Here is a 144179-nt window from a genome sequence, read left to right on the forward strand (position 1 = left end):
CAAGAACTTTCACTTTTCACTTAAAGGAAGCACTTTACAGCTTCTCTTTGGCATATCTGAATTGCCAGCGTCACTACTCTTGCAGTTTGGGGCCATTTTTAAGTCAAATAAGAGTTTCCTGAACACAGTGCTACCATACTGATACCTCAACTGTCCATCTGGTCAAAACTACTTATTAATTCATTTTAAAATAAACCCATTATATGTTAACATAGACAATGTTTTAAGAAAAATAACTATATTTTTCAAAATAAAAAAATAGAAGAGGATGGCAATGTTTTACATTTTTGCAAATCTCTTTAATATATGGTTTAATAGAAGACATCTGGATTCTCTCTCATATCTCTTTTCCATTCAATTTGTTGGGATATGTTATTTTAAAAGGTTAAAATAGTTGAAGAAAATCCAGCCTCACACAGATGTATAGTTATAAAAATGAGGAATATTTCAAGGGTTTCTTCAAATAATTGTGGATATTTTTCTTTGATACTACACCAAAACTCAACAAGTAGTAGTCTCTAAAAGGCTAGTTGCAATATGGAATCTGAAAGCATATCAATGAATTTTTCACACTCTGTTACATTAAAATCCATTACTCTATCTTGCACTTATTTTGTACTGGTCATTTGAAAAATACTGAACCACTGAATTATGCAGATCTTCCAAGTGTTAACACACTTCATTGTATAATATCAATATATTACATTTATGAATATAATCTCATTAGAAAATCTTTAAGTGTGGGAAGCTGTCAAGTTTACAATGGCAGATACAACTTTCCCAAAATTCCTGTATTTGTTTGAAAGCCCAGATTTTATCATTGGCAACAAATTTGGTCAGTTGTTTTCCTTGAAGTGATGGGCTCACTTTGCTCATTTTTGAGAAAATACCTGCCATATACCCATGTCTCAATATCCATAGACTGTCAGACATTCTTTCAAGTAGAATGGTGTCCCATGACAAAAAAACTGGGTAGTTCAACTCACAATTCAAACAATTGCAGAAATGTTTTTCCACAAAACAACCTTCATACCATGGTATACAGCAGGAGTGCTTATGTTCACCTATTTCATCACCCAGCATATCAAAAACACATGTACTCAGTGGTCGAAGTTTTATAAAATAAAATTTCCTGCTTCATCAGCAGTCTTAAGTGAAACTGGCATTTCTTTCTTTCCTTGCTTTCTCTCTTCCTTCTTTCCTCTTTCTTTTTTCTTCTCTTTCCTTCCTTCCTTATTCTTCCTTCCTTCCTTCCTTCCCTCCTTCCTTTCTTTCCCACCCTCTCTTCCTTGCTCCTTCTCTCCTCTCCTCCCCTCTCCCCTCTTTATTTCTGCAATTGCCTGGCAGTGAAGAATATAATGACTACAAATAGTATAGTTTGGTGCCTTGCTTAATTTGTGTTAAGGGACTAACAGTTTTATCCACAATTGCTTTTGCACCATCAGTGTAATATCAACAGAGGGGGAAAAGGGTACATTATGTCTAAAAATTTTTTGAAAATAGTTTAACCTTGCAACTCCTATAGTCACCAATATACTATACTACTATAGTAGTCACCAACTACTATTGTCAGCAATACTCTTGCTAACTAAGGTCTACTGATTAGCAACCTTAATTCCATCTGCAACCTTAAGGCCCCTTTGCCATCTAACATGACATGTTCACAAGTTCCAAGTATCCTAATGCTAATAAGAAAATCTTTCAGGTGGAGGGCATTATTCAGCTTACTATAGTAAGCTCCATCCTTGAGTTACCATCCCAAAGAGAAGCAGGTGCCATAGCCCAATGCCACTATTACAAGAACTTCATGTGCTTTGTAATTTCCCAGTGTTTGCTCTTTGTGACTCCCCAAAGTGGTTTGTAATAAAAATTTTTAAGTGAAAAAGTCTGGGAGGAATGATAAATACAGTCTTCTAATCCAGAGCTAGGCTTGGAAGAGATTGAGCCCAATGGTGTTGCATTGGGGAAGAAAAAGGCAGCCTGAGTCCCTGAGGCCAAAGCCTCAGAGAGAGGAACACAAGGTGCAGGTGTGTGTGGCATGGGTGCCTTCACTTACAAAATACAGTGACATTTAGAACATCTAATATCCTCTTACACAGAACTGTCAACTGCCTGGGTTCCAGTTTCTAGAAAAGCAACATACCAACCATATCCCTAGCACTGGGGTTACCATATTTGTATGTTTCTACTATCTCCCTTAGGTTTAAGTCTTTTTTATGGTTGCAATAGTAGTAGGTGCTCAAATAATGTTATCACTGTGTGCCAAGGGCAGTGCTAGGTAGGGGTTTAATTCTCATCTTCACAATAAACTTGCAGAGTAGCTAACAATATCCCATTGGATAGATGGGGACACAGGTCCAGGGAGCCAAGCACACAACTTGTGAGGGGGTTATGCTGAGATTGAAACCTTGGTTGCTTTGGGTTCAAATTCAGTGTCTTTTCATGACATCACACTGCCTCCCGCATGAAATATCTTTACCTGCTACTTGCTCACACATTGTTCTCTTGTGAGAATTTACCATGTAAGTGTGTTCTTCATCATAACTTTTATGACTGCTCAGTATTCCAAGGAGGACAGCCATCATTATGTAATCAATCATTTTTCCACTGCTGAAATTTTTATGATCATAAATAAAGCTATGGTGAATATAAGAAAAATCATTTCAATGGAATAATCCACAAGGGAATGAATCCAGAAAAATATTGTGAAATTAAGATATGCTTTAGGGTGATTTTCATATTGATTGAAATAACTCATCTTACTTAACAAATATTTGCCCCACAACAATTTAACAACAACAGCCATAAAACTGAATCATTTGAGCTCATGTATGTCTTAATTCATTCCTAGAATTGAATTATTCATCAGGTAGATTTATACTAAAGCTACATAAATACTCTGTGGTCCAGGCCTTTAAAAAGTAACGGTAAACTGCTTTTCCACTGCTCATATTCATCCTATAGACACAAAAGACAATAGTTAATTTTTACATTAGGTATTTTCTTTAGTTATGCATATTTTCAAGCATATATGAGAAAATAAGAGCTAGCAAAAATTAGGTCAGATATGGTCCAGTCAACTCAGAATTTTATCTAATGAAAGTGATACTGAAGATTAATTTCTAAGAATGTATGCTAGCTGTCCTTGGTAGAATAGATCTCAAAATGTTCAACAAGTAGCACAAAATACTACCACCTCCCTTTTAAAATAAAATCTTTTTTATCTTATTGCTCATTTTTTAATCTGAAGAAAAAGACTATGGACAGTGGATTCAAGTGTTTACCTTGTGTAAACCCCACTAAAATAGCAATAAAAAGATATGCGTTCTGGAACAAATAGAATGAGAGACAAGATGACAGCAACAAAATCTTGAAAGTTGGGTAATAAGTATCTACTTTAACAGACTTCACATCTTATTTCACAGATTTCAGGCCTTATCATATATTTTCCTTTTTTTTTAGTTAAAAAATTACATGAATATTTGCTAATTATAAAAAGTCGATACTCTGGGTGTAATCTGGACAGTATAGAGTTTTTTTGGTGTTTTTTCTAATTTATTTATTTTTGGCTGCATTGGGTCTTCGCTGCTGCATGCAGGCTTTTCTCTAGTTGCAGCGAGCAGGGCCTACTCTTTGTTAGGGTGCGCGGGCTTCTCATTGTGGTGGCTTCTCTTGTTGCAGAATACCAGCTCTAGGCGCACAGGCTTCAGTAGTTGTGGCACGCGGGCTCAGCAATTGTGGCTCACGGGCTCCAGAGCGCAGGCTGTGTAGTTGTGGCACCTGGGCTTAGTTGCTCTGCAGCATGTGGGATCTTCCCGGACTAGGGATTGAACCTGTGTCCCCTGCCTTGGCAGGCGGATTCTTAACCACTGTGCCACCAGGGAAGCCTTCTAAGTGCATTTCTAAAGCTATGTATTTTCTTTTTAATACTACTTTCTGTATGCTATAGGTTTTGCTATGTAATGTTCTCAGTATTGTCTTCAATTTCAATTTTGCTTTTTTTCAACCCAAAAGTTATTTACAAGAGTTCTTCTTATGTTACAAGCAGATAGTTATTTTTTAGCTACTTGTTGGCAGTATATATTTTTTTCCTCCCACCCTCCCCTCCCATATATCTGCCCAGAGAACCAGCACCCACTTCAGGGAAGACTGCCCCCAAGACTGGCGCCATCAATTTAGCTAAAGATCAGCAAGCTTTGTCCAGCCTGTGGTCCCCAACGTTCATTTCACCCTGTTCTGCCTTCTAAGGGTCATTTTACACATTCATCTTTCTCACCAGCTGAGGCCTTATGGTAAGGAATTCAGAGATCTCTTAGTACTACATTTTGAAACAATATTTCTCAAAAGGAGGCCCGGAGACCTCACCCATCAGAATTACCAGGCAGTACTAATTAAAAGCAGAGCTTCTACAGCCCCATCTCAGATCTATTAAGTCAGAATCTCTGGGTAATAGGGTCCAGGAATCTACATTTTTTTTAAATAAATAAATTTATTTATTTTGGCTGCATTGGGTCTTCATTGCTGTGCGCGGGCTTTCTCTAGTTGCAGCAAGTGGGGGCTACTCTTCCTTGGGGTGCGTGGGCTTCTCATTGTGGTGGCCTCTCTTGTTGCGGAGCACCGGCTCTAGGTGCACGGGCTTCAGTAGTTGTGGCACACGGGCTCAGTAGTTGCAGCTCGCAGGCTCTAGAGCACAGGCTCAGTAGTTGTGGCGCACAGGCTTAGTTGCTCCACGGCATGTGGGATCTTCCCGGACCAGGGCTCGAACCTGTGTCCCCTGCATTAGCAGGCAGATTCTTAACCACTGCATCACCAGGGAAGGCCTGGAATCTACATTTTTAACAAGCACCCCATATGAGTCTATTCTAGCACACTGAAATTTAACAACTATTGCTTTACATGAAACCCTGATAAGCTTCAGTAAGTTCAGAGCAAGTCAACCAGGTAGGAAGGTCTTAGGAACCATGTCACATAAAGAATTTTGAAGAAACCTAGGATGTTTAAAGCTAGAAAAAAGCTTGATAGGAAGAACAAAAGAGATGGCACTCATATGAAAGATACTTTAAATTTATGCCATATAATTTTTAGAGGGTAAGTCCAAAGGGCAAAAAATAGAGGTAGACAGATTTCTAACAATTTGAACTCTTCAAAAATGGAATAGCCTTCTTGTGAATTAGTGAGTTCACTTCTATTTGGACATATTCAAGCAGATCACAGATGATTTTGTGCCAGAGATGTTGAAGAGAGACTTTACATCAGGCCAGATGATTTCTACATTCCCTTCCAACTCCTAGGATTCTTAAGATTCTCTAATTTTAGGTTCATGATCTCAGTAAGAGTTATAATCATTATAACACTTCCAGATGATACTCGAAGCGTATTTCTCCATAATCAAGCATTCAAATACATTTGGTGGTTTAATACAATGTATACAAAAACTGGTCTGAGTAAATAAAATCTCACACAATTATGTTTTTTTCAAATTTAAGAGTTGTTAAAGGTTTAGTTTAGATCATATTTCTGTGTATATATATGTGATGGCTAATCCCAACCTAAGAGCTAAAAATACAAAACTCTTATCAAAATCAGGTGTGCAATGAACAAATAAACTCATTCATTGCTTACCTGAAAGTCAAGGAAATATGGCAAAGAAAACTATATATAACGAGCCAATATTATAATCTATCTAACAATAACTCATCTACTCCTTCCATCTATATAAGGTGAAAAAATGAGTTTAAAATTTAAAGCAGGGACAAGATGTATTAATCTGTGAAAATGGTTCTTCAACTGTGCGCCTTTAATAGAAAAAAGAGACACTTAGTATTAAAATAGATAAATTATATATCACTATGTTTATGTAGTAGTTGTAGCCAAGGTCCCTAAACAGAATATTGTCCAGCGGTGCCAAGGGGATCATAATAGTATCAAGAAGTGTTAATTCAGATTTCAAGTTCTAGTTGAAAAAAAGATAACATTTCATTTGTTTTTAAACTAAGCTAAGCTCTTAAACTAAGCTCTTAAGGTCAGAAATATTCCTCAACTGTCATCCTCCAGAGTTGAGGGAAGTTCTTGGGAAAAGGAGACAAAAAAGCATTGAGAAAGATAACATTTTCTAGAGAACTCTGCTAATATTAGAATTAAAAGTTTTAATTAGATAGTAATTTACTTGCTTTCTTGTACGTTATGTCATCTTCTCTAGTTTGTGTTGTTACAGTTCTGCATGTGAAATAACAAAAACATATCATATAACATAACAAAAACTGATCATATTTTACATGATCAGTATGTTACAACATTAAGATCAGACTAATAATACAAATCCACTCCATTGCCAACTTTTAAATTCCCTGCAATCTTACAGCAAGTCCTCAAGAATATTAAAATGTGAACAGGCTTTATATTTATCTTACAGAAGGTATAAACATCAATTATAAAGAAGAGATGCAAGCCTTTTTTAGTTAAAACATAATTAACGTGATTATAAACCATCTCTAATAAACCAGAGGCAATAATTATATTGCTTGTAGTTCTATTTAGCGTTCATTGAACAATTAAAAACTTCAAAAACAAATACAAAGGCAAATCCTTGTTATAGAAACAAAATAAATGCATTAGCTATTGATCCAGCATTTGCTTTTCCCCAATCTAAACAAACTAATCTTAATTCCTATGGCATACAGGGTGGATTGGAAAAGGAAGAAGCTAAAAATCTGTTGTTGCAGAGTTCCTGGTGTGTAGCATGTGAATGATGTAGTAACAGTGAAATTGAAGGGGGAAGGGCAGTCTTCCCTCACAAAACCTCTTTTCCTGCAGTCTTCTCCATCTCAGTTCATGGCAGCTTCATCCTGCTAGTTGTTCAAGCTAAAGAAAACCTGGTATGTTGCGGGGACTCCTCTCTGTCTCACATATCCTTCATCCAAACCACCAGCTAATTCTGTCACAGTCTCCAGAATCTATCCACTTCCTCACCATCTCCATCTCCCTGGTTAAGACCTCCTACCTCTCACCTGAATTATTGTAAATGCTGTTAACTAGTCTCCCTGCTTGTTGCCTTTGCTCTCTGCAGTTTACTCTCAACCCAGCAGCTGGATTGATCCACTCCTTAAAGCTCTCCAGTGACTTCTCATCTCATTCAAAATGAAAGTCAACACTCTCACAATAGGGTCCTACACAAACTGTTTCCCATTATCTATCTTTCCCCCTCCCGGCCTCAATTCCAGCTACACAGGCCACTTTGCTCTTTTATGAACAGGTGACTCTCACCTCAGGGGTTTTGCAATTGTTCTTCCTTTTACCTGGAAGTTTCTTTTCTTTCTTTCTTTCTTTTCTTTTTTTTTTAGAATTCTATACCCAGTGAAAATATCTTTAAAAAAAATTTTTTTTATTGGAGTATGGTTGATTGATACCTGGAAGTTTCTTTATTTAGGTAACACATGGCTTACTCCTCTCACCTCCTTGAGGTTTTTGCTCAATGTCCACTTCTCAGTGAATGATTCCCTGACCACCCTATCTATAACTGTGAACTTTATAAAAAAGAGACACAGTATTAAAATAGATAAATTATAGATTTATCTATAATTTATATTTTATAATTTATAGATTTATCTATAATTTATCTATAATCTATAAATACTCCTCCATCTCCCTTCTTTAAACCTGTTTTGGTTTTCTCTATAGAATTTATTACCATCTAATTACCATAAATTTTACCTATTTTCTTTGTCTGACTGTCCTCACTAGATTGTAAACTCCATGAGATTAGGAATTTTTGTCTGTTTTGTTTAATGCTTCTTTTTTTTTTTTTTTTTTGGCCAAGCCGCATGGCTTGCAGGATCTTAGTTCCCCGACCAGGGATTGAACCCCAGTCCACGGTAGTGAAAGTGCCAAGTCCTAACCACTGGACCGCCAGGGAATTTCTGCAATGCTTATATCCACAGCTAGCACATAGTAGGTATTAAATAAACGCATTTTGAAAGAATGAATACACTCTACAAATCCTCTAGTAACCAGAGTTGAGAACTAGATGTTTTTATAGGTAACCCAGACAATTTTCTCTAAGAACCACACAGAAAAATGACTTTGGGGAAGTTAAGTGTCATCCAATTTAGGTGTTTTAACTCAGTTAAAAATAGCAGCATTAGGGCTTCCCTGGTGGCGCAGTGGTTGAGAGTCCGCCTGCCGATGCAGGGGACATGGGTTCGTGCCCCGGTCCAGGAAAATCCCACATGCCGCGGAGCGGCTGGGCCCGTGAGCCGTGGCCGCTGAGCCTGCACGTCCGGAGCCTGTGCTCCGCAACGAGAGAGGCCACAACAGTGAGAGGCCCGCGTGCAGCAAAAAAAAAAAAAAAAAAAAAAAAATAGCAGCATTAAATAGTCACATAAAAATTAGACCACCATTCCCTTTACCTCTTTCCTATCTTAAGTCTGGATGCCATTACTTTACTTCCAGAAAGGAACAGTTCCTAAATACTCTGCAGGAGAAAGCAAAAGAATATTAATAGAGATACTCTGCCCTTACATTTACACAGTCTTTCCTCAAAAAGTTGAGAAAACCCACACCCCCCTCCAGGAGTTTAAGAAGGGAGATACATCCTTCTTCTTCCCACACTTCAGGAAATGCTTTAACCAACATTTAAGAAAGCAAGAACAAGCTATCCCCAGGAACCTATGCAAAGAAAGAAAATGACAGCATGTACTAAGAAATGTCAAAGACAAATGACTGTATTTCCATGGCTAGTACATAGTAGGTGTTCAATGCTTGTTGATAGAATAAATACCCTCCACAAATCCTCTAGTAACCAGTGCTGAGAACTAGATGCCTATGTAGAACTATTCTGGGGGCTGGCTCCACACCAGTGCTAAAGCAGGCATTACACTGTTAGATTTCTATTAATATATTGCTCCCAGAAATTGAAAAAGATGTGTAATATGAAGATATAAAACAATTTCCATATGCAAAATATAAAACTCAAAGATTTATGAACTGAGGTTTTCTAGTCCATTTCCTTCATTTGGAAGACAGAGGTCTAGTGAGCTTGAATCATCTCTGAAACTCATCTAAATATTAGTGGTGAAACATACTATAAATCAGATTACTTGGCTCCCAATTCATTACTCTTTTCATTCTATCATGGTACCCTCTAAACTTGAGTGTTCCTTGACCAGGAGTTCTATAGCATCTGAGTTTAAATTACTACATCACCAGGAAATTAAAAGCCTAATTTCCCAATATTATGTCTAAATTAAGTTTTGGTGGGCCTGGATGTTGCTGTAGTCTTTCAACAATAACTGGAAAAAAACTAATTTCACAATTAATCGCATATTTCCTGCCATGAACAGAGGAAACTGTCATTTGCAGTATAGTTTTCTGGTATAAATTTTCTGGTATGAATTCTGGTGTTCACACCTCCCAGGTTCATATCCCAGTTCTGTCACTTTTTAGCAGAAATCTTCTTTACCTCTCTAAGCTTCAATCTTCTCATTTTAAAAAAGAAGTAAACAGGGAATTCCCTGGCAATCCAGTGGGTAGGACTCTGCCCTTTCACTGCCAAGGGCCCAGGTTCAATCCCTGGTTGGGGAACTAAGATCCTGCAAGCCACATGTCAAAAAAAAAAAAAAAAAAAAGGATCACATGCTGTATTTAGTTGCATGGAAAGTACCCAGCACATGGCCTAAAACATACATATTCATGTTGACAGATTTACTGTCAATTGCAGTCAGACATGAATAGAAGTTATAATCAGATTCCCATCCTTCAAATTTTAGACTTTATATTTATTAAAATAATCTCCCAAACTGAATGCCTGTTGATTTGAACCTGGTAGCTATTAGTTTTGTCTAGTTCCTCAAGAAATGAAAAAATTACAAAGCAGTCAATTCATGTAACAGTTCAATAAGATTTAAAACCAAAACAGATTAAACTCAACATTAAAGCATTTTGTGATCTATTTTGGCCAAAAAATGCATTTTTCCCTCATTCGTGTAACCATTACTCGGTGAACCAGCACCCAATGTTACAAAGATCTTGTAAGTTTGTGTGTGTGTGTGTGTGTGTGTGTGTGTGTGTGATATTCAACACTTTATTATAAAATAGGCTTTGTGATCAATAATTTTGCCCCACTGTAGGCTAATGTAAGTGTTCTGAGTACTTTTAAAGTAGGCTAGGCTAAGTTATGAAGTTTGGTAGGTTAGGTATAGTCAATCCATTTTCAACTTATGATATTTTCAACTTACAATGGGGTTTATTGGGATGTTAACCCCATTGTAAGTGGAAGAAGAAAAGATCCTGTAAATTATTGATACCTTCTTACTGGTCCAAGGGCGCCCTCTGTCTGAATGCAGAAAAAGTTCAACGCTAAATTACTTTTTTAAAGCTGATGCTTTTCAAGTAAATTCTTAACAAGTCTATGAAATTAAACTTCTCTTTAATCACTGCTAACGTATTGTCAGAAAAGACAATGTCATTGTTACAAGAGTACCAGAATTGTTAGGTCTCACATCCCTATAATTTACCTGGGAATTGGAAAGAAAACCCATGCTATTTTCCCCAGAATTTATTCTACATCGTTCAATAAAATTGTTGGCATAGATCACCTAGATAAGTATATTGATCTCTTTGTTTGTCTTGTCCATGTAAAACTCTATACTTTATTTAACATGCCATTGTAGCCGTTTGCCCAGTAATGAGTATCACCAATGTTAAATATTTATTGGGCATCTCTGTGTACATGACACTGTACTTGGTGAAAAGGATGGGGAAAAAATTCTCTATCCTCAAAGAAATGGCAATCTACTTTCTTAATAAGGATGTGAACAAAGAAATATAGGGTAAGATGTCCACTGAAAAAGATATGCTTCTCTCAGTGCTGCTTTCTGTGTTATCTCAGGAAAGTTATTCAACTTCTCTGAACCTCAGTTTATCTGTAATATGGAGATAATACTCACCTCAAAGGAAAGTTGCACAAATTAACTGAGATATTTGTAATGGACTCAGCATATAGTAAAAGCTCAGTAAAAGGTGGTTGTTTTTATTTATTAATATTAAGAGAAATCTTAAATAACAGCATCCTACATTAAATTTCACTTGCTTCAAATGGAAAGATGCGTAAACAAAATATTTTATATCTCACTTTTTCAACATTATTCTTTCTAGCGAAGAAAAATAAGTGATCCTGATCAAATGCTTGATTAAATCAATAATTAAGCATTTCTAAAGGAATTATTTCAGTATAAAAAATATAGTTAAGACTCCTTTACCACTACCGAAATTTAGGATTCATAAGAACATGCATTTTCTGGTACTTATTTCATACGCCTTGCCTATTCTCTTGAAATATCTAAAATGTTGAAAATAACTTCATTGCGTTTCATGATCAGCTACATTTCTAACATAAAAGCAGCCCAAGAACAGAATCATGATCATATAAGGGATCTTAGCAATTTCTAGTTCAATCTTTTTTTTTCTTTTTAGAAATAAGAACTTATGCATCTCCTTAACATTACAAAGCACTTTAAAATTTATTTTGTGAATTTTAATAATTTCTCGAGGGGGGCAAGCACATAACAAAAAAATTTTTATTCAGTTTGTAGGTGGGGAAACATAAATAGCAAAACTAAGCACAGTACAAAATATTCACTAAGAAAAAATAGTTAAAGCTAGGCTAAAGACTACATGTATTATCTCACATTAACCTGATATAGGTGCTATTTTCTCCATTTACAAATGGGGAAACTGAGTCACTAATCACTTATGTAACTTACCAATGTCCTGTAACTAGTACACAGCAGAATCAAATCCAGGCTGCTTGATTCCAGAGTCTGCACTCTCAACCTCTATCTATACCTTTCTATTACTTAAGAGTGACAATTTTCTTAAATATCCATGAGTCTGACATAAATGATTGTATAAATAAATGGGGGAAAAGGATCACTTTTTTACAGAAGAATTCCAAATAATAACTATAGAAGGAATGAGGAAAATAATTACTATTCAGTAAACACCAACTGTTGCAAGGAAGAACCATCAACAGATTCCAGTTAAAACTAACAGGTGCATGATGAGAATAGGATATTTGCAACTCATCAAGGCATCTCTCCATATGATATTTATTAATTATAAGGAGAAAAATAGTAAATTTACAGTGGAGAAACCCAGCAGACACAACCTAAATAAAGTGATCAAAGTTAACATCACCACCAGAAAGGTGGAATCACTTTAATTACTGAATGTACAGACAGAACCCTCCATGCAAATAATTTTTACTTAATGATTTAAAGCTCTTCAGTGTTTTTGCTACCATAAAGTTTGGTACTAAACTACCAACTGTGACAAAAACTTAACAAATTCTGTTTGATTTGAGGCTGGGTAGGCACTAAGTCTCTGAAATCACTTGAAGCATTTTTCTTAAGTTTCGTCTTCGTGAAAACTGTATGCTTTAAAGAAATTATGATGGAGCAGGCCAAATATTCCCATTAATATTTCTATTATCATATAGTAATGCAAGATACAGTTATTATGGAAATTATATTTGGAAGATAGTTTACAAATTCTGAAATCCATTCTATTTTTAAATATTATTGACAAAGGAAACTGAAATATGCCATATGTAAAAAAATAAAAGTTATGTGTACCTTTTGATTTCAAATAAGTAAAGCTGATATTTATTGAGCCTTTACTATGTACCAGGCACATTTTTTTCTTGCACATTATTTCATTAAATTCTCACAATTTCATAAGGTAGATTATATTACCACCACTTCTCAGATGAGTAAATGGCTAGAAAGGTTAAAAACACTGCATAAGGATGGGTTGTCTGACACAAGCAATACTGTCATTCTTTTTCTAAATATTTTTCCAATTGCTAACAAGCAGAAAATCTAATTAATTTGAGTTTCATTGACTTTCATCTTCACTTCCCTCCTATGCAGGGCTATGTTAACACATAGCAACAATGAGAATGGTAAATAATTAATAATCTAAGATAATTAAGAGTTGGCCATATTGTTATTATAATGATACTAAACTTATTTACATATCCTTTGTTTTATATCAAACTCTGAGTTCTTATGGAGGAGAAACATGATTTTGATTAAATATAAAATGGACAGTTAAACCTGTAAATAGTACACACTTTGTAAGAAGCTGAAGCACATGTCATTATTCAGGTAATCATTCTTGATTACTTCATTTACACACATCTTTACAAGTCTAAACAAAATGTACAGATATAAACACCATAACTTTTAACTTCCTGTTTTCCACCCTTAAAACACTGATTCCTTGAACCTAGTAAAAAAATTTTCAAGTAACTGCATTAGAAAGTTTATAATTAATGTAATCATTTATATTTGAAGTATTTATTGTTTAAATTTGAAGTTTCTATTATTAAAAATATTTCTTATTATTATGGTTTATTTACACCCTTGATTTTTAAAAAATTAAGTAAGGTGCTTCATATTGGCTTCTGGATTTGCTGTCTTGCCTACAACAAAACAAGTCACTGGGTTTATCCTGGATGAGTCACAAAGCAAGAGTTTGGACTTGATCATTGGTTTCAGTCCTATTTTTAGAGGTATGGGAATACAAAAGAAGTTCTTAATCTGGAGACATTTAAAATGGCTTTTTTAGTTTTCTTCAGAAAGGAAATGGGCTGCCAAACTTCAGGGCCATCATAGAATCCATTAAATATATAATAAATGTTTTGTACAAAATGTTTACATTCTATTAAACATTGTGTCTTACCCACGTGTAAAATAACACTGCCACTGACATCAGTGGAATTTCATGGGCAAAGGAATGAGTCTGTAAGTCTTGTCAAAATAGGCATTTTTCTTACTCCTCTAAAATGTTATAATTGTCCAAATATAAATACTTAAAAGGGTGCAGTTTCCACGTATTACTTACAGATGGACAATTGTCTAAAAAAAGCACAAAGTTCATAGACAAGCCTCTCTCTCCTTGTTCTTTCTAAAAAATGCATAAAATGGAAAACAACCTTATACTATACTGAAATCCAAATTATAGGTAAGAAAAAACAAAAACCAAATGACACAAGAGTGGAAATTAATTTTCAAATATTGGTAACTTACAGGATTTGCAGTTACTTAATTTTTCATTAGCATTGGTTTGCTGTTTTCTATATTTTAAATTGTAATATACTTTGAAGAAAATATTTAATGTATTTAAAAATTTTAAAAACATTTTAAATGAATAAGAATAGAATTTTCAGATAACATAAGATTTTTCTCATTTGTATCCATTTAAAGATTCATTTTCATTTTAATATAACTTTTCTTGCAAAATGTATCTCAAAAATAGAAAAAAATGCCCAAAGGAAAGTTTTATTTATGTGGTAGAAAAATTGAAAAGGAAAGAAAATAAACACATCTTCACAATTTCAGAGGTGACAAAAACCTATGGTATTTCAAGTGGTTTCTGATCTCCCTTAAAGAATTTGAAAATTGTATACAAAGTTTTATAAAGTGATCTTAACAGCCAGATTCCTGTTGACGTGCTCTGGGTCTAGTTTTAACTGTAAACTTCATACAATGTAATGAAAGAAAATTGATTTGGTAATGCTGAACCTATTGATTAAACTGTGAACACAACAAACACTGGTCATTTTTTGGGTAGAAATATTTACAAGCAATTAAAGTCACTGATTTCTTGCAGTTGTTTCTTGTTGCCTTCCTGATTTTACAATTCCCCAACGCAAAGGTGCAGAAAACTAACATTTACCATCCTTTTCGAGAAATGGCACGATGGAGAGAAGACCTGCGGGGTATAAACACAAATGCAGACATGTGGAAGTTGATGGCTTTAAGATTCATTTTGTTGCTAAGTTTTTGTCGTTTCTTAAATTAAAATTTTGAGTTTTTCCTTAAAATCCCCGCGCTACTTTGCTTTAGCCCCACCGAATACATGCCCCCTACCCATTTTTTTTTTTTTTTTTTTTTTGTGGTATGCGGGCCTCTCACTGTTGTGGCCTCTCCCGTTGCGGAGCACAGGCTCCAGACGCGCACGGTCAGCGGCCATGGCTCACGGGCCCAGCCGCTCCGCGGCATGTGGGATTTTCCCAGACCGGGGCACGAACCCGTGTCCCCTGCACCGGCAGGCGGACTCTCAACCACTGCGCCACCAGGGAAGCCCCCCCTACCCATTTTTGACTCTGTTAACTCTTCTCCTGCCGCCGTTTCAGCATCGCAAGTCCCCAGCAACCCGGGAGAGTTTAAGCCCACGGAGTCCAAACGCCCAGGGAGCCGAAAACTGGGTGGTTCCGGGCTCCGCTGGACCCACGGCCTGCGAGTTCCGGCAGCAGACCCCACCTCCAGGCCTTCCTGGGAGATCCGAGGCCTCTCCCAGAACATTCCTAAAGGGCGTTCCCTGTTTATTCGTTCAGTAAGTATTTGTTCAATTTCCGATGCCCCTCATTCTTCGGAAAAGCAGTTCGGGCCTCACTTTGCCCGAACTGTGTCCTCGCCTTGTTAATGACACAAATATGCCGGGGAAGACGAATCTCGGCCACTATTTAGCAAATACCGCGTGAGATTTACCAAATGCCGTCCCTCCGAGTCCCTAGCATCTGCCGGGAACCAAGGCCATCTCCCTTCCCTCCATCATTCACTGCCACCCAAGAAAGCGTTAATGGCAAATAGCGACCACGGCCAAGCTCTGCTGTTCTTGCCTCCGAGCCAGCATTATGCCAAGTTCCTCCACACCGCGAGGCGCCACCCTCTCCCCAAGCCAGCAGGAGGGGCGTCAGGCCGCGGCCCGGACCCCGGGCCAAGGGCCGGGAGAGATCTGAGCGTCCGGGCCTCAAACACCTCCGGGCTGGAGGTGGATCGAGAATCAAGTCCGGGCGTGGCGGCCTAGGGTGTCTCAGCCGAATTCTTCCATGCAGCCGGGAGGCTGGGTGTCCGAACCGCGTAGCGGAACTACAACTCCCAGGACCACAGCTGACCGGACTTCCGGAAGCCAAAGCCCGGCGGGGAGGAAGCTGCTGAGATCCGGACAAGAGGCCGGGGGTTAATTTAGCAAGAAAAACGGGGGGCGGGAAGAGCTATAGTGCTAACCTGTCAATTCGCTACCATGAACGTGGTTTTTGCTGTGAAGCAGTACATTTCCAAAATGATAGAGGACAGCGGACCGGGCATGAAAGTACTTCTCATGGATAAAGAGACGGTGAGTTTGCTTTTGCTCAGTGTTTGTGAGGGAATCCTCCTCCCTTGCAATAGCTGGTCCCATTCCACTGTAGGATTTAGTATTTAATTAAAGATTTATAAGTGAGGGTCAGTTCAGTGTGGAACTGAAAGGTTGTATAAAGCTTGCCTAGAAGGTTTTCAGTCTGAATGGCTCTAACCACTGCCAGAGGTTCTCGTACCCAGAACAATTTATTGAAATCAGAAATCATTTTTCTAAATGCCTCTGCCAAGAAATAATATATAAGACAGCGCACTTGGAGGACTTTGGGATGGTCCTGTTATTTCCACTCAGCGTTATGTTTTTAAAGGAAAGCTGTCAGGGCTCAAACTGAGGTGACAGGTTATTATTTATTGGTCACAAAATTTAAAAAAAGAACTCTTTAAGGTGATGGGAAATTTTTTATTTGGAAATTTATGGGTTGTTCGTGTTCAGAGAGAACGTTTCATTTTGGTACATTACTTATTATTTTAGATGCTCAGTAAGTGTTATTACATATGTTAGTATTTAAGTTATCCAACTAAGTAGTATTAATGAAAAAAAATTTTAAGGCTTAGGTATGGCTGCTTGTTTTTATTATTCTGGACTAGCATAATATTAGTTAATTCTTTTTCTTTACAGACCGGCATAGTGAGTATGGTATACACACAATCGGAAATTCTCCAGAAGGAAGTGTACCTTTTTGAACGCATTGATTCTCAAAATCGAGAGGTCATGAAACACCTGAAAGCAATTTGTTTTCTTCGACCTACAAAGGTACTACGTAAACAGCTGCTGTCTGCTTAGGCAAATACAGCACACTATGATCTGGAAGTATTATTAAGGCAAAATAAATTTATATTATCATCATTTGTGGCATCATAATTATCCTGGTTTATCAGAGTTATAACCATGACTCTCCTCCTTTCCACATCTCAGTCACTGCTTACAGCCAGTTTTTCCTTCAAGATGTCTTTAAGGTTCTCAGCTACTTCCAAAGCCACTAACTATCCCAACAGAGACCCACATCACTTTATTCCTGGATTAACCTCCATACCTATCACACTGAACACCATTGCCATTTATTTATTTATTTTTAAATTTTTGAATTTTATTTTATTTATTTTTTTATACAGCAGGTTCTTATTAGTCATCAGTTCTATACACATCAGTGTATACATGTCAATCCCAATCACCCAATTCATCACACCACCACCACCACCTCCCACAGCTTTCCCCCCTTGGTGTCCATACATTTGTTCTCTACATCTGTGTCTCTATTTCTGCCCTGCAAACTGGTTCATCTGTGCCATTTTTCTAGGTTCCACATATATGCATTAATATACGATATTTGTTTTTCTCTTTCTGACTTACTTCACTCTGTATGACAGTCTCTAGATCCATCCACGTATCAACAAATGACCCAATATCATTCCTTTTTATGGCTGAGTAATATGCCATTGTATATATGTACCACATCTTCTTTATCCATTCGTCTTTCGATGGGCATTTAGGTTGCTTCTGTGACCTGGCTATTGTAAATAGTACTGCAATGAACATTGGGGTGCAAGTGTCTTTTTGAATTATGGTTTTCTCAGGGTATATGCCCAGTAGCAGGATTGCTGGATCATATGGTAATTCTATTTTTAGTTTTTTAAGGAACCTCCATACTGTTCTCCATAGTGGCTGTATCAGTTTACATTCCCACCAACAGTGCAAGAGGGTTCCCTTTTCTCCACACCCTCTCCAGCATTTCCTGTTTGTAGATTTTCTGATGATGCCCATTCTAACTGGTGTGAGTTGATACCTCATTGTAGTTTTGATTTGCATTTCTCTAATAATTAGTGATGTTGAGCAGCTTTTCATGTGCTTCTTGGCCATCTGTATGTCTTCTTTGGAGAAATGTCTATTTAGGTCTTCTGCCCATTTTTGGATTGGGTTGTTTGTTTTTTTAATATTGAGCTGCATGAGCTGCTTGTATATTTTGGAAATTAATCCTTTGTCCATTGAGTCATTTGCAAATATTTTCTCCCATTCTGAGGGTTGTATTTTTGTCTTCTTTATGGTTTCCTTTGCTGTGCAAAAGCTTTGAAGTTTCATTAGATCCCATTTGTTTATTTTTGTTTTTATTTCCATTCCTCTAGGAGGTGGATCAAAAAAGATCTTGCTGTGATTTATGTCAAAGAGTGTTCTTCCTATGTTTTCCTCTAAGAGTTTTATAGTGTCCGGTCTTACATTTAGGTCTCTAATCCTTTTTGAGTTTATTTTTGTGTATGGTGTTAGGGAGTGTTCTAATTTCATTCTTTTACATGTAGCTGTCCAGTTGTCCCAGCACCACTTATTGAAGAGACTGTCTTTTCTCCATTGTATATCCTTGCCTCCTTTGTCATAGATTAGTTGACCATATGTGCATGGGTTTATCTCGGCTTTCTATCTTGTTCCATTGATCTATATTTCTGTTTTTGTGCCAGTACCGTATTGTCTTGATTACTGTAGCTTTGTAGTATAGTCTGAAGTCAGGGAGCCTGATTCCTCCAGCTCCGTTTTTTTCCCTCAAGACTGCTTTGGCTATTCGGGGTCTTTTGTGTCTCCAGACAAATTTTAAGATTTTTTGTTCTAGTTCCATAAAAAATGCCATTGGTAATTTGATAGGGATTGAATCTGTATATTGCTTTGGGTAGTATAGTAATTTTCACAATATTGATTCTTCCAATCCAAGAACATGGCATATCTCTCCATCTGTTGGTATCATCTTTAATTTCTTTCATCAGTGTCTTATAGTTTTCTGCATACAGGTCTTTTGTTTCCCTAGGTAGGTTTATTCCTAGGTATTTTATTCTTTTTGTTGCAGTGGTAAATGGGAGTGTTTCCTTAATTTCTCTTTCACATTTTGCATCATTAGTGTATAGGAATGCAAGAGATTTCTGTGCATTAATTTTGTATCCTGCAACTTTACCAAATTCATTGATTAGCTCTAGTAGTTTTCTGGTGGCATCTTTAGGGTTCTCTATGTATAGTATCATGTCATCTGCAAACAGTGACAGTTTTATTTCTTCTTTTCCAATTTGTATTCCTTTTATTTCTTTTTCTTCTCTGATTGCCGTGGCTAGGACTTCCAAAACTATGTTGAATAATAGTGGTGAGAGTGGACATCCTTGTTTGTTCCTGATCTTAGAGGAAATGCTTTCAGTTTTTCACCATTGAGAATGATGTTTGCTGTGGGTTTCTCATATATGGCCTTTATTATGTTGAGGTAGGTTCCCTCTATGCCCACTTTCTGGAGAGTTTTTAACATAAATGGGTGTTGAATTTTGTCAAAAGCTTTTTCTGCCTCTATTGAGATAATCCTATAGTTTTTATTCTTCAATTTGTTAATATGGTGTATCACATTGATTGATTTGCATATATTGAAGAATCCTTGCATCCCTGGGATAAATCCCACTTGATCATGGTGTATGATCCTTTTAAAGCGTTGTTGGATTCTGTTTGCTAGTATTCTGTTGAGGATTTTTACATCTATATTCATCAGTGATATTGATCTGTAATTTTCTTTTTTTGTAGTATCTTTGTCTGATTTTGGTATCAGGGTGATGGTGGCCTCATAGAATGAGTTTGGGAGTGTTTCTTCCTCTGCAGTTTTTTGGAAGAGTTTGAGAAGGATGGTTGTTAGCTCGTCTCTAAATGTTTGATAGAATTCACCTGTGAAATCATCTGGTCCTGGACTTTTGTTTGTTGGAAGATTTTTAATCACAGTTTCAATTTCCCTACTCATGATTGGTCTCTTCGTATTTTCTATTTCTTCCTGGTTCAGTCTTGGAAGGTTATACCTTTCTAAGAATTGGTCCATTTCTTCCAGGTTGTCCATTTTATTGGCATAGAGTTGCTTGTCGTAGTCTCTTAGGATGCTTTGTATTTCCGTGGTGTCTGTTGTAACTTCTCCTTTTTCATTTCTAAGTTTATTGATTTGAGTCCTCTCCCTCTTTTTCTTGATGAGTCTGGCTAATGGTTTATCAATTTTGTTTATCTTCTCAAAGAACCAGCTTTTAGTTTTATTGATCTTTGCTATTCTTTGTTTGTATTTCATTTATTTCTGCTCTGATCGTTATGATTTCTTTCCTTCTGCTAACTTTGGGTTTTGTTTGTTCTTCTTTCTCTAGTTCCTTTAGATGTAAGTTTAGATTGTTTATTTGAGATTTTTCTTGTTTCTTGAGGTAGGCTTGTGTAGCTATAAACTTTCCTCTTAGAACTGCTTTTGCTGCATCGCATAGGTTTTGGATCATCGTGTTTTCATTGTCATTTGTCTCTAGGTATTTTTTGATTTCCTCTTTGATTTCTTCAGTGATCTCTTGGTTATTTAGTAACATATTGTTTAGCCTCCATGTGTTTGTGTTTTTTTACTTTTTTTTCCCTGTAATTCATTTCTAATCTCATAGCATTGTGGTCAGAAAAGATGCTTGATATGATTTCAGTTTTCTTATGTTTACTGAGGCTTGATTTGTGACCCAAGATGTGATCTATCCTGGAGAATGTTCTGTGCGCACTTGAGAAGAAAGTGTAATCTGCTGTTTTTGGATGGAATAGCCTATAAATATCCATTAAATCTATCTGGTCTATTGTGTCATTTAAATCTTGTGTTTCCTTATTTATTTTCATTTTGGATGGTCTGTCCATTGGTGTAAGTGAGGTGTTAAAGTCCCCCACTATTATTGTGTTACTGTCGATTTCCTCTTTTAGAGCTGTTAGCAGTTGCCTTATGTATTGAGGTGCTCCTATGTTGGGTGCATATATATTTATAATTGGTATATCTTCTTCTTGGATTGATCCCTTGATCATTATGTAGTGTCCTTCCTTGTCTCTTGTAACATTCTTTATTTTAAAGTCTATTTTATCTGGTATGAGTATTGCTACTCCAGCTTTCTTTTGATTTCCATTTGCATGTAATATCATTTTTCATCCCCTCACTTTCAATCTGTATGTGTCCCTAGGTCTGAAGTGGGTCTATTGTAGACAGCATATATATGGATCTTGTTTTTGTATCCATTCAGCAAACCTGTGTCTTTTGGTTGGAGCGTTTAATCCATTCACGTTTAAGGTAATTATTGATATGTATGTTCCTATGACCATTTTCTTAATTGTTATGGGTTTGTTTTTGTAGGTCCTTTTCTTCTCTTATGTTTCCCACTTAGAGAATTTCCTTTAGCGGTTGTTGTAGAGCTGGTTTGGTGGTGCTGAATTCTCTTAGCTTTTGCTTGTCTGTAAAGCTTTTGATTTCTCCATCGAATCTGAATTAGATCCTTGCCGGGTAGAGTAATCTTGGTTGTAGGTTCTTCCCTTCCATCACTTTAAGTATATCATGCCATTCCCTTCTGGCTTGTAGAGTTTCTGCTGAGAAATCAGCTGTCAACCTTATGGGAGTTCCCTTGTATGTTATTTGTCATTTTTCCCTTGCTGCTTTCAGTAATTTTTCTTTGTCTTTAATTTTTGCCAATTTGATTACTATGTGTCTCGGGGTGTTTCTCCTTGGGTTTATCCTGTAGGGGACTCACCGCGCTTCCTGGACTTGGGTGGCTATTTCCTTTCCCATGTTAGGGAAGATTTCGACTATAATCTCTTCAAATATTTTCTTGGGTCCTTTCTCTCTCTCTTCTCCTTCTGGGACCCCTATAATGCGAATGTTGTTGCATTTAATGTCGTCCCAGAGGTCTCTTAGGCTGTCTTCATTTCTTTTCATTGTTTTTTCTTTATTCTGTTGCGCAGCAGTGAGTTCCACCATTCTGTCTTCCAGGTCACTTACCCGTTCTTCTGCCTCAATTATTCTGCTATTGATTCCTTCTAGTATAGTTTTCATTTCAGTTATTGTATTGTTCATCTCTGTTTGTTTTTTCTTTAATTCTTCTAGGTCTTTTTTAAACATTTCTTGCATCTTCTCGATCTTTGCCTCCATTCTTTTCCGAGGTCCTGGATCATCTTCATGATCGTTATTCTGAATTCTTTTTCTGGAACGTTGCCTATCTCCACTTCATTTAGTTGTTTTTCTGGCCTTTTATCTTGTTCCTTCATCTGGTACATAGCCCTCTACCTTTTCATCTTGTCTGTCTTTCTGTGAATGGGGTTTTTGTTCCACAGGCTGCAGGATTGTAGTTCTTCTTGCTTCTGCTGTCTGCCCTCTGGTGGATTAGGCTATCTAAGAGGCTTGTGCAAGTTTCCTGATTGGGGGGGACTGGTGGTGGGTAGAGTTGACTGTTGCTCTGGTGGGCAGAGTTCAGTAAAACTTTAATCTGCTTGACTGCTGATGGGTGGGGCTCGGTTCCCTCCCTGTTGGTTGTTTGGCCTGAGGCAACCCAACACTGGAGCCTACCTGGGCTCTTTGGTGGGGCTAATGACAGACTCTGGGAGGGCTCACGCTAAGCAGTACTTCCCAGAACTTCTGCTGCCAGTGTCCTTGCCCCCATGGTGAGCCACAGCCACCCTCTGCCTCTGCAGGAGACCCTCCCACACTAGCAGGTAGATCTGGTTCAGTCTCCCCTGGGGTCACTGCTCCTTCCCCTGGGTCCTGATGCGCACACTACTTTGTGTGTGCCCTCCACGAGTGGAGTCTCTGTTTCCCCCAGTCCTGTTGAAGTCCTGAAATCAAATTCCACTAGGCTTCAAAGTCTGATTCTCTAGGAATTCCTCCTCCCGTCGCCAGACCCCCAGGTTGGGAAGCCTGATGTGGAACTCAGAACCTTCACTCCAGTGGGTGGACTTCTGTGGTATAATTGTTCTCCAGTTAGTGAGTCACCCACCCAGCAGTTATGGGATTTGATTTTACTGTGATTGTGCCCCTCCTACCATCTCATTGTGGCTTCTCCTTTGTCTTTAGTTGTGGGGTATCTTTTTTGGTGAGTTCCAGTGTCTTCCTGTCAATGATTGTCCAGCAGCTAGTTGTGATTTTGGTGTTCTCACAAGAGGGAGTGAGAGCACGTCCTTCTACTTCACCATCTTGGTTCAGGGCCACCATTGCCATTTAATCTTACATACTTATATCAGTGTTTTGAGTCTTTATCATTTTATTCACATCTATACTCAGGAACCTTTAATGGCTCAATTTTACTTCCATGATTAAATTTATATTTCGTAGCCCTCAGAGCCCTCCTTTAGCTCGTCTGGTCTGCCCTTATGTATTCAACCTCATATGTCCTACCTCTGCTCCTCCACTGCAGCCAGATAGGTCTTTTTATGATCCCTTTACATGCTCATTCCTGTCCTCTGTTTGTTCTCTTCCCCAGATTAAAGATTCTTTAGCCTTCTGTCAGTTTTCAGCCATCATCTTCTAAATCTAACTTGAGTCCTCCTTTAAAAATCCTTTACTATTTCAATCTTATTTTTTATGTTCTCTTGTTTTATATTCATGTTCTTAACTCCAGTGCTTGTACATTATCTACTTTCCAATATACAAATCTGACCATGTCACCACACTTGAAATCCTTGAATGATTGCTCATTGCTTTTATGATAAAGACAAAACTCCATTAAGTGTGGCCTGCAAGGCCCTGTATGGTCTAGTTCCTACTATTTCTATAGCCTCATTTCAAACCATTCCCCTTTTTGCTCTTAGCCACACTAATCTTTCAGTCCACTGTATTCTGTCATGCCGCAGGACCTTTGCACAGGTTCTTCTCTTTGCCTGGAACGTTTTCACTCCCTCAAGCAAATCTTTCCTGGCCTTGCTGACCAGGTCAAACTCCCCTCTCATAAACACTTATAGCACCATCTTCCTCTCCCTATTACTTGTCATGGTTGAAGTCTTATATGGTTTGTGTGATTAATTAATATGTCTCACCTACTAGCAGTAAGCTCCAGGAGAGCAGAGATAATGTCCATATTTTCACACTGTTATGTCCCCAGTGCCTACCACGTAATGGCTACTCAGTAAATAGTTCCTGAATTAATTAATACATCAATTAATTCTTTGATACAGTAGTTTCCAATTGTTTCATATTAGTCATGAAATTTTGGCTCCGGGAGGGATCTTAGAGATTATTAGTCCATCATTTCCTAACATTTTTTATTAGAGAAGCTCTTTCAACGCCATATGTATGTTCTCTCAAACTCAAAATGTGTTGTTAAAAACAATTTTTCCTTAAGATTACATTATAAAGTTAATTTTTAATGTGTTTTTTAAATTTAAATGACAGTTTTTAAAGTCTCTTTCCCATTTAACAAGCAATATGTATTACTTACATTACTTTTAATTCTGTAAGGAAATGTATGGTTTTTTAACATTCAAAAATGATATTTTATATTATGTATAATTTGGGGATCAACTTTATACTGAAATTTAACCATATGTTATAGTATCAAAAGTAGATAAGACCTGCATTATGTTTCTATGTAATTGGAATTATTATGTTTTGACCATTTGAAAATCAACTGTTTTTTAGTTCTAAATTTCATGTTTTATTTTTAAATAATGTAATTATACAAAAGGTCTTAGCCTACTGTTTGCAAATACTTCACAAATATTGCAGTTCTGCAGCCTCTGGTCCCAATTAGTTAAAAGCCCAAGTGAATATATTTAACTATATTTTCTCTTGAATGTTGGTTTTTAAAGGACTAGACACATTTTGATGTTCCACATAAGAATTTTGATCAGATGAATAAAATTTATAAACAAACAGCCTGAGGCAAATTTTCAGAATTATTATCTACTTTATGTTGTATTTCAACATCTATGTCCTTTATATTTTTTAATCTTAATTTGGCCAAGGCAATGCAGCTAGTTAATGTTACATATGATTCCTGATCATTATATTCAATGTGGCTCTTTTTTATCCCCAGCCCTCACCCCTCCCAACATACACACACTTAACCTAGACCTCAGCACACAGTAGGCACTCAGTAAATACTTAAAGAAATCAGTGGATACGTATTTATTACTTTTTCACTTAAGCAGTTCTCATATTTTATTTGTTTGTTCTTTTCTTTTCTAGGAGAATGTGGATTATCTGATTCAGGAGCTCCGAAGGCCCAAATACAGTATATATTTTATTTGTAAGTATGTTATTTCACCTGTTCAATCATGTAACTAAATCCTAGCTAATATGTTCTATTGGTTACTTCATATCATCAGTAAGTTAATTGAATCCATCACTGTAAGAGTCTGGTGAGTTTTTTTGTCATTTCAAAGTATTAAAAGTGTTGGACCAGCATTCTGTTTCTGAGAGCTAAATGTGATTTCCACTCATCATAGACTGCTTAGGTTAAAAACAAATTTTTTTTTTTTTTTTGCGGTACGCGGGCTTCTCACTGCTGTGGCCTCTCCCGTTGTGGAGCACAGGCTCCGGACGCGCAGGCTCAGCGGCCATGGCTCACAGGCCCAGCCGCTCCGCGGCATGTGGGATCTTCCCAGACCGGGGCACGAACCCACGTCCCCTGCATCGGCAGGCGGACTCGCAACCACTGCGCCACCCGGGAAGCCCAACAAATTTTTTTTTTAAGTTTTACTTTGCCCTTCAAGTTTCTTTGTAAGTCAAAAGTTGTAAGTAGTCAAGTTTCACATTCCACCTTTGCCAAAAAAGTATGTATACTTATTTCTATTTTACACTTTTATGAACTGAGCTATAGAAGCTGATTTATTTATTTGGAGGGAGGATATACTTGAGATTGTTGGAAAAGCAGAGATTTACTTTACATACCAGATGAAAACAGTCTACTTCTCTTTGCAACTTTATGTAATACTTGAAAGTACAAGTCATCAGGTAGATATCTCCTATTTGCATAACGTTTGGGGAGGGGAAAAGGGGTGGAGGCCTGGAAATAAACTGGGTTTGTGGTTACTATACAATTTATATGGATTCTTTTAATGTAATACATTCTGCTTTGGAAGTTACATCTTTTCTCCTCTAGATGTCCTTATTGATCTTCATAGCATTTGTATTGTTTACTTGAAGGCTTTGGAGTTTTAGGGTTTAAACTATAGTCTAAGATACATACTTTCTTCCGCATATACTACAATTTAATAATGGTACAAAAAATTAACATTTGTGATAAGACACTGTAGTTTATAAGAACTCTGTCATATTTTATTCAGCCCTTAAAACAACCCCAGGAGGTAAAAACAGGCAATTTTATTCTCTTCTGTCATCCTACTTTTGTTTTTGTTTTATTTTTGGCTAATAATCACGGGTTTTCTTTTTCAATTAAGCTTTTTCTTTTTCTTCTTTTTTCTTTTTTTTCTTTAATTTATTTGATTTTATCTTTGGCTGCATTGGGTCTTTGTTGCTGTGCATGGGCTTTCTCTAGTTGCTGCAAGCGGGAGCTACTCTTCATTGCCGTGTGCAGGCTTCATTGTGGTGGCTTCTCGTTGCAGAGCATGGGCTCTAGGTGCGTGGGCTTAAGTAGTTGTGGCATGCGAGCTCAGTAGTTGTGGCTCACGGGCTCTAGAGCACAGGCTCAGTAGTTGTGGTGCACAGGCTTAGTTGCTCCGCGACATATGGGATCTTCCCGGACCAGGGCTTGAACCTGTGTCCCCTGCATTGGCAGGCAGATTCTTAACCACTGCGCCACCAGGGAAGTCCTCGTTTTATTTATTTATTTATTTTTTTAATTACTGAGTAGTATTCCATGGTATGGATGTACCACAATTTGTTTAACTGTTCACCTGTTGAAGGACATCTGAGTTATTTCTAGTTTGGGCTAATACAAATAAAGTTGTTATAAATATTTGTGTATAGGTTTTTGTGTGAACATAAGTCTTTATTTCTCTGTAATATATAATACCCAGGGAGCAATTGCTGGGTCATATGGTAGTTGCATGCTTAGTGTTTTAAGAAACTGCTAAATGTTTTCTGACATGACTATGCCATTTTACATTTCCATTAGCAGTGTACAGGTGATCTAATTTCTTTGTATGCTCACAAGCATTTAGTGTTGTCCCTGTTTTTCATTTTAGCCATCCTGATAGGTGTGTAGTCATTCCAGTATTTTTTAAGTCTGATTACAAGCTAGGTACTGAGGACAGGAAAGTATAAAAACTTTTGTATTCAATGACACACATAGACACACACACACCCACACATATATTTATAGAGAGAGAGAGATTGATTCCCCATGCTGTCAAATTTATCTGGACATCCAAAAGAATTACTGTTTTGCTGAGTCTCTTAGCTAAAAATTTAATAGATCATGAGATGAAAGACTCCCTTTTCCTCTGAAAAGAGTTATTTGATGCAGTGGTTGAGATTAATAACCAAAAATAAGTCTAATATTTACTCTTCTGGTTGTAAAGTTTGTTTGATTTCGGCTATAAATCTATGAAGTCGAAAAAAAATTATATATGTTAAAGTAGTTAGCACTAAAGCCTAGGAAAAATGGACTGTTGAAATGTCTTGGGTGGAGCAATCAACTTCACAATTTTATTTGATTGAAATAAACTAAAATGAGTATATATAGTGATGTTATTCTTTACAGACTTTCAGCACAATTTATATTAATTAGCACAAAACTGGCCTTCTGCTCATGTCATTTTTAATTTTATTTTTGTATATTCTTATGTCTACTAAACATCTTGTATAACAGGCTCTTCCCTTCCTTTATTTAAAAAAACTTTTTTATTATGGAAGTTTTCAAATATGTAAAAAGTAGACAGAATAGTCTAATAAATCCCAATGTACCCATCACCCAGTTTCTACAGTTATCGTACCATGGCCAATCTTGTTTTAGCTATACTGCTATCTACTCCCCCATCAATATTATATTGTAGATAATCTAAGACATCACATGATTTCATCCATAAATATTTCCATGTGCATCGCTAAATGATAAGGACTTGTTTTTTTGTTTTTTGTTTTTTGTTTTTAAGAAGATGTTGGGGGTAGGAGTTTATTAATTAATTAATTTATTTTTGCTGTGTTGGGTCTTCGTTTCTGTGCGAGGGCTTCCCCTAGTTGTGGCAAGTGGGGACCACTCTTCATCGCAGTGCACGGGCCTCTCACTATCGCGGCCTCTCCTGTTGCAGAGCACAAGCTCCAGACGCGCAGGCTCAACAGTTGTGGCTCACGGGCCCAGTTGCTCTGCGGCATGTGGGATCTTCCCAGACCAGGGCTCGAACCCGTGTCCCCTGCATCGGCAGGCAGACTCCCAACCACTGCGCCACCAGGGAAGCCCCAAGGGCTTGTTTTAAAGAGTACCATTATTATATCCAAATAATGAAAAAAATTCCTATTTATTCAAATATTCAGTGTTCAAATTTCAAATTCTTTCATACCTTTTTTTTTCACCACTCTTTGTTTGAATCAGGATCATAGTAAGGTCCACACATTGCTATTGGTTGATATGTTGTTTAAGTTTCTTTAATCTTCTGTAAGTCCTCTCTCTACCCCAACCCCCATGCGGTCTATTTATTGAAGAAACTACATTGTTCTATTAAAGTTTCCCACAGCCTGGATCTTGCTGATTGCGTCTGCATGGGGTACTTTAACATGTTCTTTGCAATTTAAAATGTTCCCTCTGTCCTCTAGTTCTTGTAAATTGGTACTTGGATACAGAGGCTTAATTAGATTCAGATTTGATTTCTTTTTGACGAGAATATTTCATAGGTAGTGTTCTGTGCTTCCACTGATTGTCTCTTACTGTGATACTAGCAGAGGTTAATGCCCAATGCCTAGTTCCATCCATTGATTCATTAGGGGTTGAAAAAAATGATGGTGTTTTAATTCTATCATTATCATTCCTTTGCTTTTTTAGCTGGAAAATTTCTTTAAAGTGGAGTTTCCCCTCATCTACTGTTTGGTTATCTGGTGGTACAGTTTGCATATAAAAGGATAAAAGCTTACTTCTTTCCCAGTATTTGCTATTTTCAATATAATGATTTGGTTCCCTAGCATCCTCCAATGCCTACAATGATGGTTCCCTTCTTTTTTTTTTTTTTAAGTATTATGAATTTACAGATTTAAACATATTTGTGCTGTTCATTCCAATGTGAAGGTGTTTGACATATACCACAATGTATACTAAATTTCACTTAGTCTTTAGACTTTAACTGTCAGGCCCATTTATGTCTAATTGCAGCAGAGGTGATCTCCTCTGAGTCAACCACAACTTATATGCCTGTTTCAGATTTCAGTAATGTGATCAGCAAGAGTGATGTGAAGTCATTAGCTGAAGCTGATGAACAGGAAGTGGTGGCTGAGGTTCAGGTAAACATATTGGTCCTCTAATACATATCTTATATTGGCCCTTTCTAAAGATTTGAGTCTAAAAATATGGAAGGTGTTGTCTCATAAGAAAGGAAGCTATTGATCAGACACAATAAATATGCATTGCACCAGACTATACTCATATTTAGAAAGTTTGGAAGAGGTATCAAATTGAGTGGGAATAGAATTAAAGGAGGCAGTGGGAATGAGGAGATTGGAAAGGGACTGGATTGGTAGGGATGGTTTCACAGGGTTGGGGACAGAGCCAGATATGTCTTAATGCTAGTTTTATGAGCTATACTATAAGATTATTCATCTACACAGTTATAGTTTATGTCTGATTGGGAGAGAATAGGAAGTAAAGGATGTGAATGAGGTTTATTAAAGTTCTGTTTGTGATTATCTTGCTTTGGGAAGTAGTAAGCAGATTTGTCATTAGGTTAAAACTTGCAACTCCTAAATGTTTATTCTGCATGCTAAGTAATACTTCACATTAGAACATTTCATGTTACCTTTTCCTTCTTAAACCCTTTAGTGTTCTTGAATACATTTATCACAGATGTTTAAATACATTTATCACCTAAGTGAAGAATATCGTCCTCAGGGAAGCAAATAAACAAGTTTTGGATTTTCAGGAGGATGTGCTAGGTGATAAAGGAATGAAAAAAGAATGACCTATTTTAAATCATATTCTCCCTCATGAGAATACACTGGACAACAAAGTTCTTATTCATCTAACTGAGTGTAACATTGTATATCTTTAGCAGTGTTTTATTTTTACTAATTGATAAGTCTCCTTAAGTATGATATGTATATTTAAACAACTTTGTTTTTTGGGTTTTTTTGTTAAACATTTATTATTATTGCTACTATTTTATGATTATCTTATTAATTCCCTCACACTGACTATTGTTACTCAATTGTTAATTGATCAGTTTTTCTCTTTTATACCTGCATTTCCTCAAATTTGATTGTATCACATAGTATTATATCACACATGAAACATATTATTGCATGATACAGTTAGGAGTTTATGGAATGACTAACTGATCTTGGTGCTCTGTTCACAGGAATTTTATGGTGATTACATTGCTGTGAATCCACATTTGTTTTCCCTCAATATTCTGGGTTGCTGCCAGGTATGGAAAGAAAGGATTTTTTTTTAAGTTTATTTATCAGGTAGGAGTTAATTCAGTAAGTAATTGGACTTGTAAGATAAAATTCAAATATTTTCTCTGAATATATGTTTTAACAAAAAGGGTCGAAATTGGGATCCAGTCCAACTATCCAGAGCAACTCAAGGACTGACAGCTCTCCTTTTATCTCTGAAGAAATGTCCCATGATTCGTTACCAGCTTTCATCAGAGGCAGCAAAGAGACTTGCAGAATGTGTTAAGGTATGGCATTCTCTATCTCCAGTTCCAAAACATTAAGACCATTCATTTCTTTTTCATATTTCAGAAATTAAAGAAATATTTTATCTAAAACTAAGGAGATGATGTGTTAGGTTTACTGGCAAAGAGGTAGGCATTTGTAATTCAAGACCAAGAGCAACAAATTAGAGCTAAGATTCTTAGGCTTAACCCAAGAAACATTTGCAAGCTACTTAACTTCTTTTGATCCTTAATTTAAACCGCTTGTAAAATAGAGTTTCAAATCCTAACCCCTTAAACAGAAAGCTACTAAACTTTGTCAAGCTTTTGAATCCTTTTATGGAAGCCCTATGAAAGTGCAAGAAACTATCGTTAAATGTGGTTTTTGTGTATTAATTTTCTATTTATATCATCTCTGTCTGCTACTAATTGGTTCACCAAACCGTCTTTCTCTCTTACCCACAGCAAGTGATAACTAAAGAATATGAACTGTTTGAATTCCGGCGAACTGAGGTTCCTCCATTGCTACTTATTTTAGATCGCTGCGATGATGCCATCACCCCATTGCTAAACCAGGTGCAGAGCCCTTTGTTAGCATAATTAAAGGATGATTTCAAGTGGTATTCGCCAAAATGCAGATGTGGAAATGAACAACATGGTCCATTTACTTGCCTCCTTATTTTCAGCTATTCTTGTTTTTGCCTTGTGTTTCCTAGCATTCTGGTATCAGTGTTCTTCCAGCCACAGTCATCTTCAGCTCTTCTGCCTCATCCTTCCTGTCCCTTTCTGCCACCATCCCTAATTAAGGCAACTTCTGGGTCTGTAGATTCTATTTTTCCAGTGTCAGTTCTTTTCCATTCATATTGCCATTATCTTGGTGTATCTAATCTCTTATAGGAATCCTCAAATAGTCATCTTCTTGATTCCCCACTTTTAATTTCTCTCCACTCAAATGTATCTCACGGACACAATGTTGTTAAATTACTTTTACTAAAGCACAGTTCTGATCCTATTACTCTTGGCTTAAAAATCTTAATTGTTTCCCATTTGCCTACTGGATGAAATACAGAGTCCTGAACTTGGCATCCATGAGCCTTCACAATGTAGGCTCAACATTATAGAAAACCTGCAGCTCACTACTGTGTAGATATACCTCATGATTTCCTGCCATCATTTTATTCATGTTGTAACCTCTCTTTGAACTCTGGCATGTTTGGAATACATTCTCTTCCCATCTTCACCTCTCAAAATTCTTATCCTTTAAAACCACTTGAAACATTTTTAAGTGTTTTTGAAACATCTTATGTCTCATGCTGCACTTTCTATGTTGTACCTTTGATTGTTTTCACAGTCTCCTAGGTTATACATTCCTTCAAGGCAGACTGTGTCTTACTAATGTTTGTTCTTCTGTGAATACAAGCACAGTGCCTTACACTTTATAGATACTTTATTAATAGTGACTTTAAATTTATAGGAAAAGGCACAGTCTATATTTCAGTTCCATCCCAGCTTATAATAATAATGTTTTTTGTTTTTGTTTTTTTTTTGTGTGTGTGTGGTAATAATAATGTTAATGCTAGGGGAAATCTGTGCTGTGGAATGCAGCTTCTCTATGATATGATAGATAGCCTTATATTCCTAAACTTCAAAGTAATATAACTTTATATATTCTATATATTACATATTATATGTTACATATTTTATATACATTTTAATAATATAACTAAAGAAATTTTGATGATATAAAAAAGTAGAGGGCTTCCCTGGTGGCGCAAGTGGTTGAGAGTCCGCCTGCCGATGCAGGGGACACGGGTTCGTGCCCCGGTCTGGGAGGATCCCACATGCCGCGGAGCGGCTGCGCCCGTGAGCCATGGCCTCTGAGCCTGCGCGTCTGGAGCCTGTGCGCCGCAACGGGAGAGGCCACAACAATGAGAAGCCCGCGTACCGCAAAAAAAAAAAAAAAAAAAGTAGAAAGAAAAATAATTGCTTATAATTTAGTTTCCCAAAGAAAAGCAATCATTCATTCAACAGATTTCACTGAGGACCTATTATGTGCCAGGTACTGTATTAAGTACTAGAGATAAAAGGTTAAAAGATACAGTCTCTGCTCTCAAAGAGTTCATCATCCAATGAGGAGAAAGTAAACATCATTTTATTTATGAAGTATGTGCTAATGGCAAAAGCATGCACAGGATGCTGTCTATGGAAGCATAAAGCATTTTGTTGTACTTATTTTAAATGCTGTAATGAAACTTGCTTTTTCAAGGACTCATTGGCAAATATTTTAGGAAATAAAGCACCTACTTTTATAACCTCTGAAGTTATTTTAACAAATCTAGTATTTAGACTCTAGATTTAGAGGGTAATTTGCTGGAAAATACTTAATTTTCTCTGATGGACCTGTGACTAAAAGTAACCTGTTCTCCATAAAAGGTGAGAAGGCAAATTTGGAGGTTTCTCCTTTCCAGTTTTATAAAATAAGTAAGAATGGAAACCGGTCCTTCTTCACAATGCATATTAAGTAAAAATATAAAGTAAAATGGATTCAGAGGCAAGCTTCTGAATATGTGTGTTTTGATCAACTCACAAGGTTTTTTTCTGGTAATATTAGTGTTCCCAGGATAAATATAGCACCACTGAGATCTACAAGAACACACTTCTCATGCTGCAGAAAACCACAGAAGTGTACAGGAAATGGTACAGCTTGTAACTGCAGTACCAATATAGCCCTATCTATGAAGCCAAAAATATACTCTTAATTCACAGGCAAAAATTGGAGCTAATGATAGATCTAATTTGTTTTCTTTCTATCAGGAATATTAATTTGGCTGCCCTTCTTCCAAAAGTGTGAAATCTAAAAGTATTTTGACTGTCGGATGTTTAACCAATTAAAATGACAATCTTAATGCTTAGTATAGCACAAAGTATTAATAAAATTTGAGCTAAATAGAGAACCTCCATGTAAACAAGACTAGTTACTAAGAATGTTATCAGTTTTTATTTGTTTTCCTGAACGTTTACTATTTCCATGTTTTGTCAGTTACCAATTTTTTTTTGTCATAATTCTTTACTTAGTGGACATATCAGGCCATGGTCCATGAACTACTGGGCATAAACAACAATCGGATTGATCTTTCCAGAGTGCCAGGGATCAGTAAAGACTTGAGAGAGGTGGTCCTATCTGCTGAAAATGATGAATTCTACGCTAATGTAAGTGGTTTAAAATTCTTTTAAATTTTTTTAGTTGTTTTTATGTAAGAAGGTTAATATTGATTTGTTAGAATGAGAGCAGGTTTGGGATTTCATGTAGAAGGATGATAGAGGCATCCTGTAGATAAACTGCATCTCAAGGGAAGGCAGACTTTTTTTTGATCCTTTAACAATATTTTTTTCACAGTAATCACATACTTAGTTTTGTACTTTTAAAATTTATTTAAAATTTATTTACCAATTTATTTACTTCCCTCCTGTCCTTAGCCCTTTGTGAAAATGGTAATGGTATTCATCACCAGTGTCCTGGCCAATATCCAGATTTGGTAATGATAATGAAATTTTCTTGCCCTTCAGTTCTCACTGTATTCAGTGTTCTTTTTTACTTCTTTTAAATTGTCTGAAAGTCAGACTTGTTGATAGAACTGTGTTTCCAACTTCCTTTTTCACAGAATATGTACCTGAACTTTGCTGAGATTGGTAGCAACATAAAGAATCTCATGGAAGACTTTCAGAAGAAGAAACCAAAAGAACAGCAAAAACTAGAATCAATAGCAGACATGAAGGTAAATTGAACATGTACATGGATGATTAACATGCAAGACTTTGGAACTATTCATGTAAGCAGCATTTCTGGAATATTCTGGGTCTGATTTCTGCCTTGATTCCTTTTGTTTGGTTTGAGATTATTTTCTGTAATACTTCTCTTTAGGAAAAAATATAGTGAAAACTTCATAATAAGCCATGTACTTCTTTCCATTCATCAGTCATATTTGGACTATTTAAAGACTCAGTCTACTGACATATACTAGTTCTTCTCTTCTTAAGCATAACAAAATGCCATGTGATTGAAAGTATTAGATGCCTTAGTCTGGGCAGAAGAATAATCCCTGCCTTTTTTTTTTTTTTTTTTTTCCTTCTTCATACATGCCTATCCTCATCAAGAAATAACAGAACCCCCAATTGATGTTTTTCCCATGGCAGGCCTTTGTTGAGAATTACCCACAATTCAAGAAGATGTCTGGGACTGTATCAAAGCATGTGACAGTGGTTGGAGAGCTGTCTCGGTTGGTCAGTGAGCGGAATCTGCTGGAGGTTTCGGAGGTTGAGCAAGAACTCGCCTGTCAAAATGACCATTCTAGTGCTCTCCAGGTATCTATTCAATCCAATTTGATGAGCACCTACTATGTGTAAGGCACTGTGCCAGGCAGAGCAAGAGATACAAAGGCAAGTAATCCTTCTTAACCAACATGGAATTTACAGTGTAACAGGGAGTTGAGACAGAACACAAATTAGTATTATTTAAGATAGATGTATGATAAGAGGGACAGTAGAAGAAAAACGTGCAATCTCAAAAGGGTTCAGGCAATTAATTGAGTGTTTAGGAAGGCAGCCTAGTCAACTAGAAAGAATGCTAGACTAAAATCAGAAGATCTGAATTTCAGTGTTTGATTTGCCACTGCTGGCTTTGTGACCTGGAGCTGTTGGCTTAATCTCTGAGCCATTTTCCTCATTTGTTAAATAAGTATAATGATATTTATCTCACAGCGTTGTTAGGAAGATTTTAAAGGTATAATATATTAAAATGCATTATCTAGGTTCTTATTATTGAACATCTGCTGTTTATTCCACAAACATGTGAATGCCTGCTCCATGTTCATGGTGCTGTGAGGATCTAGTGGTACAAAAATGAATAAGATACCATCCTTTTCCTCAAAAAGTTCACATTTTAGTAGGGGAGAAAGAAATTTAAACCAGGAATTATAATATATGCAATAAGTGCTATACTAGAGGTATTACAAAGGGATATGAAAATACAGAGGAAGGACAACTGTTTTCCCTAAGGATGAATCTTCTTAGAGCTTCTTAGAGACAATGACATTAGGTTTGGTTCTGGACAAGTAATTAAGTAGAAGTGCACCAACCAGAGAAAAGGAAGGAAATTCTCAGCAGAGGGAATGCAGGCATGGAGATGTGAAAAAAAAAAACATTTTTTTTTTTTAAGGGAACAGAGACGAATTCACTGTAGCCAGTGCTGGATATAAGATGAGGAGTGGTCTTAGATAAGCCAGAAGGACAGATTGAGGCCTGGTTATGGCCACTGAAAGGAGGTTGGGCTTTAATCTTAAAATGATGAGAGCTATCAGAGGATTTTAGGAAAAAGTGACATAATCAAACCCTAGCCTCATGAAATTTACAGTACAAGTTGAAGAGACAAAACTAAAGCATGAGTAACAATTAGGCAGTGTTTCAAATTAATATTTAATTAAGTCAAAATTGTGGTACTGACTATAATTAAAGATTTGAGGTTATTAGGGACGGTTTCTTAGAGAAGGTGATATTAAGATGAACCATAAAGAATGAATAGAATCTGGAGGAGGATTTCAGCAAAGAAAAGATGCAGAACTATGCAGAAAATAATAAACAGCATGACCTGTTGAGAGTGGGTGTGCAAGAGACATAGGAGATAAAATTGAATTGGTAAATAGGAACTAGTTTACGAAGACGCTTGTAAGGGGGATTTGTACTTGCTGAGGTAGGCAAAGAGATCCAGTGTAGAGTCTTACGTAGAAGTTGATATGATGAAAGCAGTATTTTAGGGAATTTAATCCAGTACGGATGCTTTGGAGATGAAAAAAATTAAAGCCAGAGAGGCTAGAAGACTCATAGTGATAGTAGTAAAAATGTACAGAAGGGCAAATATGAAAGACATTTCAAAGGGAGAAAATAACTATTTAGTGACAGATTAGATATAAGGATAACAAGACAGAACAAATCAGAGATAATTCCAAAATTCCTGAGAAGTGGCAAAATGTGGTATCACTGAAAGTAAGTAACTTGGGAATGAGAGTCCTCTGGGAAATAGCTGTTTCTAAGCCACTTATTATAAGAAGCACATTTCCTTATTAATAGGACCCTATATTCTAAAACTTAGTCTCTTTCTTTCCCTGCTGCAATTCTGCTTTATAAAATAAAGCCAGCATGGTATAATGGAAACAACACAGGCTTTGGAGCCAGACTGTCCTGGCTTATGTCCTATCTCTATGTATCAAAGTTTCTCTGGGAAAGTTACTTATTTTGCCCAAGCCTCAGGGATAATGATTTCAAACTTTTAGGTTGTTATCAGGATTTAATGAGATATAAAATGCTTCCTATATGGTAGTTACTTTGTAAAGGTTAGTTTCCTTCCTCTAAGCATAATTTTTTAAAGATATGGTACAATCAAAATAAAGAAATTCACCGACCTGTGGTTGCTCTAGTTATACCAAAGTCTTCACTGTGATTTATGTTGATAGTTGTTGGTTTTTAATTTTTTAAAATGTTTATCAAGAGTTCCTCTGAAAACACCATCATTTTGAAAATCATAAAGATGCTATTGGCTTTATATTTATGAAAAGTACTTCTGTCAACACTTAATTTTATCTCTGTGTTCTTAAATCTTCACAAAGAACTTTTAGGCTGACTTTATATTTTTAGTTGTATTAAATGCTAATTTTTAAAATCTATTTTTTATTGAAGTATAGTTGATTTACACTGTTGTATTAATTTCTGCTGTATAGCAAAGTGATTCAGTTATACATATATCAACATTGTTTTATATTCTTTATATCATTGTTATGATAAACCATTATGGTTTATCAAAAATTCTAATTCTTAAATAGATAATATAAGTACTTGATGAAAGAGATACATAGTAAAAACTGAGTCTGTTAGTTTCGCTTGCATCCTTACAGTTATTCTGTGTATGTGCAAGCCTCTATGAGTGTGTATATTTCCTTCTCTCTCTTTTTAAAATTCAGATGATACCATACTGTACACATAGCTCTGCATTTTGCTTTTTCACTTAACTGTGTATCTCAGAGATTGTTCCAGACCAGAACCTAAACACTCATTCTATTAAATCACTAAATAGTATTCCTTTGTAAAGATGCATCACAATCTATTTAACTTGACCAAGTTACTTTAAACAACACTATTAATAACAGTTTATAGTTGGTTTGTGGGCCTAATAGAAGTATTCCTATGAAAACTTTTTATTTTTCTTAATAAAATGAATTTTTTTCTCTTATTAAGTAAAAACAGAATTGTGTCCTGTAACTAAATTTAAATTTCCTTATGTTTCTTTATTATTTTATTTTTCCCTTTAAAACAATAGAACCAAACTTAATCACTAGCCAATTTTAGTATCTTTATTTGTATCTCACCATATGGAAAACAGTTAGAAAAGGCTACTGTAATTCCTTGCCTGAAATCTTATTTTCTGTTCATTTTAAAAGAAAAACAGATACTTTAAAATATGAATTCCATTTGTGATCCACTTTATATTTTTAAAAATTATTTTTTGAAGGTTTTCTTGCCCAGGGTATTAGGGTTTTACAGTGAGCAGTTGATTTGGACTCCCCCATCATAAAGGATTTCTTAGACAACATGATTTAAATAGTCAATAAAGAGAACTTTTTTTTTTTTTTTTTTGTGGTACGTGGGCGTCTCACTGTTGTGGCCTCTCCCGTTGCGGAGCACAGGCTCCAGACACGCAGGCTCAGCGGCCACGGCTCACGGGCCCAGCCGCTCCGTGGCATGTGGGATCTTCCCGGACCGGGGTACGAACCTGTGTCCCCTGCATCGGCAAGTGGACTCTCAACCACTGTAGCACCAGGGAAGCCCCCAAAGAGAACTTTTAATAATGAGTAGATGCCAGGGGCCTGACCCCTAGATGGGTTACAGCATTCCTTGGCTTGACCTTAGGTGATAATAAGCAATGAATTGACTTTTGAGTAAAGATGAGGTTTGCTTTATTGAATAGTAACTGTATCATGGTGAGGCAAAAAAAGCTCATACATTGCTAAAAATTAACCTATAAATTGCTGCCACTTCTAACCAGTTACCCTACAGGGTAACAAAAAATTTGATTCAGAAGAATTTCACTAGAACCAAACTGCAATGTACTATCATTGAGACATATGCATAGCCTTGGAAAAGACTCATTTGATTAGTAAGGAAGATTTTTTTTCATACCATAAAGAGAAAAATCTTCAGAAAGTAAATAATTTCTCCCCCTTTTGTTGTCATATTACAGCTTTTCATTTGGGAGGAGGATCTAGTCTTTTTATATCCTTCTTTCCTCACCTTGGGTAAAAGATCTCAAATCATCCCATTAATAACGTGTAGTAAGGACAATAAATACTCATTAGAGAAATGAAGATAAAGAGTTCTGTTTGAAGCAGTATAGAATAGTGGCTAATAGCTTGAATCTTTGATGCCTTGGGTTTGAAAATGATTCTTAACCACTCCAAGTCTTAGTCTCTTTGTCTGTAAAATAGGGGGAAATATCAGTACTTACTTCAAAGATTTTTGTGAGGGTGTAATGAGCTAATACATGTAAAGCACTTAATACGGTACCTGGTACTTATAACATTCAATGAATATTAACTATCGCTATTTTCAGTATTATTGTTTGATGGTACATTCTCTTTTCTTTATGGCATCCAGGACATGTTTTTTAATTCACTCATGATCTTGGAACTCTCCCTGATTTTAGAAGGGTTTTTTTGCTTCTCATTAAAATTGTAAGAAAATTGTTTTGGATACATTGAGCTGACAATTTTACTTTTACCAACTAAGAGTAAAAATGATCTATTTCTCTCTAAACTATCATTTGACTAGTATTTCAGAAACAGTGTTGACCAGCAGAAGACCTACACCAAAGCTAAATTTGACTAGTCATTAAGTAAAAGAATACTGACTCATGTATTTACCAGTTAGTGGAATTGGGTCCTGCCTACTTTCTATCATTTTTCCTAGATAAGCTCTTTATAGTCCCATAACACTGTTCTCTCAAACTGTTAGATTAGACTCATTATTTAATCATATCAGCACATTGAAGACTTCCACCAATTTCATCTTGCTGTTCTAATCTGTTGGCTTATAATGCTATTCATTGAGTGTTTTACTACATTACTGTGATAGTTGATAACAAGGTACAGATCCTGTTCTTCAGTTTAAATTAAAGCAAAAAAAAATGGGGACTATCTTTTTTTTTTTTTTTTTTTGGCGGTACGCGGGCCTCTTACTGTTGTGGCCTCTCCCGTTGCGGAGCACAGGCTCCAGACGTGCAGGCTCAGCGGCCATGGCTCACGGAGCTAGCCGCTCCGCGGCATGTGGGACCTTCCTGGACCGGGGCACGAACCCGTGTCCCCTGCATTGGCAGGCGGACTCTCAACCACTGCGCCACCAGGGAAGCCCCCGGGACTATCTTTAATTGCAGACTTCAACTATAATTTGTACACTGGCTTAAAGTATAGGCATGTCATTACAAAAGTTTTTTCTTGTACTGCTATATCATAGTTTTGGCAGAAGAAAACAGAAAAGTATAAAAGTAGTCAGTCCAAAATAATGGAAGAATCTCTAAATATCAGAAGAGAAGAATTGTTTTTTAATCAATGTCTTTTGAATGAACATTAGCTCCTTTTTGAAACTTGACCTTCAAAGATAGTGTTTTTGCATTTCTTTTCCTATTTCTTCATTGTGCCTACACTAATGTTAGAATTTAGTGGAAGATTTTTGAATCCCATCTTCTTAAGTGGACAATAGTTTTCTGTTTCACTTTTTATTCAGCCATTGTTATTATGTAACAGTATACTTTTCTCCCTTAATTATCTCAAGGTTTACGGGAAATTTAATAAGAAAAGAGATACCAAAAAGTTCATTATATAATTCAGTCATATTTCCAACATATAAATACCACTGTGTAACACATACCTCCTATGTAATTAAAGTCTCTCAGATTCTTTTTCTCCTCTTCTCTGGTTAGTACACTGGAATCTCAATATAATGTATGTCACTGTCAGTCAAGTTGATGAGTCAAGTAGCCATGAGGGAAATAGTTCAAAATTAAGTCAAAGGATAACATGGGATCCAGGCAGACAAAAAGACCCTGCTTCTTCAAGGACTTACATAGCTGAAAAAGAAGAAAGAATTCAGCTTGTATCTACAGGTTTCTTTTCATGAGGGAATAGATAAGTCTAACTGGAAACTGACCTGAGCCATGGGTTGGGTCCTAAGGGCTCAAAAGTAAGCAAAGTACTCTACTCAGCGTAGTCTTGGACCAGATCTGGGCTATCGGATCAGAAGGCCTCCCATTGAGGGAGAGCTAAGAGTCAAGCCGGGGACTCTAAATACCAGTACCAAATCTGAAGGATTAGAAGTGGATTTTTTAAATGGGAAACAGAGCCAAGAGTCAAGATTCAAGGAAAGGTAATTAGAAAGGAGCAAATAGGAAGGGTATAAACTGATTGCTGCAAATAGTCTTTGACTGTCCCCATACCAGTTTTTGTGGGCTTACAGTTACTTGAGTATCTCAGATTTGCTTAGAAGTACAGGGACAGGTCAGTCAGAAGTTGAGTAGATATGAAGTAAAAAGAGTGTGACTGCAAGGGCAGAAAATGAAACATTGTGCCTATAAGAAAAGCGACAACAGAGATCCCAGATGGATGTTTTAAACTTATGCCAGGTTGACTGAGATACATATGAAATTGTGTATTTTTACTTGATAATTAATTTGTATCCTGAACTTTCTCCATATTATAGTAGAACTTAGTGGAACATTTAAACAAATATTCTAAATAGTCTATATTTAGTCACTGCTGTGTGGAAATGTTACCACAAAAGGAAAAAGAGGTAAGGAAAATTTTATAACTGCAGGGTTTAAATCTGTACAAGAGAAATTTATTTCCTTTTGATCCTGTAAGGACGATGGTAGTGAAATGTTCACCTAAAAAGCAACAATAAGAATCCTACCCAGAGAACTTTCTACTTGAAAGCTAGCTGGGAGGTTCCCCATTTCATCATAGTCCCTCTTTAGTGTGAAAAAAAGAGTTCTTAGTCATTAGACCTGGTTGTTGTGAAGTACTAAAAAGACAATGTATGTAAATGAATCTTGTAAGTTGCAGAGTACTATACAGATGTTAGTTGTTTGTTATGTCCTCAGAATCCAGTGCCCTCCAAGGCTCCAATGCTCTTACTAGTCTTTCAGCCCAACTCATTTCGTTCTCTGATTTCCATATTCCTATTAATAGCATCTCTTTCAGTGTCTCAAACTAATTCCAAAATTTAGTTTTTAAGACCTTTTACAATTGATCCCTCAGTAACCAGATGAACTTCTCTTCACTTAGTGTCCCCTGTCCCCCATTACACTGATTTTCAGTTTTTGGTTTTTGCATGCATATGTTTCTGTTATAATACCACGTATGTGTTCCTGAAAAAGCCTCACATTCTGCAAAATCATGCACTAAAAATAAACAAAGGTTATGAGAAAATAGGGTTATAAGCAGATCACTTAAAATTTATATAACTAAAAAAGAGAAAGAAAAATCTATATAACTTTGTAATCAGAGCCCTGATAAAATAATAATCCTAATTAAAATGCTAGCACAGTTAAATTTCGCTGGCATTTGCACCTAGAGATGCACTCAGACCATCCTTTGTGGTTACTCCTGGGGCTCATGTTTTATTCTTCGACATATAAGGTCTCAAAAATATTTGCTTCTCATAGAGACTTGTGTCATCAAAATTAAAAATACAATATGGGGATATCAGTCAGTTTGGGGGTGTTGTTTTGTTTTGCTTTTTAACACAGAAATATCTTTGCATCCTTTTCATTTGCACTTGCCCTTTCCCCACATAGCTTAACATTGTGGAAAGCACAGCAGTTCTTAAAGCTGCAAAACCAGTTACTTCTAAAAAAAAACACTTCTGTAGGATTTTCATCTTTTTTCCTTAACATATCGGTAAAGCTTCCTCTTTAAAGAGGAAACTTGTGCCTGATCTTTTCTAAATATTAACTTGCTGAAAAATTTACATGTAAACCAATATGCCTTCTGTGTTATTCCCATAGTTACCAATCTCATAGAGCTAAGTGCATTAAGAAACATACTTTATAGCAGAATGGAACATACTTGTTTTATCCCCCTTTACCCCATTATCTGTGAACTCACTGAGGCCAGAAACTGTCTCCAACTCATCTCTGTGTCCCCTCCAGTGCCTGGCATAGTGCCTTTTGCTTAGAGAGTGATCAAAAAGTATTTGTTGGCTCTAATTAATTTGTTCTGCTGCATAATAAATATAAATCTATAGTATAGGGAAGTCCCTTAATGTGAGGACTGATACAACCTAAACATGATTTTGTCTAGCTTCCTTTGCTGTCAGTACCTGCCCTCTTAAGATCTTATGTATTCAGTTTAGAGATTATATGCTGTTACATATTCATATCTCTGTAAGCCATGTTGAGACATATTGTTATATATGATGCTTCTTGGAGATTAAGCCCAGTCCTCCTATGTAAAATTCTACCAAATTGTCTCCATTTCACTGGTCGGTCACTGACACTAAGAAAAGGCAGTAGAGTTTTACAAGTCAACTGGTCAGTTCTCTTCTGTGCTGTATTGATTGAAGTGGTAGAAATAGTGGTGGAAATAGTATGTGTTCCTTATTTCAGTGAGGAAATTGCAACCTTTCCTACATGAGACCCTGGACCATCTCAATCAAAGGAAAGAAAAGGGGAAATAACCATAGTTAAATTCATATTTGTCTTAAAGCAATTACAATGAGAATTTATGTCCTTATTTAATTCTTATCTTAGGCAAAAGGCATTTGATTTTCTGTAGTTGAAACAGTTGCTAAACCTATGACTTGTACATTGCCATAGTAGTGATCTTAGTCATATGTATTTTAGTCAGATGTATCACTACCATTCAATAATTATTAGAACTAAGATATTATACATCACCCAAGTGAAGGGAGGATAAATATTAGTTCTCTCTTTTTTCAGAATGTAAAGAGGGTCCTGCAGAACCCCAAAGTGACAGAGTTTGATGCTGCGCGCCTGGTGATGCTTTATGCTCTGCATTATGAGCGACACAGCAGTAATAGCCTACCAGGATTAATGATGGACCTTAGGAATAAAGGTGTTTCTGAGAAGTATCGAAAGGTAACCAGATTTATATATTAATCCCATCAAACAGGAACCAAACTCTAGTATTATAGCCTTAACTCTGACAAATGATGTCATACTGTTTTTATTCACAGAAATGTATAATTCTGTCCTCTCATGTTTTCATTTCCTTAATAAAGTTATTTTCTTCCTGTTCCACAAGCAATAAGAGGTTGTTTATCTATTTTTTTTTTTAAAGCTTGTGTCTACAGTTGTTGAATATGGTGGTAAACGGATCAGAGGAAGTGACCTCTTCAGCCCCAAAGATGCTGTGGCTATTACCAAACAGTTCCTCAAAGGATTGAAGGTATGATATCTCTATGCTTTCCTAAATAAGAAACAGTTGAAGCCCCTGAAGCTTAGAGTGAATGAATATGATCTTCAAAGTAACTTCAGGATTGCTGCTGATCTAGTACTATGTCAGTTAAATGAAATTAAAGCAGACATCCTCTTGAAAGCTTTTTCTTTAAATACTTTCTGTATTGGAACAGCATCATCATTGGCCCAAATAGCTGAGAAGGGAATAATGAGATATTTCCAGGAAATACCCAAGAGTAAAAAGGCAGACAGTTCTGTTAGTCATAGCTATTTTACTCCATTTGTTTAAGATTTGTTAGGTTGTTTTTTTTTCTCTGACGGAAATTAAAGATGAAGCAAACAATTGTAGATCTTTTAAAAATACTAACCTATTTTCTTAAAATGGTCAAAAATTAGTTTTAATCTGCTAGCCTTTCTTATGTTTCCTGAAATGTTTCCATTTTCCTGAGTGTTTCTAGTCTCCTTTGCTACATAGTCCTTTTATTTGCTCTACATATCATATAATATTTCCACAAAAGGAAGGTTGTCAGTGAAGAGATAATAAAGGATTTAAGCAACTGCATTTAAATATTCCTTTATAATAGCTAACCTTAAATTACAGAGTTTTTTCATAAGATTAGAACATTTCTAATTGATGAAAATAATTAACTATAAAATTCTCCTAAAATTCCTGCTTGACTCTTGTCCCATGAAATCTCTATTGAGTGCATGTCCTTTTCTGATATGAGTATCATTAACTGTTATATTGCAAGTTCCAAAAAAAATGACATAAGAACCATTTCCCCCTGTCTTAGGGAGTAGAAAATGTATATACTCAGCATCAGCCTTTCTTACATGAGACCCTGGACCATCTCATCAAAGGAAAGCTCAAGGAAAACCTGTATCCTTATCTAGGCCCCAGCACACTCAGAGACAGGTAAGATAACAAAGATATTAATAATAAAAACCAGAGACACTAAGAAAATAGGAAATTTAGGGTAATGTAAGAGACTACAACAAAGGTTATATCATTCTAATCTTCCTTCCCCAGTTGTTTCAGTTCTAAGATTGTTTTGGTTTTACATGTGTCAAAGTTAGATTTAAATTCCCCTACTAAGCCTGAAACATTGTTTCTTTTGGAATAAAGAAACAGATGTTTTGGAGAGCCCCAAATACTGTGTCCTGTCGTTTAGTATCAGACCAGTTTACTTATGCCATTTAAGGTTCAGTTCCATGGTATCTAGCATTTGGAGTTTCAAACATTAAGGCTGAAAATAGATTTGCTGCTTGATTGCCATCCAGAGCAGGTTGTTACTATTTTTGGTGAGGACTGGACTTTGCCAAATGTGGCCAGTATATAAACTGAGACCTAATTGACAAAGGCCTTTTGTCACACAGGAGAAAAGGATGGCTTTCTTTTTGGGTATTAACTAAAGGAAACAATTTATTGTCATTTTAATCCAGTGGTTTGTTAGTTTTAATAAAAACAAAAGTTGTCCAGAACAACTTACATAGGCCAACCTGAAATTTTAAATGTACACAAATTCTACCTAGTTATAAATTATATTCTTGTGTATTTTTTGTTGGGACCACATATTATAAAGAGCCTAATATATGTAGCTGAGTCCTATTGGGTAGATTAATGTAAGAATTGTTACTGTTGGTATAATTCTTATATTATTTTAGCTAATCATAATCTAAGGCCTTGGAATAATAGTGTTTTATAAATGTAATGAATTTCTGAAAGGAGAAAAATATTTGAGGTACATAAATAACTCTTGTATGATAAAATATATTTTTTCACGTTTTTCCTTTAAAAAAAAAAAAAACTCTGTAATTTGGTAACAGAACAGAAAGAAAGAAAAAAAAAAGAAATCTTTTTAAAGATCCAAGGTTGAGAAGCAGAACATCTGGGGTTAAATTCAGAGAGTATACTCATTTGGCATCAAAATTTAGAAATGTCAGCTAAGTGGTAAGAATGAAAACCAGCCCAAAGCTATTCACCTATCTGAAAGGCTTTTTGAAAAACAGTATAACTCTATTAAATAGCCTTCTAATTAACATGATAAAAGTAAAAATATTAATTTTCTTATGAATTTCATATAAGAATTATTGAATAAGAAATTAGCCACTTATTGCTAAAGGGACATAATAGACCACCAGAAGAATATTGTGGATGATTAGTTCATGACAGCAAACCTTTCTAATTTGGGGAATTCGTTTCCAAACAAAGTTCAAAATGAGGCTCTTCCAACAAAACACACATTTATCAGTTGTCAGCATCTGTTGGCATTTGTCACTATTACCTAAATATATATATAGTTAATAATTCAGTTACTTCATCCTTTTATATAACAAATATTTGAATGCCTTCAATATGTCAAGAACTGCTGGGGAAATAGAAGTGACAGGAAAGACAAGGTACCTGCCCTCAAGGAACTTACATGAAGGAGACAGACAGTAAACTAGTAAACAAATAAAGAATATAATTTGAATGAGATAAGTGCTATTGAGGAAATAAATAGGGTAATAAGCTACAAAGTAACTTTGTAGAGGTGGGGAGGGCTACTTTAGATGGAGAGAACCTCTCTGAAGAAGTCATATTTAAGATGAGCTTTGAATTACAAGAAAGAACCAATCTCATAATGATTAGGAGGAAAAACATCACAAACAGAGGGAACACCAGAACAAAGTCCTTGAAGAAAGACAACTTGGCAAGTTCATGGAACAGAAAGAAGTCCAGTGTGGTTGGAGCATAACAAGTAAGAAAATAAGAAGTTGAGAAGATAAGTAGGGCTGGATCACATAGGGTCTTATAGGTGCTGGTAAAGAGGTTTTTTAAATGTTTAAATGTCATAGGAACCCACCGAAGAGCTTTAATCATTCAAGTGACATAAACTGAATTATGTATTAAGAGATCACCTTGTGGGGAGAATGGATTATTGAAGACAAAGTTAGAAGCAGAAAGACTACTTAGGAGGTGGCTGCAATAGTCCAGGTAAGAAATGAAAGTGCTTTGGATAAGGAACCTAGGAGAGAAGGTAGAATCAATAGACTTAATGGAGTAGAGTAATGGGACAAGGGTAAGGGAGAAACCAAGAATAACTCTCAGGTTTTGGGGGGAAATGAAGAGTTTTATTGTTAAATTGCAGATGCCTGGTAGATAATCAAATGGAAATGTTCGATGCTAAATTGGGAGTCAACAAGATTTTGGTGATTTAAAGCCGTGGGACTAGACTAGATCACTTAGGGGAAAAGAAGAGGATGCAGGACTAAGCACTGAATAGAGGATTGGAGTCAGCAAGGGAGACTGAAGAAGAGACAGAAAGATAGGAGGAAAACCAGAAAAACTTGGTGTCATAAATATCAAGGAGTGAGTGGTTACCTGAGACCAGTCTTCTGAGACATTAAAAAGGTGAGGACAGTGAAAAATCCATCAGACTATTCCCCAGGTTCAATGAGTTTGGAAGCCAAATTAGAGAGGGTTACAAGAGATAAGACAAAATGGAGATAACAAACAGTATGTAACATTTTTTAAGAAGTTTTGCTTGAAACGGTCAGAGAATGGGATTGTAGCTAGAAGAGATTGTAAGCTCGGGGGAATGAGAGATTCTAGAGCATACTTATAACCTGATGAGAATTATCCTAAAGAAGGAGAAATAGGTAATGCAGAAGAGAAAGGGCAAGAGTTGCAGAAGTGAAGTCTTTAGGAGATCTAGAACACAAGCAGAGAAGATTTTGATAGGAGCAGAGGTACTTCTTTCACTGTAACAGCTTTTTTTGTTGTTAATTTATTTATTTTTGGCTGCATTGGGTCTTCACTACTGCACGTGGGCTTTCTCTAGTTGCGGCGAGCAGGGGCTACTCTTTGTTGCGGTGCACGGGCTTCTCAATTGCGGTGGCTTCTCTTGTTGCTGAGCACAGGCTCTAGGCGCACGGGCTTCAGTAGTTGTGGCATATGGGCTCAGTAGTTGTAGCTGATGGGCTCTAGAGCATAGGCTCGGTAGTTGTGGCGCACAGGCTTAGTTGTTCCGCAGCATGTGGGATCTTCCTGGACCAGGGTTCGAACCCACGTCCCCTGCATTGGCAGGCGGATGCTTAACCACTGGGCCACCAGGGAAGTCCCCACTGTAACAGCTTTGATGTTGAGAACATGGGAGCCATCTTGTTTGATTACTTCTGTTTTCTCAGTAAAATATGATGTCAAGTTATCAGGTAAAGTACAGGATAAAAAGAGAAAACATTGTGAAATTGTTATCTTGTAGGCTTGTAATCAGATTTACTAGGGAAATGTAGTAGGACTTCTAGGCATGACTGAGTGCCCACTGGAGTTCTGTGGTCATTAATTTAAAATACAGCCCAAGAACCTAGCTGTGTGGTTTTCTCTAGCAACTTTTAGCTGCACTAGATTATATGAGGAGAAGGCTGATAGCTGGGTCCAACCAGGATTTTAGGAAACAAAAAAAGAAGGAGGGTATTGGATAGTGAAAAAAATATTGTTGAATGAATTGGAGGTATTGATGAGGTCAAAGAAATATTACAGTAGAGCCATTAGCATAAGTGAATTAAAAGTTGAGGGGGTGGTTATTAGAGAAAGAGGTCTTCAAGATTTCATATTGTGGATACTTGTAATGCAAAAGTTTATGTTATAATCATGGATGTTGGTGGCTATGAGGGATGAAAGAACGAATCAGTGTGGGTGAGGAGACCAGGATGTGAGATGAGTAATCCACATTGGTGTTAAAGTCACTGAAAATCTTGAAAGGAGCAGGAATGAAAAGGAGGACAGTAAACCAGAGCTGAAGTCTTCAGGGAATAAGAAAGTGACCAGGAAAGGAGGTCAGGAGAAAACAGTACAACTATATCATAAGCTTCTAAGATAGTGGAAATTTTGAAGAAGGCAGAGAAATGGTTATGAAACCATAGTAGGGGGCACAGAGGATACCTATGCCACCTCCTGGCCCTGTTTAACAGAAAGAAGACCACAGAGGACTTGAAAAGACCTACTAAACAATTCACTTCTTAGTTTGCCATGTAGATATACGGGCACAAGTACACAAAGACATGTACACAAGGATATTTACCAAAACATTATTTGTAATGGTAAAAAAACAGAAAAAAGCTAAATATTTGTCAATAGAGAACTGGTTACCTAGATTACAATACATTACTGTGCATTCTTCTTTAGAAATGGCATAACTCTTCATGGGATAATATCAAAACTCTCTAAGATATATTTGATAGAAAATTAAGATGCTATAATATCCCTTTTGTGTAAAAAAAAAAGCTTTATATAAGCATAAACGTGATTGTGTACATATGTGTATATAAATGTGCTTGGCTATACATATATATAATATATATGTGCAAGTATGTATATGTTTATGTATACAGTAAATATTTCTGAAATAAGAAATTGTTCATAATGGTTACCTCTGGATACTGAGACAGTGGTTAGTTGTATACATATCTATCCTTCCCACTAGGTATTGTATTAAGTATTGTAATCTTGAAGTAAGAACTATGTTTTATTAATATTTGGGTTTTTCACAATATTTAACACAGTGCTTTACATATAGATGTTCAATAGATATTGTCAGATTTCTTATGTAGGCATCTGTAGTAGTTGATATGACAAGATTTACAGTTGGGAAATATAAACTAGAGAGTAAATTTGGTTGATGTTACCAGACAATTTTGACTTTTGCAGTTTGCCTGTACAGTATTTTGGCTCTGTATTCACTTAGACCCACCCTCAGCTCTAGGCACCATCTTCACACTGGGTTATCACATTTAAAAGAGTCATTGATTTTAGTCATCTTTATGGTTAACTTAAGTCTCATCATGATAGAACTTCTTGGTTTTGTTGTTATTGTCATATTAGAAGATATCAAAGGAGATCTGGCAAGAACACAACTCTGCAAAACCAGGAACAGTTGTAGGGATGTTTTAGCCCTTAGCTTTAAGTTAGTGGTTAACCTGTTTAGCAGTATAGCTATATCCACAAATTGGGTTTGCTCTTTCTCGGAAGATGGGACTCCCACATATCCTATTTATCAGGCTAGATTTTTTTTTTCTCCAGAATTGCTTCTTAACCCTGATAAAAACAAGCAACTTAAACATTTGGTGAGAAAAGGGAGCTATCTGGTCATGCATTCCAGAATTAGTCAATTCAAAAAGGAAGTACTCTTTCACATTTATACAAATTTAGTAGAATCCTGTTGTTTTTGTTTCTATGAAAGCAGCAGTCCTTTCTCATTGGCCTCTTTTTCCTATAGTCAATGCTCATATGATCTTTACTACCTGTAAGTACTAGATTCAAAAATTTGAATTTTAGCCATAAGTGTAACAGTCCACAAAGTAGATAAAATACTGCCTCTTAAAAGTTTGTTTTTCTGCTTAACTGAATGATTAACGATTAAAGTAATGATTTCCAGAAACACTATGTGTGAAAATTTTTTTATTTTTCTAATACAATAAGATATAAATTGGTTAGGTTCTCAAGGTGTCCTTGTATGTATGTGTGTATATATATATATATATATATATATATATACACACACAGCATGAACAGACTGCTGTTTTCTAATGTTTGCTATCTGCATTAATTAATGCTTTTGGTTGCTATGGAGAATTACAGAGCACAGGAAGATGTGTACAAAGAATTGAACTTGTGTATTCCACGTAGCTTCAACCATCATATAAAAATGATTTGCTGTATGTTTTACTGTTGGCCTCATCAGAACATCTACTTTTAAAATTCACCAGGGGAAGGAATTAAAAGGAAAAATGTCAGGGATTTTAAAAAAAATTTTTTTTCACCAATGTTCCTCCTTAAGCCAGCCTGACTAAGTAGTAGGAGGCTCAGGAAAACATTTATTAATGTTTTCATAACCAAATGTGACATAGTCATCTTTGTTAGGTATACAACTGAGTCAGGCTCTAAGAGCCTATCCCTACATGTAAGTTTTGTCATTACATTGATATAGCCTACACCCACAGTTACCACCCGTGGCATCTTCTTCCTTCTCCATCAGTACGAAAATACTCTGGCACCCTGAAATTATCAGACTAAAGAATAGTGTTCTCTGGCTATGTTAGAAACTTGCTTGAATTTATTCCTTCCCAGTTCTTGCCTTTTTTTTTCCATAAGAAAGATATATACTCTAGAGGCAGGTGATAGGCAGAGGGCAGCTATGGAAAAGCGACATCATTTTCCAGGGTGATCCTTATTACTCCACTCAGCTGCTTTTCTTTTTTTTTTTAAGATTTATTTTTTATTTATTTTATTTTATTTATTTTTGGCTGCGTTGGGTCTTAGTTGCGGCACGTGGGCTCTCTCGTTGAGGCTCACAAGCTCAGTAGTTGTGGTGCATGGGCTTAGTTGCCCTGTGGCATGTGGGGTCTTAGTTCCCTGACCAGGGGTCAAACCCGCGTCCCCTGCATTGGAAGGCGGATTCTTTACCACTGGACCAGCAGGGAAGTCCCTCAGCTGCTTTTTAAATTTACTTACCAGATCAAGAGCTCAAAACAAAAGTGTTACTGTCTAATTCTTCTCATCAGTCACTGTACCCCTGTAAGGGAGAAACCTGCTTCCTTTCTTCTTAATGGAGTATTCTGTGTAATTCATGAGTATTTACTCAAGATAAGCTGCATAATGGGTCTCAAGCTAGGTTTGTCCCTCAGCATCAAGAGCACTGCTTATGGAATGTTACTGTAAAAAATACTCATTTTCTGGCAAAAAAACTCATTTCAGTCTTGAGGATTTTATTGTTTCTGAATACTGTTACATCCTTTTTTTTTCCTCCTGTTTTCCACCTAGGCTGACCCTAGATAGTTACAACACAGGCCAAACTATTGGTAGAGTGTCCTCTGTCTCCTTGATGGCACATTCTTATAACACTGGAATTTTTTTTTCCAAAAAACTCATCCTTTAATGAATATTAAACCAGATGGGACTGCACTTCAGAAGCCATTATTATCTCAGATCATTGGTACCTCTAGAACCAATACAGTGGGAAGATTTAAATATATATATCCTTAGAAATTTAGTGTATATTCTTGAGGGTAATACTATGGTAAAAGTTACAGGGACTCATATCAGTTTTTAAAATTACAATCAATTGTAGTTTATTTGATCTCTTTCTTATGAAATACACCCCTAAAGATCCTGACAAGAACTGAACTTGAGTTTTAGATGTTCATATTCCCCTTCCCCTTCTGTAGAAATATTAGTAAGAATTGAAACAACGCATACTAAATGTAGAAAAAGACAAGAACCTGTATTTTGCCTGAATATTCAGTCCCCAAATAGAGTTTATCATACTTGGTAGAAAAATATTGCTATCACAATTATACAACTCATCCTAAGCAAATGACCTTTTTCAGCAAGAAAAAGCTGGCCAGTAACTGGAGGCAAATACTTGAAGGAAAAAACCTTGATAGTATAGAAAATTTTAGTCATTTGTGAACAGTGGTAATGCTTTCCTATAAGTTTATAAAGAACCTCTTTCCCTGCAGCCTAAAGCACCAGATTAATATTGGATTAATAATTTAGGCTTAAGGCTCATATCTCTTTTCTGTGCTACTAGAGGAAATCATACAAATTATAGATTAGGGCCACTACAAATTCACTGTTTCTCACTTCACTTGGGCCTTCAGGGATGCTCAGTCAAACTTAGTAGTTCTCTCTCTTTGTCTCATTCACTACATCAGTTTAGAATGTTTTCCATAATGTCTAAGTCACCTAACCCACACCAGTGTTTCCTACTTCACAGTGGAAAAAATTGAGTCTGTCAGACATTAGCTCCCTCAGTGTCTAGCCCCCATGTTTATAAACTTAGTTACATATATCTACCTAATCTCCTTCCTTCATTCTAAAGGAAATACATCCTCTTTTCCAATTCAGAATGAACCTCTCTGCCAACACTTGTTTTAGACTCCTACCATCATTGAAGGAAGCCTTTCTCTGTAATTACTTGCACTTTCTATAATTATTTGTAATTATTTGCACTTTCTCTCCTCTCTCTCTTTCTCTCCCCCTTCTTCTCCCTCTCCCTCCTTCCTTCTTCTGTATTTTCAGCTTGTCTTCCTCTAATTACTTTTCCACAGACTACACGCATACTCAAGTTTCCCCTGTTAAGTAATGTATTTAAAGCCCTTGAGCCTGGGTCCTCCTCTAACCTGTCTTCTCTTCAGTCAAGCTTCTTGGATAAAGTCGCTATCTTCACTTCTCACCTCTTCAATCCATGTACCCTGGCTTCTTGCTCCACTAAAATACACTGAAACTCTTCTTGCAAAATCACATTGCAGGAATGTGCACAGTGGTCTCTTTCAATCCTCACTTATTTACCTCACTACTGCATTTAACACTTAACCATTCTGTTCTTCTTCAAACTCACTTGTCCCTTGGCCTCTCCCTCTGGTTCTCCTCCTACCTTTCTGACAGTTTCCTTCTCAATTGCCTTTGCTAGCTACTCTTCTTGCCTATCCTGTAGATGTTAAAGAATCCTCCCAAACTCTGTCTTTTGGTTCTCTTCTCATTCTGCATGATCCCCCTAGGTAGAACTCATCTATTCCCACGGCTTCAGCTGCCACCTGTATTCAGGGACATTATCAGGTCTCAATGTCCAGATGTCTGGTGGACATCTCCATTGGGATGTTCCACAGGTATCTCAAAAACAGCATGTTTTTGTCTTCCTTTAAGTCAGTCAGTCTTGCTTTCTTTGTTCTCAAACTTAAACCACTATACCTAGTCACCAAAACCAGAATACTTAAAGTTATCACAGATTCTTCCTTTATCCTCATCCTTCACATTTAATCATTGACCAACTACTGAATGAAGAGTCTACATTTTTTGTGTCTTCTATATCCAGTCCTTCCCCACCACTTCTGGTATTTCTTTAGTTCCAACTTTTATCATATCTTCCCAAAAGTCTTACAGTAGACTTTTGTTCTCCAGGTTTTCCCACCAGCAACCCCCAATTCATTCTCACATAGCTGCCAAAATTATCCTTCAGAAAAGCAAGTTTGATCATGGTAACCTGTTAAAACTCTTCGGTGATCCCCCCATGGTCTATAAGATGCAAGATTCTCCCTCTCTTCCTCTCACTATATCTGCAGCCATAAAGGAAAAGTTAGAATGGCTCCAAAGTTTTGTCCTAAGCAAGTGAAAAGATAGGTTGGCCATCCACTAAGATGGGGAGAGCTATATGTGGAACAAGCCTGGGGGAAAGGATTAGGGATTTGGACATGCCGAATTCAGAAATAAACTAAACAGCCAAGTAGAAATGTCAAATAGACAGATGCTTAAGTCTAGCATTTAGGAGAGCAGTCTGGGCTGGAGATAGAGATTTGGGAGTCATCAGCAGATAAATGTATTTAAAAACCACAAAACTGGGTGAGATCATCTAGGGAAGTGCAGTTCAATAGAACTTTCTACAATGATGGAAATGTACTATATCCATCTATCTAATAAGGTAGCTACTAGCTACATGTGACTATTGAGCACTTGAAATATGGCTAGTTCCACTGAGGAACTGAATTTTTTATTTTATTTTAATTAATTTAAATTTAAATTTAAATAGCCATATGTGGCTACTAGCTACTACATTATACAGATATAGGGAGTAAGTGTAGATCAAGAAGAAAGGAGGGCCGGTGAATGGATTCTGGACACTCTACTATTAAGAGGCTCAGTGAGGGACTTCCCTGGTGGTCCAGTGGTAAAGAATCTGCCTTCCAATGCAGTGGACGTGGGTTTGATCCCTGGTCAGGGAACTAAGATCCCACACGCCACGGGGCAACTAAGCCCACGTGCCACAACTACTGAGCTCGCGCACCGCAAACTACAGATCCCATGCTCTGGAGCCCTCGCACCACAACTAGGGAGAGAAAACCCGCATGCCACAACTAGAGAGAATCCCATGCGCCGCAACTAGAGAGAAGCGTGCACACCACAACAAAGGGCCAGTGTGCCACAACGAAAGATCCTGTGTGCCGCAACTAAGACACCACGCAGCCGAAAAAAAAAAAAAAGAAAAGAAAAGAAATAAAGAGATCAGGGAGATGAGATGAGACCATCAAGAGACACTGAAAAATGTCAACTAATGAAGTAAGAAGAAAACCAAAAGAATGTGATGTCCTGGAAACCAAGTAAAGAAAGTATTGAGGAGGAGCAAGTGATCAACTTAGTTTAAAAGGACCAAAAGCCTTGATAATACACAGTACTGACAGGATGTGGAAAAATAGGCACTTTCCTGAATTGCTGGTAGAATGACATCTGTAGAACACCTTGGAGATACCTACCAAAATTTAAAATGCACAGTATGTCCACACAACTGCATATAAAATGCAGTTTATAGACTGTATATAAAATATATATTAAATATATACATACATATGCATGTATCTTATATGAATATGTAAATTTGTAAATATATGTATATACACATAGATAGTATCTCTGAGAGGATATTCATGAGATGAGTAATAGAGTTTGCCTCTAGAGAGAAACTGGGGTGCAAGAGGACTGAGGTGAGAAGGAAACTTACTTTTTTTTTTACAATATGCCCTTTTTTTATATTATACCATGTGCAAACATTTATCTAGTCAAAAACAGATATTTTACTTTATAATTTTTTTTTTTTTTTGGCTGTGCCGCGTGGCTTTCAAGATCTTAGTTCCGTGACCAGGGATGGAATCAGGGCCCCCTGCAGTGGAGGCACAGAGTCCCACCCACCAGACTGCCAGGGAATTCCCCAAAACAGTATATTTTAAAGTAACAAAAAATGATTGTAGAATATATAACACTATAGAACACTTAAAGCATCGTGATGCTAACGACATTGTTTGAGGTGGGTAGATTCAAATGAAGCTTACCTTGTCTTAAAATGTAGCATTTCAAAGGCATGATTTTAAGTCCCAAGTTCACATAGAAATGTCATAATTGACTCTGCTAAATCAGTTGCAAAATAACCACCCCTTCATTATTGAGAGCCTTTGTTGGGTATCTCTGCAATTCAGAGATTATCTGAACATTCTTATATTTATTTTTTTAAGTTTTTTTTATTGAAGTATAGTTGATTTTCAATGTTGTGTTGATTTCTGCTGTACAGCAAAGTGATTCAGTTATACAAATATATACATTCTTTTCCATTATGGTTTATCACAGGATACTGAACATAGTTCCTTGTGCACCTGGTTGTTTATCCATTCTATATGTAATAGTTTGCATCTACTAATCCCAACTTCCCAGTCCATCCCTCCCCCATCCCCCTTCCCCCCCTTGGCAACCACAAGTCTGTTCTCTGTGTCTGTGAGTCTGTTTCTATTTCACAGATAAGTTCATTCGTGTCATATTTTAGATTCCACATATAAGTGATATATGGTATTTGTCTTTCTCTTTCTGACTTCAATGATAGTGATAGTCTCTAGGTCTATCCATGTTGCTGCAAGTGGCATTAGTTCATTCATTTTTATGGCTGAATAGTATACCATTGTATATATGTACCACATCTTCTTTATCCATTCATCTGTCAGTGGACATTTAGGTTGTTTCCATGTCTTGGCTATTGTGAATAATGCTGCCGTGAACATAGCGGTGCATGTATCTTTTTGAATTATAGTTTTGTCTGGATATATGCCCAGGAATGGGGTTGCTGTATCATATGGCAACTCTATTTTTAGTTTTTTGAGGAACCTCCGTACTGTTTTCCATAGTGGCTGCACCAGAACATTTTTAAATAGCCACAACATCTGATTCTGTATTCATGAAGTCCCACAAGAACAAATACTCTCTCAGTTAGTGATTCCTTCAAGGTGTTTTATAAAGAGACAGAGAGACAAACAGAAAGGAAATGTAGGGTTGGTTGTTGGTTTTTTTCCCATGATTATACATAAGCATGTACATCCTTTGACTAAAGATATTTCTATTTAGTTTTGTGCTATAACCTCCAAAATGGTTGCTTCTGCTTGATGTCATTTTAAATAATGGCCAGTAAGTGATTTAACAAAATTATTTGCCTACTAAGATTAAGTAATTTTATCTTCTCTTGGTGGCATGAGAAAAGAAAAACAAGGCAGACTTTAACAGTTTTGAAAATAATGTGATCTCCTTCTTGTTCATATCTTCAGAAGGATCTAATGGGAGGACCACTCACTTTTGTTATAAAGCTATTTTGATAAAGATTGAAACACCGTAAAACTACACAGTGCAACCTAAATGAGTCTAGTGACTGAGCTGATGCGTCAGCATGTCCAGTATCAAAACTACACCCACGGGTTTTTTGTTTGTTTCCATGGTTTCTTTTTCTTGGTTTATCAAAGGATTGAGGAACAAAGATTTTAAGAAGAGGTGGATTTCTAGAAGCGTCATTAATTTATGTATCCCATTCTTTTTTTGCACTCAAAATACTAAATGTTTCTTGTTCCCGTGTTATGGGGACATCCAAATATACCAGTACTTTCCAAAATACTTTGAGATCCTTGGACAGAAGCCATTGTAATGACACTGTACTAAGTATTTGACGAAGGGCTTATATGTGAAAGGAGATGTGTAGTACAAGCATAAATTACTGCTATATTGATACCATATCACAGTGAAGTACTCTTCAGTCTCTTGAATATAAAAGAATATTCCTACATTTGGTTCCAGCAAACACTATTGTGCTATTCTGAAATCCACAGCACAGAAATTATGACATCCGCTCATAAACAGAAAGCAAATCACTATTCAGCATTTCCTGCTCTGTTTCCTGCCAATTTCAGATAATTAAAACTTTTTTTAAACCTTTTATTCTATTCTGCTTTAATTCTGCTTCCTTTACCAGAAAAGAAAGATTCAGAAATTAAAACTGTGTATATGATAGTAACAGCAAATTTTGCCTTTTTTCCCCCTTATCCTATGATATTAACTTCCTTCATTATTGTAGACCTCAGGATATCATTGTGTTTATAATTGGAGGAGCCACCTATGAAGAGGCTCTAACAGTTTATAACCTGAACCGTACCACTCCTGGAGTGAGGATTGTCTTGGGGGGAACCACTGTGCATAACACGAAAAGGTAAGGGAGAACATTCAGTCCTATAACTCTTTCCCCTTTCCCAGAGAGGAAGGCTTAAATTCCCTTTATGTAGGAAAAGTAAGGTCAGTGCTGACCAAACTGCTGTAGACCAAAATGCATCAGTTCATAGAATAATTTAGAGTTTGTGTGAGATGAAGGATGTATACTCTATTAAGTTCATAAATCACTTAATTCAGTCAAATACCTGGAGAGTAATGACCAACCTTCACTGTTAACAGTTTTGTTTCCTATGTTCAAGGAACAGACTGGCATTTTAAAGATACCCAAACATAATACTACTGAATTCTGTGAGTTTTTCTGTTTTGCTGATTAAGTACATTCATTCAGTAAATATTTAGTAAGAAGAATACAAAGATGAAGAAGATAAAAACCCTGCCTCAAGTAAGTCATTGTCTATTAGGAAAGATAGAACATAAAAAATAAGAAAATAAGTGCCTGGAGAGAGATGTAAAAGAGCCATGGATTCTCAGAGTGGCTAAGAGAAACTAGCAAATGTTTCATGGAGAAGATAGTGTATAACCTGAGCCTTGGATAAAAAATGGACATATGGAGGGAGAGTACATTCTAGGCGGATTTAACCACATGAACAAGTTACAGAAAGCTATAGGCAACATACATAGAAAAAGAACAGCAAGTAGTCAATTAGCTGGAATGTGTGTAATAAGTGAAAAGGTTGATTGAATGCCATAATTGTAGAAGGTCTTGAATTCCATGCTGAGGAATCTTTTTCTACTTTCTTGTGTAGAAAATGAGGAATCATTGAAAGTTTTAAGCAGTAAAATTACAAGAAGGTCATAGTATTTTAGGAAGATTAATTTGGAAACTAAGAGTAGGAAAGACAGAGGATGAGGAGGAAACTAGAGACCGATGGCATGATAATTGAATTTAATGATTGGGGACCCTGAGAGATCCATGCTGAGCCATGTATACATAGATAAACAGGGAGGCATTAGAGGTGTTTGTGTACTTTTTCACTTTGTATTATTATTTGCCTCATTGTACATTCTGTTTTATAACCTGCATTTTGTAGTCTGTGATAAAAACATAGTCTTAAATATATAATCATTCATTCATTAAACAAATATTAATTGAAAGGTAAGATTGGCTGGATTTGAATATTTCCCTCTTACTATTTTTGTGAATTTAGGCAGATTAGTTAACCTCTTTGTCAATTTCCAGAGCTCACTGGCCATTTATATATTTCTGTTTGTGAATTGCCAGTTCATATTCTTTGCAAGAATTATATCTGTATAATTAAGGATATTGATCATTTTCTAATATTATATATTTGCAAAATATATTTTCCTCTATTTGATATTTTTGTTTTATATTATTCAGTGTTTTGTTGTATAAAACTTTTCTTTTTTTACTTTTATGTAATCAAAGTTACCAGTGATTTCTGCCTTTGATGTCATGCTTAGAAAGTTCTTTCCCAGTCAAGATTATATAAATACTAACCTCTATTTTTTCCATTATTTTTAGGACTTGTATTTAAACTTCTATATTTATAATCTATCAAAATTTTATTTTGGTGTAAACTGTGCAGTAGTTTCCTTTTATAAATTTTACAGAAATATTACATGTACATAACTTCATTACATACAGAAAAGTATACAAATGATAAGCAATGAAATAGCACAAAGTGAATACATCTATGTAACCACCACACAGATCAAATAATAGAATGTTACCAGTATCTCTAGAAGCCTCCCTTATTCCTCATATCCCCTCCTTTGCACAACTCCACACAAAATAATAACTATTATGACTTCTGTTATTATAGATTAGTTTTACCTGTCCATAAAAGATAATTGTTGAATGAATGAAGAAACAGTGGTTAAAATTAATCTATTTCTGCCTTTCTCACAAACAGATCCTTAGAAGAATCTCTAATCACCTTCCTTCCAACTTACAAGCTATCATTGTCCAGCATATTGGTTCCACTTTGTTTTTATAATCCCCAAATGAATCATTATTATTTTCAATAGTCAATATTTGTTTAGATTTACCTACATATTTGCCTCTCCCCCCTCTTCATCCTGGCCCTTGTTTCTGATCCAGTATTCTTCTTACTAAAGAACCTCTTTTTAGTAGTCCTTTCAGGTTCTGGTCAACTTGACGTTTTTGTCTAAAAATATCTTAGTTTAGCTAAGTTTAGAATTTCAGGTTGATAGTTTTTTTCAGCACTTAGAAATCAGAAGACAGTAGAATACTGGTACTTCCCTGGCAGTCCAGTGGTTAAGACTCCGTGCTTCCACTGCAAGGGGGCGTGGGTTCGACCCTTGGGGAGCTAAGATCCCGAATGCCAGTACTGTGTGGCCCCGCCCCCCAAAAAAAGAAGACAAGGGAATACTATTTTCAATTGTTGCTTCTTAGTAGACTTCTTAACGAAATCTACTCTCGATACAATTGTTTTTCGTCTGTAGGCAATATTTTCTTCTCTGGCTCTTTTTTTTTTTTTTTTTTTTTTTGCGGTACGCGGGCCTCTCACTGCCGTGGCCTCTCCCGTTGCGGAGCACAGGCTCCGGACGCGCAGGCTCAGCAGGCATGGCTCACGGGTCTAGCCACTCCGCGGCATGTGGGATCTTCCCGGACCGGGGCACGAACCCATGTCTCCTGCATCAGCAGGCGGACTCCCAACCACTGTGCCACCAGGGAAGCCCTCTGGCTCTTTTTAAGATTATCTTTTTGTCTTCGGTGTTCTTGTTTCAGTATTATGTATCTAAATGTGGATTTATTTTTATTTATGTTACTTAGTATGAAAATACGTGTTTGGCATAATTTCTGGAAATTATTTCTTTGAATATTGCATTTTTTCCCCAATTATTCTGTTCTCTCCTTCTGGAACTCCTGGGAGCTATATGTTAGGCATTTATCTATTTTTCATGTCTCTTAACCTCTTATTTATATTATCCACCTGTTATCTCTCTGTGCTGCCTTCTGTGTAATTTTTTTCACATTACTATTTCAGTTCAGTAATTCTCTCTTCAGTTATGTATAATCTGTGTTTAATTTGTACATTCAGTTTTTAATTTCAAAGGTAATATTTTTATGCCTGTAATTTCTATTTGCTTCTTTTTCAAATTTGCCTGATTTTTCATTAATTTCTTCTCTTCTCATGTTTTCAAAGCCTTTTCAAATTTTTCTTTAACCACATTAATTCTATAATCTGAAGTACTTGGAGGTCTAATTCTGCTGTTGTGTCTGCTGACATTAGCTCCTGATGGCTCATTTCTGCATGTAATTTTGTATTACAAGTTATCTTAAAGAAGACTCACAGGACTCATGAGGAGCCTAAGTTGAAGATATATCTCTTCTGCATAGTCTGTCTTTCATTTAAGCCAGGTACCCAAAGAGTATTATCAGTTCAGAATTTTTTTTAATGTTAATTTCTGTACTGAAGGGTTCCTGAACCATGCAGAGCTTATACTGGTTTATTTTCAAGTTTCCTTGTGATCTTCCTGTGCAGATAGAAGATTTTTGTTTTTCTATTCTCTCTTTTCAGTGAGGGCCTCTACATTATGTGAGAGTCTTAATTCTAATTCCCTTTCTTACTGAGGCCTAAGCCCTGTCTCCTGACCCTCTGCGGCTGTTAAAATACAGTGCCCTTGTTTATGAACATTGGCATATTATGAACATTGGCATATACCTATTGGGTAGTCGCAAGCATTGGTTTATACTTATCAACCTAAATTTTGGTTCCCTTTTTGTGATGACTCTTGGAGATTTCCCTGAATTTCTTAATAGGTTAAGCTATTCATTTAAAAGTATGTATGTAATTTTTTATCCAGCATTTCTATGTGTTTTATTTAATTTCGCCTTATCTAGTTGGCCTTGATTTCAGAAATTGAAGTATAAGTGTGGTTATGATCTTGGAAAAGTTTAAAATGGTAGTGACATTATGCGAAGTTTACTCTAATTTGAAAACTCTTAGGTAGTATTTGGAAGCTTAACCGTGCATCCTAAAATGTCAGACTGAGGATTTTGTACCTAATTCAGTAGTCTTTGGGATACCATTGAATAATTTTGAGCACAGAGTGACACAATACTATCACAACTATTTTATGCAAGTTTCTCCCTTTGTTCCTGCTGCTGCTAATAAAAATAATCATAATAGGGCTTCCCTGGTGGCGCAGTGGTTGAGAGTCCGCCTGCCGATGCAGGGGACACGGGTTCGTGCCCCGGTCTGGGGGGATCCCACATGCCGCGGAGCAGCTGGGCCCGTGAGCCATGGCCACTGAGCCTGCGCGTCCGGAGCCTGTGCTCCGCAGCGGGAGAGGCCACAACAGTGAGAGGCCCACATACCACAAAAAAAAAAAAAAAAAAAAAAAATGGGGGGGAACCTAAACATCTAGGTTTTTCCTTAAATTAGTGTCCCAGGTCCTGAGAAAATAATCTTTAATGTAAAATTAGGAAAGGCAGAAAAAAAAAAAAAAGTAAGGCAGCTTTGTAAAAGCTTTATACTAGATTCTTCCAGCTAGCCAGCTCAGTATTTCTTTGTCTGACCTAACAATATGCTAAGCAGTACACTAAATTACATTTGAGCAGATATCCTTAAGCAATAGAAGGTCAATAAAATCTTGAATGAGATTGTTCAGTGGTCCCCAATCAATGAAATTTTTAGGAAGAGGGCGTTGCTATGATAATTACCAACCTGGAAAAAATTTAATGTTTGCGATACATAAATGTTCCAAAATCTGTTTTTTTTAATTTACTTTCATAAATATATAGTCTCCAGCAATAAGTAAATAGTGAAATTTTTCACTATCAGTAAGAACATAGTGCAATTTGTATTTCAGAGTCCAGTTATTGTAAAGGCTTAAGTAATTGAAAAGCAACAGTTTCAGCTTTTAGAGGAAAGGCTCAATTTTCATGATGAATGTGGATTACCTTGGGTATTACTAGACTGTTAAGTAATTAAGAGTTCACAACTCTTAATACATATTGAAATCCCAGACTCTCAGTAAATGGGAAGGTTAATATTTTTTAAAACTCAGTTTTATACCTGGATATAGTAGGGCTGCTGTGAGCAGCAATAAAATATGGGGGGAGAAGTTGAACAATTTGTTTCTGTGAATTGTTAGGGTTTAATTTTTGTGGGAGTCTGTGCAATTTCCTATGTAATACATGGATTATTTCTTAAAAGTCCAAAGGAATAAGTGACAAAGACACAGCCTTAACCTCAAAACTCTACCGTACAGAAGTATTACTTTGAGAGACTATGGCAACCAGGAAACAGAGTATACTTTTAGATGTGCCACGATGAGTGCCCTCTTTTTAAGCTTTTCTTTTTTTTTTTTTAATTTATTTTATTTATTTATTTTTGGCTGCATTGGGTCTTCGCTGCTGTGCGCGGGCTTTCTCTAGTTGCAGCGAGTGGGGGCTACTCTTCGTTGCGGTGCACAGGCTTCTCGTTGCGGTGGCTTCTCTTGTTGCAGAGCACAGTCTCTAGGCACGCGGGCTTCAGTAGTTGTGGCATGCAGGTTCAGTAGTTGTGGCTCATGGGCTTAGTTGCTCCACGTCATATGGCATCTTCCTGGACCAGGGCTCGAACCTGTGTCCCTTGCATTGGCAGGCGGATTCTTAACCACTACACGACCAGGGAAGCTCCGTGTCCTCTTTTTATACTTGGAATTATGTAAAATATGATATGCCCCACAAAAATCTGGATTAGTGAGCATTGTAATAAGCAGAAATCATATCTTGGGAATTCCCTGGTGGTCCAGTGGTTAGCACTCCGCGCTTTCACTGCCATGGCCCGGGTTCAATCCCTGGTTGGGGAACTAAGATCCCGCAAGCCCTGCGGTGCAACTGAAAAAAAAAAAAAGAAAAAAGAAATCATATCTTGTAGCTCAGAGTGCTATATGCTGATATAGAAGCTACTATCCTTCCAGAGTGGGAAATGCCTATTGCAAGATATTTCTGTGACACTTGATTTCCCTGATGTATTAAATAAAATCTGAGATTATGACAGATTTATTTTGCAGTCAGATCCCAGCACTACCACTTACTAGTTTATGATTTGGAGCAAGATACTTAATGTAATAGGTAGATGGGTCAAAACTTGTCTCTTGCATCCTAGAAAATCACATGAACCTCACATGTAGCTATTTGAACAGCCTTCATCCTGGGATACCTTCTGTTTCTAAAATACATTGAGATTGCCTTCACTGTGAATTGAAACAAAACCTTAGTTTTAAACAAAACCAAAAAATAAAAAGCAATTCTTTCCTTCCCTCCCTGACATATTTCCAGAAATGAAAGTAACTTTTGGTGAGAGAATAGGGCCTGTGTATAAGTAAGCTAAGTTTTAAGCCAAAGGCACCTGAAGATAAATGTCACTTAGAGGTTTTTTGTTTATTATAAAATATCTGCTTTATTTTTAAAAATAAAAGACTATTATTCCATGTTAAATGTGGTTGCCATTCTCTGTGAAAGGATTGAAAATTCTAACATTTTTTATTTCTTAAGTTTTTTGTTCTACTTAAAACGTCCCTTAGATTTTGAAAGGAAATACACATTAGTTGAATCTGAAATTCAACTTGCCATTTAGAGTTCTAACTTCAGCTGCTCTCTCTTAAGTACCTTATTTCTTTAAAATAGTTCTTTTGTGACAATACTGTTCAGTGCTTCAAGCACTGATCACAGTGAAACAGAGTTCTACAGGCCTTTTGTAGTTATATGAGTTGTTTCTATGGGACCTGCTCTGATGATGTGTAATTGTAATTATCTTTGTTTAGCTTTAAACACTATTTAAAATAGATGGTGTGTGTTTGCTGCTAAGACACCAAGGAACTTTGCAGAAACTAATTATCTCCTCAGCAACAGTCTTAATAAAACTGCCTTCTGAATGAAGGGAGGTAGTCAATATTTTCTTCTCTCTCCATAGTCATATGAAGTTTAATATGAATTTTGTATTGCTTTCCCTTCTCCTTTTATACATAATGAAATCAAAGAAATAAAATATAGTAACTGATCACAGGGACCTCTTTACAGGCATAATTTTCATGCCTTTTTCAAAGCAGAGAACCTGCCCTGAAAAAGGATCTAGGTAAATAGATTCAGCAGTGACCTGAACACATGCAAGTGCTTGCCCTAAGCAGTTAGTCTGTTAAGTCTCTGGGGTCCATGCAGGTTTGCAGTGTGCAGACTGTCATCTCCTGTGTCAGTATTTGCACATCTTATGGATATACTCCCCCCTGGCCCTTACTACTTCCCTCTTCATTTGTCTCATTAGTCATACTGGCCTAATAGATCCTCAGTTAGTGGGGAATACGTCAAATTTCAACTTCTGAAATTATATATGACATGGGTTGTTCTACTCACCACAAATATTTTCACCAAAGTCTTTGTGAAACAGTCAGAAGTAATATTGCCCTAGTTATGAGTTCTAGAATACATAAACATTTATTGAACAAATGAGAGGAACATAGTCAATAGTTCATTCACTCTTTCAGCAAATATTTACTGAATATTGGAATACCTCTGTGAATAAAAGCAAAGATCCTAATCCTCAAGAAGCTTACATTTGAATGCAGAGAGAGACAGAAATAAACAATAACTTAATAAGTATATTTTATAGTAAATCAGAAGATGATAAATTCTATGGGGGGAAAAAAGCAGAGCAAGGTGAAGGGAAATCAGTAATGCATAGAGGCAGTAGGGTTCAGTCACACTACTCAGTATGGTATCAGGAAAGGCCTCATTAAGAAGAGATTTGAGCAAAAACTTGGAGGAGGTGAGGGAATGAGCCAAAAACAGATACGGGGAAGAGACTCTCAGGCACAGCAGCGCTGTGTCCTAAGGCAGGATCATGCAGTGTGTTCAAGGAGACTGAAGAGTCTGGGGTTGAAGTCAGGGAAGTATCAGACACCTGATTGTGGAGGGCCTTGTAGACTCTTTTGAGGACTGGTTTTCACTATGAATTAGAGAGCATTGTAGGACATTGGGGTTTTTTTAACAGCTTTATTGAAGTAAAATTCATATACCACACAATTCACCCCTTTAAAGTATTCATTGGTTTTTGGTATATTCGCAGATATGTGCAACTACCGCCACAGTCAATTTTAGAACATTTTCATCACCTCAGAAAGAATCCCCCAGCCTTAAGCAACCACTAATCTGCTTTCTGTCTCTATAGATTTCCCTGTTCTGGACATTTCATATAAATGGAATCATATAATATATAGTCTTTTGTGAGTGGCTTCTTTTACTTAGTATAATGTTTTCAAGGTTCATCCATGTTGTAGCCTAGATCAATACTTCTTTCCTTTCTACAGATGAATAATATTTCATTGTGTGAAATGAAATACCATATTTTGTTTATCCATATGTCAGTGATGGACATTTGAGTCATTTCCACCTTTTGGCTATTATGAATAATGCTGCTATATATATTTGTGTACAAGTTTTTGTGTGTATTGTAGAGTTTTGAGTAGAACCATGGCATCTGACTTATATTTTAGCAGGATCACCCTGGCAATCAAGTTAATATGAATTGAGAAGTATTATTTATCTTAAAATATTCAGAATGAATATGGGTTATTATAAAAATGCAAGTTTCCTAGACATATATAAATGAACTATACCCATTATGTATTCACCTACTGAGTCATTATTCTTGTTGTGTTTCTGAAGCACATGATCATACCTTGCAAATAAATGAGCATCTTGGTTTGGGTTTTGAGCTGGCTTGCCTTATCACTTCACAAGTCAATCAGTGTTAAAGAGTTCTGGTCCTTGCTGGCAGCAGTTGACATGTTAGGTTAGCTGTGTGAGCTGAGAGGCCAAGAACCAGATCAGTACGGATGGAATTGTTCTCCCAATAGAAGAAATCCCTCTGTCTTCTCAGAAACAGGATAGAAGTGGAGTAGAAAAGGGAGGTGAGGTGAATGTATTAGTAGTGCTGCCAACATTACCTGAGCCCTGCCTGAACTGTGGATGAAGAGAGCTCTTTAGTCTTCCCCAGTTCTGTCAGTCAGTTCAGTACTTTCTTAAGACTTTTGACAAGGAGGAAAAGTAACCCTAGATCAACAGTCCTCTTACTGCCAGATTCTCTTTCAAACCAATAATAATGACTACACATAGTAGGTTCTCTATAACACTACTGGATTCAAATAAACCCTCATTAACAAGCCTGCACAATAATTAATGGTCTCATTTTTCAGTTATTTTCTCTCTAACTAGCAAAGACAGATGAAGAAAAATAGGCTCCCCCCCCCAATAATTCATGCTCATTGTAATAAAAAAAAATTAAATATAAAAGTCAAAATCATTCATACTACCACACAACTCAGAGCTAACCACTGTTAATATTTTGGTATATTTTCTCCTAGTGTTTTTTTCTTTACCTGAAGGTTTTTGAGTTTTGTGTGTGTTACGTTTGTTTTTCACATAATAAGGATCACATTACATTGTCTATAAAGTTTTATACTTGTTTTGCCCGCTTTTAATTATACTGAGAACATTTTACCATGTTATTAAAATTACTTTAAATGATCCTAATGGCTCTATAGTTTCAATTTTAAGGATGTATCTCTGTTTAACCATTACCATTTGACATTTAGATTGTTTACAGTTTTCTGCTTGATATAAATACTGCAGTAAACATCTTGTATATTGATAAACCCTTGTCCTATCTCTGAATATTTCCTCAAGTTAAATGTACAGTGAGGCAGTCTCAAATATTGCTAGTAGAAGTGTAAATCCATAACTTTTCTGGAAAGCAATCTGACATTATATATTCAAGGGCATGGGGTTGACTGCATGGCTCTTGTTGTTATTGAGGGGTTTTTTTAGTTTCTTGATTTTTTAGAAGCCCTAACTCAGGTGTTGGAAGTGTTCTATATCTTGATCAAGGAGATGGTTACAAGACTGTATACATTTGTCAGAATCATCAGATGATATCCTTAAAAGTGGTACATTTTATTGCCTATGAATTATATCTCAATTAAAAAATTAAAATTTTAAAAAACAAAGCACTGTAGTACCAAACTGACATTTTTTCCTTGATATGGTTAGAAAGATAGAAAGATAAAAAGAAATAGTTTTCTTACTATGTATTTCAGTGTTATTTAGTGACATGCCCTAGAACCACCAGATATTAGCTGGTGTTATGAGCACATGATTTGAGAAACACTGATCCATAGCAACTCCTAAGAGGGGATTATGATGACACTAAGAAGTAAAATTTATTTACCATATACTATGTGTTAGACACTGTTTTAATACTTTATACCCATGCTATCCAAAATGTAGCCACTAGCCTTTGTAACTATTGAACACTTGAAATGTGGCTAGTCTAGTTTGAGGTGTGCCACAAGTATAAAATACATATTGGATTTCAAAGACTTAGTACACAAAAAGTGTAAAATATCTCATTAATAATTTTTTAAGTTGATAATGTTTTAGATATATGGATTAAGACAAATATGCTATTAAAATTGATGTTACTTATTTCTTTTTACCTTTTTAATGTGCTTACTAGAACATTTAAAATTACATAGCCACTCACATTTGTGACTTGCTTTGCATTTCTATTGGATAGTGCTGCTTTATTCATTAAATTTTTATTTAATTCTCATAACAACCCAGTGAGGTAGGTATTTTTATTATTATCATCAACCTTATTTTTCAGATGAGACTTAAGAGTAGTTAAGTACTTTGTCCAAAGTCATAGAGCTAGTAAGTGGCAAAACTGGAATTGAACTCAGTTTGTTTCCAGTCTGGGCACTCAGTTGAAATAATATTTTAGGAAGATTTATCTAGCTATAATTTTTTTTTTTTTTTTTTTTGCGTTACGCGGGCCTCTCACTGTTGTGGCCTCTCCCGTTGCGGAGCACAGGCTCCGGACGCGCAGGCTCAGCGGCCATGGCTCACGGGACCAGCCGCTCCACGGCATGCGGGATCTTCTTGGACCGGGGCACGTACCCGTGTCCCCTGCATCGGGAGGCGGACTCTCAACCACTGCGCCACCAGGGAAGCCCTAGCTATAATTTTTTTAAATCCCTTGCTTATAAATGTCACAAGATAGCAAAATATGTTTTTATCAAATGGAAAATATGTGAAGCTTTCTGCCTACTAAAAAATATTGTAAACCAAAGCAGGGAAATAACAGTATAAAAGTAAGGAATCATTTAGTTTTGTTTAAAGATTTCTGTCATCCAGAGATAATTAAGAATGAGATTTAAGACAGTGTTGCCCTTTGGATAGAAATGACTAACTTGATTAACTAGTGGCAGCTGTTAGTTTCATTACTACCCGAGATGATGCCTGAGCTTTGGTAATAATATAATTCTGACAAAGTCAGGACATTAGTGTTTTTTTGTAGAGAGTGCAGTTTAGAGCTTAGAAAACAGTTGGCATTTTGAATTTCTGTAGATAGATTTGAAGCTGGGAGGATGCCGATTCATATTATCAACAGGTTCTTTATAGATTTCTACCTAAACAAGTAACACTAGAGACTTGGACCTTCTCCTATAACCACGAGTTGGTTTGATCTCTGAATTATTTACTGAAAAATTAGGATCCTGTGACAGAATTTACATTTCAAAGGAAGAGGAATTCAGAGGACACTTCTTCACTTGTAGGTATTTCAGAATCAGTTTTGAAACTGTTGGAACCATCACCATCTACCATCTCTTGGTAGAGATTTTTGGGAGAGTTTACTTTTCTCCTGTAACCAAAGTGTTAAAACACCATTGCCAAGAGCTGTGATGGAGTGTATCACCTGTCACTGACAAGCATTTATTGAGCGCTGTTATGTGTAAAGTTCTGTGCAGGTGTTAGAAAGATGAAGACATATTCTATGTCGTTAAAGATCTCAGTGTCTAATGGAAAAATAGGCATATAAATGAATAACTCTAACAAGATGCTTTTTTAAAAAACTAAATTTAACCCAAGATTCAAATCTGTGTCCCCTGATTCCAATTTATTTGTACACTGAAACATATTTTTTAATTAAAAATAGCTTTTTGTTACAAAATCAATACATAATCCTTATAGGAAAAAATATTTAATACAGTTAAGCAAAAATAAGATAATAAAAACATCCATACTACCACCATCACACCATTGGAAATATCAACCATCTTGATGTATGCCCTTTTAGGTTTTTTCCTATTAATGTGTACACATGTATGTTTAAATAAAGTGGAATATACTATACATGTACTTTCAATGAAAATACTTATATATGTCATTTTTAATAACTGAATAGCATTCTATTGTCCAATTGTGCCACAACTTATTTAACCAATCCTCAGTTTTTTGTTCACTCCACTCAACAAGTACTTATTGAGCACCTATGTATTCCAAGAGCTATCTTGAGACTAGATATATGGCAGTAAACAAAACAAATATTTTTGATATTCATTGTTTATAACTTTTTTACTCTTATAAACAGTGCTGTAACAAACATGATTTTATATAGATCTTTACACACTTGTCCATTTGTTCACTTGGGATAATAGTAATTGGGCATATACTATATGCCAGACAATCTGCTGACTTCATTTCATATATTATCTCATTTAATCTTCATGATCTGAAAGGTAATATTCTTGTGGTTCCAATTTTCAAGTGAAGAAACTGGAACATTAAGAGAAGACAATTAAGTAGTTTGCCTTAAGTCATATAGCAAGGAAGTGCAAAGCTAGAATTCAGGTTCAGATTTTTGTGATCCTAGATTCAATGCACTACTAGCAATGTTGAGATGAAATTACTGCATCAGAGAATTTAACATTTTTAAGATGCTTAAATACGAATTTGTCAGCCAGAAAAATTTTACGTTTATAGCTTCACACCATGCCCTTCCAACCCTGAAGTTAACTGCTCCTGATTCTTAAAAATAAACAAATTTTAAAAATCATCAATTTGGGACTTCCCTGGTGGTGCACTGGTTAAGAATCTGCCTGCCAATGCAGGGGACACAGGTTTGAGCCCTGGTCCAGGAAGATCCCACATGCCACTGAGCAACTAAGCCCGGAGCAACTAAGCCTGAGCGCCACAACCACTGAGCCTGTGCTCTAGAGCCTGTGAGCCACAACTATGGAAGCCCACGCACCTAGAGCCCGTGCTCTGCAATGAGAGAAGCCACCGCAATGAGAAGCCTGTGCACTGCAATGAAGAGTGGTCCCCAGTCGCAAGCCCACGCGCAACAACGAAGACCCAACGCAGCCAAAAAATAAATAAAACTAATAATTTTTTAAAAATAGATTAAAGAAAAGAAAAAAATCATCAATTTGTATGGAGAAAATTAGTTAAAAAACATTTTACTTCAACTCGAAAGAAGAAAGCAGCAGATGAATAATGCAAAGCTAAAAGAAGAGACCAATAAATGAAAAAGTCAGAAATAGAGACAGAGTCAGAGAGGTATGTACTGTCTGGTTTCAAAGCAGCCTCCAGTTCCAGATTCCAGCCCCTTATGAGGCACTGATCTTACACTGGTTCAGTGATAGACCCCCACCCCCATGTCGTTGAGTACACTTTTTTTCTTTTGCTTAAGCTAGTTTGAATGGGTTTCTGTCTCTTGCAGCCAGAAGGTTGCAGTTTAGGAAAATGATATTATCTTTTAAAAGTTTATAGGATGTGCCTTTTTGTGTGGTATGTAAGACCCTATCCATTGTTTGCATATTTGTTTCAGGATTTGTTGGGTTAGACAATAAAAAACTTTAAATGGAAGGAAAAGCTCAAAAATGCTAATCCCGTGTAGTGACACATGAGTGACTCGTTTACTTTTTTATTTCCTATGCTATCTACATTTTAATGTTTTTTAATGATGAGAAAAATATTAAGATGCTCTACAAATTTTTAAAGGTCAATTTGATGTCCCTTGGGATTATTAAGTAGTAAAGTATGTAGTTGATTATCCTCTACACAGTCCTGCAAAACTGTATTACCTTCCCCAATTGAATGATGCATCCTTTATGACATAAGTTCTTTCACTAGGATTATCATTAGAACTTCCGGGCTTGAATGAGACCTGTTATTTATAAATCACCTTATTGTACTCTTTGGTCTAAGAGGCAGTGTAGCACAGCAATTAAGAGCAAGGCCTCTAGTGACTAACTGACTACCTTTTTTAAATCCTAGTTTTGCCATATGTCCACTTGTATGACCTTAGGCAAATTATTTAACTTTTTTGGGCCTCAGTTTTCTCAACTATAAAATGGAGGTAATAATAGCTCCTTATATCATTGTTATGATGATTGGGTGATATATATAAAATATTAGAGGAGACTCTGGTGCAGGGTAAGCACTTACTTAATATGTGTTACTTGCTGATGCTGTTGTTATTACTATTACATTTGGGGAAAATAAAGTAAAAAAGACTTTGAGGGCTTCCCTGGTGGCGCAGTGGTTGAGAGTCTGCCTGCCGATGCAGGGGACGCGGGTTCGTGCCCCTGTCCGGGAAGATCCCACATGCCACGGAGCGGCTGGGCCCTTGAGCCATGGCTGCTGAGCCTGCGCGTCCGGAGCCTGTGCTCCACAACGGGAGAGGACACAACAGTGAGAGGCCCGCGTACCGCAAAAAAAAAAAAAAAAGACTTTGGATACTCATTGTCACCACCTCTATTGTCACCCATACTTCCAAATCACTTGTTTTGAAAACTACTTTAACGTAATTCAAGAGCAGAATTATATTATTATGCCAGGTTGGAATATACTGGGGCAGTGGTAAAATTTACTCTGACGGTAGTCCAATTGCCAGGTGACTTTTGTAGTCTTTGGAGAAAAAGCTTTAGTAGCTTGATTTCCATTTGTGCTCACACAAATTACCCCTTTGAAGCCTCCAGACTCAGTACCTCTATAATTAATAGACTTGCACAGAGTCTTCAACATCCATGTTTGCTACAGATAGGTAATTTGGAGCTTTGTTTCCTGTTGGGTTTGGGGGGGTTTGTTTGTTTGTTTGTTTTGGTATGGCAGTCACCATTCTACTCCTCTAGTTGTGGTTGCTCTGACAAATTGACGTGGTCTTGAATGTTCCCAGTGGTGAGAAAGTACATCTGTAGCTCTCTTCATTCTCAGACGATAACCTCCTTTCATATCTTTATGTAACTGATATGACAGGCAGTTCACTCTTTGAGGAGTCCATCTTTTGCCCTGTGGACTATGAAGATAATCCTTTCTCCTCGCATGATACTCCAATGAATGGCACATGCACAGTGCTGGATACATGGAGAATCCCATTGGTTGCTTTTTTGTCCTGTTTCTTCACAGAGGGAGAGGAAGTAGGACCAAGGGCTCCTATTTATTTGTTTTGCTTTGCTTTGCTTTTTGTTTTTTCATACATCAGGTGTCCAGTACTAAGGTGGGAACTGGGAAGGAGTAGCTACGTCTTTTAATAGGCAGTTACACTGTTTGTAAGAAAGTATCATAGGGTAAAGTAACCTCAATGGAATTGGTTATAATCAAGGAAATATTTTATATCTTAATTCAGTGTTTCCCAAGGTCTGTTCTATAGAAAATTTGTTTGGGGAGATATTGATAGATATTCCATTTTAAAAGATTCTTAGCCAGCTAAGTTTGGAAAAATCACTGTATCCTCCTGGAAAGGAGAGATATTCACATTAGCATGCTTAAGATTGTGAGAAACTTCAGAGTATAGAAACCCTATAGATATAGAAGCTTTTTTTCTTAATTCTATCTTAATATAATGTTTTTATTAAAAGAGTATGTATAAATATAAGTTAGAAAATATAATAATATAATGAATACCCTTGGATCCTTCACCTAAGGACTAGAAAATTGCCAATAACATGGATCTATCTGTGTGATCTGCTGAAATTACATCCTTTGTCTCCCTACAACAAGTAAGCACTATCCTAAATTTTGTGTTTAATTCCCTTGCTTTGATGGGGAGAGTTGTATTTTTATCACTAATTCTAAACAATGAGTTGTTTAGTTTTACTTATTTTTGAGCTTAATAAAAAAATTTTATCATACTTTTTCACTCAACATGCTTCTAAGATTCATTTGTATTGTTCCATGTAAACTTGTTCATTCCTTTGTCGGTGCTGTGTACCATTCCACTGTGTGAACATACCACAGCTTGCTTCTCCCACCTGTCCATAGATATTTGAGGTGTTGGTTTTTTGTTTTGTTTTGTTTACTATTGCTATTACTATTTCTTCAGTCAGAGAGCAGCAAGAAAAAAAATGTGAGCCAAGGATATTGACAGAATGTTATGATTATACTGTTTGGGAGCAAGAGGGAAGATATTTATTAAGTAGCTGCTTTATATAAAGTACACTTCCAAAGCAGGGCCTAAAATACAAAGAAAATAAGATGTCCCTATCTTTGATGATCTTATGTCCAGATAGGGGACTTAAACAAATCTGTATTTCTCAAATTAGGATATGATTAGTACCAGGGACACACAAAGGCACCAAATAAACATGACACATCTTTTGGAGTGTCTGTTTTCTTAGAATTGCCAGGGGGAGGGGATGTTCTGGGGTAGAATTAAATAATTTAACTGGTAAATTCCTTGTCAAAAATATGTTTATATTGAAATTTAAAAGGTCCTTTTATGAAAAATAACAAAATTGTTATGTATTTTTAAAACAAAATACCAGACCTCAAAGAAAGATGTAAGCTGGTAAACCAATTTGGACTGTACCCTCAGGACTAATAAATTCATTGCCTTCTGTTGTTAGGGGTTCTTAGGAACAGAAATTTGAGAAGTGTTAATGTATGTAAGTTAAATAAAATGCATCCAAAATAGATATAATTAACTCCGGCAGAGTAATCAGGAAATGCTTCACAGTGGAGATAGCATTTGTGCTAGACCTTAAAGAGTAAGTTGGATTCCCATAGGAAGAAAGAGCATTCAGGACTGAGAAAACAGCATAACTGAGGACAGGAGGTGGTGGGGAAAGGTACAGCCCATTTGAGAAATAATGAGTTCTTTCTGGGTAAAGTATATACATCCAGTGAGGAGCAAGATGATGTGTGTGTGAGATTCCTAATATTTTCCGACATAAATGTTGAATGCCAGACTTTTTCCTTACTCCTGACAAAATTGCTGTTGAATATGTAGCAAAAGTATAGCACGTAGGTGACATTTAAGCTGAGGTCTTAACTTCTTTAAAAAATATGAATCTGATTCATGTATTCCTTCAGCAAATACTTAATTCAACATCTACTTTATACTAAGGATACACACATCAAGAAGATATTACTCGAAGTGTACATTCACTGGTAAGAGAAGTCATTAGAAGAGAACTTCCACAGCTCCCACTACTGCTGCTATCCTCTGCCTTCACATCCCAGTGGAGAATGCTCCTGTCTAAGCCCAGCACTCCTACTGGGGCGCCAGATTCCATCCCCTCACCTACCCCAGGGCATCACTCCAAACCTTCTCCTCTCTCAATCCTGAATGGGTTTTTCCCACTCTATTGGATCATTCACAGAAGTGTAGAAACATGCTAGGATTTTTCCCCATCTTTAAAAACCTTCTATTAACCTCCTATCTCTTTCCACGTTCTATACTATTTATCTGTTCTCTTTTATAGCAAAATTCTTCAAGAGTTGTTTTTACTCACTGCCTCTGATTCCTCTCCTTATATATTCTCTTAAACCTCCATCTTCTTTTAAACCTTATCTCTTCTCTTAAGCCACTCCATTCAGGCTCTCATGCCCATCAATCCCCAAAATTTCTTCTGTTGTGGTTCCAGGGATCTCCACATGGCTAAAGTCAGAGTCAACTTTTAGTACTCATTTTACTTGACATATCAGCAGCATTTGACACAGTTGATCAGTTCCTTCACTTTAAAAGACTTTTGTCACTTAGCTTCCCGAGACTGTACTCTCCTAGTCCTCCTCCCTCACTTGCCATTCCTTCTCTGTCTCTTTTGTTCATTTCTCCTGTTTTTGGAATCCCTGGAACTCTGTCCTTGGACTACCTCTCTTCTTGTCTGCACCTCACTCCCACGTAGTCTCATGGCTTTAAATTTTATCCTGTAATGACTCCCAGATTTACATCTCTAGTCTAGAGTTTTTCAACTTCAGCACTGTTAGTATTTGAGGACAGACAATTCTTTGTTGTGGGGAACTGTCCTGTGCATTATAGGATGGTCAGCAACATCCCTGGCCTCTACACACCAGATGCCAGTAGCACTCCAGCAGTTATGGCAACCAAAAATGTTTCCAGACATTGCCACATGTCCTCTGGGCATAAAATCACACCCTTCCCCATTGAGAACCTCTATTTTTAGTCTGAGCTTCTCCCCCAGACTCCAGATTTATATATCTAACTATTTGACACTTCTACTTGAATGTCTAATAAACATCCATATTTAACAATGATCAAACCAAGCTTCTGATATTTCTTCTTAAATATAATACCCCTCAGACTTATCCATTCTTCTAGTTTCTTAGGCCAAAAACCTTGTTGTCTTCGTGACTCCCCTCTTTCTCTCACCTACATCCTGATTTACCAGTAAATCTTGTGATCCTTCCCTTCAAAGTGTGTTCAGAATCTGTTGCCCCCTCACCACTACCACCCTGGTTCATGCCACCATCACTTCCCATCGGGATCATTACAACTGCCTTACCCTTAACCCCTATAGTCTGTTCTCAATACAGCAGTAGAGTGATCCTGAGAAAATATGTAATTCAGGGCATGTCACATCTCTGCACAAAACCCTCCAGATGTTTCCCATCTTACTTAAAGTAAAAATCAAAATCCTTACAACCCTTACCAGGCCTTACATGATCTCATCTTCACACTCCCCTCCACCCCCTTCCCTTAATCTCTCTAATCTCATCTCTTACTACCCAACTTCACTCGAGCCACACCAGCCTCCTTTCTGTTCCCTGAACATACCAGGCCTTGGACCCCTTGCGCTTGCTCCTCTCCCAGATATGTCTTCCATTGCCTTATTCAAGTCTTGGCTCAAATGTCAGTTTCTCAGTGAGGTCTTCCTTGACCACTAGATTTAAAATCTCACACCACCACTATCACCTCCAAGTCTCCTTCAAACCTGCTTTATTTTTCTCCATAGCATTTTCTTCATCTAACATACTAGAGAGAGTCATCTAACATAATAGAGAGAGTTCTCTTGAATAAGAGAACAAGATTGTCTGGGTTTGCATCACAACCTGGTCACTTTTAAGATATAAGACTTGATTCCTGTGCCTCAATTTCTTTGTAAAGTAGGATAGTTTCTATCTCATTAGAATAGTACCTCACATATAGTAAGTGATATGTTTTCACCATTATTATTATATTTTACTTATCAATTTTGCTTATCTTCCCTCCTCCCCCAGTGGAATATAAATTCCATGAGAGCAGAATTTTTTTACTTCACTTACTGCTATAGTCACAGCTTCTGGAACAGTGCCTGGCACATAGGTGCTTAATAAATGTCTGTTGATCAAATTGTTATCTCTAGAAAGACTAATGGGGAGAAGAAGAGTCAAGGAAGACTTGAGCTTTATGTATACTATTTAAAACTTTTACAAAAAGAATGTATTCATGTATTACTTGTGCCCTCAAAAAACTCATAGGCTTACATGGAAAATAGACATGTAAACAAATAAATTCCTAGAGGAATATTGTGACAGCAAGTTGGGTTTTAAAAGATGCATCGTTCCACTAGATAAAATGCGAGAGGGATGAGACAGCTTTCTAGACAGAGAGAATAGTATGTGCAAAAAGCAAAGAGGTATAAAACACAGTGGTAGCTCTGACAACTGTAATCAGTATTTTGAGGTATTAAAAGTTCCATCTTGGTGAATAGATAAAGAAGATGTGGCACATATATACAATGGAATATTACTCAGCCATAAAAAGAAACAAAATTGAGTTATTTGTAGTGAGGTGGATGGACCTAGAGTCTGTCATACAAAGTGAAGTCAGTCAGAAAGAGAAAAACAAATACCGTATGCTAACATATATATATGCAATCTAAAAAAAAAAAAAAAGAAAAAAAGCTTCCGATGAACCTAGGGGCAGGACAGGAATAAAGACACAGATGTAAAGAATGGATTTGAGGACACGGGGAGGGGGAAGGGTAAGCTGGGACGAAGTGAGAGAGTAACACTGACATATATACACTACCAAATATAAAATAGGTAGCTAGTGGGAAGAAGCTGCATAGCACAGGGAGATCAGCTCCGTGTTTTGTGACCACCTAGAGGGGTGGGATAGGGAGGGTGGGAGGGAGACGCAAGAGGGAGGGGATATGGGGATATACGTATACATACAGCTGATTCACTTTGTTATACAGCAGAAACTAACACAACATTGTAAAGCAATTATACTCCAATAAAGATGTTAAAAAAAGTTCCATCTTGGGACTTCCCTGGTGGTCCAGTAGTAAAGAATCTGCCTTACAATTCAGGGGACATGGGTTCCATCCCTGGTCGGGGAACTAAGATCCCACATGCTGCGGGGCAACTAAGCCCACACACCACAACTACTGAGCTCGCACGCCCCAGCTAGAGCCTAAGTGCTCTGGAGCCCGTGGGCCACAACTAGAGAAGAGAAAACCCGCACACCACAACTAGAGAGAAGCCCACACACTGCAACGAAAGATCCCGTGTGCTGAAACAAAAGATCCCGTGTGCCGCAACTAAGACCCGACGCGGCCAAAAATAAAATAAATAATAATGTCTTTAAAAAAATAAAAGTTACATCTTATCCTTCTCTCTCACTAATTCCTATGTTCCAGCTAAGTATTTGGCTATAATTAGAAGCTTATTACTCCATTAAGGCAAATATCTTGGGTTTTTTTCTCATTATTTTCCTGTAAGTCTTTTTCTATTTTCCTGCTCCCCAGAATGTCCATTCATTTTTTTCATCATACCACTCTTCAGATTTGATTCTAAATTCCTGCAATGTCTTTGTTATAATAAGAAACTCACATGTAATTTCTATCTGTGGAGTATAGTAAAAAAAAAAAAGGAGATAGGTAGATAGATAGATAGATAGATAGTTTTGTTATAATATGTAGCTTTGTTTAGGAACACAGTTGTTCAGCTCAATTATTTTAGTAATTAAAATTTTAAATCCTATAAATGTTAGTGTCTAGTCCCTTACCAAAGACTTAAAAGTGAAGAAACTTATTTTTCAATGTGTGATGCAAGACTTTTTTGAGGTTGACTTTTTAAAATCAGGGATTTTTTCTGCCCACCTTCCTTCTCTACATAGAGCTGGGAAAGCACCCTTGATGACAGCACAAACCAAGGCAAGCAATAGTGCTAATCCACTAGATTAGCTCCTGGTACCATCACTGATTATACCATCTCTCATGTTGCACTGTGATTGTGTATCTCTCTGAGAGCCCCTTAAAGTTAGGAGTCATAACAAGTGTTCATATGTACACCTAGTTCAGTGCCTACCGCATAATGCATGCTCAGTAAATACTGGCTAAATTTAATTGAACTGAGCTGAATTGAATTGGATTATAGTACCACAGGGGAAGGGGATTTTTGAGTTTGCTTTTTAAGTAAGACTGATTTAAAGCAAATCTAGAAAAGAAAAATCATTCTTTTTTGTTGTTTTTAAACATAGTCTAAAGTTTGGGATACAGATACCAATATATTCATCACCTATAATTTTTAAAGCATTCTGCAATGACTCATCAGAGTCCCCAAATAGATACTTTTTAAAAAGCCACAGTGGCCCTGGGGAACAAAATTAGGCCTGGCAAATATAAATAGTGTTTTCTCTTTGCAGTCAAGAATGTGGGGTCTTGGGCTTCCCTGGTGGCGCCGTGGTTAAGAATCCGCCTGCCAATGCAGGGGACACGGGTTCAAGCCCTGGTCCAGGAAGATCCCACATGCTGCGGAACAGCTAAGCCCGTGCACCACAACTACTGAGCCTGCGCTCTAGAGCCCGCCAGCCACAACTACTGAAGCCTGTGTGCCTAGAGCCCGTGCTCCGCAACAAGGAAGCCACCCCAGTGAGAAGCCCATGCACTGCAACAAAGAGTAGCCCTGCTCGCCGCAACTAGAGAAAGCCTGTGCGCAGCAATGAAGACCCAACGCAGCCAAAAATAATGAATAAATAAATGAAATTAATTAAAAAAAAAGAATAGATACCTAAAACACCTAAAGTTAAAAAAAAAAGAATGTAGGGTCTTGTTGATACACAGAGGAGGATCTTTAAGTATAATTTCAGGAAAGTTACTCCTTTCCTTTGCACAGGTAGGGGTCTCATGTGAAGCAAAGATCACCTCATAAATTCCTATAGGGTTTCCCAGCATATTTGTTTCATTCTTACTAAAAGTCCCTAATCAATAACTTCTTGTGTTATCTTTCAAAAAAAAAGGCAATGCTGCCTCATTTCCTGACACTTGTTTTCTGGCCTCAAAGTGTCTCCTGTCCAACTGGCCAAAGAGCCAGGCTAGACAGAGGTGCCAGTATTAACAGAGGTGTTCAGTAGAGGAATAGATGTATTTAGCTTCTGCTCCTTTCCTTCTACTTCACCATTTTCTTCTTTTGCAAAGGAGTTTGGAATTTAAATTTTCTAAGCCTAGAATCTTCCAGGTCTAAGACTGCACAGCTGTGGTAATAATAAGGTACCTGGTCATTTCTCCAACCCTCAATCTGCTATAGATCTGTATCCTGAGAACGAGTCCAGCATACTTATAAGTAATGCCCCCCAAACTCCTGTGTTATAGAGAAGGTTTTCTTGCCAATGGGTAGCTATTTTAATTACTTCATTTATTCCATATACCTTTATGGGGTACCTACTAGGTGTCAGCCTCTGTGGTAAACCCTGGAGATCCAAGATGAATAAGTGTTAGTCCCACCCTAAGTAACTCACAGTCTATTTTGGCATCAATAATGTATAGAGTACCTAATTAATAATAATATGGTGCTAAAATAGCACTAGGACAAAGTGATAATAATGATGGGGGTGATAAGTTCAGCATGGAGGAGAGTTTGGGAAGGCTTCACAGAAAAAGTGGCTTTTAATCCTCAGCCTTAAAGGATAAAAGGGATTTCATCAGACAAAGAAGGGGTAGTCTATCATTTCAGACATAGGACATAATAAGAGCAAAAACTTAAAGGTATGGAAGCTCAGGACATGTTTAGGGAACAGTGAATGGTTGGGCATGGAAGGCACATAGGCTGCATGGTTGGTGGGAGATAGAACCAGACAAGTGAGAGTATTGTGTGGTACTGAAGGGCACGGATTCTAGAGCTGGGTTTGAATCCCAGCTAAGACACTAACTAGCTTTTGTGACCTTGGCAAGTCACTTAACTTCTCTATAGCTTGGTTTCTTCATTTTTTAAATGAGGATAATAGCATATATACATATACTACGTTTATACTACACACAGCTCAAACCAGTTCTCAGAACAAAAGAAATACAAGTATTATTATGAGGCCGCATTATGAAGGGCCTTGAATTTTAATCTGTATATTATTCTGTAAGCAAAATAAAGGTTTTAAAGCAGAAGAGGGGAGAGTATGCAACAGGATATAATCTGTATCTTAGAAAAGTGGTGCCACTTTGGAGAGTAGACTGGATAAAGACAAGACTAGAGGCACAATACAAGTTCTGAGGCAGTTTCAAGAGTTTAGATAAGAGGTGCTGATATAACATGGTTCTGAGTTGATGTACAATAGCCTTGCCCTTAAAAATTCTGGGTTCCTGACTAGAAATTTCAAACTTGAAATATTAGTCTTAACAGATCTTACAAGTTTAACACTAAAAGACACAGTGAGAACCCTGGGGAAGCGCACAAAGGGGTTCTCCTTCTAGTCTGGATGTTTTAGTGCTCAACTGATGCTTCTGTTCTGCACCCAAATATTAGATCAGTGCTTCTTCCATTCTATTCATGATATCCTTTCATCTAGTTAAATGTCATGAGCAAGACATTCTGTTTTGGAGATGCTTTTTTTTTTTCCCTTGAGTAACCTCAAGTCTACTGGTCAGTTTCCTAGAGGAAGTTCTGGCTTCTGGACTGCACAGCCGAAGCAAGGACAGCTCTCAAGTTACATCAAGGTTAGCAAGCAGAAGATGAAATGGTGATGGAGAGGTGAGAAGAATGGCGCAACTTCCCCTCTTGCCTCGCTGCAGGCTTTCTCCACTGACCAGAGGGGTGTTGGAGAAGAGCCTTGGGTTTTGTGCTTCTTGTTATAACCCATCTCCAGATAGCCTGCTGAATCCTGAACTGTTGGCACAGACACCAAGATTCCAGTGGTGAGTTGAGAATAAGTCTGAGCCCATTCCAACCCACTTTTCTCATGTTTTCTTTATCAAATAAATAAATGTATTCCTTGTATTTGATAGCACAATCACTTTAGTTTCTGGCGAATTTTGTTGGGATCTTACTTGAGAAAAGGGTTATCAGAGCTTAAAGGAGTTTTAAAAAGTAAAAATTAGATGCACATACTACAGACTCTTCTCTTGACCCCTTTTATTTTTCATTAACCACATTCCTGAACAAGTCATTTCTGAAAACCCATCATATTTCTGTAAGAGCCATCCAAAAATTGTCCCTAAATTGCAATTTTCTGTGGTACTGAGAAACCATGTATGACTACAATAAAAATCCATTTTCTGAAAAGACACAAGTGATTTGTTTTTGTTTCTTTGGGGTTAATAACTATTTATGTGATGAGGCATGAGCTGGCTTTACACCAAACTTAGAGAAGGCATTGCCTCTACCCAAAGGATATGTAAAGTATGTCGAGACAAATAATAAATTCTGGTGTCAATGGGACTTCCCTAGTGGCACAGTGGTTAAGAATCCACCTGCTGATGCAGGGGACTCAGGTTCAATCCCTGGGCTGGGATGATCCCACATGCTACGGAGCAACTAAGCCCATGCACCACAACTACTGAGCCTGTGCTCTAGAGCCCACGTGCCACAACTTCTGAAGCCCATGCATCTAGAGCCCATGCTCTGCAACAAGAGAAGCCACTGCAATGAGAAGCCCACACACTGCAACGAAGAGTCACCCCCGCTCACCGCAACTGGAGAAAGCCTGCGTGCAGCAACGAAGAGCTAATGCAGCCATAAATAAATTTATTTGTTTGTTTGTTTGTTTATTTGTTTTAAATGACTCATTTTAAAATGAGTCATCATTTTTTTTTTCAATCTTTTGGCCGCACCACGCAGCATGTGGGATCTTAGTTCCCTGACCAGGGCCCCCTGCAGTGGAAGTGTGGACTCTTAACCACTGGTGTCAATTTCACTTCTCTTGAAAGCAGTGGAAACTGATAATGTCATTAATACCAGGAAATTAGCGTGTGCTCAAATCATATCACAGTCCCTCTTTGGCGTTCTGTAATAAAATTTTTAAACCTTTCTTTTATGTTGATTAACATTCTCTAGCATCAGATAGCCTAGGCTCAAATCTGTGTCAAGTTATGTGGCTTTGGGAATGTTATTAAGTCTCTTTGTGGCTCAGGTTCCTCATCTATAAAAAGAGAGTAGGGCTTCCCTGGTGGCGCAGTGGTTGAGAGTCCGCCTGCCGATGCAGGGGACACGGGTTCGTGCCCCCATCCGGGAAGATCCCACATGCCGCAGAGCGGCTGGGCCCGTGAGCCGTGGCCGCTGAGCCTGCGCGTCCGGAGCCTGTGCTCCACAACGGGAGAGACCACAACAGTGAGAGGCCCGCGTACCGCAAAAAAAAAAAAAAAAAAAAAAAAAAAGGAGAGTAATAAAGTACCTCCTCATAGGAGCATAAGGACTAAATGAAATGAGAGAATACATTTAAAACACTTAGAACTTTGGTATATAGTAAACCACCCAAGGAAATTTGACTAATGATAGTAAATAAGATTGACTGCTGTCCCCAAGTTGGAGATACAAAATCACTACACAAAATGGTTGGATTCCTGTCATCCTCCCACTACATTAATCAGCAGTTCAAGAAGTAGAGGGAAGAGGTGAAGGGTCATCTGATCCATCTCCCTTTTCCCCATTCCTCTCAGCTCTTGACCACTGTTTGTTCTCCTTACACTCATGCGAAGCCCTAAGCCTTTTGTCTATATTATAGCTAAGAGCTAAGATCTAATAAGTTCTGTTCTGTTTTGGTTGGTTTTTTTTTTTAATAATAATAAAAGTAAGGCAGCCTTACTTTTAAGGCTAGGGGAGACAAGTTTTAAATGAAGCGTTTTACAAGTTACATAGTCTTTTCAAATAAACAGAAACCTCCTTCCTCCAAGCAGGATTACCTGTGCTTGCCTTCCTCTTGGCAAGATAACTCTGAAATAAGAATAAGAACAGAGACTTTTCTAATATCATTCTCCTCATTATTCACCTGCTTCCATTGTGCCTACTCAGCTAACAATATCAAGAAGTCTAGGGACTTCCCTGGCGATCCAGTGGTTATGACTCCTTGCTTCCACTGCAGGGGGCCCTGGTCAGGGAACTAAGATCCCGCATGCTGTGCAGTGCAGCCAAAAAAAAAATTTTTTTTAAGTCTAAGAAATGAGCCTTATCTTCAGGATGTTTTATGCCAGAAGTTGGCATTTCTTTCTTAAGGATCAAAGATTCATATTTTTATTTAAGATTTACAGAGCTGAGGGCTTCCCTGGTGGCGCAGTGGTTGAGAGTCCGCCTGCCGATGCAGGGGACACGGGTTCGTGCCCCAGTCCGGGAAGATCCCACATGCCGCGGAGCAGCTAGGCCCGTGAGCCATGGCCTGAGCCTGCGCGTCTGGAGCCTGTGCTCCGCAACGGGAGAGGCCACAACGGAGAGGCCTGCGTACCGCAATAAAAAAAAAAAAAAAAAAAAAAAGATTTACAGAGCTGATTACATTATTACCAGTCCTTTATTTTTTCCCTTTAAAAACATTTTTTTTTCAATCTTTTGGCCGCACCACGCGGCATGCGGGATCTCAGTTCCCTGACCAGGGCCCCCTGCAGTGGAAGCATGGACTCTTAACCACTGGACCGCTAGGGAAGTCCCTAAAAAAGTCATTTTAATTAAGGTCTCATTTTTTTTTTTTTTTTCGGTATGCGGGCCTCTCACTGTTGTGGCCTCTCCCGTTGCGGAGCACAGGCTCCGGACGCGCAGGCTCAGCGGCCATGGCTCACGGGCCTAGCCGCTCCGCGGCATGTGGGATCTTCCCGGACCGGGGCACGAACCCGTGTCCCCTGCATCGGCAGGCAGACTCTCAACCACTGCGCCACCAGGGAAGCCCAGGTCTCATGCTTTTAATGACCTCTCTTCCAGAGATTGAAATGCCTAGTCAAAACCTCTATGTCCCATTTACTCTACAAAAGCCAAGGTGCTTGTTTTTAGGTAAACAACTGTTTGGATAACAGTTTTTGCCCAGTAAATATGCAGGCAGCAATTCAAAATCCTTATCTCTGATGGCTCACTTCTTCGTCGCTTAAGTGGAGTTACTTATAAAATAGTCAATTTAAGAATAAAGCTACTGACAGTTGTGTCTTATCCACGGTGATGCAGTTAGGGAGGTAACCCCACCATGAGTACTCCCAGTGGTTTTTTTTGTTTGTTTTGTTTTGTTTTTGCGATACACGGGCCTCTCACTGTTGTGGCCTCTCCCGTTGCGAAGCACAGGCTCCGGACGCGCAGGCTCAGCGGCCATGGCTCACGGGCCCAACCGCTCTGCGGCATGTGGGATCTTCCCGGACCGGGGCACGAACCCGTGTCCCCTGCATCGGCAGGCGGACTCTCAACCACTGCGCCACCAGGGAAGCCCCCCGACCGCGAAGCCCCCCCCCCAGTATCTTATCTCCACCAAAGAAGGACATTGAGTTATCTGAGTTATTTTTGTGGTTTGTGTGTGCGGTAATGTCAAGCTCACTGAGGAGACAGTGCTGTGAAAATGAGAAAAGGAGCCCATAAGTTGTTACTCTGAGATTTCTCACTTATGAGTTGGTCTTCAGAAATAGTCTCAGTTCATAGATCCCAAGTCAGGTGCCACAAGGTTCACCTGGTGGAGAGAAGTAAAGCTTGAGGAACAGGCCAGGGGAGGAGTATGGCTTATGGGAAGAGGGATGAGTAGCAAGACAAAGGGAGACAAAGTAAGGGAAGGTAGGGGCAGGATGATAAGATGAGGCAGTGCAGTGGTGCAGGTTGATGAGAGAGAAAACCAGAGATTTATGTAACATCTCCAGGAGCAAATAGGCAAGGAAGGTTCTCCAGCCCACATGCATCTGGTCTGGAATCTGAAAATTACTTTGGAGGGTTTTGATTTTTTAGGAGTCCCTCTGCCTGATGTTCCACAAAGCTCCAGCTCCTGCCTGATATAGCACATAGGACCCTAGTACCTTGTATACAGGACGTACTCAAATATTTGCTGACTAAAGGAAGATGGGGCAAGTCATGAATTACTTTTTTCCCCATAAACCGGAATCTATTTAAACTAAAAGTCCAAACCACTCCTATCTACCTGGCAAGCAAGCCCTCAAAAGATCAAACAGGGTAGTGTTCTCACCAGTATGATGGGACATTTTGCTTCCTTACTTATAAAGATACCCTGGATTTTCTCATTCTTTTTAAATCACTTTTTAAATAGAGGGGGTGGGAAATAGAGATGGTGGGAAGGGGAGTGTGTGTGTGTGTGTCTGTGTGTGTGTGTGTGTGTGTGTGTGTGTGTGTATGAAACCTAAACAGAGTGGAGTCAGAAAACCTAGATTCTAATCTATTTAGCCAGTAACTTGCTGTGTAAACTTGGGCAAGTCCGTTGATTTGCCATGCCCTGTTTCCTCATTTTCCAAGTGGGAATAATATTTATTCTATTGATATATACCTCACAAGGTGGCACTAAAGATTTAAAGAAATGATGTATGAGAGCATTTTGAAAGGATACATTTCTATATGAGTCTAAAATACAGGAATTAATTAGTATGGTAAATGAAAAGAGGTTAAGAGGAATATTATTGGATTAGGGGAAAAGGGGGGCTCGGAAAAGAGAGAAGCCCCCTCCTTTATTTGACAGATACCAGAAAAAGTCAAGACCACTCCACTCCTTAATTTGGCCAACATTTTCTTTTATCTTGAGACATCTCTGAAAAAAGGGGTCCTTTCTTTTTCCTGCTTCTCTGTGCCAGGGATTTGTATTCATTTTGAAGTTACTGTCTGCCTACCATATGCCAGGCAATGTGTTCGTTAGCTCATTATTATTTAGTAATTAGCCCTAGAGGGCAATACTGTATTTTTAAAGGACTTTCATGGGTTATCTCATATATTCCCCTATCTTTCCTTGTTGATGGAATTGGCAGTCACTACTTAATATGTAGAGGAACTGAGGCCCAAAGAAATTCAGTGACTTGACCAAAGGCCACGGGGCAGTGATGAAACTAGTACCCAAACCTAGGTTTCCTGACTTTCCTCTTCCCATTAAATGGGTACTGGGGAAAAAAATGAAGTTACCAAGATGCTGGTGTGTGGGCTCTGAGGCAGATATGGCTTAGGGGTGATCAGCAGAGCCTTCCCCAGCTAGGGCATCCTCTGGGCATTGCGGTAGACAGGATGGAATTTTTACATGTCAGTGCATCAGGGAGAGATACCAGGTAGTAGGAAGTTTAAGCCTCACCTGGAGCTTGTCTGTAAAGCCACTTGGTCTAACAGACCAGGGCTCTGGAGACAGACAGTTCTATTCCTGCCAGCACTTACAGTGTGTCTGCAAATCCCTCAGCCATTCTGAATCTCACTTTTCTCTCTGTGCAATGGAGATCATAATATGTACCTCGTACTTAGGGTTATTCTCCTGAGGCTCAGTTAAGGCCTGAGGCTTTGTAAACTAGAAGAAATGTGTATTAATATTAACTTCTCTTCCACGGAGTCGCCCTACACATCGGTACCCTCCGAAGCATAAAACTTTTCCCCAACGGTTGACCTGCCCAGACCACTATCTGTACCACCTAGGGAGTGTGAATTCCAGTTGCCAGTCCTGGGTAACGCGCCCTCCCAGCTCACGTTCTTGTTTTTGTTTTGGCTTTGAGGGGGAGAGGATCCCGATCTAGGTTATCGCCGGTCTTCATAAACCTCCCTGTCTCTCTATCATCCGCTCCATCCGCCCCTGCCGTCTCTCTCGGCAGGTCGGCCCGGGCTGTCTTTTCTGGCTCCACCTCTCGCTCCGGCGGTCTGTGCGAGTCTCGGACTCCCTGCCCCTTCAGACGCCGTTCTCCGGCGGGGTTTAGGTCTGTCTTCTTCACCCTCAGTGAGTCAGAAACAAAGGAGGGGGGTGGAGGGAGCGCACTCTCTCCGGCTCGGCGATTCGCCCTTTATTCTGAACTCGCAACGTCAGCGGGCGGGTGGATGGAGCTGCGGGGCGCGGGCTGGGCCGCCCACAGCGCGCCGGGCCGGGGGAGCGGCCGGGCCGGGCCGGGCGGGCAGGCGGCGGAGGAGCTTTCGGGGGCCCGGGCCGCGTGGGCGCCGGGATGGAGGGCGCCGAGGGGCGGGGAGCGGGCGTGCGTGTGTGTGCGAGCGCGAGGGAGGCCGGCCTTTAGTGTAACCGGAGCTACAAAGAAGGGGAGAGGGAGGGAGGGAGGAGCGGCGGCGGCGGCGCCGGGGTCCTCTCCGCACCCTCCCCCTGGGCAGGAGCCCCCTCAAAGCGGCCTCGGCCCCCAACGCGGGGCCGCCCCTCGGCGCCCGCGCCCGCCCGCCCGCCCGGAATGATGAAGAAGAACAATTCCACCAAGCGGGTGAGTGCACCCGCCCGCCCCGTGCCCGCCGCTGACTTTGTGCCCCGAGGACCCCAGCCCCGTCGGGGCCGCGGGCGGCCGGGTTGGGGGCCGGGGACGCCCCGCGCCAGCCCCCTCCTTCCGCCCCGTGGCCCGGTCGCCGGTCCCCTTAGCCTCGGCCTCGGCGCTCTGGGCCCCACGACGAGGCACCGGCGGGGGCTTTTGTTTGTTTACTTGGGCTGGGGGTTAACTTGGCTGAGTTTCTGCCCGACCCCCGGCCTCCCCTTCCTCGGGCGGCGGGCGGCCGCCGGCATCGCGCTCTGCAGCGGCGAGAAGACAATGAGAAATAAAATAAAATGCCGTTAATCCCGGCGCGGCGAGGAGGGAGGCTGGGGGAGGGGGCGGGGGGCCCGGCGGAGACCCGAAGGCCACCCCTCGGCTCCAGCCCGGCCCTCACCCCTTCCACTGGCAGTTCCAGTTGTTTATTTGGGAGAAGGGGGAGGGGAGCGATGGGGAAGCGAGTTCCTTGGAGTGAATGGCTTTGAAGAAGTGGGGATAGAACGCGGGTCTCCCAGACTCCAGCTGCGGCGGGGCGGACGCGGGAAGGAGGGGACCGGGGACTGAGGAGGGCGCCGGGAACGGAACGGGAGGAGGAAAAAGCTGTAATCACCTAATCGTGTGGTTCTCATCTGGCTCGGGGGGCAGGGGCCTCAGGATGGAAATCATCAGTCTGCACCGCCTGAGAAGGTCGGCTGGGTCCGGAAATTCTGCGGGAAAGGGATTTTCAGGGAGATTTGGAAAAACCGCTACGTGGTGCTGAAAGGGGACCAGCTCTACATCTCCGAAAAAGAGGTAGGTGCCCTTTGCCGCTAACTATCCCTGTTTTCTCATAGCCACTTTGTCTCTCCTCAAGGGTCTTATCTACTTCTCATCTCCCCCTTACCTCATCCCTCATTTTGTTCCAAAAGCTAGTTCAGCGGTCCGGTTGGTCTCTACCCCCATCTTATCTGCAGAGAAAGGTCACCCTTTAATGAGGAGACTGGACTTAGAATTAGAAGTTGAGTTTGCATCTTATTTAAAAAATTTTCTTTGGAAATACCTTGCTGACAACCATGATAACTCCCTCCCAAGAATGTCCCAAAAGTTTTAAGTGTCCCCTGCTGGCCCCTACTCTATCCTGGCCTCTAGCTGACCGTAGGATTATTTTTTCTTTGCTGTTGCTGCTGAAACACTGTTCAGCTTATTCTCCACTCCTTCCTGCCCTCCCCACCCCAACCCAGCTAGCCTCCCCTTTCCTGTCTCTCACAGGGACATATGCAAGTCATATCAGTAGTACAGCTGCCCTGAATCACAGAAAACACACATACAACCCAGGGTCAGTCTCACATGACCTCAGGTAGAGTATTTGTAAGTGGCATTTATTTCTGTTGAAGCCAGTGTCCCTAACCAACATGTTCTCTGTTCCCCATCCCCACTCCACTGAAAAAAAAAGAAGCAAGGAACTCATTCTCCATTCCTACCTGCCCAGCTGCCCCCCACCAGTTATATCAGAAGGGAGAATGGAGTTATGAACCCCTGTGTGTCTCTGGTTCTTTGGGGCTATAGTTAAAATGAAAACCACAGTCCACATTGGGTCAGAACCTGAGCCCACATATTGAATCCAGATTATTCTCTCTGTTATCTCTAATTCTTGGGATAAATGACACATAGTAATATTTAGAAACTGAAATTGCCCCTCCGTGTGTTAGAAGTCATTCCAGTCCCTACCTCTGCGACTATGTCAGCATCGCCTAGGAGACTGTCCTGAGTTCCTCTGGTAGGATGACCCTCCACCCGCCCCCATTCTGTATTTCCTCACCCAGGGCTAACTGGGAAGTCCTCCCTGAGTTCTAACCTCTCCTGCTTTCTGCATAGACTATATTTAGGTAAATAAATCCTTTTATGGTATTGAAATAGACACATGCGCAGTCCTAGAGAAAGTATTCATCTGAACAGGACATCTACTGAGGCAGCTAAGAAAGAACTAAGCTGTGCCAGGGCCAAAGAGATCCCTCATAAGGGTATTTAAACCTTGCTGTTTACACTAAGCTGAGAACTTGGTGATGGAGCGAGGTGAGAAAACACTTTGACAGGAGAATTTATTTTTAAGGGTCACCTCTACCCAACCCCAAATTCTACCCAAGGTTTTTCCACAGTTTGTGGGCTTTCCAGGGGGTTTTTTGGGCTTTTTTTTTTTTTTTTTTTTTTCTTAGGCAAGTGTCAAAGTGTATCTCCTGTCTTCCCTGAACTCCATAATGGCAGGAAACTCTAGTGAGCAATCAGGGAGAACTTCCCACACGTCAGTGGGGAAAACATGTGATCAGGGAAAGGGTAGAAGGAACAAGACATCTTTTTCTTGTTTGTATTTGTTCAAAGAAGAGAGTCAGGGGGCAAAAGAGCGTAGTTGACCCTTGTTTGTGGAGGAAGGGGTACTGAGACAGGGGAAAGGATGGAATGACCTCAGCTTAGGATGTCTGGTGTCCTGTGAGTCAGGAGCATCTGACTGATCATGGGGCCAACTGCCCACTGCTTTGAAAGGCATAGGAAAAGAGGGAACAAGCTTATTGGTAGTACTCTTCTTTGGGGCCAGTTTCCACGCTACAAAGGCCTAGGTTAAAGGTGAAACTGATCAAGGACTATAGGCTTTATTCTGTCCACTTCCCAAAAGCTCCAGAGCCAACAGAGTCAAGATTTTTTTTAGTATAGTATGATGTTTGTAATTTACATGGGCTTTTAAATTTTTATTTATTTATTATTTTGGCTGCACTGGGTCTTAGTTGTGGCGCGCAGGATCTTTGTTGCGTCCTGTGGGATCTCTAGTTGTGGCATGCGGACTCTTAGTTGCAGCATGCACGCGGCATCTAGTTCCCTGACCAGGGATTGAACCCCAGCGCCTGCATTGGGAAGCTGGGAGTCTTACCCTCTGGACCACCAGGGAAATCCCAGTAATTTACATGTTAATGCAGGAAATCCCTAACCCTCTCCCCTAGAATTTGCACCAGTCTTTTTTTGCAATTGCCCCCACCAAAGAAATCCTTCTGTATTTGTTGTTAATAATCGTTTTCTTCATTCTTAGTCAAAGGGCACCTTATGATCATGGAGCTGATGTATAGGAACAGAAACTAGACCTTAGGGAGACCTCATGGTAGAGGAAATTGAGTTCAGGGCATCTTTTTTTGGCAAGCATGGGAAAAATTCCTTTCTGTGGGCTAAGGAGAAAGAATCAGGGGAAAGGGTTGACTTTTGTGGGTGGTAATTATAAATGAGACTGTGGGAATTAGATGGGCAAAAACAATACAGTGGAGAACTAGGGTCTTGGAGTTGTCCATCTTCCCTGGGCACTGGAGTATGCTTGTTTCACAGCTTGCTTTACCCCATCTCCTACCCCTGCCTTATGAAGGGCTAACCTCTGTCAATGTCTTCTGCTCCCCAGAGCTCCTTATCAGTTGTGTCCAAGCCAGAATATCTCCCTTTCCCTTCCCTTCCCCTTCCGTTCCCCTCCCCTCCCCTCCCCTAAGGAAAACAGAACAAGTAACTCTTTTCCCCTGGCTACATACACACACCCAGCACTTTCCTCTCCAAGATTTCTGGCCTCTGCTGATAGTCTCAGCTCTGAGGAAGGAGGGGAAGAGGAGTGATGCATCACCCTGCATCCCTGCTTCCATGTTTCTGGGAATTGTTCTGGGACACCCCTTGCCAGCATCTTGTCCACTTTCACCTACAAGCCTTCAAGGCTTCTGGTCACTTCCTAGTCCAAAACCCGGGAGCCCAGGATAGAGGAGAGCCCTGGAGGAGCCAGGCCACGTGGAAACAAAGAAAGGTGGGTGTATGAGCAGCCATTCACCTAAATGAGCCTGTGTCAGCCCCCTGGGTCGAGCGCCAAGTCAGAAGGACAGGCAGATACAAGAGCAGAGATCGGCTGGGGGATGGAATAGAGAACCAGGCGGATAGATGAAGTCACCTCCAGGCACACAATTCCTATTTCAGAGCTTGAGACGTGGGGACTCTTTTGTGAAATACTTCCAGTCAGGGAGGGTAGATGTCTTCCAAGGAACATATGAGACTACTTTTGACTGTTTAGTTTTAACAAGACAAGTGCTGGTGGTTTTCATCTCTCATCCCAGGAAAACCTGAACAGCTCATTCCACAGGGTCTTCCAATCCCAGGCGCAAGTAGCAGAGGGTGAAAGGGTTTTCTAATCACAGGCTGCTCCGTCCAGGCCAGTGATGAAGACTTCTTTCCTCTTGCAAGCCAAATCACAGCTTCAGAGGATTAGGGCTATGGGAATACCTTAGGGGAGAGGAGAAAAAACCCTGAGAAGTTTAAAACGGACCTTGGCAGAAATGTTAGTAGAATTTGCTTTGTGGCACTCATGAAAGGCTGGTTGGGGTTGGAGGATGTAGACGGAACTGTGGTCTCTGATTAGACTTTCAACAAGAGAGTTAAGAGCCAAATGATGGATAGAAATGCTGAGAGTGGAACCGGGTGCAAGATAGATTCTACAAGCATGAAGGGCTCAGTTTAGACACAAGGAAGAACTTCCTGGCAGTAAGGGCTCAAACTGGAATCGTGGAAACAGGTAGCAGAACACTTTTTTCCAAGTAGTCCTCCAGGGAGAGTATAAATGCATCTTTGCCTAGAGAGCAGTGGATGATTTAAGTGGCTTCTCAAGCCCACAGGAGCTAGGTTGGGTTGTCATGGTACCTTGGAAGGAAGAAGGAGGGGAAGGAACTACAGGTGTATTTTTCACCCTGTCTGAACAAACTCAACAAACTGAACACAGGGGCTGCTGTTCCTATGGTGCTGAAGCTTCTGAAAAGAAGGAGATAGATCAGTCTCTTCATAATAGTATATATTTAAGGAAGGAACCAGGGGATAATGGGATGGATAAGAAGGCAACAGCATAAACATAAGACAGGGAAGGGCGGGGGCAGCCCTTGTTCCCTCCAGACATCCCCTGATATTGGCCCTGCCTTTACCTCCTCCCTCTGGACAATCAAGGGCCATCCAGGTCTTGCTTACTTCAGGATGATAGGATTAAACTGTTAGCCCTGTAACCATGTCCTTTGAAGGACAAAGTGGGAGTCACAGTGAAGAGAGACCTACTGGGGCTCTGGAAACCGTAGCTTGGCTGAGGGGAGTGGGGACAAGGGGTTTAAATGGAAACCCACCTGAGGAATCAGGACATGGGGGCTGCCCCCCACTGTCAGGCCTCTGTGGGCCTTGGGTAGGACAGCCTTTTCCTAACCTGTCATCCCTCCCCTCTCAGGCTTCTTCGGGTTCCCAAGACTGGTCAATAACTAACAATTTGGGAGAAGGGACTAAGTAATTTTATCCTCAGCACCTCACCTCCAACCCTCCCCTAGGTAAAAGATGAGAAAAATATTCAAGAGGTGTTTGACCTGAGTGACTATGAGAAGTGTGAAGAGCTCCGGAAATCCAAGAGCAGGAGCAAGAAGAATCATAGCAAGTTCACTCTTGCCCACTCCAAACAGCCTGGGAACACGGTATGCTCCGCCTGCCGCCTTGGCCACTGGAACACTGACCAGGTCAGGGGTGTGGGGAGCAGAGGAGAACACCTGCCCCTTCAGCATCTCTCTCAGCTCTCTTGGCTCAGAGGCCCTGAATTATTGCTCTCCTGCCAGCTTTTATTATTTAACCTGAGAATGTCATGGCCATTTCCTTCCTTCCAGGCAAGGCAGCCTTTAAACTGTCCAGCCACAAAGATCATATCTCTCTCCCTCTCTCTGTCTCTCTCTCTCTCTGTCAAAAACACACACACACACACACACACACACACACACACACATACACAAACACACTGCTCTTGGGAGACAGCCACTTTTCCCTGTACTGTGATAGGTGGTTGAAATTCTGAATCTAATTTCTCTTGTCTGAGGAAACCCAGGGAAGCCATTCCTGTCACATTCTATTTCTTCAAACATTTAAAGATCTTTATTAGTACCTGTCCTTTACCAAACCTCCTCTAATGATCTCCAGTGCCATATTAATATCTGGTACCCATCTAAGCTCCTCATTGGTCGTTTCTAAAACAGCCTCCAAGCAATGGCATTTTGCAGGAATAGAGGCTGATTTCCTTAAGTTACGGATGACTCCAGAAGTAGAATCTCTCTCCTTCCAAGAGCTGGGTCTAAGAGAATGAGATTATAATTTCTTATTTCTTCACTGTCAAGGTGAGGCCAACTGTAAAACCCTGACTGAAACAAGAATCTTCTCCTCACAGGCACCCAACTTGATCTTCCTGGCAGTGAGTCCAGAAGAGAAGGAATCATGGATCAACGCCCTCAACTCCGCCATCACCCGAGCCAAGAACCGCATCTTGGATGAGGTCAGGAGGTTTATTGTGGGGAAGGGGACGCTGAGGCAGAGGGAGCAGAATGACTCACTGAAGAGGGAAGATGATGGTGTGGGCCGCATTTACTAGCTCCCCACCCGCTCTGTTTCTTTATTTCCCTTTTGAAACCCTATTCTCCTTCTAACTTCTAAGTCTTTTCTGCCAACTCCTCTTTCCCTGCTTTCTGATGCATGGGCCAGCCCTGGGCCAGCTTAAGGAGCCCATTTATGTCCAGTACATCCCTTGCCCTTGGATTTGCTCAGAAACGGTTCATGAGGTGGGATTATTTCCCAGTCCAGGCATGTTCAGGCCTCAGGGGAAGCTGGGTTGGGACAGAGTCTCCAAATAGCACCCATGACTCACAGTGCGTCTCTTCAGGTCACCGTTGAGGAGGACAGCTATCTCGCACACCCAACTCGAGACAGGGCAAAAATCCAGCACTCCCGCCGCCCCCCAACTCGGGGACACCTAATGGCTGTGGTATGTAAGACTATAAGAAAGTAAAAATTGCTGAAGGGCCAACTCCATGTCAGTTCATCTCAGACAGGACTGTATCTCAGACAGCCCACCAGAGGCATTTGTGTACCAAGGTCAGAGGCTAGGGAAGTCCCTCCACCCTGTTCCCTTTCTTGATTCCTCCAAACCAAAAATATTTAGTCAGCACCTACTGTGAATTTGAAAGTCCTGCCCTCAATAAATGTATCATCCTTTGGGGAAAATGAGATATACCCACAAGGGAAGTGAAAAGTAGAAGAGATGAATACAGTACAAGGCAACATAAGCTACTGTCTGGTGGCTAGCTATCCTAACGGATAACAGCATTATGTATCACAGGCACTTAGAGGAGCAAGGATTTTCTTTCATTTGTCTGAATGCTAAGTGTCTAGGGAAAGAGGCAGTCAGGTATAGTAGAAAGAGCATGGGGGCCTCCCTGGTGGCGCAGTGGTTAAGAATCCGCCAGCCAATGCAGGGGACACGGGTCTGAGCCCTGGTCCGGGAAGATCCCACATGCCGCGGAGCAGCTAAGCCCATGCGCCACAACTACTGAGCCTGCGCTCTAGAGCCCGCGAGCCACAATTACTGAGCCGCATGCCACAACTACTGAAGCCTGTGCACCTAGAGCCCATGCTTCCAACAAGAGAAGCCACCACAGTAGAAACCCGTGCACCACAACGAAGAGTAGGCCCCGCTCACCGCAACTAGAGGAAGCCCGCACACAGCAACAAAGACCCAACACAGCCAAAAATAAAATAAATAAAATAAAATAAATTAATTTTTTTAAAAAAGAAAGAAAGAACATGGGCTTTGGAATCAGACAGAACTGGGTTGGAACCTAGCTTTGCAGTATACTCTGAAGCTGCCCACCTCCAACTGTAAAGTGGGGCAGTAATCATGCCCACTTGAACGGTTGCTGTGAGGAATGATTGAAATAACATATGTATCAATACATATAAGGTGCTGAATACCCTTACCACTTCTTTTTAAATTACAGTATTCTGGAAATAGAACAAGTTTTATTTTAAGGCAAGAGGTTCTGAGGTCCAAATAGCAGAGGGGGTTGAGGTGTGTGGCTCAGAGGATACAGATGGAAAAGGACAGTTACCCTGCCATGCGAGGCATCCTGTATGTGTCAAACCCAACTGATGCTTAGAGTCCACAATACAGAGGAAAAAGACACTCTTCAGGAAGCTCGTAGTAAAGTAGAAAATATGGGAAACAAGCAGGAGAAATTATTTTTTTTAATAAATTGGTAACTTTTTTTTAATATTTATTTGCTAACTTACTTTGGCTGTGCTGGGTCTTAGTTGTGGCACGCAGGGTCTTTAGTTGCGGCATGCTGCCTCTTAGTTGTGGCATGCTCTCTCTTAGTTGTGGCATGCATGCAGGATCTAGTTCCCTGACCAGGGATCAAACCCAGAGCCCCTACATTGGGAGTGTGGAGTCTTACACACTGGACCACCCGGGAAGTCCCCCAGGAGAAATTACTTTAAATCACAGAAAACTAAAAGAAAGAAGTTTAAGTCACTATCAAAGGAATAAGAAATAGCAAACAAAGTCAGAGGGCTGTGTCAGGAGTGGGGGCTTCTCATTCAGGGAAGGCACGTTGAGGAGGGAGATGACCACAGCTTGCTTCTCTTTCAGGCAATCAGTCCTGAAATGCTCACTGACGACAATCTACCCCCTTCACTCCCTCCTTCTCCCTCTCCAGGCTTCAACCTCTACCTCGGATGGCATGCTGACCTTGGACCTGATCCAGGAGGAAGACCCTTCCCCTGAGGAACCAACCTCCTGTGCTGAGAGCTTTCGAGTCGACCTGGACAAGTCTGTGGCCCAGCTGGCAGGCAGCCGGCGGAGAGCAGACTCAGACCGCATCCAGCCCTCCTCGGACCGGGCAAGCGGCCTTCCCCGACTTTGGGAAAAGCCAGACAGAGGGGCCACCTACACCCCCCAGGCACCCAAGAAGTTGAGCCCCACAGAAAAAGGCCGCTGTGCCTCCCTGGAGGAGATCCTGTCTCAGCGGGACACTGCCGCAGCCCGCACCCTCCAACTGCGGGCCCAGGACCCCCCGACCCCCATCCCACCCCACCCGGGGCAGCTGTCCCGGATCCAGGACCTGGTAGCAAGGAAACTGGAGAAGACTCAGGAGCTGCTGGCAGAGGTTCAGGGACTGGGAGACGGGAAGCGAAAGGCCAAGGACCCCCCTCGGTCTCCTCCCGATTCTGAGTCAGAACAGCTGCTGCTGGAGACGGAGCGGCTGCTGGGAGAGGCGTCATCAAATTGGAGCCAGGCGAAGAGGGTGCTGCAGGAAGTCAGGGAGCTGAGGGACCTGTACAGACAGATGGACCTGCAGACCCCTGACTCCCACCTCAGACAGCCCAGCCAGCATAGCCAGTACCGGAAGAGCCTGATGTAGAGGAAAGTGACAGAGTCTGGAACATGTGGGGGTGGACAGACTCTTATCTTCAAGTGTTGCAGGATACAGCTTTTTTATTTACCTCAGTCAAAAAAGAAAACAAAAACACAATCAAATTCGTTGCTCTTGCTGCTGCCCGACCCTCCTACAGCCCTTATTTCCCAAACTCCTTTCCCCCCATCTGTCTCTCTGAGACCTAAATTGCCTCAGATCTGGGGAGGAGGTGACCCCTACAGCAGTATTAAGAAGCTTTCACCTGGATGAAGAGAGAGAGGGTAACGAAGGCACAGTCTGACCATGTTACACGCACCACCCCTCTTGAGGTGTGGTGAGGAATATACTGCTGCTCCCAAGGATGTATCTGGGCTCCTAGGTTTAGAGGGGGAGGTGTGGGGCGTCTCTTGTGTCCCATTCCAAGTTTTCAATCTGAGGGTGAAATTTCAGCCACTCAGCCCTAGCTCGAGAGATGTGGGAGCCAGTGCCACCTGTCCACGCACACAGAAGTGAAATTTATCCCAGCCCCGAGGAGGGTTTGTGCAATTAAAACACCCCCAGCCCCACCGCCAGGCACTGGCTTCTCACGCCTAGCAGCCTCTGATTGAGATCAAGCTGCCTGGCTTTCTTGTATGAGGTGTTTCTTCCCTTCATCTCTCACACCCTTCCCAACACTGATTCAGAGATACAGCCCTGGACGGATGGGATGGATTTGGTCATTTGGTTAGGGGCGCCTAGCACAGGGGAACCGGGGACAGTCAACCCCACGGAAGAGCCAAACTAAAAAGGAAACTGATTTGTGATGCAAGCTGGGTAGGATGAAGGGGAAAACCAAATATATGCCCAGGTTCCTCTTTCGGCCAAGCTAGGGTTTCCTGTAGCCTCTCCCTCTCCTTCCTCGAACCTTGTTTCCAACACTAATCAAGCCCCAGCTTTAGAAAAACATGTTTATGCTCACACCACCACCCTCCTGACCACCTCTGGAGCTGCCAGACTCCCCGACATTCTTGTCTGTGGTGGAGACTACACAACTCACTGTGATTGCTTCTTCCCTCTGAAGTTTCTAACATCAGGTTTAATAACAGTGATAGTGTCCAGAGAAGAAGGCGACAGATGAATGATTTTTGGGAAGAAGGGGACAGCCCCATGAATCGAGTAATGAAGGGTTAAAAAAAACACTTTGAAGTACAGTTGACCCTTGAAAAGTGCGAGGGTTAATCCACCTGTAAATTAACAGCCCTCCATATCCATGGTTCCTCTGCATCTGAGGGCTCAACCAACCGCAGACTGTAGTACTGTAGCGTTTATTGAAAAATATCCGCATGTAAGTGGATCTGCGCAGTTCAAACTTATGTTGTTCAAGGGTCAATTGTAGACCCTTTGCTTCTTGATCCTGTTCCCTAGATCCCCTCTCACCTCCAAGACCCAAAACCTAGAGTTCACCTAAGAGTGAGAGGGGAGAAGAGGAGAAAACGGGGATAAACTGTGTGTACATCCTGGCCACGAAGCGGCCCTCGTGTGACATTCAGGAAGGTGGGGTAGGAGGGAAACAAGGAAAATCCTTTGGGCAAAACACAGACCCTCAATTGCCACTCTTCTGCTCTGACATTACTCCATAACCCCCATAAGCAAGATGGGGGAAATCTGTCCAAGTTGAACATCTGTAGGGAAGAGAGTCTCATGCTCTTTCGGTCCCCACCACTCACAGTCATGAAGATTTTCCCTAGATTTATCCTGTAGTTAACTAAATCACATGTATCCTTGAGTGAGGAGAGTACACCAGAGTGCCACCTGCACGTCATTCCCAGAGTCTCCTGGGGTAGGAGGGGAGGGAGCCTGGGTCTCCAGACTTCCTGACCTCCAAACAAGTTTCGCCCCCCTAAACTCTAAGCATGGTCAGCAGAGCTACCCGTTGTCACAAATATTGAAAGTCTAGGTTAAAATGATATTTACTTTCTATATGTAAGTCTGCATTTTTGTATTAATTTATTTCACCAGCATTTTCCCTTTTCTCTCTTTCTCTTCCTTGTCGCTCCCACATAATGAAGAAAAAGACAAAAGCAAGAATGACAATGTATATCCCAACATGCCAATTATCTGTGGCTCCCAGGGGAGCTAGAGGATGGAGGGAGACACCAGAGAGGAGAAAGGTGAGGGGAAGCAGAAAAGAAAGATCAGGGACCCCGGGAGACTAAGAGTTGGGCACTGGGCTCCTGCAGTCTTAAGGCACCAAAACCAGGCCACAGGGTGGTAAAATGAGGCCAGCTCTGGAACCAGACAGATCTGGGTTCAAATTCTGACTTTTTAGTTATGAGACCCTGGGCAAGGTACAAGCTTTCCAAGTGTCAGTCTTCTCATCTGCAAAGTGGAAGTGTAAAGACAATGTATGGAAAATGCCTGCCAGCTGGTAAGTAGCTACTGTGGCAGCTGCTGCTATTATTAGTTTGACTCAGTGGGCTATTAACAGTAGCTCAGGTGGTAGGAGTACAGTTTGAATGAGGCTTAGGGGATGGGGTTACTGTCACTGTGTTCTGGTACACAAGCTGATCCAGTCCACGGACTGTGCCCATAAGCCTTTCTTCAAGGAGAGAGAATACCAGGTACTGGGCTAAAGGCCAGAGATAGAAAGAAGGGGGAAAGCTTGATCTTCTGTCTTTGAGAATTTCAGAGCTTAGCACAAAGCCAGGCTCCCCACTAGAAAAACAGCTTAGAGCGTACGCTGGTGGTGGGCTGCTAGCGTGATCTCTGTTAAGGAAGCATGAGCACAGGCACTGTGGCTGGAGGATAATGATGCTGGAACTCTAGCTTTTCCCTCCTCCCAGATCCCTCTTCCCTCACTGCATCACTCCAGTTTCTTTACCTGAAATATTTCCCTTACTTCCTCCCAGTCACGTGTTCTGGGGCAAATGGGTGGATTGAGTAGCGGTGTGGGGCAACCTGCTTTACTACACAGTTGCCGATAGACGTTTTTCAGGATGTGTATTTTTCTTCGTCCTTTCCTGTCTTCCAACATCTTTGCTATATTCTTTTCTTACACAAATGAACTGGAAAAGAGAGAATCTTTTGGGAGGCCCCAGGCAAGGGAGATGAGGAAATCCAGTACACACAGAGTTGAAATGGAGTGAGGGGTAGAGACAGGTAAAGGACTAAATGCCATTTCCTATTTCAATGACATTTTCCTCAACTTTTCCTGTTCTTCCCCCATTAACTTGTAGAGGTTTGGGGAACGGAGTGCGGTACAGTCCTGATTGGCCTCCATTAGGAAGAATATCTGAGGTGTTGACCTGGAAAGCTGATGAATTAATTTGCACGCTATTTCCACAGCATAGCTGTAGGTTGTTTAGGGTGAAAAGAAAAGGAAAAAAAAACAAGTTTTTCTAACTCCTGCTCCAGCCTTCACAAACCATGCCGTGCCGACCCTAAGGAAATAGCTTTGCCTCCTTCCCTGCCCTCTCCCAGACCCTCTGCCAACAGTAAGGTCTACCTCATTACACACAAAAAGCAGTCCCGAAGAATCTCTCCCCTTTCTAAACCTTACAGGCAAGGGGACCCAGCCCCATTCTGCAACCCTCAAAGCTCAACTACAGTCCCTCCCCTTGACACTCCCTCCCCTTGCTGGGTTCGTTCTTTTTTCTGCTTTCTTCCTACCTCTGAGTCTCCCAACAACAGCAGCCAATCCCCAGGCTGCTCTAGAGCCACACCATATATGGAGAGGTTGAAAAGAAACCCGAGTTAATGTGGGAGCGAACACACCACACACACACACACACACACGCTAACAGTTTTTGAGCGCCTCTCTGCATGTGACCCTGTGTCTATTTGCCTGTGTGTTTGACACAAGTCCCACCATTCCCTGCCCCTTTCTCACCCCACCCAAGAACGAGGAACCTGTTTGCTATTCCCAGCCTTTATTCATGCCCCCTGAGACCATCAATCCAACCAGTTGCCTCTGACCTAGATTCTCTTCACTAATTACAATCCTAACGAGATCTAACAAACACACAACTTAGCACAGCTGAGACCCTCGAGGTCAATTAGTACAGCCCAGCTCAGCTCAGGAAATGAGAGATGGAGCCAGAAACTCTTGTACTTGCCTCACCCCGGCCCCAACCCCAGCCTGGGCTTGAAAGCAGGCTTGAGGAGAATGCAAAAATTAGCAAAACCAGCTTAAAAATAAGATCTTGGAGAGTTAACAAGTATGGAGAGAACTGTGTTAAGGTTGGGGAGAATTGGAGAATACAGGTTCCCTGCTCTTCCTAAGTTACCAGGAGGGAGAGGCTGGTTGATGCAGCTACAGAAAAGGAGAGACATAGGCAGTTTTCATTTTCGTAACGACAATACGGAGAAGAGTAACTTAGAGAAGAGCAGGTAACATAGAACTCTTGATCTGCATCACAGCCTCCGACTTATTCCCTCCTCCTCTTTGCTTTCTCCTTTGGACAAGTTGGATTTATCTCCCCTGTCTTTCCTGCTGGTTTGGAATAGCTCTGAAATCACCTCTTTCTTTCAAAAATACTAGACTCAACCTCATTCTTGCTTTTCTCTTCCATATAGTAAAACCATGACAGCAAACAGCCCCTTCCTCCTAAGAAACACAGAAAAATCTAAAATAAGGGTAGTCAGTTTTGGGTTAACAAAGTGTTGTCGGACATTTGGGGATGATGCCTGAACTGTCTTCTAGATGAAGAATGAGAGGAAATGGCCACAAGTGGTAACAATGGGAATGCAGTTTTTTTTGCAAATTTGTGCTACCTGGCAGCAAATGCAGCGCAACAAAAGGAAGATTGAGCAGAGCGATGTGGCTCGTTCCCCGTTTTACTGGGTTCCTTTCTTTAGGTGGCAAAACAAGGCAGTGGGGGGGCTTCCCTGGTGGCGCAGTGGTTGAGAGTCCGCCTGCCGACGCAGAGGACGCGGGTTCGTGCCCCGGTCTGGGAGGATCCCACATGCCGCGGAGCGGCTGCGCCCGTGAGCCATGGCCGCTGGGCCTGCGCGTCCAGAGCCTGTGCTCTGCAACGGGAGAGGCCGCAGCAGTGCGAGGCCCGCGTACCGCAAAAAAAATAAATAAATAAAAACAAGGCAGTGGGATGGTTGCCTGTCCTATATCCTCTGCGTGCAGACCAGTTGTCCTAACCTCATCCCTAACGCCTGGGGCTCTATCAAGGTGGGAGGTGGAAGGAGAGGGCTAGTGGAATCCTCTACACCCGAGTGCGGAAGTGGACTTGGAGCCACTGCAAGAGCAGAATGTTCTTCTTCCCCCAGCCTCGTTCAGAGCGCTGCACCCTGCTAGCACCCTGACTCCTCCACAGTCCACTGCCGCAGCAACCTGCAGGGCAGGATGATTCACATAGCATCATGTCTGTATGTTGATGATTCCCAATTTCCTTCCCTGGCCTAACCCCCCGGCTCTGGGATCAAGGCACTTACAGCTAAGTACCTATTTGGCATCTTTACTTGGGTGTCTAACAGCCATCTTTTTTTTTTTTTTTTTCTTGTGATGAGAACTCTTAGGGTCTATTAACTTCTTTTAATACAGTTTTAAAGGTTACACTCCATTCACAGTTATAACAAAATATTGGCTATATTTCCCATATTGTACAATACATCCTTGAGCCTATCTCACACCCAATAGTTTGTACCTCCCACTCCCCCACTCCTATATCCCCCCCTCCACTGGTAACCACTACTTTGTTCTCTATATCTGTGAGTCTGCTGCTTTTTTTGTTATATTCCCTATATTTTTTTAGATTCCACATATAAGTGATATCATACAGTATTTGTCTTTCTCTGTCTGACTTATTTCACTTAGCATAATGCCCTCCAAGTCCATCCATGTTGCTGCAAATGGCAAAATTTTATTCTTTTTTATGGCTGAATAGTATTCCATTTTAACAGGCACCTTAAATTTAAGTGTGGTAGATCCTTAAATAATGGCCCTCAATGAATCAACCTCCATCCATGCTCCTGCATTGTGAGTTTACTTCTCTTCCCACTCAAGAGGCACTGCTATTTCTCCAAGTGCTGTCTGAATCTGGGTTTGCCTTGTGACTTGCTTTGACCAGTAGAACGTGCAATTGTGTAAGTTCCAGAGTTTAGGCCCTAAGAGGTCTCACAGTGTCCTTTCTGGCCCTCTTAAGATTTAGCTGCAAGTAAGAAACCTGGTCGAGCATCTTTGGAATATGAGACCATGTGGAGAAAGAGGCATTGAAACCGTGCGAAACCATCCCAAACATCCGAGCCTCTGGGCAAACACAAGCTAAATGCAGCACAACATTCAAGACCAAAGACCAACCATCCAGTCAGCCCACAGAATTGTAAGAAATTAATAAATTATTGTTGTCTTAAGCCACTAAGTTTGAGGGTGGTTTGTTATTCAGCAGTAGAAACTGAAACACTGAAGTGGGAAACTGCCATACTTAAAACCCAAAACACAGGACATTGGCATTGGGACCAGGCAGTAAACAAAGGCTAGAAGGGCAGCCAAGAGACTATTAGTAGAGGCTGGATGATTGGGGAGAAAATTACCATTGGACGCTGGAGAAAGGGTTACCTTGTGTTAAACAGTGGTGGAATAATTTATGAAACTGTCACCTATGGTACTTTGGAAGATAGAAAATGTACCTAATGAGCTTATTGGCGGTAGCTAAGGAGATTTCCAGACAGAATGTTGAAAGTACCAGTAAGCTTTTCTTAGCTGTAAATGATAAGGTACTGCAAGAGAAAGGAACCGAAGAAGGAACCATTCAGTTTGCAAGCAAAATTTATTGGAAAAATAATAGAGAGACAGTAACAGTCTCCAGCCAGAAAAACTTTCACCAGTGGTAATTCAGGAGGATGATCTGATGGAGGAGACCCTCCTGGCCAGTGAAATGATTCAGGTATTTGAAAAAGGGAAATGACTCACACAAGGCCATGAAAATTGGCTGATTGTTACTAAACTGCTTTGACATCTTACGGGGAGACAAGGAAAAGCAATTACCAACCAATTGAAATTAAGTGTGAAAGCCTGAGGCTTCTTTGGTAGCTTACAAAGAGGTTCTTCTCTCAAGAGGTTCTTCTCTCCTGCTGTTAAGAGAGCAGTAAAGAATGAAGACCCAACTCAGAAACTAGTAGAGATGCAGAACTTCAAAGACAAACTTTCACCTGAGGCAGGAAACTAGAACCTTCGGACAGGGTAGATCTGTTGTGCCAGCACCAGGGCCCTAGTTGAGAAAACCTGTACTGGAACCCTGACACATGGAGTGGGGATATCTGGTATCCTCGGATGGTAGATGTCCCTGAAGATTTTGGTTTCGCATACAAAAGTGATCCACCCCTCCCCATTAATAGCTAGCACCACCTGTCCCCAGTAAAGGCCCCTCCCTAGAAGGTGGCAGAGGTCAGGATCTGACCCCATCTCCTTTTCTGGCTGCCAGGATGATAACTGGTGCTAAGTCACATCACAATTCATCTGAGAACATGTTGGACCTCAGAAGGAAGAAAAGGAACCAACACCCAGCATGTAACAGCAGGAGCAGGAGAGGATGCCATAGACTAGATTTTGAGTGTGCTTGATCAAGGGTACCAGAATATAAAACTGGATAAGAAAGAGTTTATTAATTTAGGGGCACTCTCTTGGGATATAGGGTTTACATTCCAGCAAGGACACCAGAGGTGGTTCCAATGTGTTCTTAGAGTGCTCCTAGAAGCCTGGAAAAAGTGATGTCCCACACTGAGCAAAGTTGGAATGCCGGAATTGCCACATCAGACAGTGGAGGAAAGGATTAAAAAGCTTAGGGAGGGGCTTCCCTGGTGGCGCAGTGGTTGAGAGTCCGCCTGCCGATGCAGGGCACACGGGTTCGTGCTCCGGTCCGGGAAGATCCCACATGCCGCGGAGTGGCTGGGCCCGTGAGCCATGGCCGCTGAGCCTGCATGTCCGGAGCCTGTGCTCCGCAACGGGAGGGGCCGCGACAGTGAGAGGCCCACGTACCGCAAAAAAAAAAAAAAAAAAAAAAAAAAAAGCTTAGGGAGTGGACATAGTGGAATGGATCTATTATTTGAGGCCTGAAGACCCACCAAAGGATTATATTTCATGGAAGGTCCAGAAGACAAACCATTCACCACAGCCATTAGAGGGGCACCAGCATCACTAAGTTCAGTGGTGGCTCATCTCTGCTAAGCAGGAGAGGCAATCACAGAGCTGGGATCATTGATAGCAATGGAGATAATCAAACCCCCCTCCCCATCTCCATCAGTTGAGGCCAAGTGGCAACAGTAGGAGCCAGGGGGTCACAATTATCTTAATGAACAGCAAGATTGAAGGGCCAACCAAGGGGGCTTAACCCACAGAGATTTGAGTTGGTTAATAGAACACGATATCCCTAGGGACAAAATAGATGGGCAATTGTTTAATATATTAAAAGAATGCAAGACTAGGTGAACAGGGAGCTGAACACTGTTGCCCCAATAAAAAAAAATCATGGTCCCTGATGTGGAGAAATTGGAACCCTTGTGCACTGTTTGTGGGAGTGTAAAATGGTGCAGCCACTATAGAAAACAATATGGTAGTTTCTCAAAAAAATAAAAATAGAATTACCATATGAGCCAGCAATCCCACTCCTGGTATATATCCAAAAGATGAAAGCAGGATCTTAAAGAGATATTTGCACATGCATGTTCACAGCAGCATTGTTAACAGTGGGCCAGAGATGGAAGTAACTCAAGTGTTCACCAAAGGATGAATGGATAAACAAAATGTGGTATATACATACAATGGAATATTATTCAACCTTAAAAAAGGAAGGAAATCCTGTCCTATACTACACCATGGATGAACCTTGAGGACTGCTAAGAAAGCCAGTCACAAAAAGACAAATACTGTATGCTCCCACTTATATGATGTATCTAAAATAGTCAAAATCATATAAATAGGAAGTAGAATGGTGGTTTCCAGGGGCTGCAGGGAGGGGGAAATGGGTTGTTTTTTAATGGATGCAGTTTCAATATTTCAAAATGAAAAATTTCTGGAGCTGGGTTGCACAACATTGTGAATATGCTTAACACTATTCAACTGTACAGTTAAAAATGGTTAAGATGATAAATTTTATGTTTTTTACCACAGCTAAATATATTTTTTTAAAACACTTTATAAAAAAGTCATAATCCATTGTCCAGTTCAAAGACCTGAAACTGCTTTCAGACTTGAAATCTATTGAATGAAAAAGTGTCCAAGTCCCCAGGAGAAAGGAGCCTGCAATGTCACAGCAAGTATACACTGTAATAATTCTAACAGTCCTTCTTGCAAAGGGACTCACAGCCATTTTACTTGGGTGACTGTAAACTAGGAGGTTGGGGGGGAACATCCGGCAGGACACAGGCTCTGAAATGATACTGATATTCAGAGACCTAAAATGTCATTGTGGACCCCCATTAGAGTGATGGGACATGGGCCAGGTCAAAATGGAATCCTGGCTGAAGTCAGCTTAAAGGGGGTCCACTGGTCCATGTTCCCACCTAGTGGTCGTTGCCCCAGTCCCTGAACGTGTAGCTGGGATTGCTATATTTGGCAGTTGGTGAAGCCGCCACATTGGGTTATTGGTTTATGTGATAAGAGCTTTCACAGTGGAGAAGAACAAATGGAAACCTCCAGAACTGTGCACCTCTCCCCAATCCTCTGCTCCCCAGACAAGATGGTAAATAAAAAACAATACCCCAGGGCTTCCCTGGTGGCGCAGTGGTTGAGAGTCCACCTGCCGATGCAGGGGACACGGGTTTGTGCCCCAGTCCGGGAAGATCCCACATGCCGCGGAGCGGCTGGGCCCGTGAGCCATGGCCGCTGAGCCTGCGCGTCCGGAGCCTGTGCTCCGCAACGGGAGAGGCCACAACAGTGAGAGGCCCGCGTACCGCAAAAAAAAAAAAAAAAAAAAAAAAAAAAACCATACCCCATTTTGGAGGGAAGATAGAAATCAGTGCCACTCTTTAGGATCTTAAGGATGCAGGGATGGTGGTCGCTACCATACCTCTGTTTAATTCACCAGTCTGGGCCCTATAGAAAACAGATAGATCCTGAAGAATGACTGTAGACTGTTGCCAGTTCAACTCAACCCCGATTGCAGCCACCATGCTGGACGTGGTCTCATTGCTAGAGCATATAAATATGACTTCAAGTACATGATATGTGGCCACTAATTTAGCAAATGCATTCCTCTTTATCCCAATCAGGAAAGAGGATCAGAAACAGCATTCATGTGGACTGAACAACATTCATTTAGTTTTTTCCCCAGGTTGTGGTAACTCTCCAAATCTATGTCGTGATATATTCAGAAAACATCTAGACCATCTCGACATCCCACAGAATATCACATCGATCCATTGCATCAATGACATTATGCTGTTTCAGGAGACTGAGCAAAAGGTGGCTAGCACCTTAAAGCCTTGGTAAGACACAAGCACTCAAGAGGGTGGGATATAAACTCTAGGAACATTCAGGGAACTGCCCCTTCAGTAAAGTCATTTGGGGTCCAGTGGTAGGGGTATGCTAGGACACTCATCTAAAGAAAAGGCAAATTGCTGCATCTTGCATCCACAAAGAAGGAAACACAATCCCTGGTGGACCTCTTTGTTCTGGAGACAATATGTTCCACCCCCTAGGAATACTGCTGTAGCCCATATACTGGGAGACATACAAAGTTGCAGCTTTTTTTTTTTTTTAGAAGAGCTTGCACTTTTATTTATCCTAAGCCTGATTCCAGTCTGACTCCAGAAAGTAACTATTCACTCATTGATCCAACTAATATTTTTTGAGGACCTCCTATGTGCCAGGCACTGTTCTAGAAGCTTGGAATACATAAGTTACACAAAAGAGACAGCTCCGAGCCTTCCTGGAGTTTGTAGTCTAGCAAGAAGTATTTCCATTGCCACCTCCTTGCCCCCAACCACCATCTCTCACCTGAACCACCACAGGAACCCCTGCTTGTCTCCCTGCTTCCACTCTCACTCCCTTTCCATCCAGGTTCCACACAACAGCCAGAGTGACATTTTAAAAATACGTTAGGGACTTCCCTGGTGGTCCAGTGGTTAAGACTCCACGCTTCCAAAGCAGGAGGCCTGGGTTCAATCCCTGGTCAGGGAATTAGATCCCGCATGCCGCGACTGAAAAAAAAAAAAAGATCCTACATGCCGCAGCCAAAGATCCCGCATGCCGCAACTAAGACCCGTCGCAGCCAGAAAAATAAATAAATAAATATTTTAAAATACATATACATAATACATACATATATAAGTTATATCATGCATGTCACTCCCCAAGGCTGCAGCTTTGAGTGGGGCCTCAGGGATATTGAGCCTCATCAGCAGAAGGAGGTAGAACTGCTACTACGTGGGACAGGAATATGTGTGGAACTCAGGTATCCACTTGGGCACCTCTTGGCACTCTGTGGCCTAACTGTGACATGAATGACAAGCACAGCACAGCCTGTGAAGGGTGAGGGTATCAGGGCTCAGACCTCCTCAAAAATAAGGGTGTGGGTTACACCACCCAGTAAGCCATCAAGACCAGCAGAGGTGACAGTGGACTCATCTCCAGAAGGGAAGGAGAGTGGAATTTAGAGTAGATAACGGAGCAGGGAGACAATAAGTTACCAGCTGTAGCCCCAAGACCAACCACAGCAACAGCCAGTGGTTGTCCCACAGACCTCCCTTTTCAAAGTCCCTTAGGACCCTGGAGAGCTCCCCCTGCTTCTCCTCTTCCCCAGTCAGCAGCTGGAATTCTTAGAGCACTTCATGTTACTTGCCTACTTAAAACCATCCAAGGGACTTCCCTGGTGATCCAGTGGTTAAGACTCTGAGCTGCCAACGCAGGGGGTGTGGGTTCAATCCCTAGTCAGGGAACTAGATCCTGCATGCGGCAATGAAGATCCCACATATTGCAACTAAGACCCGGCACAGCCAAATAAATAAAAAAATTTTACACACATACACACACACGCACACACACACACACGCACACACACATAAAGCCATCCAAGCTTCTCGTCACTCTCAAAATAAAAATCCAAACTTCTTCCCCTTCATCATCTGACCCATGCACATCTCCCACTTTATGTTGCCCAGAAGCAGCCACACAGACTTCGTTTCTGTTCTTCAAACACACCAACCTCTTGCCTACCTCAAGACCTTTGCCCTTCCTAGTCCTTCTGCCTAAAACAACACTAGTTCTCTTCCTTAAAATCTTTTTTCAAATGTCAGCTCCTCTGAGAGCTCTTTCCTGGCCACTCTGTCTCAAGAAGCACCCCTTCCAATGGAACTGCTCCCTATCATGTCCCTCTATTTTCTTCTTTCACAACAATTAGCACAGTCTCATTATTTGCCTCATTTACTGTGTTATTATCTCTCTCCCTGAGTAGAATATAAGCCCCATAGGGGCAGGGCCTTGACTTGTTCACTGTTATCTCCCTAGCACTCTGCACACAATATAAATGCAAAAATTGTTTGCGTAACGAATGACTGAATAAAATGGTGCCTAACCCATGCACACATCTGCCAAATTCATCGCAACCATTTAGTTCCATTGTAATAATATTAATATATTTTGATGACCCATTACAGTTTTTTTGTTTGTTTGTTTGTTTTAGCGGTACATGGGCCTCTCACTGTTGTGGCCTCTCCTGTTGCGGAGCACAGGCTCTGGATGTGCAGGCTCAGCGGCCACGGCTTACAGGCCCAGCCGCTCCGCGGCACGTGGGATCCTCCCAGACCGGGGCATGAACCCGTGTCCCCTGCATCGGCAGGCGGACTCTCAACCACTGCGCCACCAGGGAATCCCCCCATTACAGTTTTTAAATAGCATATTCTTGTTTGCTATTAATAGCTTTTACATACATTACTTATTTTGATCTTAAGAAATAACCCTGTGAGGAAAGTAGGGCAGAGATGACACCAAATTAAGGATAAAAAAAAAAACTTGAAGCTGAGAGAAGTAACCAAGCTAGAAAGTGCCAAAATCTAAATCTAAAATCAGGTTTTGGGAAAACGCAGTGATGTCCAGCACCAATTACCAGGTTTAGGCCAAACTTCACAGGTTCTGGGCCCAGTCCCCCACAAGGCTGCCCTCACTTCAGATACCAGTCACAAGAGCAGGAGTCCCACTACTCCATCAAGTTTGAGAGTTTGCTAGAACTACTCACAGAACTCAGGAAAGCATTGTACTTACTATTAAAGTATTAGTACAAAAGGATACAAATCAGGATGAGCTGAAAGAAGAGACAGATGGGGTGAAATGTGGGCGAGACCCAAACATGAAGCTTTGGGTCATCTCTCATGGAGTCCTGGATAGCATTACCTCCTCCCGGTTACACCGTGTGCCGACATTCAAGAGTGTTGCCAAGCAGAGATGCTTACCCAAGTCTCTGGTGTCCAGAGTTTTTATTGAGGCTCAGTCACACACTGCCCACACCTCTGACCTGTAGTCTCCTGTTCCTCTGGAGGTCAGAACTGATACAGCATATTTCATAAATCACATTGTTAGACTGGTCAGTGGCCAAACCCCCCAGGCAGACAAAGACACTCCTATCAGGTAGGACATTTTAGGGGCCTAGATATTACCTCCCAGTAGCTGAGGGCAAAGGACAGGTCTCTCTTTGGGTAAAGTTAATTCTTCATTATACATGATGTTGCTGAACTAAGATCTAGCAAATGTAGCTGTTAGTAAGGAAAAGACTAAAACAATGCTGGGCAGTGACATCAAAGTAACATAATACTGTAATCTAGTTGACATTCTCTGATGATATACTACTACCCTGCAGCCTGTAATTCCCTACAGATTAACATGCCAAGAAAATGCCAGTTACTTATTGGAATGTAAAATTCAGATGATTTTCACTGATGTCAGGGAGTGGGGGCTCGTTATGGGTATGTGTATGTGTGGCTTCTTTCTCCCACTCTTTACAAAGTCAATAGTGATCATTAACTTTTGAGGAAAAGGTGTCATCATGCTGTCATTAAAAACCACTTATCAAGTCTCCAAACTGCAAAGTATGTTTTGTCTTTGATTGTAACCATTTGTTTATTTTCCATTCTCCCAACTAGATGGTGAGCAGTTCACAAAGGTACTCAATAAATATTTTTTAAGGGACTTCCCTGGTGGTGCGGTGGTTAAGAATCTGCCTGCCAATGCAGGAGACACGGGTTCGAGCCCTGGTCCAAGAAGACCCCACATGCCGCGGAGCAACTAAGCCCGTGTGCCACAACTACTGAGCCTGTGCTCTAGAGCCCACGAGCCAAAACTACTGAGCTCGCGTGCCTAGAGCCCGTGCTCCACAACAAGAGAAGCCACCGCAATGAGAAGCCCACACACCACAATAAAGAGTAGCCCCTAGGGTAAGCTGTGACAAAGCGAAAGAGAGGCATGGACATATATACAGTACCAAACGTAAGGTAGATAGATAGTGGGAAGCAGCCGCAGAGCACAGGGAGATCAGCTCGGTGCTTTGTGACCGCCTGGAGGGGAGGGATGGGGAGGGTGGGAGGGAGGGAGATGCATGAGGGAAGGGATGTGGGAACAGATGTATATGTATGACTGATTCACTTTGTTATAAAGCAGAAACTAAAAAAAAAAAAAAAAGAGTAGCCCCTGCTCGCCGCAACTAGAGAAAGCCCACATGCAGCAACGAAGACCCAATGCAGCCAAGAATAAAAATAAATTAAATAAATAAATTTATTTTTTTTAAAAAAGGCATTGAAATTGCTGGCCAGAAGGCCAGGTTCCCATTCTGGCTCTTCTCCTTATTCATTGTTTGACCTTGGGCAGATCTCAATTCCTAAATCTATTTCCACATCTGCAAAATGGAATTACTCACATTTACTCTACTTACTTCATAGGGTTATTGTAAGAATCAAATGCATACGTGGATTTTAAGGTATTTTGCAAACTGTGAAATATCTTACTAATACAACATGTTTTTTCCAGTTAGAAATTATTTTTAAAGTGACATGGAGAGACTTCCCTGGTGGTCCAGTGGTTAATACTTCACCTTCCAATGTAGGGGGTGCTGATTCGATCCCTGGCTGGAGAGCTGAGATCCCATATGCCTTGTGGCCAAAAAACCAAAACATAAAACAGAAGCAGTACTGTAACAAATTCAATAAAGACTTTAACAATGGTCCACATCACAAAAAAAATTTTTAATAAATAAATAAAGTGACATGGGGACTTCCCTGGTGGTCCAGTGGTTAAGACTTCGCACTCCCAATGCAGGGGGTCTGGGTTCGATCTCTTGTGGGGGAACCAGATCCCACATGCCGCAACTAAGATCCAGCACAGCCAAATAAATAAACAAATATTTACAGTGACATGTATTTTACTAGGATGTAAAATATGATTGGGGAAACAGACTCAAGAATTCCAAGCCTAAGCAGACTGAGAGCAGGGAAGCTACCTCTCACCTCATCAGTCCTGTAGTAGTCTAGAGGGACCTCTTCCTGCTCTCTATTGATTACCAATGTGTCTTCTGTGAGTCTCAGTTTCTTTATATCAATTTCTCTGAGCCTCAGTTATGCCATCCTTTACATGGGAATAAAACATGCCCTATTTACCCCAGATGGTTTGATGGGAGGCTCAAATTAGATCATTGTTGCTAAGGTCTCTTTGCCAGCCATAAAGTGCTATAGAAATGCAAAGAAATCTGGTAATATTTTCCTAAAGGTGATGAACTTTCAGGGATAGCTTCAGTAAAGCATAAAAGCCGAGGGTATGGGAGGCTTACACTGGGAGGCACATCCCAGGAAAGAATAGAATATGCTTCACTGTCTTGGGTTGGATTACATATTGCTTTACAAACTCCATTCTGGCAAGGTCTTGGAAGAAAGTAAAATGAAATACAGGCCCTTTCACATCCATTGGCTTATTAACTCTTACCAACACTGTGTCAACCAGGAATTATTATACCCATTTTGCTGATGGGAGAACTGAAGTTTGGAGATATTGATACTTTCCCAAGATCATGCAACTGGTAAATGGTTGCATCTGAAACTAACTCTTCCAACATCAGTGGGAGAGGACAAAGTGTGCTTAAACCAAAGGGAAGAACAAGTGGGCGGTAGCCTTACAGAATGGCCCATTTCTCATTCCTCCCAAGCTATCAGACCTACTCTCTGTCTTTTACAAATACTTCCTGTTTCTCACGATGGCTAGGGGACCCAGATAAACAACTGTGACAGCAGGTAGATTTAGGATACAATACAGTGACTGACAGCCATGGGTGGACAAGAGGGCATTTCTACTGGAGGCAATATGGTCAGTGTTCACAGCTGTGGCAGCCTCCTCCCCTGAAAGATCTTTAATTGGTGAAGAAGTGTCTATGCCAGCTTCAATCCATCCCTGTTAGACATGCCCAGTTCTTAAGTCACATAGACTCAAAGGTCTGAATAAATACTCACTACTCCCCCACCTCCACCCTCATAACTACATTCACCCTAAGGCTTAGGCAAGTCAAGAGCAGTTCCTCAGTCACAAAAATGCCAGGGGTCCCTGTTTATATAAAAACCTTTTTTCATGACCTAAAATTCTTTCTTTATTAATTCATGTCTCTTCTCTTATGTAAAAATCTAATTCAAATACCAAAAATTGGAAATAGCCCCAATGTCCATCAGTTTGGAGATCAATTTAAATAAATTATGATAACACATTCGTTCAGTGGATTATTTTTTTAATGCATCATTCTTTTTTTAATAAATTTATTTTACTTTTTATTTATTTTTGGCTGCGTTGGGTCTTCGTTGCTGCGCGCGGGCTTTCTCTAGTTGCAGCGAGTGGGGGCTACTCTTTGTCGTGGTGCGTGAGCTTCTCTTTGCGGTGGCTTCTCTTGTTGCGGAGCACAGGCTCTAGGCTCACAGGCTTCAGTAGTTGTGGCACGTGGGCTCAGTAGTTGTGGCACACAGGCTCAGTAGTTGTGGCTTGTGGGATCTAGAGCGAAGGTCAGTAGTTGTGGCGCACGGGCTTAGTTGCTCCACGGCATGTGAGATCTTCCCGGACCAGGGCCCAAACCCATGTCCCCTGCACTGGCAGGTGGATTCTTAACCACTGAGCAACCAGGGGAGTCCCCATTCAATGGACTATTAAACAGTCGTTAAAAAGAATGAAGCAGATGTGGCAAGACTGCCACAATATAATGTTAAGTGAATTAGTAAAGGGAAGAGCAGGGTGTATGGTATGCTCCCATTTTTATAAAAAGAAAAATATTAAATGTTTTAACAAAAAGAAATATTTTTAATGAAAATACTAAAAATTTAAGCTTACAGTGGTACAGAAAACTTCTAGAAGAATACACAAGAACTAGTAACAGTGGTTGACTCTGGTTAAGGAGACATACTTTTCATTGTGCAGTTTTAGTACAGTTTGAATTTTGCCGTGGCATGTATTACTCTTTCAATTAAAAAACAACTTTAAAAATGAACTCAAAAATTCTTCCCTCAAAAGATTTCCTTGTCCAGCCTACTTCTCAACTATCTCCTAAATCTGATCACCTCCCTCCCTCCCCCTGCCTCCGCCCCAGACTAACTGCTAGGGATTGACGGTGCTTTTCCCTTGGAGACAAAAATGCAGAGAGGGAAGTTTTTTTGTTTGGGTTTTTTTTTTTTTTACACAATTATTTTAAAAGAATAGCACCTGGGGCTTCCCTGGTGGCGCAGTGGTTGAGAGTCCGCCTGCCAATGCAGGGGACACGGGTTTGTGCCCCGGTCCAGGAGGATCCCACATGCCGCGGAACGGCTGGGCCCGTGAGCCATGGCCGCAGAGCCTGCACGTCCGGAGCCTGTGCTCCGCAACGGGAGAGGCCACAACAGTGAGAGGCCCGCGTACTGCCAAAAAAAAAAAAAAAAAAAAGAATAGCACCTGGTTATCCACAATATTTAGTTAAATTGAAAGCTATTGGAAGGCACATCACAGTCACACCCACTTACAAGACATATCTTGAATTACAGAATTGTTTGAAGGTCAATTTTTAGCTGTTTGCCTTGAGGGCCAAAATTGCTTTTCACAGTTCTGTTCCTGCAGGTTCAGGCCATCAACCCTTCTCTCTTCAACTAATGCAACATTCTTCTAATTAGTCTCACTGATTCTACTGTTTCTCATTCTCCCTCTCCTATAATCCAACCCAATACAGCAATCAGACTGATCTAAAATTTAAATCTCACAGTCATATCCCCATTGCCCTTGAGTTAAAGTCTACTTTCTTTAACACGGTTTACAAGGCCCTCCAGATCTGGATTCTTCAGCCTCAATCTCCCTCTCCCCACTCCCTTTGCTAGATGCCTCAGGGCCCCGCCCCCTGCTCTATACTCCAGCCATAGTGCATGTGCACTAAACTTTCTGTTCCCTGAACCAGCAGTGCTCTCTCTGGCCTTAAACTCTTGTATCTGCTGCTTGCACTTTGGGGAGCACCCCACACACACACAACTTGACTGCAGAGCAGTGACCAAAATATATGTGCTGTCACAGCCTTTCCTCTCTGAAGCATACACTTCTCCTGTTGGAACAAGTATCCTTTCGATTAAAAGTAATAAATCTCCTCTTGTTTAAGTAGCAGATGGTTAAGATTGTTACTTTTGCTCTTAGCAATGCTCTTAAATGGGAAAGGAAACCTATAGGCATAGGCATAGAGTGAGAACAGATCAAATATTAAGGCCAAGAACTAATTCCTAGCAGCCAGGCAGAAGTTCCACAGGGGTCGCTCAAGTTCTTTACACCAAGACCTCCACAAGACCTCCACAAGGGCCCCTCTCGTCATAGACTCAAAGTTCTAGCAATGAACTCAAAGTTCATCCTCCAATGTGTGATGGTCAAGTTTACTCAGAAATCTGTGAATCACTTGGACTCCACTTCCCCTCCCACCTCCAACCTCCCACCTCCCAACCCTCACCCAGCTTCCATTTTGATGTTTAATAAGGGAACTTCCTGTGTGCACGTGCTCCAACAGAGAGAACATTTAAAGGCTCGTACTTGAACTGAAGGATGTAAATATCCCCCAACAACACAGAACAGAGACCAGATTTTTCTGGTTCTTTTGCAATGTCCACACCATACCCATTCTTCAAAATCTGTCACACTTCCAGATAACACCAGGTAACAATGAACTCTCCCCATGTGCAATGGCAATTGATTATTCAATTTACACTTCAGCATATCTTGTCTTGAATTGTCCTCTGACAACAATAGGCACTTTCAACAATAGTCGAATGGAAAAATACCAAACTGGGAGTAAAATGATCTAGCTTCCAGACAAAAGTCTGCCACTAACTGCATGTAATCTTGAGCAAGTCAACTTTCCGGGCCTCAATGCTCCCTGCAGAATAAGGCTGAACCACTTATCTCTAAGGATCTTCCACGGTCTATGGGTCAATGACTCTGAGCTCCTCAAAGTTTGGGAGCACAGGCCACATCCTTTCTCAGGGCTAGACACATAACAGGAACTCTATTAATACTTGAATGAACACCATTGATGAAACGGTTGCCTGGCCTCGGCCCTTCTATACCAAACCAACATGCCACAGATGATTGTGTTTTCCTTGAAGCACTCTCTCAAAGTCTACAAGTGAGTCTACAACTTCACTGATACAAATCTAACAACTTTTAATACCTTGTTCTACTGGAAAGTTATTCCTTAGCATAAACTTAAATCTCTCCAGATCAACCTTCAAGACAGCTGAGAATCATCAGCTTCAAATTTGCCTTATTTCCCCCACCCAAGGACTCCTTTTTGCTGCAGCACTTAGATTCTAGTTCAGAAAGCAAATACTAATGCTAGGCGGCCACTAATTTGTTAGGGACAACTCTTTGGCCCTACTACCCAGACCCCCAGTGTTACCACTAAGCAAGCCAAGAGACTGTGTGAATCATTGACTGACACTCAAAGGCAAAAGATAAACAAAAACAAACTCCTTTTCAGTAATTTCACTTAGAAAACCAAGTATAGTGGCAAAAACAAAACCCCACCAAAAATAAAAAAGCCTAATATTTTAAGCTTTGGGGGATGTCGGGGGTGTAGAGTTCTGAAGAGCTGGTTTCCGAAGGGCACTGCATACCAGACAAAGTAGTACAAGAGTCTCCCGGCTGTTGTGTCAATGAAGCCTTTCAGGCCTTCCACACTACTTCACTTGTTCCCCTAAAGTAGCGGTTTCTGGAAGCTAAACTCTCAGCTGGCGAGAACAGTGAACCCTGTGCCATTTGTCTATCAACTTCTTTAAAAAGAAAAACCTCCTGTACAGCTGTCTTGTTTTGCATTTTCTATTCTGTACTTCAGTACACGTAATGACAAACAGAGGAGGCAAGGGGCTCTTTTAAAACTGTGAAGAAAGAAGAAATAAAACAGTGCCCAGAAGTCTCTGCTTCAACTATTGGGAAAAGTTTGCAGCCCATAGAAACAAGCACTAATTTAAAACAAAACAAAACAAAAGTCAGTCCTGAGCACTAGGAATTAACAATGAGGCATACTTCAGGTTTTGGGGTACATAAGAAGAGGTACACAGTCCATGCCTCCTTTCTAAATCAAACAATATAGCCTTCCAAAATTTGAAGGTAAAAATCTTTTCACATGTGAATTTTATCTCAAAAGATAAACTTTAAAAAATAAATAAATAAATAAACTCAAAAAATCTTTTCACATACAATCTACTCTATTGGCACTACCATAGGAAAATAGTGCAGATAATTCAAAGTAGTAAATATTTCCCAAAGCATTTTTTTCCCAAAAACATTTTTTTACCACACTTCGGTATACCCAATGTATGTTTTACAGAAAATGTATCTTTGTAATTTTATTTTTCTTAAAGTAATTGCTTAGTATAAGTAGTTTACACCACTTGAGCCCACATCCATTGACAGCATAAGAAAGCAGTTCAAAGAGTGCCTAAAAAGAATGGAAACTAAATGTCTTCCCCAAATAATATATTTTTTAAAACCCAAAAACCCTACATGTTGAAAACTGGTGTTTAAAGGAATATTATTTTAAAAGAACTATCAACACTATCCATTTAAAAAAACTAGCAATGTCTTAACACCTCAAAAACTCAAACAAACTGATAAAACCTGAGAAAATTACAAATTATATAATAATATAAATAAATAAGAAATAACCATAAATATGAGGACTTGTTCGTACTTAATAGTAGTCATCAAAGTATTGATATTAAAACAATAAAATAACATTTTTTGTCTCCCAACTTAGCAAATGAAAAACAAATGAGACTACTTCAGTGCTGCTGACTGCCGTGAAATGGGCCTCACACTGATGGGGACAATACTTCCAGTAAGCAATGTGTCAAAATATATCAGGAACCTCAAAAGTGGTATACTCTTGGGCTTCCCTGGTGGCGCAGTGGTTGAGTTTGCCTGCCGATGCAGGGGACCCGGGTTCGTACCCCGATCTGGGAGGATCCCACATGCCGCGGAGCGGCTGGGCCCGTGGGCCGTGGCCGCTGGGCCTGCGCGTCCGGGGCCTGTGCTCCGCGGTGGGAGAGGCCGCAGCGGTGGGAGGCCCGCGTACCGCAAAAAAAAAAAAAAAAAGGTATACTTTTTAGCTTGGCAGCTCAACTTCCAGGAATTGGACCTAAGAAAAAAAACCTAAATACAAAAAAGAGTTTGTTTACAAAGATGGTCACTGAAGCATCAAATGGGCATGGCTGAACAAATGATGACACATCTCACTATTGTCAAGTAGGTATTTTAAATGATATATATGAACATTTTTAATGCTTGTGATATAATTTTAAGGAAAAAGCCAAAATAAGCAATTCTATTTCATGATCACAAGTATTTTTAATGTTTTTAAAAGACTTGGAAGGAAATATACAGAAATAGTTGTCTTTATGGATTAATGTTTTTCTTAATATTTTCAAATTTTTCAAAGGGTACTTTTCATAATGGAACAAAACAGATTAAGCTTAACTTTAAAACATACTGTCTCTATGATGTGTAAATAATGCCAGTGTGACTGCTAGGATGAATATGAAGTTGTTTTTGAAATAACTAGTTATTTCATTTAAACTCAGAATCCATGATGAACTCTCTCTCCTTCTGCATTTCTGGAACCATGAATTTAGTACTTTGGGAGTTTAGCACTTTAGGACTATAGTTTAAAATTTAACAAAATCTCTATACTAATATTACTTTCCCACTCGATTTCAAGCTTAATGAGAGCCAAGATCATATGGTTTTTACGTAGTGAACCTACCACCCCACTCCCCAGCTCTTCTGCATATAATCAGAACTTCGTGATGATGACTGTTTGTTTTTCTAATTGGTAAAGAGCTAGTAAGTAGAGTTCAGCTAGCAAAATGATCAAATATAATTGAGACCAGTTACTATAATTGACAGGTAATTACTAAAAATGCAGTATATTAATACTACTCTCGCCATATTAGGCAGACAAATAAATGCCAGATGACTAAATGAACCTCAATTCAGAATGTGAACAAATAACCTCTTGGCCATTAAAATCAATCCATTTGAGACTTACTTAGTGGTTCTACGGGACTTCACATTATCCCTGTATTTCTACAGGTCTGCCCTGGTCCCAGTCCATTTCTTAGAGTTTTAGAAACTCTCGTTGGCCATCATCCCTGGCACTGCTCCCACAACCTCCAAAATCATAAAATTTTTACCTTTACCTGTGAGTCACCCAACTAATTGCATGACTGTGGACAACTTATGTGCTTTCAAGGTTTACATTCCCTCTTTTATAACTTAGAGCTACACTGTTCACTTAAAGTAGCTATTAGCTACATGTGGCTATCGAGCACTTGAAATGTGCCTCCTGCAAACTCAGATATGCTGTAAGTGTAAGACACATATCACATTTTATAGACTTGGTATGAAAAAATAATGTAACATATCTTAACCGTCTTTATATTGATTATATATTTAAATGATAATATTTTGTTAATTAGGTTAAATAAAATATATTATTAAAATTAATTTCACCAATTTTTTTAAAACTTTTTAAACGTGGCTACTAGAAAATTTTAAAGTAAATAACGTGACTCAGGGGCTTCCCTGGTGGAGCAGTGGTTAAGAATACGTCCGCCAATGCAGGGGACACGGGTTCAAGCCCTGGTCCAAGAAGATCCCACATACCGCAGGGCAACTAAGCCTGTGCACCACAACTACTGAGCCTGTGCTCTAGAGCCTGCGAGCCACAACTACTGAGCCCGTGTACTACAACTACTGAAGCCTGTGCGCCTAGAGACCGTGCCCCGCAACAAGAGAAGCCACTGCAATGAGAAGTCCTCACACCACAATGAAGAGTAGCACCCGCTCTCCTCAACTAGAGAAAGCCCGCACACAGCAATGAAGACCCAACGTAGCCAAAACTAAATTAATTAATTAATTTTTTAAAAATTGGCTCACGTTATATTCCTATTATACAGCTTGCCCTGAGGGACTACAGGACTTCAAAGACCCCTCCTCCTGGATTTAAACAGTCTTCCAGGGAATTCCCTGGAGGTCCAGTGGTTAGGACTCCACGCTTTCACTGCGGAGGGCACGGGTTCAATCCTTGGTGGGGGAACTAAGATCCTCAAGCCATGTGACTTGGCAAAAAATATATATATATATATATATTCTTCCAAAATTTGTTTGGCTTCAAATCTCTGTTTTACCACTTACTAGCTTTATAACCCTAGGCAGTTATTTAAACTCTCTGTGTTTAGTTTCCTCATTGGTAAAAATGGAGATGATGATAATGATAGTACCTAGCTCCTAGAGCTCTTATCAACATATGGATTAAATGACTGTACACATGTAATGCACTTAGAACTGTGCCTAGCACTTACAGACTAGTGTTAGCTATTTTCATCATCATTATTATTCACCAAGGAGAGCAAAGTCACAAACTATGCCCTTACTGTTTAAAATACCTAAATGAAAACAGGAAATATCTTGTATAATTCCAAATATAGTGTTGCTTAATATTAAGGGATTTTTATAAATATCCAGGTAGTTCAATGAATTTCAAGCTTTAATTCAGATGGATTATGTTCTATATATCCATTCATTCAACTACTAAGTATTCCTTGAACATCTACTATGTGCTAGGCATTTTTACAAGTATAAACAAAAATAGACAAAAATTGCTGTCTTCATGGGGTTTACATTCTAGTAGAGGGCAGTAAAGCCAATGACCAATAAAGTCAATCTGAACTACTTGGGTATTTTTAAGATCACATATTCTTGGATATTTAAAAGAGGCCTTAAGGTACTTCCCTGGTGGCGCAGTGGTTAAGAATCAGCCTGTCAATGCAGGGGACACAGGTTCGAGCCGTGGTCCGGGAAGGTCCCACATGCCATGGAGAAACTAGGCCCGTGCACCACAACTACTGAGGCCCACTTGCCTAAAGCCTGTGCTCAGCAGCAGGAGAAGCCACTGCAGTGAGGAGCCCACGCACCGCAGTGGTTGAGAATCTGCCTGCTAATGCAGGTGACACAGGTTCGAGCCCTGGTCTGGGAGGATCCCACATGCCACGGAGCAACTAGGCCCATGAGCCATAACTACTGAGCCTGTGCGTCTGGAGCCTGTGCTCCGCAACAAGAGAGGCCACGATAGTGAGAGGCCTGAGCACAGAGATGAAGAGTGGCCCCTGCTTGCCGCAACTAGAGAAAGCCCTCACACAGTAACGAAGACCCAACACAGCAAAAATAAATAAATTAATTAATAAACTCCTACCCCCAACATCTTCTTTAAAAAAAAAAAAGTAAGCTCAAAAATTATAAAAATTTTCCTAGTCTTTTCCGCATTCCCAGCACCCTTTCAAAAGAATGATAAACCTAATTAGTATTCTGTAACACTGCACCAATTAGTACCTACCCAGAGCTAAGGGGAAAGAAGCTACAACAAAGATGTGTTTAAGCTCATTACTTAAACCAAATGAAAGCGTAAGATTCAGAGAATTCTTTTCATATCTGTTTCAGAGTTTGAGAAAATATACAATCTGATGCAACAGATTATAGGATTTAAACTTAGATTTAATTGATAAGAGAGCAAAATATAAATACGTGCCACCTAGCAATTCCATCCTATGTGTATACACTAGAGCAGAAAGCAGCAAACTTTTTCTATAATGGGTCAGATAGTAAATATTTCAGTCTTTGCAGGCCATCCAATCTCTGTTGCAACTACTCACTGGGCCTGAAAACAGCCATAGACAATATATAAACAAATGAGCATGGCTGTTCCAATAAAATTTTATTTATGGACACTGAAACTTGAATTTTCATGTAATTTTCATGTGTCATAAAATATCAGTGTTTCTTTTTAAACTTTTAAAAGCCACTCAATAATGTAAAAACCATTCTTGGCTTCTGGGTCATACAAACACCGGTGGAAAGCCCTATAGACCAGGTCATAGTTTGCTGACTCCTGCCTTAGAGAACTCTCACACATGCACAAAAACAGCTACATATGAGAACATACATAACATCATTATTTGGATTAGCAAATAATTGGAAATAACCTAAATAACTATAATAGGAGGATGACAAATAATATTGGTATAACTGGAGATACTTGTATCAACATGGATAAATCTTATGAACATAATGTTGAAAGGGAAACAGATTACAGGTTAGTTACATGCCATTTATAGAAAGTTTTTAAATATGCAAAAACTATATATTACTGTGCATATTTAGCATATATAATAAAACTATGAAGAAATAGATGGGATTGTTTAACATCAAAGTCATTTACCTGGGCACCTGAGCATGATGGCAGGGTGAGAGACAGGAAGAGAAGGATGCAGTTGGAGAAGGGTGCACAGAGGGTTTCAATTGGACTGGTTCATAAATGTCCATTCTTTATACTGTGTTGTATACCTTGAATGTTTAATAATAAATAAAAAGGAATGTATAGGTTTAATGTGAGTTTAGCAAATGGTTTGTCCTGTATAGGGGAGGGAGGTTCAACTTTTATTAAAATACCCAAAATCTTAGGCTTCAGCCTGGATGTCTCACACTGAAAAGAGAAAATATTGTTTCATTCTGAAAAAGTGGTCTGATCCTTAGGAAAAAAACAGAAAATGGTATTGCATTCTTGCATAGTTAACTAATGTAAATACCTTCAAACAAACTGGTTATTATTTATCTGCTTTGGAGACTCAAAGAGCTGAGTCAGATTCTCTCTACCTCATTTAATGGGTTCAATCAGCTCTGCCTTTCTGCTCTTAGTCCCCCTGTTCCAGACACATCCTCCACAGCATTACAATGATCCACATGCCCTAGGAATAGCGACTTTCCATCACCTGCTTTGACAGAGCAAACAGAAGTGTAGGTGGCAATGATGTTAGTCTTTCTGTGTGTGAAAAACCTAGCGTGAATTTTCCCCTTTCTCTGGCAAAAGTTCACAGGGCATCATTTATAGAAAGAAGAAGAGAAAAACGCTTGCTCTGCTTTTACTGATTTCAGAAAGAGTAGTCATTAAAACTGCCTTTTGGACTAGAATTACTTAAATAGTTCTTTAAGGGTCTCCTAAAGTCACTTATCTTCAAGTAACCTAAATCACGAGCTCCTTTTTAACTTCAAAGACCCCCAAAGTAAAGTAATATCAGTCACAACTGTTGGGCAGGTACTGCCCTCTAGTGCTTACACTTTTAGAATAAAATTTTTAAATACTGACGTATCAAAGTCTGTCAAAAATTAGATAGCGTCCTCTTGACCAAAGATTTTTCAACTTCACACTATTGACATTTGAGGCCAATAAGTCTTTGCTGTGGGGGCAGCCCTGTGCAATGTTGGATGTTGAACAGCATCCTCAGCCTCTCTACCCACCAGATGCAGTAGCACCGCTACCTCAATTGTGGCAAACAAAAATGTCTCCAGGCATTGCTAAATGTCCCTTGGGGAGCAAAATCGTCCCTGGTTGAGAACTGCTAAAGGCTGTCCAAAACATTCATATTAGTCCTGAAAATTATAAACAAAAAAAGTCTCTCTAGGTTCATACATTTGAGTGAAATAAAAGAAACTTTCATCTCTGCATGAAAAACAAAAAAAAAAAAAATAGAGAATTAAGATTTTCAGCTCTTCTCCCCACCCCCAAAATCTTGGCTGGTGGGAAACTCTTTACTCCGTTACGTTCCAGCTTCACTTCTTAGATCTATTCACTTCCTTTCAAAGTGCTTAGAAAATAAAGCTTGCACTTCTAGCTGAAGATAGGAAACATGATCGGGAAAGGGTGGGGGGAGGTATGAGTGTACTGTGTACTGTGTTCTAGCAAAATTTAGAGGGTCAGGCAACAGAGAATCTGTATTGATCATAAACATAATATGAAAATTCTTATAAAATACCAGAGAATGTTTCAAATCTGGACTTAGCTAAGTTTAATTAGGAGGGTTTATTCAGATCTGCTATGAATGACTTTTTCCTCATGTAAGTGCTTTATGTGTGTAAGTCCTGATTCTATGAATTTTAAAGCCTACAAATGACTGAGGACTAGATATTTTAAAAATAAAAAATAGGGCCTCCCTGGTGGCACAGTGGTTGAGAGTCTGCCTGCCGATGCAGGGGACACGGGTTTGTGCCCCGGTCCGGGAGGATCCCACATGCCGCGGAGCGGCTGGGCCCATGAGCCATGGCCGCTGAGCCTGTGCATCCGGAGCCTGTGCTCCACAATGGGAGAGGCCACAGCAGTGAGAGGCCCGCGTACTGCAAAAAATAAATAAATAAATAAATAAAATAAAAAATAGTTTGGACTGACATTGAATGAAACTTCCTCCTCTCATCAAATTTCTCACTGGCCCAATTGGTTTTACTGGAGAAATAAACAAGAAATAAGGATCAATAAACAATTTTAATTCACTTATATAATTAAAAACATATCATTTTTATTAACACATTCAGATCTAATATTTTATTTATTGCTTAGTGAAATTGAAAGTATTAAAGCTCTACAATTGTCAAGCTCTTATTAGCAGAACCTTGGAATGGATATCTATTTTAGCTGTGATCACTCCTGACCTCTTCTTAGAGGCTGTTGCTTTGCTGAATGTTCATATTGGTTTCATTCTATCCTCCCTAATTAAATTCAGTTAGAAAGTCTTCTAGTCATATAATAAAGCCAGGGACAAAAAGGTTTTAGGCTCTGATCTTTTAAAGGACAACCAAATGATTTAGAATGTATATTGCTTAAATACAATGTACATAGAAAAGTTAAAAACAATAACATAGAAAAGTTACATGACATGAATCAAAATAAAAAGCTAAAGGAAGGGATTTCCCTGCTGGCACAGTGGTTAAGAATCTGCCTGCCAATGCAGGGAACATGGGTTCGAGCCCTGGTCCGGGAAGATCCCACATGCCGTGGAGCAACTAAGCCCGTGCACCAAACTACTGAGCCTGCGTGCCACAACTACTGAAGCGTGCATACCTAGAGCTGGTGCTCTGCAACAAGAGAAGCCACCACAATTAGAAGCCTGTGCACTGTGGGCAGAATAATCGCCCCACCTCTCCTCCGAAGTCCATGTCCTAATCCCCAGAACCTGTGAATATGCTACCTTACATGGCAAAAGGGATTTTGCTGGTATGATTACATTAACAATTTTGAGATGGGAAGCATATCCTAGATTATCTGGCTGAGCCAAATGCAATCACAAGATCCTTATAAGTGAAAGAGGGAGACAGGAAAGTCAGAGGAGATATAATGATGGAAGTGGAGGTCTCAGTGATGCAATAGCTGGCTTTGAAGATGAAGAGGCTACGTGCTGAGGAATGTGGGCCATGTCTAGAAGCTGGAAAAGGCAAGGAATGAATTCCCCACTAAAGCCTCTAGAAGGAACACAGCTCTGCCGACACCTTGATTTTATTCCCATGATACCCATTTCAGGCTTCTGACCTCCAGAACTATACAAAAAGTAATTTGTATTATTTAAAGTGACTAAGTTTGTGGTAATTTGTTGTAGCAGCACTAAGAAACTAATACAGGAACATTTCATTACTCTTTTAGTACTTTTAATATCCTGTTAATTCAGAATTTCAGTATTTGAGTAATTACCTCTCATATTATTACCATGTTTATAATTTTTAAAGGTACAGGTGCTCTCTTTCTCTGGTTGCTAATAACTATCACATTTTATTAAACATACTTACTATTTACCTTTAATAACATGAATCTCAAGACTAAAACCTGGAGACTAGTACACATACCATGAGGAGAATCTACTCTAGCACTGCAAGACAAATTTGAAACATGCATTTAAATATGTGGCAACAGCTACCTATCAAATCTCAAGAGACAAAAAAAGTCCAGTAGCCCAACTATACTGGCTGTTAAACAAGTTGAAATTTGATTCATAAAATAGAATCTGACTTCAAAAGACAAAAATGGCAAAGTTAAAAATGCTACTTTGATGTGACCCTTTAGCAGAAAGCTGACCTTTGTAGCAGTTGTTATAAACAAGTTAAGTCATTGTAGGAGAGAACTGAGCTTGATATATTATGAAAAATAGGCCTATCCCTTTCGTGTAGGTAGAGAGAACTGGCTGAAATTTTATTCTCATCTCATTTCACTAGTATTTTAACAGTGAAAGCTGTCACTGTGAAGGCTCATTACACAGCACCTGTGGTGCCTCATTCTGATATAGTTTCCCAATAATCCTTTTGATGGCAAGCATCCATAAACTCTTTCTTTTCATGGAGAAGTATTATTCAGACTTCTTTAAGGAATTATAATTACAGTCTTTAAGGGTTACAATACCTTCAAATAACTAAACAATGGCATATACTCCCAGAAGAAAACAACTTTCCTACCTTTGCCAACCCACTGACAAATTTGGCAAAGATACAATTCCAAACAATGTTCATTACTGCTTATGATTTTGACTCTTGAAACTTTATGAAGAAAACTCTGTATATAGTTTATTTTCTCATCTTTTCCAAAGTACTTATGAAAAACAAGAATTTTTAATCCAGATGCTGTTTCCTAAATTGGCCAGAAGGTGTATTCCTTATTTGAAGTGGAAGAAATTATTTTAGCTTAGCACTTGTTGTTTAAGAAAGTAAGCTTCAGAAATTCTCTTGCTTCATCTCCTCCTGTCAGGTTTCAATATCATCTGGTGATTTAAACTTTTAAAATAGTGTCTACAGAGTAAATTAATTCATTACAGAACATTTTCTTTATTTTCACCTGGCATCACTTTGGGCATCAAAGTGTCCTTTGTACTAAGCAGTTTAATCTGAATTGGCAATATATGGATTACATATATATATATAGTAATTTGGAGATTTTACTGTATTTCTCTTATGGAATGCTTTATACAATTTATTTTTTCTCCTTCTGTGATATGGTAAAATGCCTCTAGAGAACTTTATGGTTTATGTAACATAAAGTTACATAAAAGTGCAACAAGTAAAGTATGAGTTTAAGGAAAAATATTTCAAGAAAAGTAAACTCTATTTTTAACCTATACTTGAAATTTTTCCCTTCTTGTACTTCTGTAATGAGGCAACTGATAACTAAGGAATTCTAAAAATCTAAACAAGCATTATAAACAAGGCACTGCTGCAAAAGGTGGAAGATGCAAAGACAATTTCTGCCCTCCAGGAGTTCTCATTTTGGTGGGGACCAGAAGAATGATGATAAGAGACTAACAGTCACATCATGTGGGACGTCTAGACAAGCAATCCAAGGATATGTTAGAGAAAGACTGTATCCAGCGGGATCCATAAAAGAAACTGCCATGACGATGGATAGGATCTTAGTGAACAGAGATGGGGGACATTCCAGGCAAAGGGGAAAGTGTGACCAAAACCAGAGAGATATGGTATACTGTTTTCCAAGGGGTGCTGTAACAAAGTACCACAAATTAAGTGGCTTGACATAACAAAAATCTATTCTCCCATAGTTCTGAATGATAAATATAAAAAATCAAGGTGTTATCAGGGCCATGCTCTCTCTAAAGGCTTTAGAGGAGAATTTTCCTTGCCTCTTCCTAGCGTCTCATGGTTGCCTGAAATCCTTGGTGTTCCTTGGCTTATAGACACATCAGTCCAATCTCTGCCTCCATCATCACATTCTCCTGTGTGTGCCTCTCTTCACATGACTGTCTTCCATGTGTGTCTGTGTCTCTTCTCCTATTCTTATAAGGATACCACAAAAAAAAAAAGAAAGAAAATGACACAGCAAAGAGTTGTAGAAGACCTTGATGAATAAGCAATGGGTTGTGCCACAGAATTGTTTTTTTCGTAAATTTATTTTTTTATTTTTATTTTTTATTTTTTTGGCCACGCCATGCAGCTTTCAGGATCTTAGTTCGCCAAACAGGGATTGAACCCAGGCCCCAGCAATGAAAGCCCAGTATCTTAACCACTGGACCACCAGGGAATTCCCCCACAGAATTTTTTTTTTTTGCGGTACGTGGGCCTCTCACTGTTGTGGCCCCTCCCGTTGCAGAGCACAGGCTCCGGACGCGCAGGCTCAGCGGCCATGGCTCACGGGCCCAGCCGCTCCGCAGCATGTGGGATCTTTCCGGACCGGGGCACAAACCCGTGTCCCCTGCATCGGCAGGTGGACCCTCAACCACTGTGCCACCAGGAAAGCCCGCCCCACAGAATATTTTTAGGTAAAAGAGTATTACTAATGAAACTATCCATTTGGGAAAATTAAGTTGTCATTATTATGTAAAACTCATGTGAGAAAAATACAAAATAACATGCAGAGAGTTACTTTAGGAATAGAACGTGTTTGTGATGCCTCAAATAAAATGGTCTCATAAGGTTTATAAAGAATAGGACATACAAGAGAGACTGGTTATAGGAGATAAGAGATGAGGTAAGACAGAATTTGAGGACTCGGAGAATAGTGGTACGATTATTATCATTAGTATGTTAGTTGTATTGCATTTTAACACCAGTTCTCTGACACTAACTGGGTGTCCTACAATTCGACTCTGACACTATCTACTGAGAGTTAGTGCAGACCCCACAAGTTAAGGGCAAAGTCCTTCACAAGATTGCCCCATTTCAGACACCAGCCACCTGCACATCTGCTGACTACAAATTCTTGGGTTTCTTACAACCCCTCAGGTTTTATAATTTGCCAGAACAACTCACTGAATTCACTGAAAGCACTGTAGTTACAATTACAATTTTATTATAAAAAATACCATTCAGGAATAGCTAAATGGAAGAGAAACATAGGACAAGGTCTGGGGTGGGGGACGGGAGGAGGGGGACACAAGAGTCCCATGCCTTCTCCTTATGCAATCCAGTGCATCACCATCCTGGCACATTAATGAGTCTATGAACCAGGAAGCTCCACTGAGCCTCAGATCCAGAATATTTATTGGGGTTTCACTGCATAGGTATGATTGACTAAATCACTGGCCACGTGACTGAATCCAATTTCCAGTCCCTCTCCCCTCCCAGGAGGTTGGGAATGGGGGTTAGGGGAGTGGGGTTGAAAGTTCCAATCCTTTAATCATGTGCTAAGTCTTTCTGGTAAGGCCAGTCCCTCACTTGAAACTATCTAAGGGCCCACCAAAAGTCATTTCATTAGCATAAATTCAGGTATGGTAGAAAGGGGCTTGTAATGAATAAAAAAAGATACTCAGGAAATTCCAAGTTTTTGAAGCTTGTGCCAGGAACTGGCGACAAAGACTAGATATATTCTTTATTATATTACATGATATTAATAACAAATATTTATTAAGGACTTGATCTGCAACAGGTACATTTAACTCTCACAAAGCCTTATTATTATCATCTCCATTTTACAAATTAGGAAATTAAGTCTCAGGGATCATATGAGCCCCAACTTCATAACACTAGTAAATGGTAAAGATTCGAAGTCAGGTCAGTTTACTCCAGAGACCATGCTGGTAACCACAGTGCATACTTCCTTACTGTGTACCCTTGGGCCAATCACTTTACCTCTCCAGACTATCTAGTAAAATGAAGAGGCTATGATTACCAATGTTCCTTTCAACTCCAGTGTTTCCCTTTTTCATTTAAATTATTTCAAAACACCATAATATCCTACTTATGAGTAAAGAATAATTTACTATTACTCTGCTGTTGGACATTTAGGCTGCTTCCAGTTTTTCCTTAATATAATTAACCCTGCAGTGAACATCCCAGTGCACTCACTATCTGCTTTACAGATTATTTCCTTAGAATAAATTATTAGAAATAATCCTATCTAAATATATTTCAGTAATAAGGATTTTTTTAATTTTGTTAATCTAATGAGAATTTTAAATTATCATTTTAATATACCTGCTTTTAAAAAACAATATTATGCTATAATAGGAATTTAGTAAGAAAAAAATAACACATTTTATTTTAACTTGATTTCTTTAAAAATTTTTATCACTAATTTTTTAATATCAGGTCTATGTCTTCTTATCTTCATAAAATTACATTTGTTAATGATAATAATAATTCATAAGAAGAGAAGATAACACATTATACTTACACCTGATTACTTTTAAATTGTAACACCTTATTCACAGATGTATCCCTAGGCTTAGAACACAGAAATCAATAAGTACTTATTGAATAGGTAAACTTGTCTTGGTCTTTTTGTTTATTCTTTTAGGCTAACTTTATAAAAAATTTTCAGTTCTCCCCTAAAAAACCTCCATAAGGAATTTAAATGGGAATTGTATTGAATTTTTAAGTTGATTTAAGATGGTGTGAAATCTTCAAAATGTTTAGGGTTTCCATCCAAAACTTAGCATGCCTCTCCTTTCATTCAGTGGTGAAAAACTAAGGGTGTTTCTATTAAAGGGTGTTTCCAATATTTTTTCTCTCTGGTAATAATTTGATAGTTTGGATTATATAGGTCAAACACATTCCTCAATAAAAGCATGCCTATGAATTTTATTTGTTGAATTTATTTGTTTATTTGAAAAGATATTTTTCATTACATTTTCTACCTAATTATTGCCAGAAGAATAGAGTGATTTTTTTCCTGAACTACTTTATTAATTCAAATGTTCAGTTTAACATAAAAATTCTATCATCTATTTCCCCCTAGGATTTAAACCACTTATTTATTTACTATCTTATTGCATGAGTCAGAAATTTCAAAACAATTTTAAATTATAGTGAGTGAGAGACTAAATATAAAAATGGATAATGGCCAGACCATATAGAAAATAGAAACCTGACCCCCCAGCTGCACCCACCTGCCCAGGAAACCAGCCCCTTATCTACAATAAAAAACCCAGGAAGCCAGCCTTCTATGTCAGACTTGCAGGAAGCCAGGTTGCTATCTATAGTGACAATCCAAGTAGCTAAACAATAACTTCTCTAACAAATGGCTCAAAATGGCCAGGACTTCATTAATAACTGACAGCTTCCCTAATTTTGGTCCCCACTTCCAATGTGGGACCAACTATAGAAAGCCAAATATGCACCCCTAACCAATCACACAGGATGCCCCATTTCTAGTTAGCCTGCCTACAAGCTTCTCCACACCAGCAGCCTCCAATCAGCACACACCTGAAGCCTTCCCTTTTTCCACTATGAACCTTTCCCATTTCTGCACCTGATTTTGAGTCATTGACAAAACTCAGGTAACAGAGGCTGATTCCTTTGCTATAGCAAGCTCAGAATAAATAGCCTTTGCTTTTCTCATTTGGTTGGTCTTCATTTATTTGCACAGGCAATAGAGGTCTTCCTTAATTTTGCTCCTCATCTTAATGGAAACATCCTTAATTTTTTTTGCCATTAAGAATAATACTGTTATTTTAAGAGTGGCTAAACAACCAGGCCCTATTGCATAGCACAGGGAACTATATTCAATTTCCTGTGATAAACCATAATGGAAAAGAATATAAAGAATGTTTATATATGTATAACTGAATCACTTCGCTCTACAGCAGAAATTAACATACCATTGTAAATCAACTATACTTTAATTAAAAAAGAAAGAAAGAAAGAAGAATACTGTTATTTTGAAAAATATTTTTATCATGTTGAGGTATCCTTCTATTCCATTCCTAATAAGTACTTAAAATAGAATGTTTACTTTTTATCAGATATCTTTTCAGCATCTGAAAAGATCTTGTATTTTTCATTTTCTGTGTTTTAAGATTAGATTTCTTATTATTAAGCCATCCTCAAATTTCTGAGATAAGCATTTCTCAGTTGTGATTAATTATTCTTTAATATATTTTAATATTTATTTGCTTATCTTTTTATTTAAGATTCGAAGTCTATATTTATAGGCAAGACTTATTTTTAGTATTCAGTATTAATCTTACTAGTTTTATTTTCCAATGGATAATTTTATTTTCAGACTGAGAGGGCATCTTTTAGGTACTTAAAAAAGATGAACCAGAATGTTAGCAGCCACCTATAATTATAAAGGAATAATAAACAAATGCCTCACCTTCAAGAGTATAACAACATGGGGCTTCCCTGGCAGTCCAGTGGTTAAGACTCCGTGCTTCCACTGCACGGGGAGTGGGTTCGATCCCACAGGCCAAGCGGCACGGCCAAAAAAAAAAAAGAGTATAACAATTCAAATGTATTCAAAAGTGAGGTGAAAATAAACCTACTTGCAAATATCTGCTTTAATTAAATAGAAAACCATTATTTTAAGCATTGTCTTTATTGGAAAATTCTCTACTGCAGAGAACCATAGCACTCAAGCTAGAGAGAAAAGTCTATTGATATTAGGGACAAAACTTAAGACTTCTCAGAAATAAGAATAGTAAATACATAAAATAATGCTTTCTTTTAACGCTAACCTGTTCCTGTATTAAATGAGAGTATATGTTTTGCATATCAAATTAATATATGTTTGGGCTTCCCTGGTGGCGCAGTGGTTAAGAATCCGCCTGCCAATTCAGGGGACATGGGTTCAAGCCCTGGTCCAGGAAGATCCCACGTGCCACAGAGCAACTAAGCCTGTGCGCCACAACTACTGAGCCTGCACTCTGGACCCCATGAGCCACAACTACTGAAGCCCGCGTGCCTAGAGCCCGTGCTCCTCAACAAGGGAAGCCACTGCAATGAGAAGCCCACGCACCTCAATGAAGAGTAGTCCCTGCTCGCCACAACTAGAGAAAGCCCGCGCACAGCAACGGGACCCAACACAGCCAAAAATAAATAAATAAAATAAAATAATTTTTTAAAAAAATTAATATATGCTTAAAATCTGACTTCATGAAGTTTACTATCCTGCTGTTAATGATATTAATATTTTAAAATAATTAGACATAAGTAAAATATAACCATAAAAATTTAATATATGCTAAAAAGGAGATATCAAAAATCACTGGCAAAGGGATAGATGATTCAATAATAAATGGCGCTGGAAAAACTAACAATTTGGTAGCATGGAGAGACAAAAAGGAGTGTCCAAAGAATGGGCCCAGGGGCTCCCCCAGGGTTGCCTGACAATGAGCTGGCTGGTATCTGGAGGTGCCTGATCTCACCTTCCTCCAAAGTCTCCAAGTGCTGGACAACTAGTGTTTCCAGCAGCTCCCTAAAGAGCTGGCACCCAAGCTCAGGCTATTTGACACCCAAATTCAGCTCCACTCTCAGCCCACTCCCATGTTTGACCACAGCACACCTGGTGCACTCAAGCAAGTACACCACTCTCCTGGAGAGTGAGTGCATGGCCCCTTGCACCCTGCTGACCCTTCTATTTATGAATGCCTGCTTGAACCAAATAATACTTGGTGTTGATTGCCTGAGCCCTTTGCTTGAGGAAATGGGTTTAAACCCTGACCTCACATTATGCACCAAAACTAATTCTGGAAGGTAAACAAAATAAAGTCCGTAAAATAAAGTTAACAACAACAAAAAATAAAGGTTAATAAAAATAAATCAAGACAATGAAAAGCTAGAATAAAGTAGAATTAAATGATTTTCAAATCTCTGGAGGGTGAGACAAATTTCTAGGTTTCATAAGAAGAAGATAAATCACAAATAAAAACACTAATTGATTTACTACTTACTACATAAATATTTTAAACATTCATATAACAACAAAAAGACAAAGAGAAGAAATATTTCATCTAATATGACAAAAGGTTAAAATCCCTATTACATAAAAAATTAATACAATTGATTTTTTTAAATCAAATCATTGAAGTCTAATTGATAAAGGTTATAAACAATCTCAAAGGACCATGCAACCAGTAACCAAAGAAATGCAAATGAAAGCAACAACAAGGTACCATTTTAACCTACTTTTCCTCCTACTTTTCTGACAGCTCCTTCTTAGGCTCTTTTGCGCTTCATCTCCCCAACCTCTGTATGTTGAAGTGCTCTAGGAATTCAATAGTATTTAGACTCATTACCTAATGACCTCAACCAGTCTCATGGCTTTACATAGCACCTATTTATCACTGATTCCCAAAATTTATACCTCCAACTCAGACTGGAATATCCAGCTGCCTACTTGCCATCTCCACTTGAATTTTTAACAACAGACTCAAACTTAATGCAAATATATCTCATTCTGTACTACTGATAATGCCTCTCTCTCCCAAACCAGCTTCTCCTGCAGCCTTCTCCTTCTCAGATGATGGCAACTCCATTCTTCCTGTTGCTCAGGCCACAAATCTTGGTACCATCGTGACTCCTCTCTCTCATATGCCACATCTCATTAGTCAGCAATTTCTGTCAGCTCCACCTCCAAAATACACCCAGAATTCAATTCACTTCCCCCACCCCCACCAGGATCCAAGCCACCATCATCTTCACCTGGATTATTGCAATAACCTCTTAACTGGTGTGCTGGCTTCTGTCCTTGCCCCTCTTCCTCTGTTCTCAGGAGAGTAGCCATAGTGAACCTGTTAAAACCGAAGGCAGATGCTCTCACTCCTTTGCTCAACTCTCCAATAGATGCCCATTCCCATTCAAAGTAAAATCCAAAGACTTTACAAGCCCTACATGATCTATTCCCTTCTTACCCCACCTTACCCCTTATTGCCATGACTCCATCTAATATTGCTATCCCTCTTGCTTACCTTCTTCTAGCCACGTGGCTTTGGTGTCCCTCTAACCACACAAGCCATGCTCCTACCACAGAGCCTTTGTATTTGCTATTCTTTATCTGGAATGCTCTTACCAAGATATCAAATAGCTCACTTTCTAATTTCCTTTGGGTCTTTACTAAAAATATGCCTTTATTTTCCTCCTCCCCTTTCCTTCCTTTCCTGGTAGTTCAGTCTTGATATTCAGTGGGGGCAGAACAAGGTACACTGGCCCATAGTGGTGTGTCAGAGCCAAGCAGGACCAAGAGGGCACCCATGCAGAGGGGTGGCCTGGCATGGGGTGTCAGACCTGAGCAGGGTGAAGATGTGCTTACATGGAGTGGTGGAGCCCATATTGAGCCCATATTCAGTCAGAAGGGCATCGAGGTAGGGGGAAGGGTGGCAGCGGAGGAAGAGATTATTTATACACAGAGGGTTTGATCAAACAAGTAAACACATTGAGGCTAAAGACAGCTAATTTCTCACTAACAGAGTATAGAGGTACAAAGATGGAAAGGGATAAAACTAGAATGAAAACTGAAGTGTTGGATTGAAATTGAAGTGAACTCATGGTTTTCAATATAGTTATAGTATAAATATAGTATAAATAATAAACATAGTATAAATAAATATATGTGTATATTGTTTACATATATGTATATGTAAATGTATACACACACAAATATTCTCGGTCCACTGAAAGTACCTGGAAGGAGCAAAATGCCAATAGCAATGATCATACCTAGCACACAGAGTGTGGCTTCAAGAGAGCATTCTCAAGGGCTCCTTGGAGAAATGCCTGATTCCAGGGTTGGGGCAGGAAAGTACAAGATAAGCCTGGAACGTCTTGGTATGCCAGAAAGCAAGGACATGTTCAAAGAATGATCGGGACATGATGAAAAGACACAGAAGCTTAGCTTGAAATATTCCAACGGGAAAATGTGAAAATAGTTTTACCACCAAAATAATGATACTAGCTCTCTGATTAAAATAAGAAACTATGGGGCTTCCCTGGTGGCGCAGTGGTTGAGAGTCCGCCTGCCGATGCAGGGGACACGGGTTCGTGCCCCGATCCCGGAAGATCCCACATGCCGCGGAGCGGCTGGGCCCGCGAGCCATGGCCGCGGAGCCTGTGTGTGTCCGGAGCCTGTGCTCCGCAACGGGAGAGGCCACAGCAGTGAGAGGCCCACGTACAGAAAAAAAAAAAAAAAAAAAAAAAAATAAGAAACTATGAGCTCATATGACATAGACAAATAAACTGAAAATTTGATGAGAAATGTCATCAAGTATCTCCCCACAAAATACTTAGTTACAAAGAGAAGAAGACTAACTTTAAAGTGGAGAAGTTTGGAAGACACCATTTAAATCAAGTGATCAAAGTAAACAGTATCAGTAATGGGCCAAATAGAAATTACGTGCCATCTGATAAGATACAACAAGAATACAGCATTGCTTCTGTGATATTCCTGCCAAAAATGTATAACCTTAAGTCTAATCATAAGGAAACAGCAGACAACCTAAATTAAGGGCTATTCTACAAAATAAGTGGCCTGAAATTTTCAACAGTGACAAAGTCACAAAAGTTGAAGAAACACTGAGAAACTGTTTCAAACTGAAGGAGACTAAAGAGACAAGATAACTAAGTGTAACGAGTCATAACGGAGAACTGGATCTTTTTGCTATGAAGGGCATTATTGAGACAGCTGACAAAATTTGATGGTGGGGGGAGAGATGAGGATAAGACAGTAATAATGTATCAGGGTTAATATCCTTATTTTGATGGTTACATTTTGGTTAAGTAAAAAAATGTCTTGGGCTTCCCTGGTGGCGCAGTGGTTGGGAGTCTGCCTGCCGATCCGAGGGACACGGGTTCGTGCCCCGGTCCGGGAGGATCCCACATGCCGTGGAGCGGCTGGGTCCATGAGTCATGGCCGCTGAGCCTGCGCGTCTGGAGCCTGTGCTCCGCAACGGGAGAGGCCACGACAGTGAGAGGCCCGCGTACCGCAAAAAAAAAAAAAAAAAAAAAAAAAAAAAAAAGTGTTTGTTTATAGGAAAGACACCCTGAAGTATTTGGGGTAGGTGGAACATTATATAGGTAAGTAACTGACTTTCAAATGGTTCAGGAAAAAAAAGGTTTTGCTACTATGCTTGCAAGTTTTCTATAGGTTTGTGATTTAAATTTAAAACATTTTTTAGAATTTTGTCACTTATTCAATGAGACCTTTACTAGCCACTCTAAAATGTTCACCCCAATGACACTTCACATTCTCCTTCCTGCTTTAGTTTTTCCCTTTAGCACACATATTTCATTTATTTATCTAGTTGATTGTTTCACCCAGGAGGATCTATGAGGGCAGGAATTTTTGTCTGTTTTATTCACTGCTGTGTCATAAGTGCTTAGAACATTGCTGGAACACAGCAAGTGTTCAATAAATAATGAATAAATAATGAATACATAAATGGATAAGCCTGCTAAATAAATGTTTGAAGAAAGATATAACCATTACAAGGACCGGTGAAATAAAACTGTTACTCTCATCATCAATGATAGTTTGTTAAAAATCCTTTTGGAATTGAAAGTCATAAAAATATTAATATCCTTTAACCTATAAATTCCACTTCTGGGAATTTATTCTAAGGAACTATCCTAAAATATGGGGAAGTAATCATAATGTCAAGGTGTTCACTAGAGTGTTATTTAAAAAAATAAAAATAAAAGAGAAATAAAATTCAAAAAGCATTGGATAAATTATGCCATACCCACAGATTAAAATTCTATTTCAAATCCCGCCATCCTCTGAGCCACCTCTCGCAGTCAGCGTGTCCCAGCACATTCTCTCCGTGCCCCTCCATCTGTACCCACATTTACACCTCCACACACACCCGAAGCCACAAAGTATACCCTGTGCGCTCCAACTGCACTCTGTTTTTACCTTCCTGGGAAACCCCACACTCCACCCACCCAGACCAGGCCCTGGCCCTCACCCCAGCCTGCAGGCGTCCCCTATGCTGTTGAAAAGAGAACATTTCCGGATGGAGGGGCTTGGGTAAATGGGCCAGTTTCCCCATCGCAGGGTGCTGGCAGTTGGGCTGGGTCCGAGAGACCGGTGCCCTGAGTTTGTTCTTCAGGGGAGAGGCTCCAGGTACAGGCGGCGATGGTCTCCTGAGACGAATTCTAGACACCTCACTACTGCTGGGGGGAACAACCGGCCCCAGCGATGTGCGTTCGGGTTGCTTTGGCCTTGCACCTTGGGGCCCCATGGTTCCTGGCCAGGGGCTCACGTCACTGCCCCAGAAGAGCCTTGCACCCCTTGCGTGTGCAGTTCACTCCCCCGTTCTGGTCTCATGGCTGTCCTGCCCCTGCACAGCCTCGGAGCCAGAGCCCTGTCCCGGACACCTGGTCACAGGCCCTGAGCCAAGGCGGCGCTGCACTGCGACTCTGAGTAGGAGGGAAGGCACTGAGGAGGACTGGGGTTTGCTTAATAGGTGGGATGAGCCACACCCCTCACGGAGGAGTCTGGGACAAGGGGCCTCCAACACTGGGGCACCCAGGTGTAAAAGAAAAAAAATTAATTAATATATTAATTTAAAATAAGGCTATAGGTATAAAGTTTCAATTATGCAAGATGAAAAAGTTCTAGAGACCTGCTGTACAGCATTGTGTTTATAGTTAACAATGTAGTTAAATTTTAGTTAAAATTTTGTTAAGAGGGTAGATCTCATGTTAGTTTTTTATCACAATAAGAAAAAGGCTATAAAATATATATAATTAGGGCTTCCCTGGTGGCGCAGTGGTTGAGAGCCTTCCTGCCCGATGCAGGGGACACGGGTTCGTGCCCCGGTCCGGGAGGATCCCACGTGCCGTGGAGTGGCTGGGCCCGTGAACCATGGCCGCTGAGCCTGCGCGTCCGGAGCCTGTGCTCCGCAACGGGAGAGGCCGCGACAATGAGAGGCCCGCGTACCGCAAAAAAAAATAATAAATATATAAATATATAAATATATATATATATAATTACATGTAAAGGATGTTTTTAAAAATCTATCATGCCAATCTGTGTATGTGTACAGATATGGAATTAAACACATTAAAAAAATTCTATTTCAGTTGAAATTCCATTTGTTTTGAAATTTCATTTCATTTGAATTCTAATAATGCGGGAAACTGTTTTTTTTTAAATGTATTATTACATGAAGGGAAAAAACAAACAATATAAATTTACAGTCTATGAGTCCAACTAAATAAAAATATGCACTTTAATAAGCAATTATTGTATTGGGGCAAATTTTGTTCTTATCTATTTTCCAAATTGTTGGTAATATGGTTGTAATTTACATTCTTAAAATACATCTATAATAAATTTATATTTATTTTTAGAAAACACATCATGGATGAAATTAGCTAGATGTAGAAAGTATTAACCCCATGAAAGAATAACTGTTTGGCTGAAGAGATTAGGAACATACAAATCAAATATTGACTAGTCTGCATTCAAATATGACTAAATATAAAAGAGGTAAAAAAATTTTAAACCTGTTTGAACAAAATGTTAATAGAAAAAAGTGATTTACCTAAAATCAAAAGAAGAATTTGGCAGTATCAGTGTATTACTGCTGATGCAAGACATGTTAAATGCAACAAACTCTAAAACCACCAAAAAGGTATACTCTACTGGATCAGGGTAGGTTCATCATGCTTGTCAGGCCAATAAAATATCCTTCAAGACTATCCAGCACCCCCTGTTCTGATTCCATGCTCACCAGAGAGTCTTCTGATTATTATCTTGGGCTCCCAGTTAACTTCTTCTAGGAAAGGCATATCCTAGACCTTCACATAGCCGCATGAGTACTTGAAATAGGGCTAATCTGAATTGACATGTGCTGTAGGTATAAAATCCACCCCAGATTTTGAAGACTCTGTATGAAAAAATAAATAAATAAACTACCTCAGTAATAATTTTCTTGATTACCTGTTGAAATTATAACATTTTGGATAAGTTGGGTTAAATAAAATATGTTGTTAAAATTAATTTTACCTGTTTCTTTTTATTTTTTTAATATGGTTAAAAAGAAAATTTTAAATTACTTTTGTGGCTCACATTTGTGGATATTATTATATTCCTATTGAACAAGAACACTGAACAAGAATACTGCAGTTGGGACTTCCCTGGCGGTCCAGTGGTTAAGACTTCACCTTCCAATGCAGGGGGTGTGGGTTCAATCCCTGGTTGGGGAGCTAAATCCCACATGCCTTATGGCCAAAAAACCAAAACATAAAACAGAAGCAATATGGTAACAAATTCAATAAAGACTTTAAAAATGGTCCGCATCAAAAAAATCTAAAAAAAGAAAAAGAACACTGCAGTCAATGTAATTATACCATCTCCCTATAAAGCAATAAATTGACCCTCTGGTTTAGACATTAGCCTCTTGTGAGTTTTCATGGCACAAGCCTGTCCCTCACAGGCTGATCAACTTTGCGTTGACAAAATTAAGCCATGCTAAATGGAAGATGAGACCTTCACTGAAGTGAGCAAGTCAAGGTTCTGGCATCCTCTGAGCTTCCTGGGCACAAGCTGTCAGCTCAGTCATTTCTCTACCTTCCATCATTTTCTCTCTCAGTTCATAATCTTGTGTTTAGACTGTGTTTTTCAAAGGATAGGGTTGTGTATTATTTATCTTTGTTTTCCTAGCACTTAGGTGCTTTAAACAAAGATATTAAAAAGTTTGTTAAATGAACATTTTTCTACATCCTTTGCCTTTGATCATAGCTACAAGCCTCCTTGCCTTGAAATACTGTGCATAACCTCCTCACTTCTTCATCCGTTAATTGCCACTTATAAAGATTGAACACATAAAAACCTGAAAGTGAAGTTATACAGTCATGTGAGCTAAAAATAATAATATCTAATGTGGAGTGAAAGCTTCATAAGCATCACAGCACACTATATTATCAAGGACAGAGCCTAAGAGACAGACTACAGAATTGATATTTCATCATTATGCAATGACCTACATTATATGACCTCTTATTTGTCCCTGAACTCCAACAGCAACCTGAGGCTAATATAAAACAGTGGTGGAAGGGAAAACAGATGACACAAAAAGAAATGGAGGTTTATTATGGGATCAGTGTAATGATTTGGCTTCATAACATAGACCAGATGGCAATAGCCCCTTTCTCAGCAGGTGGCTTCTCAATGTCCTATGGGCTGTAAAAAACAAATTCACTATCAACCTCCTCTGCTAATAATTATTTCTGAGTACTGTGGCAGTATCAAAACAATGCTGAAAACACACACAATCCCTCAACACAAGGAGAAATAAATAAATAAACTTCTAAATATTTATTTCTGACAAAAGGAAAATCCTTTTCTGAGAAATGCTGTTACCCAACAGATCTTGGCTTCTAAAAACCCAGGTATGTTCTCATCTTTTATTTTAAATGAAGAAGATGGCCTTTGTTTTACCCAATTTTTTGGCTGTTTTGTAAAAGCCATTGAAAATGCCTGAGAAACGACTGGCATCAGTTTTACTGAGGTGTAATATTTATAGTTGCTAATTCTGTAAAATCATGAACACTTTTTCCTTTTTTTTTTTTTCTTCACCACGCGGCTTGTGAGCTCCTAATTCCCCCACCTGGGATGGAACCCATGCCCTCTGCAATGAAAGGGTGGCGTCCCAACCAGTGGACTACCAGGGAATTCCCCATCCTTTAATATTTTTATAAAAACTGTGTATACAAGGGCTTCCCTGGTGGCGCAGTCATTGAGAGTCCGCCTGCCAATGCAGGGGACACGGGTTTGTGCCCCGGTCCGGGAGGATCCTACATGCCGCGGAGCAGCTGGGCCCGTGAGCCATGGCCGCTGAGCCTGCGCGTCCGGAGCCTACGCGTCCGGAGCCTGTGCTCCGCAACGGGAGAGGCCACAACAGTGAGAGACCCGTGCAAAAAAAAAAAAAAAATGTGTATACAAGAATTCGTTTGTCTTCATTTTCCATACCTCCCAAGAAACCTTTCTGGTGCACAAGACAAACTGAATCAAATAGTCTCTGAAAGGTGACTTACCGATTCCAATAAAAAGTATAATTTGATGACAACTTCTCTTCAATAATTTGAGGCACTTCTAACAAACTACAATTCAGTTGCCTTAACTAAAAGCCTGCAAACTGACCTTTACAAAATTTCCCCAATAGAACCGTTCTTTCATTCTAGGAGAGAGAAAAGATCGTACATATGTTACAGCTCTTTATCATTTTACATATGGGCTGAGCGTCATTTTTTAGTGACTTCCCTCCAGTTAGTTGGTTACTCTAATATTTTCCAGAATTGATTCGTCCTTAGGTACCGACTTGACTGAACTATTATGGCTCAGATCAATCCAGAAATTCTGGCTTTAAGATAGGGAAAATGGGAATAGGAACCGCAGAGCAGGCTAACTCCTAGGGACAAGAAGCAAAGTTCACCACCAAACGAAGGTCACTCAGGTGCAAACTTGAAGCAGGAAGGCACAAGGAGAGGGAGAAACAAAGTGGCCTCAGCTCGAATCGCATTTAGAGATCTAGAAAACAGACATAACACATCTCAGTTTATAGTCGTTAAATCGGATGATATTCGTGAATGTGGAACTAAGAATCATGCAATATTTGAAAATTAGAAAGGAAACAGCTCTGTAAACCGTTAAGCGAGGGCTGTAAAACGTGAATGAAGAAAAGGAAGGTCGTAAGGACCCCACCTTCCGGGAGAGTTCCAGTCCGCGTTAGCTGGCGGACTCAGGAAGAGGAGGAGGGGGAAGAAGAGGAGGGAACACCTCAGCGGGACCCTTGGCGCCCAAGCTCCCGGCGCGACTTGGAGCAACTCGCTAACGCATGCGCAACTCGCTGACCTAAAGACGAGGGGGCTCCCCGGCCCTCGTTTATCTAGAGGCGGGGAGGGCGGGGCGAAAACACGTGACCGGGTTGCGGCATTTCTGGCCCAATCCGAGGCGTTTCGGAAAGCGCCCTTGCAGAGCAATTCGGGTGGCCCATGTTCGTCCGTAATTTCCTGGCTTTTTGA

The 144179-nt window shown here is 39.6% G+C and overlaps 2 protein-coding genes across 2 annotated transcripts; both read left to right on the forward strand.

Moving 5' to 3' along the window:
- Nucleotides 1-16056: 16056 nt before the first annotated feature.
- On the forward strand, nucleotides 16057-82293 carry VPS45 (vacuolar protein sorting 45 homolog; the record flags this gene model as incomplete). Its single annotated transcript, XM_079697792.1, has 15 exons — nucleotides 16057-16179; nucleotides 16819-16953; nucleotides 25148-25208; nucleotides 29274-29353; nucleotides 30424-30492; nucleotides 30613-30750; nucleotides 31192-31302; nucleotides 33802-33936; nucleotides 34389-34502; nucleotides 34921-35088; nucleotides 43763-43921; nucleotides 44124-44231; nucleotides 45037-45158; nucleotides 58153-58284; nucleotides 82206-82293. Exons 1-15 carry the CDS (start codon nucleotides 16087-16089, stop codon nucleotides 82291-82293), a joined length of 1713 nt encoding a protein of 570 aa, XP_079553918.1. The 5' UTR covers nucleotides 16057-16086.
- A 6521-nt stretch (nucleotides 82294-88814) lies between these two features.
- PLEKHO1 (pleckstrin homology domain containing O1) lies at nucleotides 88815-100332 on the forward strand. The gene is made up of 7 exons (XM_079697850.1): nucleotides 88815-88901; nucleotides 89586-89732; nucleotides 94286-94426; nucleotides 95164-95268; nucleotides 95653-95754; nucleotides 97484-98511; nucleotides 100231-100332. Exons 1-6 carry the CDS (start codon nucleotides 88872-88874, stop codon nucleotides 98186-98188), a joined length of 1230 nt encoding a protein of 409 aa, XP_079553976.1. The 5' UTR covers nucleotides 88815-88871; the 3' UTR covers nucleotides 98189-98511; nucleotides 100231-100332.
- Nucleotides 100333-144179: the final 43847 nt, after the last annotated feature.

The sequence above is a fragment of the Hyperoodon ampullatus genome, assembly GCF_949752795.1.
Source record: "Hyperoodon ampullatus genome assembly, chromosome: 2".
Taxonomy (NCBI): domain Eukaryota; kingdom Metazoa; phylum Chordata; class Mammalia; order Artiodactyla; family Ziphiidae; genus Hyperoodon; species Hyperoodon ampullatus.

Bases quoted from the DNA above. Each gene is read 5' to 3' on its own strand.
- PLEKHO1 (XM_079697850.1), top strand. From the start codon at position 88,872: ATGATGAAGAAGAACAATTCCACCAAGCGG. The intron at 89,733-94,285 runs GTAGGTGCCCTT...ACCCTCCCCTAG, and splicing joins TCTACATCTCCGAAAAAGAG to GTAAAAGATGAGAAAAATAT. The intron at 95,269-95,652 runs GTCAGGAGGTTT...GCGTCTCTTCAG, and splicing joins AGAACCGCATCTTGGATGAG to GTCACCGTTGAGGAGGACAG.